This window comes from Delphinapterus leucas, chromosome 12 (assembly GCF_059928025.1).
Source record: "Delphinapterus leucas isolate spDelLeu-1000000601 "Yukka" chromosome 12, BTC_Dleu_Yukka2, whole genome shotgun sequence".
Classification (NCBI taxonomy): domain Eukaryota; kingdom Metazoa; phylum Chordata; class Mammalia; order Artiodactyla; family Monodontidae; genus Delphinapterus; species Delphinapterus leucas.
This window is the reverse complement of record NC_143140.1, coordinates 67,776,133-67,920,311: the sequence shown is the minus strand read 5'-3', so window position 1 is coordinate 67,920,311 and position 144,179 is coordinate 67,776,133. Positions and strand designations below refer to the sequence as shown.

Genomic DNA, 144,179 nt, shown 5'->3' with positions numbered 1-144,179 from the left:
ATTTATTTTAATTGAATAAATTGACATTTACTGAATATTGAATAATTGCTAAACCTAAAATCTAGGATTCATTCATACAACAAATAATGATTGTTTATGATGTACCAGTCTCTGTCTAGTTGCTGAGACTAATAGAGACTAATAAAAAGCTGGACCCTGTTCTCATCAAGCTTATGAATGAAAGAGGACATATAAACAAATTGAACAAACAATCTGATACAGTATAAAGTGTGAGAAGGGTGCAGAAATAGAAAAAGGAGAGAGCTTTTAATCCTGGAGGTGCAAGGAGTCTTAAAGAGAGGGCCCTGCAGAAACTGACATTTGAGCTTGTTCTGAAGGAGAAATAGAGGTGACCAGGCAATCTGTAGGAGAAGAGAAAGTGGAGGAAGAAGTGGGGCAGGGCTTTCTTGGAAGCAAAGAAAACAACAGGTGCAGATGAAAGCATGAAGTAGTATCTCTTCCTATAAAACTCAAAGAAGGGTTATTGGTGAGTTAGATGGGCGAGGTCATAGGAGGCAAGCATGATGGGAGCAGATCCTGCTGGAGGTCATCAGCAGGCCAGAGCCACCTGTATCACACCCACTCTCATGCCCAGCCTTGAACTAACAGCCAGTGAGCTGCCAGGAAGAGGTCTTCAGAAGAGACATGGTCAGACTTGCATTTGGATGGATGTTTCTGGGTGAAAACAAAATGAGAGAAACTATGGCAACAGCATGTCATTTATACAGTCTGGTTAGAAATGTTTCTCCCCAGTGTTAATCTTCTAAAGAATAAAGAGCACTAGCCTTCCTTTTCTTCTAATCCTTCAAACCCCGTGCCAATTGCTAATGACATCAGTACCAATGACATGGAGTGTGTGTGAGGGTGGGGAGGATTTAGACTGAGATCACCATCCCTTTGTCACCTGCTCCTTCAGCGACCCCAAATAAACATGCCATCTAAGTAAAGACGCTGGGCTTGCTCTGAAACGGCAGCTTCAAGACAAGGCTCTGAGCCCCACTTTCTAACCATCTGCAGCTCTAAGAAGCCCCCAGTATACAAATTCTGGAACAGCCATATATATCAGCAGATTACTCACAAATGATCCTTTGGTTCTTCCAGACCTTAGAGATCTCATAATGCCTTCTTGTATAAAGACCTATGGGAAACTGCTCTCAGAACCCCACTCACCTACAAATGGTTAGGAGAAGCTTCTGCAGCTGGAGCCTAGGGAGAGAGTCTCCGCTCCTTAACCATGAGTGCCATTGCTCCTGAAACTGTCGGCATATGGTTTTGCCATTGGTTAAATCCTTAGCAGAATTTCCCAAGAGTCTTTTCAGGTCTGAGCTACCACATAATCTTATTCTATCTGAAAAGCTGAAAGCCCAGAACAGACATGTAAAACACACAGTACTGATGATCATTTACAAAACCAGAATGAATTTCCTGCAGTGCTTTCAAAACACCAAACTAATAGCTACTCATAAATACCTTCCTTTGTCTTATACATTTGAAATAACCTTGGTTAGGTGCAATATGATTACCTTTTTGAGACTACCATGTGCCCATTTTTCTTATCTTTTCATCTCTCTTTATTATTTCTTTATCACTTCTGTTTTCTGCTTAGCTGTTACCAAGTAATAGATTGTTCATAAGAAATTAAAACTACTTTCTTTTTTGAAAAAAATTAGTGTCAATTAGGCAGGGTAGACAGATCCTCTCCCTTTTTCTCATCTCATTCATAGGGTTGCCAGACTTAACAAATAGAAATGCAAATGGCCCAGTTAAATTTGAATTTCAGTTAATCAACAAATAATATTTCAGTATAAATACATTCCATGCAATGTTTGGGACATACTTACACTGAACAAAATGTCTTGTTATTTATCCCCAATTCAAATTTAACTAGGGATTATGAAACCCATTCAAAAAGACTTGAGTTATATTTCATTATATTTTGGTTCGTATATTTAGCCTGAAAAAAAAAAATCTTCCTCCCAGTTTTATGGAATGAAATATGGATACATGTCACTTTGCAAAATAAAGAATAATTTGACTCAACAGAATATTATACATCCATTACAAAAGACATTTTGTGATAAGTATATCCTAACATGGGAAAATGCACATAATAGGCTGAGTAAAAAAAGCAGAATGCACAATTACATAATAGTAGTAAAATAATAATAGCTAGTCTTTATAAAATGCTAAGTATGCAAAAGGCATATTCTAGCTGCTCTTCTGTATTAACTTGTTTAATACTTACCACTATGAGATAGGTACTATTATTATCACCAATGTAAAGATAAGAAATTGAAGTCCCATAAACGTTTACTTGCCCACTAAATATTATATATTCACACATATATATGTTACCGTATGTATATACATATGTACACATATGTATGTTACCAAAAAGCTATTGATACATGAAGAAAAAAAAAAAAAGACCAGAAGAAAATATAATAAGCTGTAATACTCATTATTTGCAGTAAGAATATAGTGACTTGTAAAATCTTATTTCTGCATTTTTTTAATATTTTCCTTAAGAGCATACATTGCTTTTCAAATAAAATAATAATACGATTTAAATGGAAAAGTGTACCTAACTGGAAAAACTCAAATCCCATTTTTTAATGCCTTTGTTACCTGCTCATACTGTACATTACGAAGTTAGTTTTGGGGGGTTATGTCACTCCGAGCTTTAACCCACTCAAATCTTCACTGGGCTGATAGGAATCTCTGTCTTTTCAGTTGAGGGTTCCTTTGCAATCAATTGACTAATTCAACCCCATGATCCCAGTCATCAGTACACATTTCAAAGTTCTCTTAACTAAGACCTGCTGCAGAAGATGAAATAGTAAATGTACCTGGCAAATGAATGAATGCATGAATGAATGAATGGAGTTCCTGTGGCTTTTTGTAGACATTGCATTAGATGGAGCAATGCTGGCTTCACTGCCAGCAAGGAAAAGTACAAGCAACTTATACCTGCTGCCAACTCATCCCCTCAACATGCTCTGGAAGAATCAGTCCCTTCAGAGAATTACAGACTCATCCAAGGTGAGGTCATTATGTTGGTCGGCGCTCTTAGGGGAGAGGTTTTGTCAACCATATATCACAGACAAGCTTTCAGAAGAGCACGGGGAAGGCTCCAAGCTAACCGTGAGCCGAGATTGCTCCAGAGTCTCTTACATCATCACTAATAAGAAATTTGTTTTTACAGGAAACTGTCACTAGCAAAAGAGAAAGCAAAAAAGTAAGCTTCTGGCTTTTACTTTAAAGGAAAGATGCCAGCTTCTAAGCTCATCCTTTAATTGCCTTATACGGTAATAGAAGAGATTGTTAGTGTAGTGAACAAGCCAGAACGAGGATGTGGAAGCCAAGGGTTCTCTATTCCCACTGTGGAGAGTTCACTGGACATGTGGTCTGAAGCCAATCAGAGGATGCAGGAGATTGGAGAACTCCCTTTCCTTTCAGGACCACAGCCTTCTCTCCTTTGCAAAGCAACGACCAAGTCCTTCTCGGACAGATGCTACAAAGATGCTTCAACATAGAACAAGAGTGAGTCGCGGTTTGTACAACTCAGGTGCTGCCAACCTGCCTCTGTGCTTCCTCACAGTTTTTGTTTTCTTGGTATGATAATTAGTTGTTGGCATTATGAATGTTTCTTCTGAGGAAAAAAAATGTAGGCACCTGCTTTTTCTGGAATGAGTGTTTTATGCACCCTATTGAGGTAAGCTAACCACTCAGGGGCCAAGTACTGGCCAACATGTGGTCACCTAACAGAGCGCTACTTCCCTCTATGTTATGTTTTTACCAGGGAATGTGATTTCCAGCTATACTTACTGGTTTCTGCTGAATTACACAGACAGCAAACTCTCTTCAGAAGAAGCAGGAGTTCTACATTTACCCAAAACTTGAAAGTTATCATCTGGTGGTTCCCAACCTTGGCTACACACTAGAATCACCTTGAGAGCTTTTATAAAAATACCATTGCTGGGCCCCTCCCCAGAGTCAGTTAGATAGAATCTCTGGGACTGGGGCCAGCCAGGGCATGGGTTTTCTTTCAAAGCTCCCCAAAGTTCTTCTGAAGGAGAGCCAAGGTTGAGAACCATTGATACCATCCATCAAGGCCCTTCCAGACGAAACTGAGATTCAGAAAGGCTGATGGGCTGTCCCACGCCCATAGCTTATTGGTGCGCGTGCCCCCTTATCTGTGTGTCTGCCTCCTTCTAGACTATGAAATCCTTCAACACTTGAACCACACTGTTGACATTTAAATCCACAGTGCCCCACTCTAAATGCTGGGTGAGGGCAGAGCCAGGAAGGAAAGGAAGGACAAAACCTGTCCTGCCTTTTGTCTCATAGCCTCTCACTAAGAAAAATTATTAAGATAGACTACTATAAATTTTAGCCTACAACCAAAGTCATTAAATAGCAGTTTCCCCAATCTTAGGACCCATTCGTCTTGGGAAAAATTCTCTGAGTCAGATTGCCCCTAAAACCCCAAGCCAGATGATTTTACCTTAGCAAATCCAGTTGTTTAAAGTGAAATGCTTGACCTTGTTCAATAACCCATGCCTCACTAAATTCTCATTTTGTGGAGTCTCATTTATTTCCCTAGTTAAGCTTGACACTTTCCGTTAATAGACCACTCAAAACGGCATGTTTTCCTTCAGTATCAATACTGCAGAGTGAAGAGAATTATGGAACATCTGTGCTGTGATTAAGGAGATGTAGGCCTAGGGTCTGAGAGTTGCTGAGGCCTCAGCACAGACTGCCAGAGTGTTCTACGGCTTTACTGGTGTTACCGGCTGCCAGCTACGCATCTTTCACCCGCCAGTCAAGTGCAATTCGAGTGAAATCCAGCTTCTGTGGCGTGGTGTGAGGGCTCAGAATTGGGGCGCAGATGCCAGGGGCCCTGGAACTATGCATCGGATATTATAGTGCTGGGCCCACGTCCTCGCCCTTGAAACTCTGACACGTGCTGACCAGTTCCCAAATGCCGACATCTCCCCATTGTGTTCCTTTGCCTGAGAGTGTTCTTTGGACCCCAAAGCCCACTTTGCCCACCCCTACAATAGACTGGAAGTGCCAGAGAATGAACATCTCCTCCCAGCCCCACTATGGCTTTCGACCCCAAACTGACAGAATTGGGGTGTCCTGCTCCCATCTCCCTCAGGTACAGGAGCTCCAAGGCCTGTGTTGAGTTTCCCCCAGGGATTAAGGCCAAGTTTCCCAGTTTGGTACCTGGCATGCTAATGTACCTTTTATCAGCATCCTCCTCTTCTTGTTCCCCTTCCCAGTTCCTTGCTGGTGCCTCCTCCTCTTATCCTCCAAATAATGAAATCCTGTGTCAAGGTCTGATTCCTGGGGAACCCAAAGAAGATACAGTGGCCTTGTCAATATATAGTCATTTGATTTTAGGAAAGCCATTTAAACTCTCTGAGAGTCCCTGGCCTCAAAAGTAAAATAAGGAAAGGAATTTGAAGTCCTACTTGGTCACAGCAGCAAGCAAAGGGCTGCTTCATTTGGCTGTCAAAGCCCTCCCATACCAGCGCTAGTCTCCTTCCTGCCCCCCACCCCTCATCTCTAAGTGTACCCCCCCCCCCATGCTCCTCTCCAGCGCAGAGAATTTCTTTGAATTCTTGCAAGTGACACATTTCCCACTTGCCTTTGGGACTCTTACTCATGCTGTCCCTCTGCCTGGAACACTCTTCTTCCTTCTGTTTGTTTGGCTCACTCGTACACAGCTCTCAGCTGAAATGTCACTTCCTGCAGGGAAGCCTTTTCTGACGCCCTGTCTAGGATTGGGCTCTTACATGCTACCAGATATAGTGTTCCCGTCGTCATGTCTGGCATGCTTTACAGTAATTCCTATTTTCTTCTCCAAGCCCACCTCCTTCTCCAACCACCGTCATTACTGGCCTTTAAGTTCCTTTCAGTCAGAAACCCAAGTTATCTGGCTCCCCACAGCATCCCTGATACCCAGTCCAATAACTGCACATAGTAGGTACTTGATAAATAACAGTTGGATAAAATGCACCCTTGTTTACTAAACATTAGAGTTGATGAATAAGAGGATTTGGGAATAGAAGTCAAAGCAAATTTTCCCAACCAGAGTCATGGCGCTCCCTCAAATGGTTTGCACCCAAGATACGACTTTTCCCTCAGCCCTTGTATTGTACTTGGAAGAAGGGGGTGTATGGGGTGGAGTTCCCTATACCCAGATGAGAGCAGCTTTATCTTTTTATCCTGGTGAAGGCTGTCATCATTTTTAACATGAAAATTTTAGAAGCTGGAAAGCACTGTGTTAAAATAATCCAGCCCAGTACTTATAAAAAAAGTGGAGTTGAAAGTTGGAAAAGAAAATTTAGTAGTGGAGGGGAGGGATAAATTAGAAGGTTGAGATTAACATATACAAGCTACTGTATATAAAATAGATAATCAACAAGGACCTACTGTACAGCACAGGAAACTATACTCAATACTCTGTAATAACCTATATGGGAAAAGAATCTGAGAAAGGTAAATATATGAATATGTAAAACGAAATCACTTTGTTATACATCTGAAACTAACACATTATAAATCAACTATAGTTCAATATAAAATTTAAAATTTTTTTAAATTTAAAAAATGGGCAGAAGACCTAAATAGACATTTCTCCAAAGCAGACATACAGATGGCCAAGAAGCACATGAAAAGCTGCTCAACATCACTAATTATTAGAGAAATGCAAATCAAAACTACAATGAGGTATCACCTCACACCAGTTAGAATGGGCATCATCAGAAAATCTACAGACAACAAATGCTGGAGAGGGTGTGGAGAAAAGGGAACCCTCTTGCACTATTGGTGGGATGTAAATTGAGACAGCCACTATGGAGAACAGTATGGAGGTTCCTTAAAAAACTAAAAATAGAATTACCATATGACCCAGCAATCCCACTACTGGGCATATACCCAGAGAAAACCATAATTCAAAAAGAGTCATGTACCACAATGTTCATTGCAGCTCTATTTACAATAGCCAGGTCACGGAAGCAACCTAAATGTCCATCGACAGATGAATGGATAAAGAAGATGTGGTAATATATACAATGGAATATTATTCAGCCATAAAAAGGAACGAAGTTAGGTCATTTGTAGAGACGTGGATGAATCTAGAGACTGTCATACAGAGTGAAGTAAGTCAGAAAGAGAAAAACAAATATCGTATATTAATGCATATATGTGGAACCTAGAAAAATGGTACAGATGAACCGGTTTGCAGGGCAGAAATAGAGACACAGATGTAGAGAACAAACATATGGACACCAAGTGGGGAAAGCAGCGGGGGGGTAGGGGGGTGATGAATTGGGTGATTGGGATTGACATGTATACACTGATGTGTATAAAATGGATGACTAAAAAAAAAAAACAAAAACGGAAAGTTTAATAGCAAGCATTGTACTTGCGCAATGTCTGGAAGCAGAAGACACTACATTCGTCAGCTGTTGAGGTCAACGCAGCCTTCCTAGGTTCGGGTCTTTCTGACGTTCCTTGACGCTTGGTGGCCTGACGGGTGTTATCTCAAAAATCCCTAGATCCTCCAGGGATGGGACCGAGTACAAAGAGCCACTCCCAACCTTTTCCAACCTCCGTGTGTCCTGAGTAGAGTCCAAATTCCTAGCATGTCTAGAGGCCTCCTGGGACCCAACTTTGCCTCCCTCCTCTCCAGGCTCGTCTTCCTCTGCATCCTGCCTCACACTTGCCTTGTGCGTTTATTTCCGGGCACAATGTTGTTTCACATGTCTGTACTGTTGGCCCTGCTAGAGTCTAGGTTCCACTGCAGACTCCTCCCTCTCCTCCCTGCCTACTTGCCACTCCTATTCATCCTCTGAGACGCCACGCAAGCCCCAGGGCTTCCAGATTGGAAGCTCCAATCTCTGGCTTCCCCTGTCCCCGGAGTTTTCTTCCAGCACGTCTGCATATTGGTTTGCTGTGACCCACCAGCTCCACCCCCAACGACTTCATAAGCTTTTTGAGGACAGGATCAACGTCATATTCAACTTTGTGTCCTCGGAGTCTCAGTGCCTGTGGCTGAGCAGGCATTCAATAAAAGTTTGCTCAAATGCACTAAACAGTGGGATTTTGTGTGTGTGTAATTTAGCCCTCGTCTGATCAACAGTAGGCACACTTTAAATAAACTGAAGATAATTGACTTCCAAATTTTAATAAAAATGTTTTTGCCATGTGCAGTTTAAGTACTATTCAATAATTTGCACAGATTGGCAAAAGTAAACATCTTGGCTTCAAACCAAACCAAACCCCCCCCTAAAAAAGCAAGTTCCTGTGACGTCTACAGGTCTCTCATGTTGAGTGCCTTGATGGCAGACAGCAGCCCTGGTGTGAAACCCTTGGGAGAAGGGACAGTGTTCTGGACACTGAACTGCAAAGAATCACCCACTGTTCCTCAGGTTTCTCACACGCGCGAATGTGTGGGAAATGTGACTCTCTGCTGATAATTCCTAAGACGTCTGTTTTCTCTTTTAATCAAGCTGAACAGAAGTAGTCCTTTGTTAAGATGAATTAAATCTGCAGTGAGGCTTTGGAATTCATTTCCGAGGGAGGGGTTATCCTAGAAGCCTTTACTCCATCCAGCACCTCCCCGGCGCCTGCCCTAAGAACCAGGCAGCTGTCCACGCCCGGGCCAGGAAAGGGCAGGGCCGCCTGCACGGATGCACAGGGCCCGGGGATGGGAGACCGCCACCTCACTGCCCTGGCCCAGGCTTTTAGCACAGCCTGAGGTCTCGCGAGGTTGGATTTGTAGGGTTCGGGCTTGTTGAGACCTTTGACACGCTCCCCACGTCCCCTGCAAACCACAATACTGCTTTTTATTGAGCTGCTGTCAGATAACGTGCTGCATACTTGCATAAGCCCTACCTTCCTCTCATAGGTGGAATAACTGAAATAATTTTTGAAATAAGTTTTCCGAAGCTGGATGAGTAGCAGTGTTGGCCTAACGCCTGGGACAGAGAGGGGGAGGGGTAACCGATGTATTAAAACTGTGATAACTCTTGCAACTTCTACGTTTTTCACATATATCAGCTCATTTTATCCCCACAAAAGTCCTTTTAAGCAAAAGGTACCCTCATCTTACTGATGAGGAAATTGAGACAGAGATTAGGCAAAGGATGGAGAAATGCACTGGTAACCATGCAGTGGGGTAGAGAAGAAGACCACTTCCTGTCTTCCGATTCAGAGCTCTACCCACCCGCTAACACACATACACATGTACACACACACACGCACACACACAGAGAAAGGCTTCATTTCTGGGAAAAAGGAGACAGGTAGGAAAAGAACTGGAGGAGCCTGATGTGTAATTTACATAACACAGTTTCTTCGTAAACATTCCAGGCACCGTGAGAAATAAATTAAAAGATCGCTCATGGATAATTTAAGTATAATACAAGCTAGAAGTTCTGGTAGAGTCCAAAATTGACTCACAGTAAGGATGACTGAGTTTTGCCCTGGTTTCTAGCCTACTTTGCTCAAAAGTAGAGATGAAAATTATGAAAAGACAAATGTGTTTGCAATTTAACTCCACCAATAAAAGCCTTCAAACTGAATTCCCTTCTAGCACTAGGAATTCAACTTCAGATGAAGATTTATTGTCTCTTTCTGTGAAGTACCTAGTATATGTAGCCTCTAGATATCTGAAGATTGCAAACGTCCACTTAGTCTGAAGGCCTATTTTTGCACTGTAGTAGCAGGATTATGGATGAGAATACAGTTTAAAGGTAGCCCCTGTAAAAATGAGCTATTGGTTTCATGAGAGCTGTGGGAGGTGGGGAGGAGTGCATTAAGGGACGAATAAACCTTGCAATCGAAAGTGTCACCTTTATCCATGAAACAACGGTGTTGGTTCCCACCACTTGTCCTAGTGTAATAGCTATTCTTCCTGGATTAACATCACATTGATTAATAACGCCAAGCCAAAGCACGCTGAGTGCTGACCTCCATGAAAGGTTGCTAAACTATGGAAATCTAAAAGGGGACATCAGGGAAGGGGGCGTGACACTGAAAATAGTTTCCTCGTTACTCTGGTAGTTAAGGATTTATATTAGAATGAGGTCAAGTCACCACCATTTTTGTTTTGGCAGTAGGCAATCACAAATTGTAGTCGCTGACTGCCATCACCACCACTTCCTAGGTACCAGTATTAGAGAAACTGCCAATCCTGCTGGAATGACTTAGTATTCTATTTCCAAAGAACATACTGTATTTAAAAATTAGGTCAATATTTAGCTTAAGTGTCTCTGGTAGTAGATAATTTTAAACATAGGGTAGATGGAAATTTACCTTGACCAAAGGCTTATAACAGATTGCTGTTATAAATCTATTGAAATTTTGAGTCATTGGAATTCTGGGACCTTCAGTTTGCTGCCCCACAGTAGCCTTCCTGTACCATAAACTTGCTCAGGGCCTTGCCCTTGCTGGTTCTCCTGCTGCCACACTTTCCTTTGTTGACCACAGGGCTCACTCTGTGGGCTCCTTTAGGCCTTCACTCGAAATCACCTTCCCAAAGAGGACTTCCCTGCTATTCTTTTTAAATTTAAGCCTTCCCTCCACCAACCCTGGCACTTCCTATGGCCCTATCTCATTTTCTTTTTCTCCATGATCTTCTTTATTTTATATCTATTTATTTTGTTTCTTGTCTATCTGCCCCACTAAAATATAAGCACCAGGGACTTTTCTTTTTTCCCCACTGCTAAAATCCCTTCTCTTAGATCAATGTCTAGTACGTAGTAGTCATTCAGTTGGATAGATGGATGGGTGGGTGGATGGATGGATGGATGGATGGATGGATGAATGAATGAATAGGTTGGGTGGATGGATGGATGATCATTGGACCCATGAATCCTTTCAGTTGGCTGGTATCCAACACAGAGAATACAGGTCCATAAGTAACTAAAGGACAAGCTGATTTCTCAGCTCTTCTCTTTCTGCTTGTTGGCAATTGTTAAACTATCTATCGTACAAGCCAGCTCTACCCTTTCAATCCTGAAACCCTCTGTTGATCATATCATTACATGGTAATTACTTCACTTACACTGGAGAGCCATGTAGAAATAATCATTTGAGGCAATCCTAAAAGAACAGTATTTTTTTTTTTTTTTTGCGGTACGCGGCCCTCTCACTGTTGTGGCCTCTCCTGTTGCGGAGCACAGGCTCCGGTCGCGCAGGCTCAGCGGCCATGGCTCACGGGCCCAGCCGCTCCACGGCATGTGGGATCTTCCCGGACCGGGTCACGAACCCGTGTCCCCTGCATCGGCAAGCGAACTCTCAACCACTGTGCCACCAGGGAAGCCCCCAAGATTTAACTTTTAACTACATTTCAGATGCTGTTCTAGGTCCTTTACATGTATGAACTAATTTAATCCTTACAAAAAAATAGTCTACGTGATCTACATTCATGCAGAAAATATTTGTGTATGACATAAGAGAATGGGCTCAATATGAAAGAGCAAAATAGAAATGGAAAAAGATTACGTTTCTGAGTCAGTGTCATTTTCCCATTAAAAGTCTTAATACTCACCCCAGGGAAACATCATACTGCATAATTTTAAAGACACTTGCATTTTTGGTTGTGCTCTGAAGCTCTCCATTACCAAGGAGAAGGATTTCCACTCAATTAGATCACAAAGCAGAGGATTATGCAGGTTGAGTTCCAAGATGTAAAAGACTTGAAGAGATTATGTGTAGGGAAAAACTAATTGAAGACAAGAAGGGCTGTGCTAGGATGTATGTTTGCGCTGTAGTAGTGTCCGTTGCGAGCAGTCGGGTATTTAGCCCTCTTCCTTTGTTCCTGCGTGTGTATGCCTTGAATGGTACCATTCATTTCCAGTAGAAGTGAGTCATGCATCCTCAAATTGGATGTAGCTAGCTGAGTCTAGAGGGTTTCTGTCCTTGAGTCTCACACCGTCTACTGTCACCACTGAGTTTATTTAGAAAGTTAATAATTAATTTAGAAATTATTAATTAATTAATTATTATTATTTAAAAACAAATAATTAAATTCCTGAGCTAGGAGAAACCAGAGGAGAGACAGCCCCTGAATTTGCTATGGTAGGAAAGAGTCAAATATCCTCAAAAAACATATTAAAGACTTAAACTGGGATAGGAAAACTGTTGTCAATTTTATCAATCATTAAATGTTATTTAGTCTGATTTTTCTGGACATTTGAATTTATGGAGTTATAGGACTCCATGGAATAAGAAAAAGCTGAAGGAAGTGAAGAGAGAAAGACAAATATCACTTATATGTGGAATCTACAAAAATGATACAAATGAACTTATTTACAAAACAGAAATAGACTCACAGACATAGAAAACAAACCTATGGTTACCAAAGGGTGGGGATAAGTTAGGAGCTTGGGATTAACATACACATACTACCATATTTAAAATAGATAAACAACAAGGACCTAGTGTGTAGCACAGGGAGCTATACTCAATGTCTTGTAATAACCTATAATGGAAAAATATCTAAAAAAGAATATATATACATACATATATGTATATATTATACATGTATGTATATATATATATATATATATATATATATATACATACATATATATATATGAGAATCAGTTTGCTGTACCCCTGGAGCTAACACAATATTGTAAATCAGCTGTATTTCAATAATTTTTTTTTTTAAAGCTGAAGGAAGTAGTATTAAATTCTCAACCTGGTGTGGTGGCTGATTTCTTTTTAGACACAGGGTAAGTATGATAACCTCCTCGTGGTGCATTTTATTTTCTACTTGAACTATAGTAATAAAATGACGGTCCATTTTACTGTTTAGTTTTCCGAATGAGGTTTTGCTGATTGGATCGTTTGATAAAGCCCTGGACGCACGAGATCAAAGTTTCCTGCCCCCAAATTCATATGAGTCCCTTTGCCTTCACTGCCCCACACTGAACCCCAACATAGTCACACTGCTTTTCACAAGGAGAACCAGACAGAAGACTGTAACTAGGGTAGTGTGTAGTTGATGCTCAAGAAATAGTTGTAGAATGAATGTTGGTTGAAATTACAGCCTCAAATGTTACTTTTGGTGGCAGTTATCAATAAGTGTCATCCCTTTAGCTACATTTGGTTCTTCCATATTGTAGAGTATGTCTGAGGATGAAACAATAGGAGTCTGAATGACACTAAAGATAGTCATTTACACGGGTAGCCAATATGAGTTGTTCCCTGACACTTAAAGTGCAATAAATGTCACCATCTGTGGGGCATTCAAGACCCATCTCCCTACACACACACACACACACACACACACACACACAACACACGCACCCGGAACGTTCTAGGTCTAGGGAGCACCCCATCCCAGGCTATACTATGTGGCATATCTACTCAGCCTGTGCCTCCCTAGCGCCCAGACTTGAGAAAACCACAGCCTTTCGGAAATTGTCTTCCTGGAGCCCAGCAACCTCTTTTTGGTGGGGAACTTGAAAGAAAATGCTTTCATATATCCCCTGAGGCAACAGAGAACCTAGAAGAGGCCACAAAAGGCTGGATTCAGCCTATAGATAATTTTTTGTTTCATAAAGAGTTTTAAAAATTAGAATGTTTTTCATAAATATATGGTCGTGCGGCTTCTCTAACACGTCAGAAGATCTGGCATCACTGGACTGATACTTCCACGGGCGATAATTCACTGAGGCTGAGTAGCAGCTGTCCTTTTCAGGGGGCTCCATTCACCTCAGTTGCTAACAGTCTCATTCATTTCCTTAGCCCACCTGGCCCCTAGTCTATAACAGTGGGAGAAACCTCAGAAATATCAATTCATTGACCAACATGATTGTAGCACCGGCTCCTTCCGTGTTTACACTCATAACTTCTCTGTAGTTATGAGGAACTTCCCATAGCAACAAACAAATAATTGCACAGAGCTGCTCGTGAGTCAGGAAATATTTCAAAATTCATGTATTAACTCATTTCAATCTTCATAAAAACTCTGTGAAATACGTGTATTTTTACCTCTATTTTTAGCTGAGGAAACTAAGGGACGGAAATTAAGTAACTTTCTCAAGGTCACATTGCCAGAACACAGTGCAGAGTGAAGAACTATACCCAAGTAGTCTGACGTCAGAGTCTTTGTTTTTAGCCACCATAATATGCTTCCATGCCCTGCATCCACTCAGTTAAAAATTCTATTCTTGAGACTTCCCTGGTGGTGCAGTGGTTAAGAATCCGCCTGCCAATTCAGGGGACACAGGTTGGAGCCCTGGTCCGGGAAGATCCCACATGCTGCGGAGCAACTAAGCCTGTGTGCCACAACTACTGAGCCTGCGCTCTAGAGCCCACGAGACACAACTACTGAAGCCCACGTGCTGCAACTACTGAAGCCCGCACGCCTAGAGCCTGTGCTCTGCAACACTGCAACTAGAGAAAACCCGTGCGCAGCAACAAAGACCCAATGCAGCCAAAAATAATAAATAAATTAAATAAATAATTTTTTTAAAAAAAGCACTCACAACCTAGTACCTGCTATTGTAAATACTACTGGAATATTTCACTTAACACTCTTTTTATAAAGTGGATAACCTGGTCCAACTTAAACTCCTGCCTCCAGCCCACATGTGACTTCTTTCTGCTCTTCCCCTTGTGCTTCTCCATCTGGCATAAAGGACAGAGTGCCAGAAGCCACAGAAAAAGTAGGTCTCAGCCCCCAGGAACAGAAATTGTACTTGAGGACTTGCAGTGCAAGGCGAAGGAGGCATATTATTCTTATATTAACACTTAGGAGCATATATTATGGAATTATAATACAAAATTGGTGTGAATTTTTCAAAAGCTAAAACATAAGACTTAAGGAAAATCTTTACTTGCAGGTGACTGCTTTGGGTTAATATCCTCAGACCCCCTCTAATAACTAGGTCCACTGTCCTATGAAAGTATTGTGCAGCACCCAAAAGAACACTCAAAACACTTCCTTCCTGCTGTGCTCTGAATGCTCTTTTGTAGCCGCTGGTTTCAATGACATCTGCCTCTGTGAATGTTTTCAGGTAGCAATAGCAACAGTAGCCAACCCTTACTGATCTCCTACAGTACACCGAGTACCCTGTTAAACAACTCACATATACCTTTCAAGTATTCTAAGAACTCAAAGAGATAGGTACTACTATTATCTCATCTTTAAAGATCAGAAACGAGCTTGGAAGGCTTAAATCATGTGTCTCAAATCACATAGCAGGGAAATGATGAAGACATACATTCAAACCCAGGCATTCTTACTCTTAGCCATTAGACCCCACTGCCTCTAGTACAATAACCCATTGTTTCATTATTCCTCTGTTGTTAATTTAAATATGCATATTGAATCCTTGAGATAAAGAGGTGAAACTCATTGTCCTTTATTTAGACTGTATCTCCTTCCTCACCCAAACAGTGGTGATATGTATCTAGTAGACTAAATAAATACAGCTTAGCATATAGACCCTTAAAAATAGAGAGGTCTTATTTTCCTTAAGATTTCATGTTTGTGCACTATCTAGAATGCCTGGCAATAAAACATAAATTTATATTACATTTTAAAAACTTTTCAGCGGTCTATTTTATTATAAAAGTAGCACACACTGGGTAAAAATAAGAGTATTCCACTGAAAGTACACTTTCAGCCCTTCCAGAAAAGTTAAATATTGGTATTTTGCTCAGCCAAAGCTGACAAGGGAATCAAGGCAGAACTCTCTAGTAAAACCCTATATTAAAAATTAAAAATAGAAATATAAAACGATAGGCTATATAAGGAATAAGTACTTTTAAAATACAAATAAATAGACGTGAGAATTTTAGAAGAACATACTGGTCTTTCCCCACTTCGTTCAACAGCTTCTGTCCAAATGTCAAGTCTGTACTTCAGTGACAAGATAGTGTAGAAGGAAAGGCCAAATCAAATGAGAAACACAGTCGCTAAAATGTGTTTACCCATTTACAATAGATGACCTTTCACAGTCCAAGTGATTTCTGATTGCACATAACTTCCCAAAAGAGCCAGCTTCTCTTCAGAATGTGTTATTATATTTTGAACTAAACATTATTTTTCCCATCCCATCTGAAAAAGTCTTAACCTCCTATTCAACTTCTTATAGATCTCTTGACTTTAGGAACTTGGGGAAAGTTTCATGAAAATGTTATGATGCAAATTCAATTAAATTCTCAATCATTTACCAGAATCCTGTTTGTCTGAGTTTATCTCTTTTGATTAAGAAGGTTACTTATAGGGAGCGGTTGTTTGACCGAGTTTGTAATCAGTAAAGAAAAAGAAAGAAAGAAAGAAAAAGCAAAGTCACTAAAAGGAGGAGCTACAAGTCCTCACGCAAATTTTATTAAAGAGGCCTTTATAAAATTAAGCATTGGTAGCCAAAGGCTGGGTCTAGAAAAAAATGAGTCAGAGCCTAAAGAAATGTGAGTGATACTTAGTCCTGAACCCTGTGCTTAAGGAATGATTGAATTGTCAACAAACACTTGCTGTCCTATTGCTTGATGGATACATTTTACTATATTTTCTATTCTCTTTTGTATAGGTTTCATATATTCTTGTGATTGGCTAGATTCAAAATGGAAAGTCATTAACTAGGATGTAACTTTGGGCAAGTCAGTCGCTCTCTGGGCCTCAGTATCATCATCTATAGAATGAAGGGTTTGACTGAAAGATCACTAGGGTCCTTTGCAGCTCTATGTTACATTCTACAATTCTAGGTACTGGCTGTGATCAAATACTATTCTATGTAAATGTCCTAGCACCCAGCATCGCACCTAAAATCTATGATGTATATAGTCAGGGATGAATATCATTTTGGTATGCTCACAAATTCTACCTCTGCTCCACAAAGCCTGGGACCTCAGCTGAAAAATCTCAAACAGCTGAGATGACTCAAATACTTCAGGGCTGGAATTATCTGAAGAATTTCCACTCACATGTTTGGTTCCTGGGCTGGGATGACTTGAAGGCTGGGCTCAGTTGAGACCGTCAACCAGAGAGCCTACTGCTGTCCTATTCATGCAGTTTGGGCTTCTTCACACCACTATGGTCTTTGGGCCACAAACTTCTCACATGGTGGCTCAGGGCTCCAAGTGAGGCAGTTACGGTGAACAAAGTAAAGCAACTTGGCCTTTTATGACCTAACCTCAGAAGCCACAGAACAGCATTTCCACTGTATTATGTTGGTTGAAGCAGGCACAAGCCCACCCGGATTCCAAGTAAGGGGTCACCAACACCTCACTTGTCAATGAGAGAGCAGAACTGAAGAATTAGCAAACCATGTTTTAAAACTGTCACATATATATATATATATATATATATATATATATATATATATATAAATAGGTATATATATATATATGTACACGTGTGTATATTAAATCTCCTTTAATTTTCACAATCAATCACTTGGATAGGTAGTATTCTATTTTTAGCTTGCCTGGGGTCACATAACTAGTAAGTTTCAGAGGGAGAATTCCAATCCATCTACACAAAGCCATGCTAATTCTACTAAACCATATTGACTGGAGGGGAGACCCCATTCGTTTCAATGCTTATTATTGCCACTCCAATAATTTTGAGTTGACACTGTATTCATGGTGGCTGATTTCCCTCGAAAACCAAATAAGCCAGATGAGATGAAATTGCGTTCAATTTAAATAAGCATAATTTACAAAACAAATAAGCCCCAGGTAAACTCTGAGAGAGTTTCAAATTGAAGCCAATCACATTCAGGGATCAATTCACCCTAAGGCACAGGAATTTCTAGAATGCCAGGATATGAGGTTTCTGGTGGTTTCTCTGTCTCTGCTGGGGCCGCTCCTGCTGCTGGACCTATATCCACCCAGCTCACTCTCCCTTCTGATTTGAATTATCTGAGAAATTGACTCAGCTTTTCATTTCATGGGGCTCATAGAGATAAAGCCAAGGATCCTGCCTATAAAATAGAGAAAACAGGACTCTGGTACAGGCTACAAATTTCCCTCTAGAGTCTTCTCAATCAATACCAGTCCCAATAGCCTACTGCGTCACGTACAGAGCATGATGGGATGGCTGACAGGAGTAACCCTCCACCCCATGGTTCATTTGTGCTCCACACAGAGAAGTAGCTAATGAACATCTTTTCGACAAATCAAATCAATAACATGACTTCTGACCTCATTTTTAGGAATTTTATTGAACCTGATCTCAAAGGTTGAATGTTGAAAGAAAAATAAATAAGTCGCTAAAAATATCCCCCACGCCCAAAATTGCATCTTATAAAAAGGCTATAAAATCCATTACCATCTAGAGTTTCTATTTCATTTCTCAAAGTCATTCAGAAGGCAATCTAATTCATAGATGATAATGACCTTTGCAGGATGCTCTGCTGACCTGCTCTATTCGTTGCCACTGAGTATGCACATGTGTGTGCAAGCGGGAGTGTGTATTTGTATGTTTTCCAGGTCTCCATCAATGAGATTTACACAAAGTCTTGCTCGCTACATGTTGAAACTATCCTTACTCAGGAGAAAAGAGATCACTGTAATAAAGATGGTCAAGTCTAAAGGGAGTTCAAAGGAATGTATTTTCTTTAAAATAAACAATCTTTGCGGGTCCTAAATCTTTTGTATGATTTAAACGAGGCAATAGAAATAAACATGAAATCTGGCAGAGCTGTAAAATTCACTGTTTATGTTGAATGAATTATCACTAATATTCAAATGAGCAATTACTAACAAGTTGACTTGTCCCCTTGGGCTACATGTTGTCACATTGTCTCAAGAAAGAGCCGATTTCTTTATGCCTTTGTGTCAGAAAAGGCTGTCACAAATATGTTTGATACTATTTTATTATATGGAGATAATGAGAGGAAACACAAAGAAAGAGAGGTATGTGTGTGTGTGTGCCTGCGTGGTGAGCAGGCCCAGGTAAAAAGCAGGTAACAGAGAAATACAGGGAGGTGGCTTCTCTTGAGCTAAGGAACTAAATGTTGTAATTCTATGTAAAAATGTTTCAGGTAATAGAGATAAATAAAAGTCAAGTTTATTTGGTGATCTGGCTAAAACCATATCCCTGGAAAAACGTCAAATGCCTTCAATGTGAATTAAATATTATCTTCAGATAGGATTTGCCAAGACAAATACAGTTCTTCTTTTTATTGGTTTGTTCTTTTTCTCATAAGTATAATGACTTGACATTTAATAAGTAGTGCCAAATCAATTAACATTGAAATTATTTTTTGACTTTTTTACCCATCAGAAGAACATAGTTGATAAATACCGTCTCTATAAGGAAGCTGTATATCTATAAATTGCATGACTGTTTTTTGGATGTAGTGAGAATGGAAACCAACTGTAAGGATGCAGCACTTTATCCTTACTTAGTCTCTTATCTACAAAAGGGACAGCAATCCATAGCTACCGGCATCTTTTCTGCAAAATTCCATGAATCCATTCTGGTATTGATTCTTTGTGTGTACATAATCCTTTCTCTCAAAGAAAAATATCATGAACTGATATGCAGGGTTTGGCTCTTCTTTTGTAATTTTTCCTTTGATATATGCACGAATTAAATAAAAATAAATCTAATTTGGTGAAACCAAAAGAATTCTAATTCAAAGAAAAATTCTTTCATCTGTACAAAAACAACCCATAATTCCCAGTGGGCTTTCCTAATTCCTAATTTCATACATACATCACTACCATTGTGGCTGGAGTTTTAAGCAAATGATCAAGTCATCTGGGCCAAAGAGGAATGTAAAACATTTCTCATCATGTGGTCTATTTGTATCCTTTTCTCCTTAGGGACATTTGTCACTAGATAGATCTTCTGTTGTTTATCAACTTTTGGTTTTCCAGGTTGTTAAAGAAAAAAAAAAAGAATCTGTGTTCCATTTAACAACTAAGTGTATGACACAAAAACACTTTAATCTATGGAAAGATAAACTTTCTAAAAAGTATTACAGCAGTATACGTCTCTTGCTTTAGTAAGACCAAAACAGTAGAGTTATATACTCTTATACAAGGCCCTTTTATATATAATTTGATACTTTTGCAGCAATATGGATGGACCTAGAGATTATCATACTAAGTGAAACAAGAAGGAGAAAGACAAATATATGATATCACTTATATGTGAAATCTAAAAAACATTGATACAAATGTATTTATTTACAAAACAGAAACAGACTCACAGACATAGAAAATGAACTTATGGTTACCAAAGGAGAAAAGGGGGGAGGGATAAATTGGGAGTTTGGGATTAACATATACACACTACTATATATGAAATGGATAACCAACAAGGACCTACTGTGTAGCACAGGGAACTATACTCAGTATCTTGTAATAACCTATAATGGAAAAGAATCTGAAAAAGAATATGTATATATATACGTATGTGTAGCTAAATCACTTTGCTGTAACCTGAAACTAACACAACATTATAAATCAACTATACGTCAATAAAATTTAAAAAAAAATGATACTGACAATTGCCTTATGAGGTAGATGGGATGCATTTTGTTATTATTATTTTACAGATGAGGAAACTGAGGCTCAGTGAGTTGAAGGGACTTGTTCAAGGTCACCCAGTTAGAGAAGGGAGGTTAGTAACCAGATCTTCCAAATCGGCATAACCTCTTTCCATGTCATTTATATATTGGTAGTCGGTCCTACCTATTTACTTTATTTTATTATTTGCCTCACGGTTTAAACATTTTTCTTGGGAGGAAAAGTATATATACTACAAAAATGCAAATAGAGGATCAAAGGATTCTTTTTAACACAAGAGTTTTTTTTAATAAAAAAGCTGTGTTGGGGACTTCCCTGGTGGGGCAGTGGTTAAGAATTCACCTGCCAATGCAGGGGACACGGGTTCGAGCCCTGATCTGGGAAGATCCCACATACCCCAGAGCAACTAAGCCCATGCACCACAGCTACTGAGGCCACGTGCCACAACTACTGAAGCCCGTGCATCTAGAGCCCATGCTCCACAACAAGAGAGGCCACTGCAATGAGAAGTCCGTGCACCACAACAAAGAGTAGCCCCTGCTCACTGCAACTAGAGAAAGCCTGCGCACAGCAGCAAAGATCCAATGCAGCCAAGACCCAATGCAGCCAAAAATAAAGAAAGAAAGAAAGAAAAATTTAAAAAGAAAATCCAATAATATTTTTAGAATAATTTCTCTTTGGTGGGGTTTCCCTGGTGGTGCAGTGGTTAAGAATCTGCCTGCCAATACAAGGGACATGGATTCAAGCCCTGGTCCGGGAAGATCCCACATGCTGCGGAGCAACTAAGCCCGTGCGCCACAACTACTGAGCCTGCGCTCTACAGCCCGCAAGCCGCAACAACTGAGCCCACGTGCCACAACTACTGAAGCCTGCGTGCCTAGAGCCCGTGCTCCGCAAAAAGAGAAGCCATGACAATGAGAAGCCCGCGCACCGCAACGAAAAGTAGCCCCCACTCACCACAACTAGAGAAAGCCTGCACACAGCAACGAAGACCCAATACAGCCAAAAAAAAAAAAAAAAAAAATTTCTCTTTGGGGAGTTCCCTGGTGGCCTAGTGGTTAGGATTCTGGGCTTTCACTGCTGTGGCCCTGGTTCAACCCCTGGTCAGGGAACTGAGATCCTGCAAGCCGCCCGGCACAGCCAAAAAAAAAAAGAAAAGAAAAGAAAAGAAATTCTCTTCGAACTACCAGAATTTTAATGAACCCTTCAGAAGAACCACAAAAAGCTATCGATGTTGGGGATTAAATAATATAACCCCTGGCATTTCGGACAGCTTAACGTATCTCTCTAAAATGAATAGTTTATTTTTCCTCAGTCATTATGCCGTCGTTTGCTTGTGCTGCATTTTCTTTTGGAAATCTCAAAGCATTTAGCTAACAAGATTTCATGGTTATTCCCAAGAAAACCTGATCCAGCTATAAAGGTTTATATTCCAATTCAATGAAATCAGTGCATCTCTTCCCCAGTTAACCTATATGTTTCTCCTCTTGCCATAGACTGTCATATAAATATGTTAACAGTGTTAGGTACATTGTTTTTAATGACCTGGCCATTTGTTTTATCAAGTAGACTTTGTGCCTTTCCTTTATTTATTAATTGTATTCCTTCGTGGTGACATTGAAAAGGCCCTACCTCCTGGGGACACTTGCTGCTTTGGGATCTGATTTAATGGATACATAGAATGACACGGCAAACCAGTGAATGACTAAATAAGTGAAGGGGTGAGTGAATGAATGAGTGATTGCCTCCCTTTCATGGATGAGACACAGTTTGAGGGGCGTGTGAGGTCATGTGATGAGCAGAAAGTCACACACTGATGTCGTAGTAGTGCCCAGCTGACAGGTGCCAAGATTATTTCCTTTGCTCTATTTAGCTATCAACTGTTTAAAATCCTCATAAAATATCAACATGAAAAAGTAAAAATGGAAAAATAAGCCACACACAAATTACATGGCTTTTTAAAATGAATGAATGTGCAAAGAATAACGAGTAAAAAGTATAGTGGGGGGGATAGTTTTTCGCTTGATGGGGTATAGGTTATTCACTGTGAGTCCTTCCTCTCCGTCAAATGGATTCAGTAATACTTTTGGGTAATGCTCTTTGTATTTTTTGCATAAAACACTTTGGATATATGCCCATTGTGTTCTTTTTAAGCAGACTCCTTTAGTGGAAAACACACACACACACACACAATTACGTTCACGGTTGCCCACTGTATTATGACAAGTAGGAAGAGGACACTAGAAAGGTCCTACATAATGAGAGATCATCCATTGTTATATGTACACTTGCACTTTATTTCATTTTTCTCCACATTTGGACAGATCAGGAATAAATTTGATTACGTTTCCACTGAGAGCCTTTTTTTCCCAGGAATACATATCAACAGAATTTCAATGAGCATAAAATAAAAACGTTCTGCATTTTATATGAAAGTTTGATTTAAATGGTCCTAACAACAAAAAGAAAAGAAAAAAGCTGTTAAAGTAACCCTCCCAAGGGGAGTCAACTGCTTTTCAGTGCTTCCTGCGCTGGTGCCTTCTCTCCATCCGCTGCTCAGATATTCGTGAATTGCTGCGCCTTCCAGCACTGCTTTCTCTCTCCCTCTGCTTTTGTGGCGCGGATCTCCCTCCCTCCCTCTGGCTTCTGGTCTTTCTTACTCCTTCTCTCAGCTACTTAACTACAGCTCCCACTGGAACTTGCACAATCAAAACGAGCTCTCCTCTCCAGCAGCCTCCAGAAGCTCATCACCTGGAGCGGAGCGACTCGCCCAGTGCACCCGCCGCAGAGCGGCCAGGTAGCTGGGGCCGCGCAGCGGGTGCCCTTCTCCGGCTCCGCGGCAGCAGGAGCCTCTCCCCGGAATCCGCTGCATCCCGGGGTCCTGTAGCGGTGATGCCTGCGTTTCGGAGCAATGATGGAAAGAGAAGAGCCACTGCCGGTGACAACTGAGAGTGCGGAGAGGTTGCTGCAGTAGCCAGTGGTGCAGAATGTGTGAGTGAAAACCTGAGCCCTGCTCGATTCTCCATCACGCTCGGTCTTCGTTAACTATCTCCAGGAGGCACACCGGGAACCAGATGCATTGACCAGGCAGGTGCCACCCTGGATCTATAACTGTGAACTCCCCACTGTGGAAAATGGTAAACAAAGACATGAATGGATTCCCAGTCAAGAAATGCTCAGCCTTCCAATTTTTTAAGAAGCGGGTAAGGACAGGTTTTGTCTGTTTCTTTTGTTTTCTGCTCTTGTCTGAAATGCCTTTGATTGCTTGCCTGAGGTAAGCCTAAGGTTCAGTTGCAGAGCCCTGAATGGAAGCCGCGTGTCCGGTAGAAGTGGACCAGCTAGGAAATATACCTGCCTTGATACAAATTTGTGGGTGGGGGCCCCGAAGAGTTGCTTTGGGAGAAGGGGGTTGGGCTGAGATGTCTTAAGGAAGGTTTAGAGCTGGGAATGGGAATTTCTCAATCAAAGCCACAAGATTACAAGCAGTTTCAAAGAGAATTGGCCTGGGTAGAGTTACGGCTAGCAATTTAGTCAGGGGCTAATTCAGTAGCGCACTCTTGCTCTCTGTTATCTTTGAAGGCTTCAACTTTTCCCACACCTTTCATTCACTCAGTGTCAAGTGCTGCATTACCATCTTCCTGCCTCAGAAGCAGCAGCTTCTAGCTTTCCAAATCCGTCCAGCCAATAACTTGCTGAGTCTCTATCTATGGTAAAAATAGCAAAGGACTAGAATGACCTTTTACAGAAATGATAGAATCCAGCATTTTAAATCCTCTATTTCAAGGATGCCTCAATTTTACTTGGTACAACTGCCTTTCTTTTTGTGGGCAGTGTGAATTCAAGTGATAATATGGGGTTATGCTGCTGTATACTTTTATTTCTTGAATTCCTTGTTCGATTCAGAGTTAACATTACATTGCTTGTAAGTGAGCAAAACAAATAATAAAATAAAATAGAGGGGGGGTTCTTTTTTGTGTGTTTCACAATAAACTCAGTTAATTGTAATGGTCCCACTGGTGGCCTGCGTAAATCTGCAAATTTATACACAAGTGGGAGGTAAGAAATGAATGATTGCTGAGCAACTGATGACTGACACTCTAATGGAGAGTTTCTTTAGCAACAGAAGCTTCCTCCAGTCCCCAGCTGCCCAGCTTATTTAATACCCTGGGGCAATTCCATCAAAATGGCTCTCTTCATTCATTCTGTCCCTTCCTTCAGGTCTTTTCTGTGCTGCTCCTGAAACATTAGCCCTTCACTTAAACCAGCAGCAGCACACAGTCAATTATACACTGGGCTGGACTACCTCCTACACCAAGTGGGCAAGCTGGGAAGGCAGGGCTGGGAACAGCGTGTCAGGCCAGGCCAGAGGGCTAACACAGGTTCCCACACGCCTCTGACTGAATTCTCATCAGTAAGGCAAAATCTTCCCTAAAGTCCATGGACCAAAACGTATGCATTAAAACCAAAGCAAAACCCACGCTGCCCTGGCCGCTGCTCCTGGAGCCCCAGCAGCAGGCAAGGTCTCCCACTAGAGGAGACTCAAGTTGATTTTTGTAGGTTTTCTCTTATTTTCTTTGCTATCGAAATGTACTAATAACAATATTAATTTACTGTCTAGTTTCTTTTTTGCTTAAGAGCATGATTTACCAATAGCCTTCAGTTGGTGCCTCTGTAGACCTTGGATTTGACAAAGAACTAACCAGGGTACTGATGTCTAATCTGAGCACTTGCAGAGAGAAAGAACTTTACACCAAGATATCCGGCTGGCAGCTTCATTTGCCTTTGAACCTGGGTCTATCACTTGCTGGAGATAGGATCAGAAATGCCCCCTCCTGCTGTCCGTACTCTTCAAGGATGGAACTAAGCAGAATATGACTTTGTGTCAAGTCATGGATGGCCCTAAGAATAAAGTCCTTGATTCTTGATCATACGTTCTCTTTTCTGAAAGTTCTTTTCAGTTTGTACGATGACTTTGCTTTAGGTTTTGCTTTTCATTTGTTTGCTTGTTTGTTTGGGATCTTTATTTACACAGCTCATATGTAAATAAATGTGTAAAACACTAAGATAATATCCAGGTAAATCCCTCCTCCTCCCTTCTCCAGAGGTAACTGTTGTTACTGTGTTGGTGTCTATCCTCTCCAGATCTTTTCTATGCATCTGCATATACATTTATATATTAGAATGCCTTTGTTTTCAGCTAAGAATAATCCATTTTTCTTATATTTTATTGTTGAAGTTCCACACATTTCTGCACATTTTATTTTTACCCTACTTAGACAGTCTTACAAAGTGAACCTTTGTGCCCACGTTAAACTATGAATAGCTCTTGGAAAAAAAGCCATAGGTTTTTTAGGGCTTACTAAAAACATGGAGGTTTGGACCCAAATTCTGACGGCAGAAAGCTTAAATAGTGTTTTCTATGCCTCTGAGACATTTCAAAAAGAGTGTAAGAAGGTAGCAAAAAGGGAAGGCAGAACGATCCACCCTATCATTCATTTAGGATAGCAAGTGTAGCACCATTTATTGAGTGCTTACTTTGTTCTCGAAGTTATGGGTCAAGTGCTTTATATGTGTTAGCTCTTTAAATCCTCATAGCCACCCTATGAAGTAAGAAAGCTTATTAATTGTGCAAAGGATGGCTTAAAAGAGATTAAACAACCAGCCCAAGATCACTTAGCTAAAAAGTAGCAGAGCCAAAATTCAAACTTTCTTTGACCCAAAACCCATATTCTTAATCCAGACTTTCTAATTCAAATCATGCTCCTAGGGACTTCCCTCCCTGGTGCTCCAGTGGTTAAGACTCTGCCCTACCGTTGTAGGCGGCCCCCTGAGTTCAATATCTGGTCAGGGAACTAGATCCCACATGCTGCAACTAAAAAAAAAAATAGATCCCACATGCCTCAACAAAGATCTCGCAGGTGGCAATGAAGGTCCTTCGTGCCACAAATAAGCTATGGCACAACCAAAGTAAATAAATAAATATTTAAAAACAAACAAACAAAATTATGCTCCCACCTTTTTTTTTTTCATAACAGAATCTTTTCTTTCCCCAAATGAAATCTTAATGCCATTACACAATTTATAAAACCTATGAAGGCAGCCAATCCTCAGTTGATGTCTCTCGAAGCTCCTTTCCAACCCTCAGTCATGACCGAGGCAGCTCTGGGGAACCCAGCTTCAAGGAACACAATCTGAAGAAAGACATTCCCGGTGCTAGTTTCCCCAAATCCTTTGGATTGATGTTTTCCACGCTCATGTCTTAAAAGCTCAACTAAATCAGCTTTAGTTGAGAATTGCTAAGCTAACCTCAGTAAGAGTTCTGCTTTCATTCTCTACGTGTTAATGATAAGTTAACATTAGATGCCAATGGATTATGTTGTATTCTTAGAATTTCTGAAAAATTTGTTTAAGATGAATGAAAAAATGTCCTTATCAGCTTTATTGTTACAATCCAAGAGCTTTAAAAGTTAACATGTATGCTAAAGATAATCCATTTTCATGGATTTAAAGATTTGTTCATGGTTCAGATTCTTGCATTAATGACTCAGAAAACACCAACAAATGACGTTATCTTCAATTTGATAATCCATTTTGGAAATATACTAGGTATGTAAAAAGATTTCTATATATCTTTTGTAACATTTCAAAGGGTAACTAACCCGTACGGAATTTTGAATTTGGAATGCACCCTAGAAATTCTTTCATTGACCTCCCTATTTTAAAAATGTAGAAACTGAGTGCTTGGCAGGTGAATCACTCACTCAAATTAAAATGAGGCTAACCACCCCTCACAGGTAGGGTTTTCACTTCCAAATCAAGTGTGCTTTCCTCTTTATTATGCTCTCAAAGTAGTTCTGTGCTTTATGCCTTATTCATTCATATTTATTTTAGCAAAGAGAGTAGGGACAAAATCCAGCTCTTGTCTTCCTAGAGCTAGCTGCCTCGTGACCACCAAACTTGACAGGACACAGTTCTTGTCAAACTTCTCTTGACTCAGTAAGTGATACTTTTATGCTTTTGAGCAATCCCTTGCATTGTTCTTTACTAATGACACATTTTATAATAACTATCACTTATACAGCACTAATATCACTGACCACTGTTCTAAGGGGCTTTCATATACTACATATTTAATTTCTCAAACATGAAAAGTCTAAGGGAGATATTATTGTTATCCCAATATCACAGATGAAGAAGGTGAGGTGGGCCGAGGAGGAGGAAGTAGTCTTACATCATACAGGTAGTTCATGGCAGAGTTAGGGTTTGGGTCAAAACATCTGGCTGCAGAGTCTGTATCCTTCACTGCTGTACATCCTGTCTGTGACGTCAAACAATCCAGCGTGGTCAGAAGAGACATGAAGAGGTCTGATGGCCCTAGCTTCCTCTCTTCTCTAAAAATGATGGGGAACAAAGCAAAGGGTTTCAGCCTGGTTATGATGTTTTCTCTAGCAGAGCTGAGAGATGAAATTAATATCCCTGAAGTGGTTATTCTCCACCACTGTTCCATACACTGCATCCCTTCACCTCTTATTTCCCTTTATTGTTCTATTATGTCTGCTTAAAGCAACTGAATTGCAATAACAGGTCCTTTTCTTATGTGAAGCCCTTTATGTCTTCTCAGGAGGCTAGAGTTTACTGAGTGTTTACTAAGGGTCAGGCCTTACTAGTGCAGCACTTTACTCATGTAATCAGCACAGTCACTCCATTATGCCCATTTCACAGCCAAGGAAACTGAGTCAGAGAAGTTAAGTAACTGGTCCAAGGTCATGGTGCTAGGAAGAGGTGTAGCCAGAATACAAACTCAGGCAGTCAGCTTTAGCACCACCAGTATTTCCATTTGCCCCACTGGAGTGAATGGCTATGAGGCTAACACCGCTTCAGGGTTAGCTCTTCCCACTGGAACGTCTGTGAAGATGATCCAGAGAGGATTACTTGGCGGGCGGGGAGGGGCGGGGGTGGTGGTGGTCATAGCTGTGGAGAATTACATTTCCCACACGACTCCTCAGGGCCGTAGGAATCAGAAGTCTGCGTCAGATTTCTCCAAGATATATTTGATCATACTTCCTGGAACCATGGTGGAGATTCCAACGGCTTCTACTGTGCTGTCTTCAGAAGTAGCTAAAATCTGAGCCCTTTGAGTCCCTCCTGTGTGCACTCGACAGCACAGCACAGAGCCCCAGCCACAGTGCACTGGATCTCCCACAGAGCAGAAAGGTCCTTAAGGACAGAGAACCCATTACCTTGTTCACTATATCCCCTACCAGTCAAACCATATTTGTTAAATGAATGTATGAATAAAATGAATAAATGAATCCTTACATTAACTGGTCCCTAATTTGTTGCCTTGTCCTCCTCCTCCACTTTCTTCTGTCTTGAGATAGTTGAACGGCTTAGGGATCTAATGTATTTTAGTTCTCTCTGTGTTTGAATATGAATTATATATAAATGAAGACTTTGAAAAATAACTTAAATCTGATTCAAAGACATGTTGTCACTACCCTTAGCAGCTGGCAGGGAAACTTGAGTTCAGATCATTTAATGAGCAATGACCACAGCATAACTCCTTTTCTGTAATGCTTTTCCTGTCAGGACAAACAAGACAGACGTAGTCATGATTCACTAATCTCTTTTGATTTTATATGAATGTAAATCACTGACTTCAGCACTATACATTATGCATTATGTATTCTCCCATCTAGAATACTTAAAGTATTTTCCCAGTTATTGTTTTTCCTCATTTTTCAATGTGATCTTAGGAGCTACTGAGTGTGAAGAAAAGTTTGAACTCAAGAGGGCTTTTCTGCTTTGACCAGTGAGTCTTAGAGGGTTTGGACTGGAGCAGGGACTGGCTAGGTTTGGCTGTGCTGGGGGATTACTCTTCAGTACCATAGGACGCAGGTAAGGAGTATCAGGTATTTGTCACTCCAGCAGCTCTCAAGAAAGCCCATGAAAGACTTCCCTGGTGGCGCAGTGGTTAAGAACCCGCCTGCCAATGCAGGGGACACGGGTTCAAGCCCTCGTCTGGGAAGGTCCCACATGCCGCGGAGCAACTAAGCCCGTGATCCACAACTACTGAGCCCGTGTGCCACAACTACTGAAGCTCGTGCACCACAACGAAAAGTAGACTCCGCTCGCCGCAACTAGAGAAAGCCTGCGCGCAGCAACGAAGACCCAATGCAACTAAAAATAAAAAATAAATTAATTATTTTTTTTAAAAAAGAAAGAAGGGCAGTTGTAACCACCTCCCCAGGTCCTTGGTCTAAGGGCAGGCGGACCCAGCAATTGGCCAGGTTCCTCTGGCAGCCTGCACAGTGAGCTGGCAAATTTTAAAAGCTTCTGTGTGGGAGGAAAAGGAGAAGGAGGCAGGAGGAGGACAATGGGGAGAGCAGACAGCCAAGCGAGCTGGGTGCTGCCTCAGCTTCCTTCTGCCGCGGCTCTGGCGTTTGCAGAAAGGATTACTATTAGAGTTTGTTTTCTCTCACACCTATTTCTTCGCAGCATTCTAAAATGATTTCATAAGTATTTACAACAAAGGGAAATGAAAATCAGGGCTGTAACTAGGACGGTAGGAGACTCTTCCCCTTGGTGGTTCAAGATGCCAAAATATTACTCTAATTGCCTTCCAGAGCCTGCTGTGACATTTTTCTGGGAAGAGTCCGCTGAGCTATTTTTATAACTTTGGGGTCACCTTGATCTCTTTTTTCCTCCTAGGTCAGGGCATTCACCCAAAATGCCATTTGTTTGGGGAATGACTGGTCCTAAGGTTCTTTTCTTTTACTCTTCTCTCTTCCTCTTCTTCCTCCTTTTCTTTTTCTTCTTCTTTTCTCTTTTTTTTTCTCCCTCCACCCCTCTCCCTCTCTTTCTCTCCTGTCTCTGGAGGATAAGCGCACATCAAGGCCAAAGAGAGAAAAACCTGACATGAAATACCCCTAGATTCATCTTCCATGGAGAACAGAGAACCCATGTTCTTCTAACCCAACGCTTCAGGAATATCTTGCCATCTCCGAGGCTGTTAGAGTGAAATCGGCCAGTATGGAAGATCCTGACAGCTCCAAGATTTTAGTTTCTAAAAATAGCAAGGTGAAAAGGGCCCCAAGATAATTAAAACACTTTAAGACTCAAATCTTTGTAGGATCAACATTAAAATATACCAAGAAGGAAAAAAAATCAAAGTTAATTGATAAGTAAAAATATGTATTTTCAATGTTTTTCGTCACAAACATCATCTTTTCTATAGAATGCTCTTTCTGAAAATTGACTGAATTTCCTTTGAACCCTGAATCTTTCTAGATCTGTGATAATTTGGGTTATATTGTAGAAAAAAAAGTGTAAGAAAGAAAACTGTGAGTATATAGCTTCTAGAGTAGTTAAAAAGATTCAAGGAAAGCTAAGGAGCAAGACAGTGGAGAGGTAGAGTAAAAGTAAAGACATTAAAAATGAACAATATATAACAATAAAATATATGTAACAATAAAAATGTTATATATGTAGCATATCAACAATATATGTTATGTATATATAACATATATCGATGATATATGTTTAATGGATTGATAAAAACAATTAAAAGGGCTTGGGGAGAAAGTGTAATTGTAATAATAAAACTCAGTTAAACAGACAGCGTATTGATAAAGAGAGAGATTAAGAATTTAAGAAAACCTTGGTGTGTTTTCCACTGCTTTCAATAGTGCCATAGCAACACATAAAAGTGAAGAACTAGAACCCAAGGCCTTAATGAATTAAAATACTTTAACGCAGGTAGTGAAATGCTGTTTTTGTTTGGTCAGGCTTGGTAGAAACTAGATTTGAGCACTGAACTCTAAACTGTGTTCTATTTTGATGACTAGTTTGGCATTTTTATGATGCTAGATGTAAATAATTTTTTTTAATATCCTTGTAACAAGTTGGAGGGCTTGATATATGAATACCCATATCTTGTCCATCAATTTTACTGTGATTAACCAGAAAAGCTGAATGAATATATTAGTAGTTTACTGAAGAGTATGTTTAATGGGATTACAAAGCTTAAGGAGTTAAGAGATATCAAAGACATCCACGGCACTTAATTCATGGAGGTAGATTATAAAATTTCTAATTCATCTCTTGGTGAGAAGTAAAAAAAGCTTCCAGAAACTGTCTTTGATTTTCATGGGGAAATAGAGTTTGCATTAGTTTCTTAAGGCTGCTGTAACAAAGTTCCGTGTACTGAGTGGCTTAAACAGTAGAAATGTATTGCCTCGCTGTTCTGGAAGCTTGAAGCTTCAGAAGAAGGGGTCAGCAGAGTTGGTTCCTCTTGAGGGCTCTTATCCAGGCCTCTCTTCTGGGCTTGTAGATGGCCATCTTCTCTATATGTCTTCCCTCCACATGTATCTGTCCAAATGTTCCTTTCTTATAAGGACACTAGTAAGTTGAACTAGGGACCACCTTATTTTAACTTGGTTACTTCTGTTAAGACTTTATCTCCAAATAAGTTCACATTCTGAGGCTCTATGGTTAGGACTTCAATATAATAATTTGAGGGGGACACAGTTCAACCCATAACAGAAGTTTTTCCTTATCATTGAAACTTCAGTTATATCTGAAATGGAGGAACATCCCAATAGGATGGGCTCTAAGGTATAAATTTTTACTTTGTTAAAATTATTTGCAAATTCTAGGAAGCAAAATATTGCAGAAAATCTATAACACTGGAGAGTATCAGGTGAGACAGAGAGGTTTGGCACACAAGAATATGTTTTTAAAAAGATGGTGAGGGCCTTCCCTGGTGGCGCAGTGGTTGAGAGTCCGCCTGCCGATGCAGGGGACACGGATTCGTGCCCCGGTCCGGGAAGATCCCACGTGCCGCGGAGCGGCTAGGCCCGTGAGCCATGGCCGCTGAGCCTGTGAGTCCAGAGCCTGTGCTCCGCAACGGGAGAGGCCACAACAGTGAGAGGCCCGTGTACCGCAAAAAAAAAAAAAAAAAAAAAAAAAAATGGTAAGGACTTCCCTGGTGGTGCAGTGGTTAAGAATCCGCTTGCCAATGCAGGGCACATGGGTTCAATCCCTGGTCCGGGAAGATCCCACATGTCACGGAGCAACTAAGCCTATGTGCCACAACTACTGAGCCCACGTGCTGCAACTACTAAAGCCCGTGCACCTAGAGCCTGTGCTCTGCAGCAAGAGAAGCCTGCGCACTGCAAAGACCCAATGCAGTCAAAAACAAAACAAAACAAAAAAAACAGTTGTGATGTGTTAGAAGTGGGAATAGTAACTGGGAAAAAAGTGCTGCTAAATGTTATGTAATAAAGCTTGAGGAGCTATATGGCTGATAAGATGTCTAATACAGCATCAAAAACTTACAACTGATGATGTATCAATATTGGTTCATTAATTGTAATGAATGTACGATACTAATGTAAGATGTTAATAATGGGGAAATTGGGTATATGTATATGGGAACTCTCCATACCATTGCCTCAGTTTTTCTGTAAATCTAAAACTATACTAAAAAATGAAGTTCATTAAAAAATTTAAAAGGCAAAAAAAAAAAAAGCTTACAACTAAAGTAAAAAAGCTCTGTAAATGAATTTCTCCAAAGAACATCAATATAATTGCTTCCTCTTCCAACCACTTAACCTCAAAGATTAAATGTTACATAGTAAGAACCAGGACCTGGCACTTACTGTATACAGGGCCTTGCTTATCAGCTTTGGCAAAGCAGTCATATCTAATTTATTTGTCTATTAGTCAGCTTCTACGTAAAAGGGCCCACACCTTCTCACCTTGCCTAATAAGATGGTGAGGCCATTGCTAATAATTAGTCTTCCAGGCCAAAATGAACACATTAAATCAGGCATTTGAGAGTAACCCTTCAGACCTAATCTCAATTAGATGGAATTTTTTTATCTGGTACCTTGACGGTTATCTCTTGTATTAGTATTTTATTCTTTTCCAAAAATCGGAAAATTTCTAACAATGCCTTTTTTCCCTAAAGTCATTATCTTTCAAACAATAGGTTCAGAATGTGTGGAAAAGCCTCCTTTTTTTTTTTTTTTAATAGTATCATCATCAACAGCCAACATGAATCGAGCACCTATACGTGTTAGGCATTATGGTAGGAATGCAGATATAAGAAATTATATTTTCCTTTAACAAGGACCTACTATATAGCACAGGGAACAATACTCAATATCTTGTAATAATCTATAAGGGAAAAGAATCTGAAAAATAATATGTGTGTGTGTGTGTGTGTGTGTGTGTGTGTATAAACTGAATCACTTTACTGTACATCTAAAGCTAACACAACATTGTAAACCAACTATACTTCAAGTAAAAAAACAGAAGGGCTTCCCTGGTGGCGCAGTGGTTGAGAGTCCGCCTGCCGATGCAGGGGACACAGGTTCGTGTCCCGGTCCGGGAGAAGCCTGCATACCGCAAAAAAAAAAAAAAATTAAAAGAAAAAGAAATTATATTTTCCTTTAGTCTCCCCATCTTACCCCATCCCCAAGAACTTGGATCACATCTCCCTGTTATGTATATACTCTTTATAGCACCTTGTACTTTTTTTCATGACACCTGTAAATCTTTAATCCCGTATTGGTGTAGCTAATTAATGTCCTTTACATTAATTAATATCCTCCTGGACTATGACCTCTATGAGGGCAGAGACCTTCTCTCTCTTTTGCTTCCAGTTATACCCTCATGGCTTGGCACCTGGAGGGTTATCAATACATCCTATTGAAACAAATAAAAAGATAGGATATTATGAAATTCTGATTATGGGGGAGAGGAGAGAGGAGTTAATCTTAAAACCCACATTGAAATGAAAAGTCCCTTACATTTTATTCTGCTTTATTTTAAACGGAGGCATATATGAAGACTCCATGTCTGAGAAACATTTGTATCCTAAATGACATCTCTTTGGAAGCTGTTTTCTTTTCTATCATTTACTGTTCCCTGTGAAGAGATCCACATAATAAATTGTCCTTATAATTTAGCAGTAGGCTAAAGATTTTTCTTCTCTGAAAGAAATCACACTTAGCATGATATAATCCCACAGGTTTGCCTCAGTTGCCAGGAAACTCAAAGCTAAATTTAAAGGTAAATTTCAGTGGAACAAATTAGACCAATCTTTAGAAATGACTTCTCAGTTGCTGAATGTGGTTTTGAGCCTGTGTTTGTACTGTAACTCTCTTGTTATATGTATCTCATTGTAATCCGCCTCAGATGGTCTTAAAAGTAAGGTAGATGGTATATAATATAAATAAAAAAGCGAAAAGGACTTATCAGGGACGAGTTCCAAATATTAAAAGTGGCTAAAGATTACACAAATACATCACTATGGTGATACACAGCACGCACAGGAGAAATGTATTTCTAAACTATAAAGTGTTTCTCTGCTAGCTTTTCTTCTTGAAAATGCTGCTTGCCTCAGACTTACTGAAATTAACCACCGGACAACAGAGCTAACGTTTAAACTGTAGGTTTATTAGCTCGGCTATCCTATGTAAGCCACTGGGACGCAAAGTAAAGCTATAGGAATGTTTACTCTCTGTCCCCCCAAAGTAGAGTATATTTTTCCAAATCATATCAAACCGTACTAAATTTATGTTGTTTATTGTTGCATAACAAAATACCCCCAAAAAAGTACCCCAAAATTAGTGATCAAAACAACCCCCACTTTTTCTTTTGCTTATGATTCTGTGATTAGGAATTCATGTTGACTTATTAGGATGGCTCTGCTCCATGATGCTGGCTGGGTCATTCCTTGGCTGCATTCAGCTGGTGGCTAGGTTGGGCTGGAAAGCCCAAGAAAGCTTCACTCTCGTTTCTAGTGCCTCATTGCTCCTCTGTTGGCCTTTCTCTTTCCATGTAACTTAGCCTTCCTCACAGCATCAGGGGCTTAAGACAGTCAGACTTCTTAGAGGGCCACTGGCTTCTAAGAGGATGGGCTCCAAGAGAGAAGTGGAATCTGCCAGCCTCCTAAGGCCCAACCTTGGAAGTCCTACAGTGTCATTTCCACTGCATTTGATTCATTAAAAAAGTCACTGGGCCAGCTCAGATTGGAGAGGTAGAGACATAAACTCCACCTCTCAATGGGAAGAGTGGCAATTTACTTTTACTAACCGCTGAATGTTCCTATTTGTGCCACTGTGACATGGCATAATTTTCCAAATTGTGTCCAATTTTACTGATTTTATCTCTAAACTTTTAAAATCAAAACATTTTCAGTTACACTAAAAAGTAGAAGAAACACCCAAACCCTTATAAGATAAAGCTATTAAGGACTCCTAATAGGGATCAGACAAAGCCAGTAGGATTCGTACCTGCATTCTTACCAGCTTTGTAACATTGGACAAGTTATGGAAATTTCTAAGCCTATTGACTTATCCGTAAAATGGGTTTAATGACAACACTTAGCTCTTAGAACTGTTGGGAGGATTAAATGACATAACATGTATAAAGCATTTAGCCCCAGTACCTGGTATATACTTAGACCTCAAAGCATGTTAGATATTATCAAGACAGACCTCAAAATTATGACCTACCTTTCTAGCCTACTTTTCTACATTTTTCGTTATGGTGTAAGTTGTGATTTTACTCATGGGTCTACTTGTAGACATGCTGCTCTCAAACCTCTTTGCTTTTGGATTTTATTGCTTAAAGGTCATTTCTCAAAAGACATCTGCATGGTCAGTAAACTCACACTTTTATTGAGTTATTTAGATGCTTCCAGAGGCTTAGGAATTAGTGAACATAATTAATTTATCTTCTATAGATACTTCTCCCTAGAGCAACTGCAGAGCTCCAGCTTCATTACCAAAATGATATTTCATTTACCCAAGATCTCATTAAATCAAATGACACCACATTACTCTGTTTCCTTAGCTATATGTGCACAAAGCACTGAGGAAAGAAGATACCCAAACCCGCAGGTCCAACGTGTAATCAGTTATTAATGACATTCGATTTGAATTTAATGCCAGGTTTTCCTTTCTAATCTGTCTTGCATTGCCAACCAAGAATTTGTATGAGCTTGAAATTCTAAATCAGAACGCCTCGTATCTCATGAACAGTCAGATGCCCTTTAAAATTCTTTTTTGGCCCCCTTTCATGAAAATATTTCTTGTTAAAGGCTCAAAAGCTTATATTGCAATGGATTTTCATCCCTCTGTTTGAACCCTAAGATCAAGCTTTTTGGTATTTCTCTTGTCGTGTGGACATTTATGCATCATCTCAACTTTCCCTTTCTCGGCATGCCTCCAGGTGGACCACTCTCCCATGAAAAGCCCTGTGGCACAGCACTGGCCAGGCTCTTCTCCTACCTCTGGGCTATTTCTTAGTCTCCTTTCAGGCTCCTCCTCTCCATCCTAGGAGTGGGAGTGGCTCAGTCTGAGTGGTTGGCTAACTCGCCTGTCTCCCTGTCTCACCATCTCTTTCTCTTTTCTCTCCCCCTCTGGTTCTTTATCTTTCTCACTTTCCCATACACCCTCCCTCCTCTCCCCTTCCTCCTCTTGCAGCACACAGATTTATTCATTCCTGTACTTTAAATACAATCCATATGTCTTTCTTAAATTTATCAGTTCTCGGGACTTCCCTGGTGGCACAGTGGTTAAGAATCATCCTGCCAGTGCAGGGGACATGGGTTCAAGCCCTGGTCCGGGAAGGTACCACATGCTGTGGAGCAACTAAGCCTGTGCACCACAACTACTGAAGCCTGCGTGCCTAGAGCCCGTGCTCCGCAGCAAGAGAAGCCACCACAATGAGAAGCCCATGCACCACAAAAGAAGAGTAGCCCCCGCTCGCCACAACTAGAGAAATCTCACGCATAGCAACGAAGACCCAACACAGCCAAAAATAAATAAATTTAAAAAAAAAGATCAGTTCTCTAAATGTCCGATTCCTATTCCCACTTGCCTTCTTAATATTCCCATTCAAAAGTCTCACAGACACCATGAATTAATCATGTCCAAAAATTAAACTCTTGATTTTCCTTCCTATCTAATTTTACCCCTTCCCCAATTTTCCCCAGCTCAGGAACTGAAATTGCCATCGACTAATTCATTAGAGCCAGAAACCTAAACATTATTCCTCTTTCTTTTCTTCCAACATCAATGCAATAAATTCATTAGCACATCCTACTGAGTGTACCTCTAGAACAGATTTTGTTTTTAATCCCCCTCTTTATCTCCAGGGCCTTGGTGCAAGCCACACCCACCACCCTATCTTATGAATTCTTTAATAAAGTCTTTACTCTCGTCTCTAAATCTATTCTTCCCCGCCTTTCACCTCCTTGACTGTCCCCTGAAGAAATCACAGCACTTTAGTCAGACTATATTAGTGTGGTTTTCTTGAGGAAAAAAGGCAGTGAAAGAGAACAGAACTTCCCCAGAGACTTACAGAGAAGTGGCAAACTTGACATTAAAAGCTGGGCTCCTTCTTTGTGGCAATAAACTCTTTTACCCTCTCAGATATCTCCTGTTGTGGTTTAGTTTTCTCCTTTTCTTGATTTACTTTAGTTTTTTGAATTAAAGAAGCATTTTATTTTGTGAAGAACTGAGGTATTTGGACCCTCTTGAGAGTAGCGGGTGCTGATCGGCTTTAGCTTAAATTACATTATTCATCCCCACCTACCTCGGGGCAAAAGAAAGTCATAGGGATTAGAAAAGCTACCAGAGGCTCCAAAACCCTGTTGGAAGGAACTGGCCTGAGTCTTCCTCTGAAACTAGAATAAACAGACATATCCAAACACTGAGTATTTCCAAATTGGAAATCTTTTTTCCGTATTGGAAATCTTTGTTAAGTGGTTTATGAAACAGAAGTGTAAAATAATGTTAGGGGCCATATTTTTTATGAGTTTTACTGTAGTGTCAACTGACCACTTTGGATAGTTTTCAAAGTCCTCCATATTCTGGACACATTCAGCATCCTTTATACCTTATACCCTACAATCCCTGGCATAACTCTTCACCTTTATTATCTCAGGAACTGGGCCTCCATCTTGTCATTCTTACCCTTCTTCCACCTGGAAAGTCCTTCTTTTGCTCGCCCCTCACCCTTAGCCTACTCTTTGCTAAATTCTACACATTTTTTCCAGAGTCAGCTGTAGTTCCATTTGATCCATGACACTTAACCAGCTGCTAGAAATTGTACGGGTTGCTTTCTTCAAATGGCTCTTCAACTCTTAGTAAATACTGACATAATAATTACCCTTTTCTGATTGATTATAATATATGAACACAAGTAGCATTTTCATAGCACTTAATTTAGAAGATGTTCAATGATTTCTTTCTCCCTGTGTCTCACAACTCAGAAATGCAGGAGTCCTTAGCCTTTTTTTTACCAACAAGGATACTGGGCATCAGAGAGGTTATGTAACTTCCCCATGGTCACACAGATAGAAAGGCCCACATGAGTTGGTTACATTTGAGAGTCTCTTTCCATTACATCACATCACTTCTCTAGCAACTGTTGTGGTATCTCACCAGACATCTTATACTCATCATCTATTACTGCAGGAACTTCAGAAAATGGAAACAGAGTTCTTTATTTTCATGCTAGCATTGTCAGATTCTTTGGTCTAGGAGTAGGAGGGAATCCACTTTTGTCAATACTATCTTCTAAATAGCTTTCTGCTCCCACTTCCCTTACTTACTGAGAGTCCACACTGCCGTTTCCCTAGCTCAGGCCACCTCCATCCTTCCCTGAAGTGCCACCACTGCCAAAGTGGCCTCCTGCTGTCAGTCTTGCCCCACGGAGCCCTCCAAACTTCAGTCTAGAAGAATTTTCTAGAACACAAGTTAGAGCTTGATATATCTGTGCTTAAAACATTTCAATGGTTCATCATAGCTCTCAAAATAAATTCCTAATTCCTTTTTGTTGCATATAAAACTTACTAAATTGGGCCCTTGCTTAATTCTCTCACCCCTCATGTCTTTCCCTTTCTCCTTCCCCTTCTTTATCCACTGAATTCCGGTCTCCAAGCAAGTTGAGTAACTTAATTTTTTCCACCTACACCATCCTGCCATCAATCCCGGGGCTCGTCAGCTGGGGTTTACAGACCCCTTGCAGGGAGAGAGATGTCTATGGATGGAATCCAGAAACTTGGATGGAAAGACTTACAAGTTTATTTTCACCAAATTCTAACAGAACTTTAGTATTTCCTCCAGTTACGAATGAAACAAACAAATGACAGTATTATTACCAGGATCTGTAATTTTTTTTTTTTTTTTTTTGCGGTACGCGGGCCTCTCACTGTTGTGGCCTCTTCCGTTGCAGAGCAACAGGCTCCAGACGCGCAGGCTCAGCGGCCATGGCTCACGGGCGCAGCCGCTCCGCGGCACGTGGGATCCTCCCGGACCGGGGCACGAACCCGTGTCCCCTACATCGGCAGGCGGACTCCCAACCACTGCGCCACCAGGGAAGTCCCAGGATCTGTAATTTTATCACTAATAGAAATCACAGATATTTTCATATCACATGACAATTTTTGAAGATACTAAATATATCGTGTATGATTATCATTACTGAGAAGTTTACAGTAGTTACCAGTTCTCATCTAAACCTTGTTACCTAATATATCAAGAATCACATATAGTACTGAGTATTTATATAGTACTGAAATAGTTTTTAAAATTTTGCTAACTATAGTTTAATACAATTGATTGCCTTTGTAATCCTACGTATTTTATTTTATTCATTAAAAACTTATTCTAGAGACTTCCCTGGTGGCGCAGGGTTAAGAATCCGCCTGCCAATGCAGGGGACAAGGGTTCGAACCCTGGTCCGGGAAGATCCCACATGCCTTGGAGCAGCTAAGCCCTTGCGCCACAACTACTGAGCCTGTGCTCTAGAGCCCACGAGCCACAACTACTGAGCCCGCGTGCTGCAACTACTGAAGCCCATGCGCCTAGAGCCCATGCTCTGCAACAAGAGAAGCCACTGCAATAAGAAGCCTGTACACCGCAACGAAGAGTGGCCCCCGCTCGTGGCAACTAGAGAAAGCCTGCACAGCAACGAAGACCCAACGCGGCCAAAAATAAATAAATATAACAAATAAATTTATTAAAAAAAAAACAAACTTATTCTAGGAAGGGACCTCTAGGTTTCACCAGACTGTCAGAAGGGTGAAAGCCTCAAAAAAGGCAAGATCCCCTGTTGTCGTCATTCCCCTTCCTTAGAATGTTCTTTTGACCTTGAACTCCACACTCTTGACCTGGCCAACACTCACTCATTCCTGAGGTCGGGATTTAAAGGTAGCCCTTTAAAGTCCTTTCCCTGATGCTCCAAGATTGGGAGAACTTCCTGTCTGCTTCGTTAGCAATGAACTTTGCTCAGTTATGGGCTGATTTCACTATGGTACGATTATCTTTCAACCAATTGACTCTAACACACACAGGAACTCTTTGAGGCCAGACCAGTGGCTTTATCCCTGTTATATCCACCATGCGCCAAACGTAGAAGTGCTCAGTGGTCCTCTGTTCAACTGATTCTTGCCCCATTTTAGCGGCATGCCATCCTGAGCCATCCATTCATACAAACATTTATCCTGAATCTCCTAAGTCCCAGGGAGTTTCTAGGCAGTGGAAATGAAGCAGAGAATAATACAGAAAGAAATTCCTGAACTAGATGCTTACATGCTCATGAAGTGAGCTAGTCAATAAGCAAAATTTAGGAAGTAAAACACTCCAGTCACAAAAGAACAATACTGTGTGATTCCTCTGGTGTAAGGTACCTAGAGTAGTCAAATTCATAGAGATGGAGAGTAGAATGGTGGTTGCCAGGGGCAGAGGGGGATGAAGAGTTACTATTTAACGGGTACAGCATTTCAGTTTAGGAAGACTGGTCTGGAGATGGATGGTGCCGATACCACAACAATGTGAATGAACTGAGCTGCACACTTAGAAACGGTTAAGATGGTAAATTTTATGTTATGTTATGTTACAATTTTTCAAAAGTAAAACACACTATGCTAGATGGGAAATGTGCTGGAGAAAAGTAAAGATGGGAAGAGGGGAATAGGAAGGGCTGAGAGGTAAGAGGCTGGGATAGGCCTCACGGCCACAGGATTTCTTGCTTGTTTTGCTCGAGACATGAGTTACAGGCCCAAAGACCACCTGTTTGGAAGAAGATTCAGAAAGACCGAAATCTCCCATATGATCGCCAGTGGATATAAAAGCAGAGCTTTTGTAATGTGTGATGCTTAATTCCCAAGAACTGGATGCCTTTCATTCCCCTAGCACCTTCTGGGAAAAGCATACAGTCAGTGAGTGAAATCCTCAGGAAGAATACTGGCATCTCAAGCATAGCACCGGGAGATCAGCTCGGTGCTTTGTGACCGCCTAGAGGGGTGGGATAGGGAGGGTGGGAGGGAGGGAGACCCAAGAGGGAAGAGATATGGGAACATATGTATATGTATAACTGATTCACTTTGTTATAAAGCAGAAACTAACACACCATTGTAAAGCAATTACACTCCAATAAAGGTGTAAAAAAAAAAAATTGTTATTTGGACCTACCATTTATCTTTCCCCCTCCACTTTTCAGTTTGACATAAGCACTTCTCTGCTGTGCGCCATCAAAGAACTATGAGACCATTTGAGGAGGTGAATATGATTTGTTTTTGAAAATCAGATAATTATATCTGATTTACGTCTCTCATGTCCTCATAAATCACCGTAATATCTATGTTTCCGTGAGTTTGGTTTTATACTATATACTTTTCTTACTCACAAAGATAATCAATGGGGAGTCCAAGTCTAATTGTAACCTTTCTGTAAGCGGTCTGACTTCTGTTCTTTTTTTATTAAAATACAGGCTTTTATTTAAGTAAATATTATCAAATTTTGAGGTTTAGAGGTTTGATATTAAAGTTTGATTTACAAAATATCAAAACAACCAGCTATAAAGTGAAACTTCTATCTAATCAAGACTCTTTGGGCTTTGCAATATCAATCATACAGCCTAGCTGATTTTTTTTTTTAAGGTAATTTGACAAATAAATAAACACAGACCTTCTAATACTCTTGTTTGCCTTTAACCTAAAGGTTCTGCCATTTAGGGACACCTCGACCAGCAAAGCCTTGTGAAATATTCAGTCTATTACTCCTTTGTAATATTTTCTTAGTTAGTTGTAACTGTTTAAGATTTTTTAAATTTACGAATCTTTCTCAATGAAATAGTGATACTTTTACAGCTTATTGGAAACCGGCAAATTATGGGTTATCTTATATTGTCTAGCCCCTAAAGTATAGATTGTCAAAGCTTATTTCGTTAAATATTAAAAGTATTCTTTCCCTCTTTTCACTGTCTTCTGAGACAGAGAAAAAAAAAATGGAGTTTAGCTGAGAACACGGCCTAGAAACAAGCAAGTTATCTAATTATGAGATGACATGTGACTTAGAGAACAAGCTTCCATGACCATGGTGCTGCCATCAATTTCCCTCTTTAGGTCTTTTTTAATTCTTTCAAATGGGAACCCTCTGACATTTTGATCACTGTGAAGATGTATTAGTAGCACTTCTAACATCCTTAGAAAATGGAAATATTTAAGTAATTGCTAAATCAGAGCCCTTGATTGAACATGTTATCAGCTTCAGGGTTTTAAGGTCAGTAATCTCTAGTGTCCAAACCTTTTTTTTTAGTACTTTTTAAAAATAAATTTATTTATGTATTTATTTATTTTTGGCTGCATTGGGTTTTTGTTGCTGCGCGCGGGCTTTCTCTAGCTGCGGCGAGCGGGGGCTACTCTTCGTTGTGGTGCGCAGACTTCTCATTGCAGTGGCTTCTGTTGTTGCAGAGCACGGGTTCTAGGCGCGCGGCCTTCGATAGTTGTGGCACATGGGCTCAGTAGTTGTGGCTCACAGGCTCTAGAGCGCAGACCCGGTAGTCGTGGCACATGGGCTTATTTGCTCTGTGGCATGTGGGATCTTCCCAGACTATGGCTCCAACCCGTGTCCTCTGCGTTGGCAGGCGGATCCTTAACCACTGTGCCATCAGGGAAGTCCCTAGTGTCCAAAACTTTTAAAAATAATTTCTTTCATAATTCAGATGTATTTTGAATCCTTTTCACGCTTTTCTCCTCTATCTATAATCTGTTTAATTTAATATTTGTAAAATGATCCCTTCTCCTATAACAGATAATCTACTCCTGGACTTTATCTTCAGAATGAAGTTCATTCGTGCAGAGTAATGAACTCCAAGATTTCATTAAAGGAAAGTAATTTAACTTATCTGAGTCTTGCTTTCCTCATCTATAAAATGACAGAAGCTCTTTTCACCTCTAAAAATGCGATTTGTGAGAAATGATTTGCTCTCTTGGTGTGATTTGTAACTAATACACACACCCACCACTCTCCTACAGCATAGGACCCGATGAATTCTCATCTGGACTCCTTCCAAAGGCTCCTAACAGGGCTCTCCGTTGCCTAGGTCTCCATCCCAAACTGTCCCGCACATATAGCTAAGCTGCAGATAAATATTTAACATGCAAGGGACAGGTGTGGACCTGGCTTCTCCAGAAATCGTTACGAACCCTTAAGCTCAAGGTCCTTGGCAACATGTCACCATCAGACCTTTCCCACTTTCCCTTCTTCTTATCCTCCTCCCCTCCTCCTCCTGCCTCTCCCCACCTTTCCCTTTTTCCCTCCTGCCCCTTCTTCTTTTTCTTCTCCTTCTTCCACTTCCTCTTTCTCTTCCTCCTCCCCCTCCCCTTCCCTTCTTCTTCTTTCTTTTCTTCCCCTTCTTCTCCTTCTTCCTCTTCTCCTCCTTCATGTTCCCTGCAATTGTTCATTTGTTCATTCAAATGTCTTAACTGATGACTATCTGAGCACTCTGCTAGGTGCTAGAAGCAATGAGGAGCCAGATAGGTTCCAGGCAGGGCACTGCTTATGTAAAGACCTAGGTGGGAAGAAGTAGGGAATTTATGAGAAGAGGCATATAGCCTGTGCAGCTGGAGCAGAGAGCCTGAAAGTAGGGGATAAGTTTGGAGTGTAAAGTAAAAAAACTCAATAGAACCTCATAGACCTCCTTAAGGAGTTGTGTCATTATTCTGAGCACAAGGAGAAACTCCATTGATTGAACTGAGCTGTAATTCCCTGCAATTTTCCTCCCCTAAGTTGGTGCTTCTACAATTTCTAAAGTGTGAACTACACTCTTCATCTCTCCAACTCACAAGCATTATCTAGAACACCAATTTCAAAAGCCATCTCCTCCATGGAAAAGTTCCTCCTCTCCCTAAAACAAATGAGCTTGTATTGTAGTCATTTATGTCCTTATCTCTTCCAAGTACTAGACCTATAAAGCCTGATATGGTAGCTGCCAGCTACATGCTGTTATCGAACCCCTGAAACGTGCCTAGTCTGAACTGAGTTGTGTTGTAAGTTAACCTACATACCAGAGGTTAAAGGCTTTTAAGAAAAAAAAAAAAAAAATATATATATATATATATATACATTGATAGTTTATAACTATATAAACTCATTGATAGTTTCATGTTGACTATATTTTGAAATGATAATATTTGGATACATTGGGTTAAATAATTATATGATTAAAATGAATTTCCTCTTTCTTTTTGCTTTATTTAATGTAGCTAGAGGAACATTTTAATTTTTATTTTTTTAATTAATTCATTTGGCTGCATCTGGTCTTAATTGTGGCACACGGGATCTTTTCTTGTGGCACACGGGCTTCTCTCTAGTTGTGGCGTGCAGGCTCCAGAGCACATGGGCTCAGTAGTTGTGGCACAAGGGGCCTCTAGTTGTGGCACGTGGGCTCAGTAGCTACAGCATGCGGGCTTAGTTGCCCCGTGGCATGTGGGATCTTAGTTCACTGACCAGGGATCGAACCTGCGTCGCCTGCATTAGAAGAAGGATTCTCAACCACTGGACCACCAGGGAAGTCCCGGAACATGTGTTTTTTGTTTTTTTTTTTTTTTGGCTGCCTTGGGTCTTCATTGCTGCGCGCAGGCTTTCTCTAGTTGCAGTGAGCGGGAGCTACTCTTTGTTGTGGTGCACGGGCTTCTCATTGCGGTGGCTTCTCTTGTTGCAGAGCATGGGCTCTAGGCGCGTGGACTTCAGTAGTTGCGGCCTGCGGACTCAGTAGTTGTGGCATACGGGCTTAGTTGCTCTGTGGCATGTGCGATCTTCCTGGACCAGGGATCGAACCCGTGTCCACTGCATTGGCAGGCGGATTCTTAACCACTGCGCCACCAGGGGAGTCCCTGGAACATTTTAAATTACTTTTGTGGTTCACATTATATTTCTAGTGAGCAACACTCTTCCGGACTATAGGTTTCCTGAATAGTGAGTGTTTATTCAATTATGTATCTGTTTATCTCCCTAACTAAGCAACACACTAGCTTGTCCACAGTAAATATTGTTTTAAATTCATTGCCATTCTCTAAAGTATTTTTTAAAAGTACTTTGCAATTTTAGTACACTACCTACTTTCCATTTGAGATGTGTAGCCACAACTCCACAGTGAGAATAATGGGTGGGGAAGGAGACAGGTTTGCCCCTTGGCCGTGAGAAGGTTAATGTACAGAACACATGTGGTGTGACCGCGGCAAACAGAGTGGGCCATGACAGCTGATTCAGAAGGTTTCTGTTTCCAAAACAAGAAATTTTATTGCAATGTGTGGAAGGAGCATTAAGACAAGAGGATCCTTGTGGTTTCTCGCTGTATCTGTGGAAAAAACCTGTGGTTAAGGTTTAAATTAAACTGACATTAAAAGAGCTTTTGTAGTTACTATGCGTATTTTAACATCTGTTGCTATAGCTATACTGACACTGAGTATTGTGAATGATGGTTTAGGAGTGATGGAATAAAATGTGGTTTCCTGCCTATGATTTTCTAAGGTTGACTTGGTCTTTTTTAATGATGAGACATAGACCAAGGAAAATTATTAAGAGCATAGAAAACATAACAGAAAGAAAAAATTATTAAGATACCAAGTATTTCTGGTATAAGAAAAAAGGTAGGACTTCCCAGTACCACATCTGTAATTTTATGGATTCTTTTGTTTTGGTCAGTTTCAGGTTTAGAGCAATTTTCAGGTTTAGGTTCATGGAGGCTCCCCCGTGGCAGCCCTGCATACACATTCTCCTCTTTGTTAAGGGAGATTTGAGGATGAACCAAACACATTTTTCATCATAAAATATTTCGGAACACCTCTCAGCCAATTGGAAAAACCGATTGCAAGGATATTATGTTTTATGCCTGGATAAAATGTTTCATTTTAGACTAGTTTTGGTTCAATCAATTGTGGCCAGTATGACAAAGTCCCATTATTGGGTTTTCCTCAGAAGGAGCAGAGGGTGTGGCTGACACCCAGAGCTAATAAATGCTCTCTAATATACCATGTGTTATATGTATTTATGTGAATATTGTTTCTGCTTATTTCTCAATAAGCCTGGGTAAGCTCAAAGAACTTTTGCTGGAAATAGTTTAATTATGCCAAGCATACTGTATATGACAAGTGCTAGGATAAAAATGTGTTTGTATATTTGTTGTTGTGGTCCAGCACATTCTGTGGAGAAGCAGCAGGAAGTAGTAGATAAGACTCTGAAAAAAGTCAGACCTGGATTCTGTATCTTACTTGCTGTGTGACTTTAGGCAAGTCAAGTGACTTCTCTGAGCCTCAGTATTTTTAATCTATAAATTAGTGATGATGTTGGCCTTGTGGGATATTATGCATAAGAGGTGACAATTGCACAGTGCCTGGGATACAATAGTCCTTCAATAAGAGAAAGCTGTTTTTAGTGGCTTGGGACATTATTGATGGAATCCTTGGTAGAAATTTGACATCATTTTTACTGTAATAGAGTTCTTATTTTACTGAATGCTGAACATTTACAAATCTAGAATGGGGAAGAAACATCAAACTCAGGTTCTGTAACCTCAGATATTATATCACTCATAAATCATTATATTTTAAATAGTCATTGATAAGACATGGCAGCAGAAATTCAATGAAAACAAACAAAAACAACCTCTCAGTCAATCATTTGGATTTTAGTGTATTTGATAGTCAGTGTGACAGTCTTATGGCCTTCAAAAATGTTCAAACATATAAAGGAATGAAGTTGCATTGATAATATAGCACAATGTCTCAGATGAACCCTAAATTGGAAATCAGGATTGATCTATAGAATTGGGTGCCCAGTATCTCTTTATACTAAATGACATGCATGTGTGCTTTTAGTTTTTGGAAGAAGGCACCTTACAGGGACAGGAGAGTAGTTGTGGCGTACAGGCCCTTGAGAATGGAGAAGGTGAAGTTTGAAAAACTTGTATAGTATCTGTTTCCCTGCCCACATCAAGGGATGGGTTTGAGTAGTGGTGGGGAAGGGATGTCAAGACTAGATGCTGAAGGGCTGTGCTCTCCAGTGGCTTTGAAACTCTGAGCCCAAATTATGCCACTTGGGCCTCTGGTGATGGTCGAATGAGACAGAACTGGGCAGAGGGGCATTTTCCACCCCATAAACACCTGCCCCTGTCCTTGAACGCTCATGCCAGCATCACATCGACACACAGGGGCTGAAGCATCAAGGAATGCGAGGCAGTCACCAACAAAGGTGTCTGTGCAGAGCCAAGATAACACAAGCACAACTGGAGGCCCAGAAGAGGTTAAAGAACACACACACACACCTGGATTTACTTCTGAGGACACTCTGAGGGGAGACTAAGACACATAATTTGGCCATTACCTTTAAACTGACCTCATTTGCACCCAAAGGCTCCTGAGGGTTAGGACACATTCAAATGAGCTAATCAGATTAGTAAACATTTAGAAAATGCTGACAACTTGGCCTTGTGGCAAAGAGATAAGATGTATTTTCATGGTGAGGAAAGAAACCTGGGCTGCAAAAACTCCTCCTTGATTTGAAGGAGGAGGGCAAAAGCAGGGACCTTGGAAATCCTGGAGCTGTGGTTTTCAAAGTGGGATCCCCAGAACAGTAGCATCAGCTTCTCCTGGGAACTTGATAGAAATGCAAATCCTCATCCTCGATCTACTGAATCAGAAACTCTGGAGATGGGGTCCAGAGAACTGTGTTTTAATTAGCCCTCCATATGATTCTGATGCAGGCTTAAATTTGAGAACCTCTGGCCTTGAGGAAGTTGAGAAAACTGGGGCGTAGCCTATGAGGTGAGAGGAAGCCCTGGCATCTGCCCTGCCCCTAGGTGGGTCCCATTTACCTAATGCCTCTGCCACTGGCCTTGTGTCATTGTCCTTCCTCCCAGCCCCCAACAAAGTGTATGGAGTCCAGTCCCACACCCACCAGAGCACTGCCCCAGGTAAGCCACACCCCTCTAGGCCACTCCCCAGAGCCCACCTGGGGCTTCCTTTACAAAAGGCCACAAGCCCTCTTTCAGTGTCCGCTCTCCTAAGGGGGACCCCATGCATGCGCTGTATAGGGGAAGGGGGGCAGGATTGGGGGTGAAGCTTGAGCCCCGGGCAGTGGGGTGGAGTCAGACGGCTTGGCTGGAGCCTCTGGCAGGCCCAGGCCCTGTCACCAACATCTACGTGAGTACCTAGGACAGTCACCTGCTCACCACCGTTTTATCTAGGGGCAACCTAATTGACCCCAGTTCAAATTACTGACCTGAGAAGAATTAAGACCAACATTTCTTTTTCTCTCAGAAACCTAGTCTCTAAGAGGAAAACAAGAAACTCTAAAAATTAACTCTGATGTACTTTAGAGAAAGTTGGCAGTCCAACTTTTTTCCCTGGCAGTACAGTGGTTAGGATGCCATGCTTCCATTGCAGGGGACACAGGTTCCATCCCTGGTCGGGGAACTAAGATCCCACAAGCCGTGTGGCATGACCAAAAGAAAGAAAGAAAGAGAGAGAGAGAGAGAGAGAGAGAGAGAGAGAGAAAGGAAGGGAGGGAGGGAGGGAGGGAGGGAGGGAGGGAGAAAGGAACAGTTAATATTTTTCTGCTTGCTTATTTATATGCGGTAACCTAAATTACTCATTTAATCACTATTCTGAGATGATGCTTTCTTTACCAGGCTACTACTATATGTAGAATCCTGAAATAAGGTCTGAACACCTAGGTTAACTGGAAAATTAATATCAATTGAACATGAATTTTAGAATAACTTCAAACTCCAAATGAATGAACTTTTCTTCTAGTCAAGGTCAAATATAAAGTCAAAATATAAAAATATTTTTTTCATCACCTGCCAGATCTGGAAATTTTTTAATATGTCTGTTAAAAATGTCTTCATTTCCAGGAAAATGAGAGAGAGCAAATAATTAAGAGCACCATGGAGATTTTAGGAACTGAAAAATAGTAGTGAAAAATATATTCAATTCTAAGATTTATTATTTCTCTGCAGATCAATATAAAATAATACCTTTCCCTTTTTAGAAATTCATGTTAAAAATATTTCCAAGTCTACATTCTATTGAATTAACATAATTGTATATAATTTAATGAAATAAAAGAGAACAGAAACAAGATTATGTTAACCACTACCAGAACACATACAATATCCTTCAAGATAACTGGACACAGAGACTTAAAACAGGCATCATTTCCATCTAAGAACTAATGATTATAGTTAAAAGGTGTCTCGTTTTAAATGAGGAGATCCATTATATTCATCTCCAGTGGTAAGGGATGATTATTATATTGTAATTATATTTTATATTGGCTCCATATTTCAGCTAAAGTTGCTGAAAAGTAGAAAAAATAATTATAGCAAGCAGTTCTATGAAGTGTACTTCAGGGAATGTAAAGCTCAAGGGAAAAGTCCTCCATGAGCATGGCTTGCATGATGGCACCAGGGATGGGTGCACAGGGCACACTTTAAATATGTTTTGCAGGCAGTGTTGGCTGATTTCTAAGTCACCTCGTAGCTTTGACCTTGTTCTAAGTGTTAGAACATTATAATGTCATTTGTGCATTTCAAAAATAGGCTTTATAAAAATTCAATTCTTGATTCTATGCTTATCTAGCATAGAATTTGTTTTGCTGGCTACAGTCTCACAGAAAAATTTGGGAAAATTGTATATTGCTAAAGCCATTTGGCTGAGAGATGCCAACTAGTTTGGTAAGAAAAACCCTGCTGTTAATTTTATAAGCTTGCTAACCTTCTCCAAGTCCTGATTTGTTACAGAATGGTTGGACGACTTTAGAAAAGCATCAGTTTTATATTCTGCAAAATTAGAACCATGTGAGAAGCTTTACTTAGTGGATGAATATGCAGCTAGGAGCTTTGAGCTTAATACAATGGTCCACAAATTAGAAATATTGTTTAATGAACCACAGAAAAGTCCGTCCAGGAAGAATAGTTATAAGAGCAAATAAAATTTCAAAGAGTAATAAAAGAGCTGTAAGAAAGGGACTCATTTAATGCTTAGAACCAAAAAAAAGCATTATTTGGGCACTTCATTTCACAGAATAAAAGATTGGTCAGATTTCTTCTTCGATGTGCCCTCTGACGGGCAGCTGCCTTCTTTAAGAGAAAGCCCCATTTAACTTCTGTTATATGGAAAGCCCACATATGCCTTGCTGTTACCTCCATCCATTTGTTCATCTTTCACACAATAGCTATTCAAATACTGGGAAACTGTAGTCATGACCTTCCTAAGTTTTTCATCTCCATCTTTCTTATTTGGTCTCTGAATCAGGGCTCTCCAGTGAAACAGACCATTAGGAGATATAGATGAAGAAAGTTATTTCAATGAATTGGCTCATGCGATTGTGGAAATAGCAAGTTTGAAATGCATAGCGCAGGCTGGAAGGTTGATGCAATCTTGAGGCAGAATTTCTTCTTTCTGAGGGAAACCTGTTTTGCTCTTAAGGCCTTTCAGCTGATTGGATGAGGCCCACCCAGATTATCAAAGATAAACTCTTTTAGTTAAAGTCAATTGATTGTACATATTGATAACATCCACAAAATCCCTTTACAGCAAACCATAGATTAGTGTTTAATTTAATAACCAGGTACTATAGCCTAGCCAAGTTGATACATATAACTAACCATCACAATCTCTTTCCCCATTTTACCTGTTCTTATTTGGGTGTTCCCTAGTTTGTCAATACCCCTATTAAAATCAGAAAACCAAGTCTAGAACCGGTACTCCTGATCTGATTTAGCAGGATAGAGGTCAGTGTATCACCTCCCTTGCTCTAATCTCAATGTTTCTACTGATATAGCTTCATTCCAATAGTCCAGAAGATGGATTTGGTGATTCTTATAAGGTTTAGTGTGAACTAAAATCCCTAAGACTTTTTCTACTTGAACTGCTTTTAAGCCAGTCTCTCTTATTCCACAATTAGAAGGAAAATAGTGAATTTACCTGTCATAGCTCAAGTGTAAGAAAGCTCAAGTACGTAGTTAAACTTTGATTTCCCTCTGCCCCTACTTGCCAAGTGCCTGCAACTTTCTCTGAAGTAACTCTAGTGACTTCCTGTCTTTTCCAAGAGCCAGTTTCATCTTTGGAAAGCTAACTGTGAATAATTACAAAATTAATTATCCTTATACATGTATATTCATTTAACATACTCACAGAGGGCTCAGATGCCTTCCTGCTACTACCACCTGCTTGTCTTCTAATTCGGACCACTTTTTAGATAAGTATGATCATTACCTCTTAATGGATGAGAAAATACTCAGAGTTTTAGTTGCTCAAAATCACACCCCTAATAAGTTCAAGAAACAACACTTGAAATCAGACCCTCTAACAATACTAAGATAGTGAGATAGACATCAAAACAGACAAAAGCTAAAACTATGAATGGATAGGTGGATGAAAAAGTTGGATCAGGACCTTAAAATTATGGTTATGGTCTAGATACAAGGAAGCTGGAACAGAGAATAAGACCGTGAAATTTCCAAAGATTGGGTCTGCTACTCCGTTCAGACCCCATGGGGTGACAGGTAGTTACTTAGCAACTAATAAAGCAAATATTTGCTGAACTTGATCCATGCAAGACACTGCCTGGGGTGACAAGTGACACAAAGATGTTTAAGGTGAAAACTTTATCCTTAAAAAATTTACCATTTTGGAGCTTCCCTGGTGGCACAGTGGTTGAGAGTCCGCCTGCCGATGCAGGGGACACGGGTTTGTGCCCCAGTCCAGGAAGATCCCACATGCTGCGGAGCGGCTGGGCCCATGAGCCATGGCCGCTGAGCCTGCGCGTCCAGAGCCTGTGCTCCGCTACGGGAGAGGCCACAACAGTGAGAGGCCCGCGTACCGCAAAAGAAAAAAAAAAAAAAAATTACCATCTAGTAAGGACACAAATTAAGAAGTTAAATTGCCACTATAAGGCAACCATTTATTCCTTTACCCATCTGTTCATCTACAAATACTTAGGAATTTCTGTGTGCCCTCAAGACAGTCATGAACAAGATATAAGTAATAAAATGATAATAGGAAGTATCCTCTACAGGGTAGAGGTACCCTTCTACAGAGAAAGGCCACTGGAAGATTGAATGAGACTGGGAGAAATTCTTCACCCAGGAGAGGAAAATGATGAAGAACAGAGTTGAGGATTCCTTGTAAAATGAGTCAGGCACTCCTACCCCAAACCTTCTCATTTTGGCCCTTGTATATTTCCAAGGGAAAATGACTAGGTGGGGAATGGCTATAACGAGACCAGTGATTTTTCAAGAAAGTGATAAGTAAAAATATAAAGCTTGATAGAATCAGAGAAGCAAAATTAATACCCATGCATAGAAAGGTGAAAAGCACTTGGTGATGAAATTTTAAGTAAATCATTGTCCGCTATCCAAGTCAAATAAATGTCAAAATCAGTGGAAATCATTGGTCTAAGGACATGTTAGAAATTTTATTGTAGCCCTCAAGGTCTCATACAGCCCCTTAGGAAAAGGAATAGCAAAAGTATTGGCAAAGAAATTAATCTTACAGACTGAACCCTCAGGGGAATTCTCAGAGTATAAATGAAGCTCTCCAATTTCATATACACATGATGAGTTATTTTCTCCTAACCCTTCTAGCATGACATTATGGCAAAAAATTCTACATTTCTCATAATCCCAGGAGGGGAATATACCTCGTGGTAATTATCCATGAAAATAAATACTAGTTGGAATCTTTAAAGAGTGCATCAATCACGGTGCTATACAATATGATGGATTCACATGAGAAGTTTGGAGTAAAAATGGGGGGGTTCAAGGAGGAAGATACTTCATGAAGTTGTAATAAGCCTTCATGAAGATGCTTTTAGAGCCAGGTTTTCAAGCTTGGCTAAGATTTGACCCAGCAAAACTGAGATGAGATGAAGAATAAAAGTCACTCCTATTGACAAGAACATATAAGAATACAGAAACTCAATGATCAAAAAATTGAAGGATTTGTTAGGAAAAAAACAAATAATCTGTTTTGGCTGGTGTATGGCACAAAAGCAGGTGAATCATGGGGAATTGGATGGTAAATAGTGTCAGGGCCAGAGCATGGAGAGATTCCAGGTAAATGCTAAACAAACTGGCTTGGCCCTTATTCAGCAGAAAATAAAAAGTCATTGACGGTACTAAGCAGGGAAGTAATATAATCAGAACTACGTTTTGGGAAGATGGCTGTAGTAGGGAAGTGCAGTGTGGATTGGAAGGGGGCAAAGGAGAAAGGGAAATGAGTAGGCTGTTGTGATGGTGTTTAATCGCCGCTTAACCTGTGACTCTTGGGTTCCTAAAGAACATTCCCTCTGGGACTGAGGAAAGAAAATGTACTGTTGAGCTCGTTGTCTGCTGACCACAGTTCTTATTGCAATCGATAGTGTTTCCTTAATACCCAGTTCACTAGAGACAGGCCTGTAATTCAAATGCCTTGTTTTCATATACTCTAAATTTTTGTTTTGTTTTGTTTTAGTGGATTTATTAGCCAAAGTACCCACCAAAATCCATTTTTTTTCACATTTTATTTCATGTTTTTGGGAAATTCTTTCCTATTTTTTTTGATTAGTTAGGATTCGTTTCCCTTATGCTCAGAATATTTGCCCTATATTTCTTTATGAAATGTAAGTACTCATCTTATTTAAACTTGGACATGAACAAAAGACATTTTTAATGCTTTTTACTATCTTCTGGCACTTGGTGGAGGGCTCAGGGACAGCTGGATTGTGGAAAGAAATGAAATTTTGGTCATTATCAATTTGGATTATAAAAGAAGACCATAAAACCCAAACTATAAGAACAATTTGAGTTCAAGCAATTGGACAGCTTTTATGCTACGTACAACCTTCATCACACAGTCTACTCTGTCATTTCCACAGAGAATAACCACAATTCCATTTCCTCTTTTCCCAAACAAGGGCGGATGTTCAGTTGACATGCATGGTAAGCCATACTGACTTTGAAATGTTGAAATATTTCTATAAGGGTTAGTAAATAGCCACTGTCCAGAACTTTCTGAGTGTCCCCTCCCTCCAACCAACCTAGCTGTTCCTGCCTGTCCCAAAGGACTCTTCAAGAACTCTCCACAATCTGATAAGCAGAGGCATGAAATTGGGACAGTAGGAGCCCTAAGCGATCCTGCCTGGGTCCCACAGTGTCTGTGCTCCGTGCCCCCGCTGTTCAACGGGTGAAATATTTTGAATTATGTCTACCTAAAAGCAACTTTCTTTTCCTGAGAATTGTATTCCTTGCATAATTACACCAATATGGTCCACATTAAAAAAATGCTTACTTTTTTTGGAATCTGGGTATGATGTGCCTCTGCCTTTCAGTTCTGCCTCTCACTAGGTAGATTATTTTCTCAGCCTTTTCCACATGACAAGAATGAGGCTGCTGGTATTTCCTCGGGACACATCCCTAGGGTCTGCAACCCAGAAAGAAGAAAACTCTACCTCCCAGCTTCAGTATGAAAAGATTTCAGAGAAGGATTCTGATTAGTTCTGATTTGGGTCTCAGGCCAACTCTTGGACCGATCACCATGGCCAGAGACATAAGGTCTTACAATTGCCTTTGCCTGAATGTTATGTATGAAACCCTCCCCATAAAGCTGAAAGGTTTGCTATATCCTTTTGGGGTTTAATGAGGACCATATTAATGTATTGCATTAAATATGTATTTCTGGATTATATACTCCGTTTTCATTTACTCATTTTTCCTTTAACGAGTCAGTTCATACTGCTCAGTATTGCTATCCATTGGCAGATTGCACCATTTCTGGAGGGTGTAGGATCACCAGGGATGATGTTGCTTGCTAAGCTCTTTCTCTGATTCTAATTCTTTAGTTTTTTTTGTTTGTTTTTTGCAGTATGTGGGCCTCTCACTGTCGTGGCCTCTCCCGCTGTGGAGCACAGGCTCCGGATGTGCAGGCTCAGCGGCCATGGCTCACGGGCCCAGCCGCTCCGCAGCATGTGGGATCCTCCCGGACCGGGTCACGAACCCGTGTCCCCTGCATTGGCAGGCGGACTCTCAACCACTGCGACACCAGGGAAGCCCTAATTCTTTAATTTTAATATTATTATTAGTGTTTTTTTTTTTTTTTTTTAGGAAAACTGTTTTTGCATAAAATTGAAACTGACTGTTCTGTGTCGCTTCTGTTATAAGAAGCCTCGAGGAAGGAGCAAAAACGTCAGGAAGGGGCTTCCATTTATCTAATGGAGGTAATACATAGTTATGGAAGAATGTAACTGGCTTGGCAAGCAAGGAGAGAATGTAGTGGGTAAAGCAATTTTATTTGATCATTTGTTCATTCAGCAGACCTGTGCCGAGCACAGCACACCGTAGAAGTAGGGGTTCCAAATTATCTTAGTAGAACCCAGTGAAGAAATAGCCTTGAATCTGTGACGTGGCTGCAAGGGACTGTGGGGTTTACCAGCACCGAGCCCTTCATTCCACAGATAAGGGCAGTGAAGTTCAAACAGGTTAAGTGAGTTGCTCAAGGTGGTTGCACAGCTGGAACAAGAATCCAGTTCTCATAAGCCAGTTCATTCATTTCTGTAGAAAATCATTTTTACGTTTTACATGTTTTTTAAATTGTGAGAAAACCCAAATCACTTGTAAACTGACTGTTTCACCCCAGAATAACATAAAAGCAATATTATACTTGCTGTTTAGTAACCTTTCATGTGTCACACCTGACCCTACCCTTAACCATAAGAATCTATTAAATTCATAATATACCTTGATTATTAAGGAACTTAGCAGTTGTATGAAATAATAAACCTCTGACACTATATTAGATTTGGTCGGGGGGGAGGAGGGAGGAAGAAGGGAAGGAGATGGTCTTTGAAGGATGATAAGGTAGCGCTCCAACAGGGGCTGCAAAGTGGCGCTTAGGCTTCCACTTGTATTATACTCAGGGTAACTCCTCCCAGTGCCCACTCCTGGGTCTGCCCATCCTACCTGACCCCCTAACCTCCAAGGCCCCACTCTTTTCATGCTTCATTCAGTCTGCCCTGACCTTCATCCAGTCACACAGAGCTTGAAAGGAAAATTTAAAAATTTTTTAAAGAATCTGGTTTACCTTCATTTTTTAAAAAGCTCCCCTAGGGGTTTCCCTGGTGGCGCAGTGGTTGAGAGTCCACCTGCCGACACTGAGGACACGGGTTCGTGCCCTGGTCCGGGAAGATCCCACATGCCGCAAAGCAGCTGGGCCCGTGAGCCATGGCTGCTGAGCCTGCGTGTCCAGAGCCTGTGCTCCGCAATGGGAGAGGCCACAACAGTGAGAGGCCCGCGCACCACAAAAAAAAAAAAAAAAAAGCTCCCCTAGGTTTAGAAACACATGTAGGAGATGTGCTTTCTTGGGTTTCCCTGGTGGTGCAGTGCTTAAGAATCTGCCTGCCAATGCAGCGGACACGGGTTCGAACCCGGGTCTGGGAAGATCCCACATGCCCTGGAGCAACTAAGCCCATGAGCCACAACTACTGAGCCTGTGTTCCACAACTACTGAAGCCTGCGTACCTAGAGCCAGTGCTCCGCAACAAGAGAAGCCACCGTAATGAGAAGCCCGTGAACCGCAGCGAAGAGTAGGCCTCGCTCCTGGCAGCTAGAGAAAGCCCTTGCACAGCAAGAAAGACCCAATGCAGCCAGAAATAAGTAAATTAAAAAAAAAAAAAGATGTGCTTTCTCGAGACCCCCCTCTCTACCCAGTGCTTGCTCCTCTAGTCTAGGCTGCCTTTCCCCTGGACGTGCTCTAATTCATCCAGAGTACGGCAAGTCTAATCACTGGAAATTTTAAAACCCTTAAGTTTTCTCTCCCTGGGAGTGAAGGATAGCATTCCATCATTCAGGAGGTCAAGTCCCTTTGATAGCTGACACCCTTCCCTCTTTGGCTTTGTGTCTTGCCCTGTACATGTTCACCCCCAAGGGCGGCTCCAGCCAAGCCCATCACGCTATCCTCTCTATCCAAAACCCACCCCCGTCACGGCCCTGTCCTAGCTGTTCCCAAAGATGAACTCAAACTAGCTTTAACACTGTTTTACAATTGTTTATTTCCTTGTTGATTCTTAAGGACAATTGCCTCTTATTTTTTATTCCCTGTGCCTTGAATAATATCTGGCTTTAAGCCAATCAACAAATATTTCTTTATCGCTTACTATATGCTTGGAGCTGCGCTCAGGAGGTATAATAGTGAGCCTCTTTCCTTGGGAGCTTCAGCTCAAAGTCAGGGCAGACAGGAAGTGGGGAGAGGATGGGCTAGGAAGAGGGAACACACAAAAGAAACTTTGTAAATGTCCCTTTAAGGAATAAATGAGAGAAAATAATGTCTTCCTCCTTGCGAAACTCAAATTATAATAGGGAAAATAGACAAGTAAATCGGAGTGAATGTGAGGTCCCATTTGAACAAATAAATACCTTAATGGGTCAAGGAGTAGTGAGAAGACAGACAACGGTAGTCTGTCCCTAGTGTGTGACACTTAGTAAGAGTTCCCAGATGGACAGGTGGGTCAGAGGGAAGAGTTTGTACACAATCAAAGACTTAGGGGACCAGTCTTTAAGACAACTGAAAATTAAATGATATAGTGGAGGCTCTGGATCCACTGGGGGCACAATGGGAAAGGAGAATGCAGATACTTGGGGAATTGGTATCCCAGGCCAAGGAGTTTAGACTTTACCATTTTACTTTTTTTTTTTTTTTTTTTTGGTCATGCCGCAGAGCATGCGGGATCTTAGTTCCCTGACCAGGGATCAAACCCAGGCCCCCTGCATTGGAAGCACAGAGCCCTAACCACTGGACTTCCAGGGAATTCCCCTAGACTTTACCGTTTAGATGAGTGTTCTTCAATCTGTGTGTCAGCTATTAGTGGGTCATGAAATCAAATTAGTGGGTTGTAATAAGCATTTTAAAGGAATAGATTAGAATAGAAAATGTCAGTGCAATTTCATGAAAAAAGAATTAAGTTGGAGGTAGACAATTTTTCCTGTTATCTCTCTCTGTATTATTACAAATGTGTATATGTGCAGGACTTTTTTTTTTCCTGGCCGCACCATGTGGCTTGCAAGACCTCAGTTCCCCAGCCAGGGATTGAACCCTGACCACGGCCATGAAAGCCTGGAATCCTAACCACTAGGCCACCAGGGAACTCCCTGCACAGGACTTTCTTACAGCACATCCATCCTTACCAAACAGATTTGAAAGCCACTGCTGCCATTGATGGGAAACCACTGAAGAGTTTAAAGCTGGGGCAAGATCAGCTTTTCCATTTGGAAAGATGCTGTGGTTTCAGTGAGAATGGATTAAAGGGTCAAGGCCATGTAGGACTTGGCTTTAAGAATCCAGATAAAAGACAATAAAACAGTGATTCTCGAATGAATATAGACTTGAGAGCTGCAGGATAGATAGATTTGCTGATTCCTCCCTCTTTTCTACCTCCACTGCTGCTATTCTTTTTTGGCCCTTATCATTTCTTTTATAATCAAAGACTCCTGACTTATCTAGCTACTTGTGTTCTTGATCAACTTAAATCCATCCATCATACTGCATTGAAAGACACATCTGACCATCCCACTCTCCTGCTTTAAACACTTCAGTGACCATTCATCACCCCACAGCCCAACTTTTCTATCCAGCTTCAGTTCTTGCCTCTCCTCTATGGGCTTATTTTCTATACATCACATGCAGATTTTTGCCTCTGTAATTTGTTTCCTGTCGTCCTCTCTGCTGGAAGTGTCTTTCCCATTTCAATTCACCAGGCTTCCTTTAACTCAACCTTTAAGCCTCAATTTAACCATCACTTCCTCCAGGAAGCCTTCCCTGATTTCTCCCAACTGGGCCAAATACCTCCCACTTTTTCTGCCATGGCACTTTGTATAAAACTCTCTCCTGCTTGGAACCATAACTATAATAGCAAATATTAACCAAGTGTTCACCCAGTGCCAAGTGCTGAGTTTACTTGCATTGTCTCATTTAGGCCTCATAAAACCCTGATGAGGTTGGTATTATCATTATCTCTATTTTACAAGTGTAGAAACTGAGATTTGGGAAGGCTCAGTCAGTTGCTTAAGCAGTGATGCTAGGTTTTGCAGCCAAGCAGTGTGGTTCTAGAGCTTATGCTTTTAACTATTTGCTACATTAACACTTACTATGATGTGATAACCCACAGGCTCCTGGGTCAGTCTCCTCTGAAATGCAAGCAACCTCACTCAAAGGTCACTCGAGCAATTTTATTTCTTTGTGTCTTCACCACCCAGCATAATGCCAGGCAGAGACTTTTTGAACTTTTGTTGAAACCTTTAAATGCTGCAGAGTATGCAAGCCAGGTTAAGTACTGAGAAGGGTCCATTGGATTTGGAAATGAGGTTTATTGACATCTCAGTAAAAACTTGTTTCAATGGAGTGAGACTCTTTTTGTCATGTTCTTCCCTTTAGTCCCAGAAAATATTAGGTGATCCATAATATTTGTTTAATGGATAATTGCAATGGGCTGAGGAGTAAATGTGAGGTGAAGAAATGGAGATCATGTTTTCATGAAGCTTAGCTAAGAAGGAAAAGGGCTGGGGTGGTGGTGAAAGAGGGTTTCTGGAACCAGGAAATTTATGGGTGAAGGGGGGGTGTTATGTGTTCAGTTAGTTTGCTGGCTTTTTAGAGATAGTTCAAATATTTCAATGTGTTGAATACGCCAGGGGACAGTAGCCAAAAGAGAAGAAGTTAAAGCTCCTGGAACAGGGCATTATTGGAGGAGCCAGAAGAGGAAGCTTCCAAAGCGTGTGTGGGTGGATTAGCTGTGGACGGGCCAGACAGGCTCTTTCCCAGGGATCAGCTCAGCCTTGCCATTTTCCCTGAGCCTTATTTTTCAATTCCAAAAGCAAATAGTACATACTGCCCCCTAAGAGATATTACCTGAAAGAATTCTCTCCTACTTCCTCTTTTTCCTTTTTTTTACTGTCACCATTATTTTATTCATCCATTCACTCAACAAATATTTACTGATACCTACTTTGTGCCCAGCACAAAAGAAGCCTTTCATTTTTTTTTTAAAGGGCCATTTAAACACTAAAAAAGCCAAATGTACATGATTCCAGAATGCCAGACAATCCGTTAAATCGAACATGTCTGGTTTTAAGCATAACTTTTTCTGTTGTCCTCACCGTTCCCATCCTGCCAAGGGCTGTTCCTCTTTTTTCTTTTTCTTTTTTTTTTTTTTTTTCAATTTTCTAGATCCAGGAAAGACGAATTCAAGCTAAAAGCCTCAGTCCCAGAACTTAAAGGACTGAGAAAAACTCTACTTCCATTTCCAAAGAAAGACTTATGTCAGTGAATTCTGAGCTTTTTCTGTTTAAAGCTTTGTGGGGGGAGACGGGGTGAGGTGGGCACCTAAACGAGGAGGAAGAAGAAGGGGATTTACAGGACTGAGTACAAGAACCGGGTCTGGTGTTGAATCCCCACCACCTCATGCTGGTAGAACAGGGAGGGCGGGCAGCTGTAACAGGGGATGCAGCTGAGGGTGTAGGTAGCAGCGTAGAAAAGGATGAAGAGATGTGGACCCTCTCATTCCTGCCTCTTCCCCCTAGCCCTCCTCACCACCGCATCCCCCAGACGAGGCCTGGGGAAACACAGGGTTAGACCCTGAGAATCTTGAACAGGATGTAATTACCTTGGCCAATGCTGACAAGAAAGGACGGGGAAATCCCAAGGGCAGTGGCATGAAAGGATGGGGAATTCCAAAAATCACTCTGTCTTCTCAGGGTGTCTGCTCTGAGGAGCTATTGCTATGTGAAAGAAATTGTTATGCAGAACATATTTATTACCTTGATAGAGGATGACAGCCAAGTGTGTTAAGAACTATAAATGAGGGCTTCCCTGGTGGCGCAGTGGGTAAGAATCCGCCTGCCAATGCAGGGGACACGGGTTCTAGCCCTGGTCTGGGAAGATCCCACATGCCTCAGAGCAACTAAGCCCGTGCGCCACAACTACTGAGCCGGTGTGCCACAACTACTGAAGCCTGCACGCCTAGAGCCCGTGCTCCACAACAAGAGAAGCCACTGCAGTGAGAAGCCCTCACACCGCAAGGAAGAGTAGCCCCCGCTCGCTGCAACTAGAGAAAGCTTGCATGCAGCAACAAAGACCCAACGCAGCCAAAAAAAAAAAAGATCTATAAATGAATAAATATAGTTATTGTCAAAAATAATCAAGCAGGGCTTCCCTGGTGGCACAGTGGTTGCGAGTCCGCCTGCTGATGCAGGGGGCGCGGGTTCGTGCCCCGGTCCGGGAAGATCCCACATGCCGCGGAGCGGCTGGGCCCGTGAGCCATGGCCACTGAGACTGCGTGCTCCGCAAAGAGAGAGGCCACAGCAGTGAGAGGCCCGTGTACCACACAAAAAAGTAATAATAATAACAATAATAATAATCAAGCAATTCCTATTTTTATTGCCTACTATTTGTAAGGTCTAATGCTAGCCTCTGGGGAATTAAAAAAAAAGCCTAAGATGCTGTCCTCACCCTTATGTTCCAGTTAGAGAGATGACATAGCATAACAGCCGGTGAGCATCAAAGTCCCACGGTTTTATTTAAGTAATACACACTGCAGATGTTCAGAGAAAAGAAAGTTAGGTGATGACCACGAATAGCTAAAGTGAAGAAATCAGATTAATATCACGGACCTTGTATCATAGCACTGTTATATTTTAGGAACCGTGCTATGAAGCAGCCCCGGGCGCCAAGGTAAGAGGAACTTGCTTCCAGGAGCCTTCTCCTGAATTACATTAATGTCAAAAGCAGCCTGCTGGCAGGCACCCCTCTGGCAAAAGGAATAGGTGTGGAGGTCTCTCTTTATGATCAATTGAATTATTCAGATCATCTTACTAGAAAACTTGCTTGACTATATCTGAACTGAAAGTTATGGTGGCATCATATAAACAAAGTCGGTTTTGTATAATAAAAAACACCTCTCTGGAAATTGCCAAAGTTGTGTCCAACATCAAGTTCGCTTGGGTTTTAAGGAAGAGGCAGCTCTTCATTCCCAGAAAACAAAAGGAGTGGTGAGACTGGCAGGTGCTGTCTTGTGAATTCACGGATAAGTACTTGAACCCTCTATAATTTTTCTGTATCAGTGGACATCATTATTAGCTTAAACGTATTAAATTAGGAGGAATATATGTTTCCTATTATTTAATAGGAAAAGAAAACCACTAGTGGAAAATCCCTCAAAGCTGGCCAATCTTTTTAATCACATCTGGTGATTTTCTAGTCTGTGGGATTATTGCTTTTGGAGATTTTTTTCAAATCTATTCAAATAGAGAAATGAAAAAAAACAGGGCAGACTGATTTAGCAAAGAGATTGGCTTAATATTTTGCATACACACTGTTCAGTAAGAGTAGCTGTGAGGTTAAAAGAAAGGCTTTACTCTTTGACCTGTGGCTGGAGAGGTAATTCCTCCTTTAAAAGCCTGATGCGGTTTGGAGAACAGGCTTCTAGAAAGCCCAAGTGAGGGAGTTTTTGATTTATTCGGGGTGAAGAGGATGTCTCACCCCAGTCCGTGTTTGTTTACAATGCTCTCCACAAACGAGTGTGTGGCTCTGAATAAAACCAGGCCCAGGTGGCCCAGGAGCCAGGGCAGCAGCCTGTATCCGGGCATTCATTTTTCTCACACACGCAGCTGCTACGGTTTTCCGAGAGCCATTGTGACAGGTCTCTGAGGGGCTCCCAAAGCCACTCGCTGTCAGCAACTCCCACAATAGGCCGGTTGTAGCTTGAATTCCCTCAGGGCCAAGGGAGTGGTCCTGCGCTCAGCAGTTTTGGAGGGCACCTTGCCAGAGTCCAAGGCCAGAGGGAGAGCCCTTGTACTCACTCCCTGTCCAGCCACTGTCTCAAGATTAAGTACACATCGTCAACCCTGTCATGAATCAGGCCAATAAAAACCACTTGGAAGGCTCCAAAGCAGTGAAATGTGCAAAGCAGTAGGAGGGGAAGGGACAGACTGAAGCCAGTAAGAGGACTTAGCCAGAGGAGATACAGCAGTTCAAGACAAAGCAGGTGATGAACGCCAGCCACAGTCCTTTCACAAAACGTATCACTGTATCTATTTTTATAACACCTTTCTCCTTTCTCCCTGATGCTTCTGGAGAAGTGGAATATTTCTAAATTTCCCTCACGACCTTTTCTGTGGAAAGAGAGGGAGAATCCTAGTCCCATGTCTGTAAGGGTCAGAATGGGTTAATTCGTTGAAGGTTATTTGGAATCAGGGACCTTTCTAATGAAATGTCACGCCACCCGCTCCCTGCCCTCCAGTGGGAGGTGTGAAGACACAAAACACAAAACACTCACTCTTAGGAGATTTGAGTAAGTCATGTTATTCAGTAAGTTTACGTGAAATATAATAGATTCTAATAACCAAATCCCCAGAAATATGACACATACTTCACAAGTAGATCTTGGCAAGTCACTGGGTTTTTTTCCCCTGGAAGACTTCAGTAGAACATGGCTATTTGTTTCAAGTCTTCAACGCATATCTTCAGCTTGAATCTTTCTCCCGAAATCTCATAAAATTAAAACTGAACCCTCCACTGAGACTGATCATTCACCTCTGCTTTACTTCCCCCTTTATTCTTTATTTAAATAAATAAAGAATTTACTCCTTTAGTCATAAGTCGAGCTCCACGAGGGCAGGTTTTGGGGGATCTGACTTATGAACTGAATTCTCAATGCCTAGATTATGCCTGGCACGTAGCTGGTCTTCGATAATAAGTGATGAATACGTGAATGAAAGTTAAAATGTTGAAAGCATTGGATTTTTTTTAAGTTAGAAGATAGCAAATCATTTTATTTCTACTTCATAGAATTCTACGTCATACTTATTCTACTCGCTAGAATAACTTCAAGGGTCAAGCAGTGACTCTTGAAGGTGTAGGGTATGTTTGACTAGGGCTTTATTTGGCCAGCATTGTTTGCTTGGGGGTTTTATGTGTTTGTTTGTTCATTTTTTCATTTAAATGTAAAAACACTTGGCAAGCATGCACTCCTAGTTTGCCGCAGTCTCTACCTGGTCATATACCTTGGTCATAGGGCTTTACACATTTCCTGTTCTTGCCAGCCTCTGAAGACACTGAGTTTGCCAGCTTATACCCTAGTAGAAACTAGTTGACTGATTTGCTTAAACTAAGAGGTGTAGTTTTTCCCACATAATAATTTACATTGTGACTTTGGGCAAATTACTAACATCTTTGGGTCTCTTTCAACTCTCAAATTCTGTAAAAGCATCTATGCATTGTTTGACAGCCTATGCTCAAAGTCATCTGAACTATTTTGGGAATTCTTAGCTGATATCAAATAAAATGACAATTCCTTATGTGATTCTTTTATTTAAATTTATTTATTTATTTTTGGTTCAGTTGGGTCTTTGTTGCTGCGCGCGGGCTTTCTCTAGCTGTGGCGAGCGGGGGCTTCTCTTCATTGCGGTGCGCGGGCTTCTCTTGCTGCGGAGCGCCGGCTCCAGGCACATGGGCTTCAGTAGTCGTAGCGCGCAGGCTCAGTAGTTGTGACTGGCGGGCTCTAGAGCACAGGCTCAGTAGTTGTGGCGCACGCGTTTAGCTGTTCCGTGGCATGTGGGATGAGGGATCCTCCCGGACCATGGCTCGAACCCGTGTCGCCTGCATTGGCAAGCGGATTCTCAACCACTGCGCCACCGGGAAGCCCCAAACAAACACTTTGAATGCAGCTACTAACATGCTTATGGGGCCCCAGCGTACAAGAAATACTGATGGAACCCTCCCAAATGTTAACAGAATAGTAAACGTAAAAAGATTATTTTAAATGACGTTGAAAAGAGTACCTATACACAAAGCAAGTAAAAGACACGTATGTAACCAAAGAAAGAAATATGATGATTTTAATTGCTTAAGATTCTTATAAACTTTAAAAGAAATTATTCTTTAAAAAAATTAAAGCACAGGACACTGTAAAAAGAGGGAGAACTAAGACATCCATGATCCTAACAAGAAATGCAAGTTTCTATTTTGCCTGTTACTTTCTTGCTTTATCTATAGATAGTACATATATTTTTACATTTGCAATTATAGTGATTGAGCAATTCTGTATTTGGCTTTTTTTCGTATAATTACATTCTAAACATTTTCCATGTTGCCACAGAGTCTTCACAATATTTATTTTTAGTGATGGCATAATATTCCATCAAATTGCTTAAACATTCTTATGCTATTACAATTTTAGTTTATTCTCAGTATATTTTTAAAAAATCTAATTGTCAGCATTACTAACTAAAATTCAGTACTGTGATTTTATTTTTTCATCCTTTCAATATACACTAATTTCACCAATTGGTTAACTATAAAAAGAATCCTCAGGAGTTTCAAAGAGCATGGAAAAGACATATTAAATTAGGATGAATTTCAAGCATTTGATGACAAGTCATAAATCACTCCAACACTTGCTAAAACTACATGCTTGTAAAGGAGTAGACAGTGGATTCAAAGTGCCTGCATCCTGCCTTTGCTTGACACCAGTATTGCGCCTTGGGGAAACTTGATTCATTTCTCTCTGCCTCTGTCTTCTCATCTGCAAAATGGGATTAGTAATAGTGCCTATCATGTAAGACTGTTCTGAGGATTAAACAAAAAAAAAGTTGCATGTTAAACACTTAGAACAGTGCCTTTCACACTGAAAGTGCTATATAAATGTTATCCTTTTAATGTTAGAATACCTTTACATTTTTTCTCTACCTTACAAGAATTCTACATGCAAGCAAGACAAGTGGTGAGTTTTAAAACTTTAAGGAAAAAAAAAACCAAAGTGAGATAATTTCTTAGCCAGGAGCAACTTATTTTACTTCTTTTTCTAAGGTGAATTGGTTACAATTCACCTTAGACATTTGTGAACTATCATTCTGTCAGCATAATCATAATAGTAAGAGTAAAGTAAAATAAGCACCACTCAGTGGCATGAAAGGATGAGGAATTCCAAAAGCCACTCTGTCTTCTCAGGGTGTCTGCTCTGAGGAGCTATTGCTATGTGAAAGAAATCATTATGCAGAACATATTTATTACCTTGATAGAAGATGACAGCCAAGTGTGTTAAGATCTATAAATGAGGGCTTCCCTGGTGGCGCAGTGGGTAAGAATCCGCCTGCCAATGCAGGGGACACGGGTTCTAGCCCTGGTCCGGGAAGATCCCACATGCCACGGAGCAACTAAGCCCGTGCGCCACAACTACTGAGCCGGTGTGCCACAACTACTGAAGCCCTCACGCCTAGAGCCCGTGCTCCACAACAAGAGTAGCCACTGCAGTGAGAAGCCCTCACACCACAAGGAAGAGTAGCCCCCACTCGCCGCAACTAGAGAAAGCTTGCATGCAGCAACAAAGATAAGAGTGAAGTAAAATAAGCACCATCGGGCTTCCCTGGTGGCGCAGTGGTTGAGAGTCCGCCTGCCGATGCAGGGGACAAGAGTTCGTGCCCCGGTCCGGGAAGATCCCACATGCCGCGGAGCAGCTGGGTCCGTGAGCCATGGCCACTGAGCCTGCGCGTCCGGAGCCTGTGCTCCGCAACGGGAGAGGCCACAACAGTGAAAGGCCCGCGTACCACAGAAAAAAAAAAAAAAAAAAAAAGCACCATCTACTCAATATTATGTGCCAGGCAAAACACTTGGACTTTTAAAAATACTTTAAAATCTGCATAACAACCTGGGCAGAAATATTACTACCCCAGTCTTACAGATGGGGAGACAGACTCAGTGAAATGAAATGACCAGCCAAAAAACACAAGGTGCTGGAAAATGAGTGGCCAGCACTGACCAATTCAGGTTATGTTAAGATTCGATGGGTAGGGAAGTTGTGAGACTCCTTTCCTGACTGTCCATCCCATCAACTTTCCCATCAAGGCCTCATTAGACATCAAAGGAGGTAAAACGCATTTTTTCTTTTCTTTTGCACACTGCAGGTACGAAGATGGATCAAGAGTCCGGTGGTCAGTGTGGACAAGCATCAGAGTCCCAGTCTGAAGTACACGGGCCCCTCAGTGGTGTACATGCCACCAGGGGAGCCAGACTTCGAGCCTTCGTTGTGTCAGACGTGCCTGGGAGACCAAGCTTTCCAAAGAGGGGTTCTCCCTCAGGAGAAGGAGTCAAGCTCATGGGAAACTCAATCCGCGTGTGAAGTAAGTTTGCTCTGGATCCATTCTTCTGAAAGGATTCTAGGCCTTTGTTTTTCTTGTATCCATGCCATGGTACGCCCCCAAAATTTATTTTTTTAATGCACATTTATAAAGCTTCTGAGGAGGACATAGAATTGTGGCCTTTGTTAGTCCATTGTACTAAGTATTTTTTAAATAGACTTTACTTTTTAGAGCAATTTTCAGATTACAGCAAAATTGAGAAGAAAATATAGAAATTCCTGTACATTCCCTACCCCTAGATATGCATAGTCTCTCCCACTATCAACGCCCCCACCCGAGTGGAACATTCCTTACAACTGATGAGCCTACATTGACACATCCGCACCCAAAGTTCATAGTTTACATACGGGTTCACTCTTGGTGTTGTATATTCTATGGGTTTGGACAAATGTATAATGACATGTATCCATCTTTATAATATCATACAGAATAGTTTCACTGTCCTAAAAACCCTCGGTGTTTCACCTATTCATCCCACTCTTCCCCCAACCCCTGGCAACCACATATATTTTACTGTCTCCATAGTTTTGCCTTTTCCAGATGCCATGCAGTTAGAATCATACACTCTATTGTCCTAATTTTTTATGCTGTTCCAAGGCAGCAATGTTTTGGTCAACTAGAAATTCCTCCTAAGTTCTTTGATCACACAGAAATCAATTCTTGTATGATGTAAGAAAGATATCATAACAGTCATCTAAAGTTTGTAAACGCCACTGAAATATTTATCTCAACTTGATTTGACCCATAAGAGAGAACTATGTCAATCTTTCACTATTTTCCCATATATACTTATATTTTTCCTGACATTTTTCTCTGTTACTCCAAGAGTTTTGGGGATTTGTGTGTCTGTTTGTTTTTTAATTTTGCTAATTCAAGGAAGCCAGATAACTGACTTATCTTGTAGGTTCTAACATTTCAAAAATTTAAGGTTGTATTTTTAACTTATAACTCAATTAGGCTTATTTAGTTTGACTTCTTAAACTGTCAGATTACATGTTTATATTATTTTTATTACCAATTTATTGACATAAAAATACAAAAGTAAGAAGACAGGACATGTTATTACAAAGTACAATTAATTGCAAGTGATCTTCCAATATATTATTTCAAATCAGTGCATCATAAGACGATAAATGTTAATAACTTCTCCTTTTTTTTTTTAATCAGCATTTTCCAGAGATAAAGTAATCATTTTAGCTGCTAAAAGATAAAAACACTTGAATCTGAATTCCTTTTAACCCTGAGATATGCAATGTCTCAGAAACTGTTACCCCATGAAAAAGTAATACCTGCTGCCTACTTTCTAGGGTTATTGGAAATATCAAGTGAGATATACATGAAATATTTCATAATCTATAAAGTGCCACGCAAATATAAATCATCATTACTTATGTTTGCTGATGTATATATTAGCTAAGCCTGTAACTGAACTAGACTTCCATGACTAGGTTAGCAGTTTGCTGATCTATGAACATTTGTCATAGGGCATTTGTTGTTTAGCTAGACACTGGCTCAACCCCATGTTAGTCATAAAAGGTAATAAATAGATTTTAAATGCAAGGATTGGAAAACTTTTTCTGTAAAAGGCCAAATAGCAAATATTTTAGGCTTTGCAGGCCATACGGTCTCTGTCACTTTGATTGAGCTCTGCCCTTGTAGGGAAAGCAGCCACAGATAACATACAAATGAATGGGCCTGACTGTGTTTAAATAAAACTTATATTTATAAAAACACGTGGCTGGCCCACCAGCCATAGTTTGCAGACTCTTGGACTCTTAAGAGTCTAAAAGAATTTGCCAACTCCTTAGAGTCTAAAGAACTATTCATGACTCAGAGGCAGAGAGAGGGCTCTGCAAATCCTATACAGAGCACAAATGCCTAGTCCTAAATATTTACTGGAGGGCCTACTATATGCCAAGCTGTTGGGAACAGAGCTAGATTAATGAATAAATGGAATTCCACTCAAGAGGAAACAATAAACAAAGAGCTGGAAGGAATTTAAAGCAACATTGTGATTCATCCTTTTACTTTATCCAGAATTATAGGTGAATCAGTCTCCAATTTACAATGGATTATCTGGTTCTGACTTAGTTGGGTTTTTTTAAGATCACCACAAACCAAAAAGACACTTATATTTTAACAATTTAAAAATGAATCTAGAAACTTCTCTGGTGGTCTAGTAGTTAAGACTCCACGCTTCCACTGCAGGGAGCACGGCTTCAATCCCTGGTTGGGAAAGTAAGATCCCGCATGCTGCGTGGCACAGCCAAAAAATAAAAATGAATCTATACTTTGTATCCTTTAGGGATTAAACCATGAAATAGTTCCTTGAGAAGGCACCTCTGTCCTTTTAGGAAGTGGAGTTGTGTGCTAAGTAGATGGAGAGGCTGTTAGATGGAGACCAGGCCTCGTGGCGAAGACCTCAAGTTGGCCCCCTGACAACTCCTGATGTGGATTATTTTAAGCAAGTCATTAATTCATCCTTCCTGCTCAATGTTCCCTCCTATGAAAACTGAGATTATTCATGCCATCAAGTTTCTTCCTAGGAGTTTTTTGGTACTTTGCAGATGAGATGGGACTTTTAAAATCTTTTGTAAATGTGAATTTATGTGTAGTGTTCTGGAGTCAGGCAACCCACATTCTGGTGCCAGCTCTGTCCCAAGGTCAACATATGAACTTGAGCATGTCACAAAAGCTCTTCAACATCATGTGATGGGCCTAACCTAATTAACTCTCAAGCCCTTTTTAGTCTGAAATCCTGTGGTTGGAATTTGATGACCTATAAATGAGAAAAAACTCTCTATTTGATGTATAAAGATAAAGCATAGAAAATGAGGTGAGAATGTTTCAAATAAAATAAGAAAGGAAACAAAGCACAAGTCCTTTATGAATAATTATGAGAGGTTTTTTTTTTGGTTTTTTTTTCCTGACTTTAAAAATAGTACAGTCTAAATGCTACATTTGGGCTTCCCTGGTGGCACAGTGGTTGAGAGTCCGCCTGCCGATTCAGGGGGCACGGGTTCATACCCCGGTCCGGGAAGATCCCACATGCCACGGAGCAGCTAGGCCCGTGACCCATGGTCACTGAGCCTGTGCATCCGGAGCCTGTGCTCCGCAATGGGAGAGGCCACAACAGTGAGAGGCCCATGTACCGCAAAAAATAAATAAATAAAAATAAATAAATGCTACTTTTAATGGCCAAAAATTTGCTAAGAGTTATAGTGCAGTTAGTTTGTGCCATGCCTTGCCAATTGTCTAGTTAGTAGCTTTTGAACATGTTTCTCCTATGGAAGAAACTGGGATATACGTATTGCTAATAAATCATCCAGAAGAATAGCAATATTGTGATGTTATTAGTAGTGCTGTCTAAAAATGGACTGTTTATTAAACAGACCTTTCTGGGAATGAGATGGGAAGAGGATAACATAGAGCTGTGTAAGCTGTTACTGAATAATGCATGCCAGTGGAACTCAAGTTGAAGTCAACTTTTAGTTCCTGAAGAGGTGGAAAACCATGTTAGTTTTTCGATGGGTGCATGTTGATTAAACATATTCAAACTCTGTTTTGAAGTATATCTCTCACAGCACCTCCAATATCCAGATAGACCTAGCTGGAAGGACAGGAAAGGAATGTTTTGGAGTGGCAGTGGGGAAGGAAATCTGGTGTGAGGGAAAGCATAGGATTGGATCAAGATGGCAGCCAGAACATTTAACGTCATCTCTTCTTGCTTTAAATAATAGAAAACACGCACGCATTTTAATTTATAGTAGTGCTAGAAAACAAGGTATGTCATTGTATGCATAAGGAATAATTAAGACTCTCTGAAAGAAGGCAGGTAGGATTATGAAGTTGATGAGAAAACTACAGTCCAAAATGATCACATCAAAGACAGACCTAACAGATGGGGACACTGCAAGCTTATCTATTCAAAAGAATCCAGTAAGTTGGAAAATAAAGATGTTCCAGGCAAGGCTTAATAAAAGGAAAGCAGTGTTAAGAATATAAATGTCAGAAAAAATACAATGTAAGACAAAAAATTTGAAAGGAAGAAAGAGGAATATTTCATATTGATGAAAGATAGCTGCTAAGAAAGTAAAACATTCACCAACCTTTATGAGCTTAGCAACATAACACGGAAATAGTTAAAGCAACAAATAAAGAAATACAAAGAAAAATTGAAAATTCATGTCACAGAAGAACATTTTTGTCATACTTCTCCCAGGAATTGCCAGTTCAAGAAGACTGACAATGTGTGAGGATAGAGGATTTTATTTTATTTATTTTTTTAAATTAATCAATTTATTTATTTATTTACTTTTGGCTATGTTGGGTCTTTGTTGCTGCGCACGGGCTTTCTCTAGTTGCGGTGAGCGGGCACTACTCTTCGTTGTGGCGCGCAGGCTTCTCATTGTCGTGGCTTCTCTTGTTGTGGAGCACAGGCTCTAGGTGTACAGGCTTCAGTAGTTGTGGCACATGGGCTCAGTAGTTGTGGCTTGCGGGCTCTAGAGCTCAGGCTCAGTAGTTGTGCTGTACGGGCTTAGTTGCTCCACGGAATGTGGGATCTTCCCGGGCCAGGGCTCAAACCTGTGTCCCTTGCATTGGCAGGCAGATTCTTAACCACTGCACCACCAGGGAATTCTCATTAGAAGATTTTAATAAAAAAATTAACCAAATCTGATTTATGCTGAGATTTGTATATAAAGAAGAATATACTTTATTTTAAGCACACATGGAACGGTTACAAAAACTGACCAAGAATTAGATCATGAAGCATATCTCATCAAATTCCAAAAAACAGGAATCACACAGGTCGTACTAGCTAACTACAATTTGATAAAATTAGAAACTAAAAACAATATGAGAGCCAACCACCATCCTCAGCCAATCCATCCACCTGGAATTCACATACATTCTTCCTATAACTCTGGGCTTACAGAGGAAATAAAAAAAGAAAACTAAATACTATTTTAAGTGTCTACCACACCACCAGGGAAATGCAAACTGAAACAATGAAATCCATTTGTTTTTAATCCATCAGATTGTCAATGGTTGAAAAGATTGATAATGTCATGGTAAAAGTATAGGCCAAAACACTACTGGTGGAAGGATTTTTTGGCAATTTTCCTTTATTAAAAATTCTCATCTACCTCTACTTTAGATATGTACTTGCTTATGCTGACAATGGGGACAGGTACAGTGATATTCAGTTTGAAAAGCAAATCGAAGATGAATATATATATAGCATCATCACATTTATTATTTTTTTAATTCGGTATTTCTCCTTTCATGTCTGTGTGTGTATGTGCGTGTGTATCTATGAGTATATGTGTGTGTCTGTGTAAATGCAAACAAAAAGATCTGGAAGTATATACATCAAACTGAAATAGTGATTACAACTTTCGTGTGATTCAAATGGAGAGATGATGAGGTGTGAGAGAGTAATCAAGAAGGACTTTAGCTTTGTCTATATTGGTTGAACCTCTCAAGACTATATTAATGTATTACCCGTGAGTTTGGGGAAAATATTATGCCCACCAGGAAACTCACTTGTAGAAAGGAAGTTATAACTCAACCTCATTGGTTAAAAGTCAGGCACCATCACAAAGATGGTTTTGCACCATGAGACTTTCCCATCACTACACTACAAAGAAAGGCACGTGGAGGAAAATGGAAACACACAATGTTTGTGCTCCCAACGTACCTTGCTAATCCTTCTGTCTGTCAATCATTTTACCCTGCCCTGTGTGGTGTTTGTTGGTATGCACATCCATTCATTCTCTCAGTTCCCCCCAGTTTTTAAATCTAACATGTTCATTTTCCTATATCCTTCCTGGACCTTGCCTACATCTTAAAAATTAATGTGTTCTTTGTTTTTCTCTTTGCCTTTATTAGTTGAAATGGAAATTTTGTTGATGCAATTTTTTTTTTTTTTTTTTTAACATGAAAAGGAGAGACTAAGAAAACTCTGCAGCCCATGCTGGTTATAAATCACTTAACATTTCAGAGGCGCTGCGTGCCGAAGGCTCATGACTGATTCTCATTAACTTTGCCCTCTCATACGGGTTAGATTTGGCTGAGTGAGGATTTCCTCAGACTCCTCTGTCTGTGTTTCAATTGAAGACAGCTCGAAAGGTGCTTAGTCAGCTGCCAACAAATGAAGCCAGGGCACTGCACGCGGATTTTAAGGCCTGGTGAAGTCAGTCCCCTGGATAGAGCTGCTAACTTGAAGAAATTATTAACCACATTACTAACCCAAGAATTACTGTTGAGCCTTTGACATGATTAAATATAAGGTCACTGCCTCTTCTTCTTCCTCAGCAAATCACCACAGACAATAATAGAAGGCACTTTTAATTAAGCTTACTTGACACAGTTCTGGGAGAGCATCTGCCCCATGTGGCTTGTTCAGCATCTGGGATGCCATCCCTCCATCTGTTAGGCTATCATGGCTCAAGGAGGTGCACCGTTACCTTTATATTTCTTCTCAAAACTGTTGAGCTGTTCCTTTGAAGGCCAGGAAGCTTGGTAGTAAAATGGTGAGCTGAGGGACAGTCTCCATCCTGATTTACCTTCACATCATCTTGAGGTTTTCTGATCTTTCTTAAGAAAAGGCTATAAAAGACCTGAATCAACCAGATGGCTTTATAGACTTCTGGTTTCTTTCAATTTACATAGTAAAAATGGATTTTTATGAAGGCTTATAGGGAATAAAATAATAGTCTTTCCAATTGCCTTCTCCCCCAGTTTTCTGCTCTTAGTATGACATATCATTGTCTCTGGGGGATGTCGGGTGATTTCTAAGCTTATCATCCACAATAGTCCTTGTTCTGCGCCAAATTTTAAGCTATTTCATCTTTGAGAAGGCATTTATCACATGAAACAAAACATTAGACCACTAAGGCAGGGAAAAGAAAATACCCTATACTTAGGATGTGACAGAGTGGATGAAATTCTGTCCAGAACCAGAAAACCTGGGTTCGAAGTCCAGCTCTACCACTGGTGGGTCACGTGAACATCCACATGCTACATGATCTCCAGAGGCTGACCTGCAAACCCTGAAGAATAAAACAGTGCTGCCTACCTTACCCAGCTGATGAGATGATGGGGAGCAAATGACAGAGCATGTGTGGAAACTCCTAAAGAAAAAAAAAATCATAAACAGCACTTGAAATATTATTAGTTGGCAAATACACTTAAGGGTAATAAAAGCTGAAAGACTTTAAAGCAAGTAAATCAGTCTTAAGCAAAACATTCATCACATTCCCAAACTTTCCTAATAATAACAGCAACAATAAAGAATACTACCTGGAAAGTAATATGTCTTGGGAAACATTAAAAATGACTTAATTGGGGACTTTCCTGGTGGCGCAGTGGGTAAGAATCCGCCTGCCAGTGCAGGGGACACAGGTTCCCGGGAAGATCCCACATGCCTCAGAGCAACTAAGCCCGTGCACCACAACTACTGAAGCCTAGAGCCCGTGCTCTGCATCAAGAGAAGCCACCGCAGTGAGAAGCCCGCACATCAAAAGGAAGAGTAGCTCCCCCTCGCCACAACTAGAGAAAGCCCGCACACAGCAAGAAGGACCCAAAACGCAGTCAAAAATAAATAAAATTTTAAAAAATGACTTAGTTGCCCTCTTAGGAGAATGAAAACCCCAATACTCACTATTGCCAATATTTATCTGAATATTATTATTCTAAGACTAAGGCAGAATTGGAAAAAAATTAGTTTCTTTCCCAAAAAATCTTGGAATATTTTTTCCTAGAAAGGCAGCATAAAAAAAAGGCAGGGGTAAGAAAATAGAGGAAACTCTATTGGTTCCTCTTGGAGGTTTTCAATGTTTTTTCCTTTGTTCTACAATAATTTGAAGTGTCCTAAGTGACTTACAACTCAAGCATTTCTCTTTGGCTAAGAACCAGAGGAAAGATTACCTTGTTATCCTGTAGCTCTTGCTAAGAGCTACTAGTCAGCTGAAATTTCCATTTTCAGATTTCATATGTCTTTTACTACAAATCTATCTCCTTTCTGACTTTTCCCCATGATTTTCAAACATTATGTAAGAATTATCATAACAGCATTATCGAGATGTTTAAAAATAATTCCATTTTCTTTATATGCCAACTGTTTTTACTTTTTTGTGTTCTCTCTCAGTTTCCCCCCTGTGTACCTAGTTTGTCCATGATTGTTGTCATAGTGTATATATGATAGTGAAGCTGCCTTTTTTCCACTTAACATTTATTGGAAACGTTCATATGTTGTAACAAATTTCCTATTTATTATGGTTAACATTGCATCAAATTGATGTCGTTTAATGTAACCATAGACCTACCGTTAGCCCTTTCATTTTCTTAATTTTTTTCTCTTTTTCATAAGGCTACAAATGATTTTTTCCCTCTCAATTTGAATAACCTTAGAATAAATTGAAACTTAGTATGAATCCCCAGTAATGGAGTAGAGTTTAAAAATAATTATTTTTGTCAAAATACTTTCAAGACCAATTTAGAAAGAATCAAATAAATAAAAATGGTACCAGCACTATGTGAATAAACCTACTCCACTAGCCCTTTAACCCTTGAAGGTAATGGTATGTTTTAATTTTTGTTCATTTAATGAACTGACACTTCAGTGATGTGATATGCATTTCTTTGATTACCAGAAAATTTAAGAAATTTTCTATTTTTTAAGTCATTGCTTGTAAGTCTTCATGAGAATTGTTTTGTTCTATCCTTGCCTTTTTATTTGTCAGAATTTTGCATTTATTTTTGTCAATTTAAATGAATTATTTCTATGTAGTTGACATTCTCCTTCAACTTCTTTCAAGTCTGTCTGTGGCAGATTTTTTTCCCACTCTACGTCTTGATTATTATAGCCACAGAAATGAACCAGATCTGCTTTTTGCGCTACTAGAGAGAGGATATCTACGTTTAAAGCTAAAATAAGCACATACTCCTCCACCCAAAAAGGTACAGAGCAAAGCCCTAGTGCCAACAGAAGGGTTGCATGTGAAAGAATGCTAGGTCCTGGGTGATTATGGCTTTCTGTCTGTGCCACATGCACATTTTGTGTCTGGCCAGACAGCTTGATACCCAGGATGCCGGTTCCTCCTCTTCCAGGAGTACATCTGTGTTTCCAGTCCATGTTTCCAGGACTTGTAGAGCCAGGAAGCCATCTCCATCCACTTGGTGCTGCCCTTCTCTTCCAGAGACGAGGGCCGGGAATCTGGAGGGGCATTCTTCCAGGGTCAGGGCACAGGAGGAGGTAGCACAGTGTCCCGCTCAGCCCCTCACCACCAGGCACTGACCAAAGGCTTGCTTGCTCCACAACCTGGCCCACACTTCTGCTGTATTTAAAGACATGACTTAAGTCACAGGACTTACATGTGAGAGTCAGACTTTGGAATAAAACAAGTTTCTGCTTGCATCCAGAGCTCACTTCATTTTGATTACCTAAGCTCTCCTATGAGGGCTATCCCACCAGTATGCCTCCTTCCCAGGAGATAAGTCTGGAAAGGGATAAGGGAATCCATCCAGGCTATTTAGGACATAAAATATTCCAGGAAAGTTACTCCCTGTCCTCTCTAGAAATCTCTAGCCAGTGGTTACACTTACGCTTGGGTTGGAGAATATTTCGTTGGCTCTTGTTGTATGTAACCAAATCTATCCTGCTTCTAATTAAACTTATTCCTTTTAGTATAGTCCTTCCCAGAAACCATATGGCTATTTTCCACTATAATAATACCCCTTCTTAGTAGTTTTGAGACTTTAAAAATTTTATAAGAAGGCTTATTACAAACTACTAAAAATCTACAAGCAAGAACTGAATTTAAGTGATAAAGCAAGTTTAATTGTATGCCATTTGATATTTTTGGTCATTATTTCTCTTTTTTTCCTCAAAGTTTACAATTATATATTTTTCTTGGATTGTTTTTTGAAATAATAGAATTGAATCTATCAAGAAGCATCCCTATAGTGTAAATTACAAAGAACAAGTTAAACAAAAATGTGAAGAATTTTGAGAAAGACAATGATAATTTCTTAAAACTTAACTCTAAACTTAACTTTTGGGGACTTGAAAAGACTCTTCTTATAAACATTCTAAAGACAAAGGAAATAAAAATGATTAATATCACCTTGATATTTCCTATTCACACAAAGTAAATTGCTTCTGGTTCATTCTGCTTACACAGAGAGACTTGGATAAACACCTAAATGTGCCAAGACACACATTTGTCTGTGGTGTTCATGATAAATAAGCCATTCTATTTTCACTTGTCTTTGTGAGTCCATAAATAAATCAATCTATTTCTAGGCAAGATTCTAGCAAAGCTCAATTTGGTGACATCATCTCTTTAGAGAATCATGGCAACCAGTAGAAGTACACTGATATTATGTGACTCAGCTGTGCTCCATAAGAAGATTAAACTTTTCTTATCGATCTTGAGTAGCAGACATTGGCATAAGGGCATATTAAGAATCCCTTTGAAGTCAAGCCAAACTTTACAGCTTGCTGTCCATAATTTTAGTGTACTTTTCCAATGTCCATCAGCCTTGATAACTATAAATACACAATTCTATCCTCAATTCACTTTTCTCTCTTGTGCTGATAGGTGGTTTTCCTTTTGAGTTGATTTTAAAATGACCTTTCAAGAGATTCATCTAGATTTCTACTTGAGGGAAAAATTTGAGAATTCAATACTTCTGGCTGGGTTAGATAAGTAGCAGACAGGTGGCTCCCTAGTTAAGACAGGGAGCAGGGGTTATAGATCTTTGTAGATTAGAAAATGCTAAATGCATTAACTTGGTCGTACCAAAAGAAAAAGAAAAGAGAGAAATGACCATTACAATTCTCTTCTTGGCTTAGCATTGCAGAATCAGCAGCACTGACTTATTTTTAAAACAAGTAATCTGATATTAGCACAAAGGCAGACCTTTCCTGTAGTGACCACATATGCAAAATGCTAAGAGGGACATCAGAATGTGGAATGCCCTCCAAGCCACCATTGGTTTGTTCTCTCAACTAGTGTTTATTGAGAATTTCTATGACAGGCCAGGCAGGAAGAAGTATCTCATGCAGTGCTTCCAGGAGAGGGGAAAATACTGATAATTAACCAGGCAGTTATAATACAGTGATACATGCTACCAAAGGGGAAAGTACTTAAGAGGGTCCCATAGCCCTCCACTGAGGGTCCATGAAGGCTTCAGCAGAATAGAAATCTAAACTAAATAGTGAAGGATGATGTACCCCAGTGTTCATAGCAGCATTATTTACAATAGCCAACACATGGAAGTAACATAAATGTCCACTGACAGAGGAATGGATAAAGATGTGGTATGCCTGTATATATATATATATATATATATATATATATATATATATACACACACACACACATATATATACACATATATACAAACACAAACATACACCATACACACACACACACACACACACACACACACATATATATATATATACCAGTCATATATATTACTCAGCCATAAAAAAGAATGAAATAGTGCCACCTGCAGCAACATGGATGGACCTAGAGATCATCATACTAAGTGAAGTAAGTCAGACAGAGAAAGACAAATATCATATGACATCATTTATGTGTGGAATCTAAAAAAATAATACAAATAAACTTATTTACAGAACAGAAATAGACTCACAGACATAGAAAACAAACTTATGGTTACCAAAGGGGAAATGTGGAGGAGAACAAATTAGGAATTTGGGATTAACAGATACCACACTACTATATATAAACGAGAGAAAAAAAAGACCTACTATATAGCACAGGGAACTATATTCAATATCTTGTAATAATCTATAATGGAAAAGAATCTGAAAAAGAATGCGTATATATATATATATATATATATATATATATATATATATAACTGAATCACTTTGCAGTACTCCTGAAAGTAACACAACATTGTAAATCATCTACACTTCAATTTAAAAAAAAAAGTGAAGGATGCGTAAATTAGTGAGGTAAGGAAAGGTGAGGAAGGAGAAACCCAGGCAGATGGGACAAATAACCAAAAGCCTGGAGAACTCAAATGAGAGAGTAAATTTGGAGCAAGGGAAATGAAGCTGAACTGGGACACAAAGAGTTTAGATCATTAAGGCTTTTCACAAGGCATTTTAAATAATTTATAACTATCCTCAGGAAACAAAGATCCATTGAAATGTTTCCATCACAGCAGTGTTATCATCAGGCATAAAGAATGGATAGGAGAGAGTCAAATTCCAGAAATTCTTCCATTGGAGATTTATGGCTTTGGATTAAGGTTTATGGCTCTGACCCTGTTGAGGATAAATATGCTTGAGATTTAATACAATAAGCTTGATTCTCATTTCACAAAGAAAAACAAAGATTCCAGATTTGGAAAAGGATAACATTAACCAATTTACTAAAAATTCCCTCATTATTAAAATGGGGAGGGAGGATGAGAGTCTGAAACCATGAACAAACTTTGTCATTTGCCAACTTTGTTGTTATTTAGTGACTGAAAAAAAAGGTAAAATTAAGATGTGGGAGAATTGAAAAGTTTCAAAGAGGATTGTAGTTGGAGGGAGAAGGAGACAGAAAGAGAGGATACGTGTGATCACATGCTCTAAGCCATTTTGTGTTTGACTTGAGGAATCCAACTGTGTCTTGCAGAGGCAGAGCCTACGCGGATCAGAGTCAAGGAGTTCTCTCTGTTGGGGCTGATTGTAAATGTGTAAGCAAAAAGCTGTAAAAAGCCAAGGAGAGTGGATGTTTGTAAAATGCGTCTGCACCAGTGCCATCAGTCTTTGTATGGGAAGATGATAGCACTGACTTTGTATCCACGCTGAGTGTGGTTCCTAGCGCTAAAAATTGGATTTGCGCTGATCTGCTCATACTGTCTTGCCTAATCTCACAGAAGACTAATAGAACAAATTTTCAGTAGACTCGGAGGGTTAATCTGACTGACCTCCCCTGGGCTTAAACAAGGGGCCTTGGTCTTTTAGCACAATGCTCTAATCAGCTACTCTAATCAGATCCATGGTTTGCAATACACACGAGGAGAAGAAAATAACAACATTTGAAGAAGTGGGGAGGTTTTTAGTGATTTTTAGCCACTGAAGAATGCGAAAGTTCCAATTTTCTTCATAACTGAAATCATAACAGCTGTGAGCACTCGGCTGTTCATCAAAGATATGAGGAGTAATGAGGCTTTATTTCATGGATTAAGTCTAAAAGCTGTATGTACTTTCACGAAGTCTCATAATGGATTGGTAATGGTTATGGATGATAATATTTATTTTGACAAGTCAGAAATACAAAGTACAAAAGATGTTTAAAGGGCAAATGGCATAGACGGTTTCACAAATGCATAGGTTGAAATTATCTATAATTTCAGTGACTGTCATAAATTGTATGACATAAAGTTGGCTCTGGTTTTCATTTTCATGGTAAGGACAGCTTGTAAATCAGTGACATGACTCATGGGTCTCAGGGATGGTGCATCAACCCAGCACCTGCTTTCCCAATCAGTCAAGTTACATTCATATCCAAACACAAATAACCGTAGTCTTATTAACCTCAGCCACGAAACTTGATATTTCAGTGTTGAGAGGACATGCAAGTTTAAGCTCAGAGGGTTCATTTCCTCCTGGTGGTATACACCATGCACTTAATTCATAAAAAACCTGCTATTTCTTTCTGTGGAACTTCTCAGGGTTGAATGCCATTTTGGGTTCCATGTTTGTGGCTTTGCATGGGCCATATATAGGTAAATTTTACAAAAGGCCACAGCAGATGTTACTTTGAGCTGAGGCCATGTGACAAGCAGCAGCATGCCACCCTAACTTCACTTTGGGGAAATCCAAGCTTCACAGTTGCCACACAGGATGTCTCATCAAAAGAGGGATTTTCCCCTCTGCTCTGGAACACGTTACTTCCTTCCCCTTCTTCAGTTCTACCGTACAGAAATACTCTCAAAACAGTAAGTGAAAAAAAAAAACAAAACAGTTAATGATTTTCCCTGTCATGAATGACTGTACTTGGGGGGACTGTAAGGGGGTAGGGGTAGGGAATGAGGGGTGGGTATTCGAGGGCCGGGGTGTAGAAGAGGCCATAAGAACAAGATGCCCTGAGCACTCTGGTCAGCCCACCATGTCTATGGGCATGCTATTGATAGTGACCAATAATAAAAAAAAAAATAATAATTGTCTCTGACCCATGTATGTATCAAGCATGGTTTTGGTGTCAGATTTCAATTCAAAGCCCAGCACTGACACTTACCAGCTGTATCCTTGAGTTTCCCCACCTACAAAATGGATAATAATACAAACTAAACAGGGTTGCTGTACGGTTTCAACGAGAAAATGTACAGACATTGACTACATTTCTCTCTGCTTCCATCTTCCCTCAAACCTCTTCCTAGCTCCCCAAGCCTAAAAGAAGTCAAACAGATCTAACAGTGACAGTCATATGGTGATTCTGAACTGTGTGTCACGAGCCCAATGTACTACTTCTATTTACTTTGTAATTTGTTTCCGTAGGATACTACATTTATTAATCACAAGCTTGTGTCCCATGTCTTTTCGTTCAGCAAAAAGAGAATTAAAATAGGAAGTGAAAGTTGCAAAACAAGTACATTATTAAACAAGCTTGTGTCAGTGTAGCTTTTTTAAAACAAGTGAGCTTTTGACCAGTCAACGTATTCTGTCAACTTATTTTTAGTCTCATTTCCAAATCTCTTGAATGAAACTAGTGGGAAAACTGGAGGAAAAATATTCGAGTTTGCTTTTCTCTAGGGCAAAATTTTTAGTATTCCTACCCCCAATTCTGAAGGCTAGCTCTCCCCTGAATACCTGTTATGGACAAAACCACACAGATTGTTTGCTCAGCCTACACTGCAACCTGAAATATTCTCACAGAAAAATAATTCCACTGACATTTTTTTTCCCATTGAACTGCAGCTCCTTCTGGAAAGTCAGATTCTCTGTATAATCTCAAGATCATCCCAAGCAGGTGTGTCTTTATCTTTAATTCTAGGAAATAATTGCTACCTGGAAGATTAAACTATTAGGGCCTAAAACATAAATAAAACCAGAACTCCTAGAGTTTTTTTTATTGTCGTTTAGAGTTTTCTCAATTTTAACCTCAAGACAATTTTTCTTCACCTATAAAGGAAAAAATGCAATAGAATTTTTAAAACATAAATAATAATTATCTATAAATTAATGAGCAGCATCTTAAGCTTTCTGAGAACAAACCAGACAGTAGAATTCCTTCGTGCCAGGTTAATGAATAATACAGATTAGAAAACCACTAGCAATTTAGTTCCATCACTGATGGCACTTTAAAACTATAAATTAGAATGAAAATAACAAGGCCATAACTTGGCATATAACGAATTGCCCCAATTATACTTTTGTAATTTGCTTTTAATTTGCTTCCATTCAGGCAATTTAGAACTAAAATTTAATCATTAGTATATTAAAGATGGTATATATTCTTTATTATTACCATATTCATCCATTCTTATTGATTCTACATTTCCTATAACAGAAGACAAAAGCTAAATAGGGAAATGTATTGATAACAATGCTTTTAAGTATTTTTTTACTTGGAAGATTTGAGAATCTTTTTAAGGATTTTTTTTTTTTTTTTTTGCGGTACGCGGGCCTCTCACTGTTGTAGCCTTTCCCGTTGCGGAGCACAGGCTCCGGACGCGCAGGCTCAGCGGCCATGACTCACGGGCCCAGCTGCTCCGCGGCATGTGGGATCCTCCCGGGCGGGGGCAGGAACCCGTGTCCCCCGTATCGGCAGGCGGACTCTCAACCACTGCGCCACCAGCGAAGCCCTTTTTTAAGGATTTTTTATCACTAGTTGAAATACCTATTCAGCCTGTCACTGTGTAATCTAGTTCATACTCAAGGACAGATTACTGTTTCGAAGAGAAAAAAAACATTCTAAATGTTGGAAGGGTTATAAAGCAACATTGGGTAAATTTCACATGTTCAGAATAGCTCCACCACTGGCCCAGACCACCTATTTCCTTCACTCTTATCCCTTATTTCAAAGTTCCATTTCAACACTGAGTCGGAGAGACATCTGGATCAGCAATCCATCCTCCTGCGACCACTGTCCTCTAATTGCTCTCCTACTTCAATTCAGTGATGCCTAAGTCCCAGCATCACAGCAAGCACCCTAGCACATTCAGTCCCCATCACAGTTTTCATCCCACTCATCTCTGGTCTGCTGTTTTTCTTACTCAACAACACCATTAACCCCCTCACTTTCCCTTTCAACAGCATCCTCTGGGACTGTCGTCAGTAAACACCATTAAATCATTCAACTTTTCCTCAAAACCCTCCCTCTGCCCTCTCACCTTGTTATGCAAGATGGCAATATGGGCCATACATTAAACAGGGTTTGTCACCAATAAACAGGGTTTGTCACCAACCCTGTCAACAAACAGGGCTTGTTTTGAAAAAGCCAGGTTAGATTTCTCAGTGCCTCCGTTAGGGTAATGTGCCCTGTGAATCCCCAAGAGGGAAGAGCCTGAGCATTACCCAGATGCATTGGACCCAAAAATTTCCTATAAAGGAACATCTTTAGGAGACCACTGTCTTAGTTGAGACTTGGCTTTCTATGGAAGATGACACTGCTTCTCCTGCACCCTCGAGTAGAAATGGCCTCTTTTCCAGCCTCCTTTACCTGGAGGTAAAGAGCTTGGCTCTAACATAGGTTCTGAGAATTTTACTACCTTTGCTCAACCACAGTCTTTACTGGCATCTTCTACTAACCTCCAAGACACTTCTTCCTATTCTTTAATCACTTTGGTGATTGATGTCATAATTTTCTCTACTCTTTCACAAGCAGTCATTCTGGACAAATCCAATATTCACACTCACGATTCAGCTAATAATAACAATAGTAGTAGTAATAATGACAAGTAATAGATTATTTTTGAATGTCTTCTGTGCGCCAATAAGTATCTTTAACACTTGACACGTATTATCTCATTTAATGTCCACAAGCACTATAAGTAAGAGATATCATTAATTTCAATTCACTGATGAGGATCATGACATTATTTAACAAGTCCAAGTTTACACAGAACATTAAGTGGCAGAACCAGGATTCAGAGCCATATTTAGCTGATCTACCATATGGGACTGTTGTCAGTCTAGTTTCCCGCTTTAGAGCTACTCAAACTCTTTCATCAGACCTCTGTACCCCCATTCCACGTCATCCTACCGGCATGGCCATTTGTTGGATCTTATGATTACCCTAAGCTGTTCCTTCTCCAAGTTTTTATACTCTGCAGTTCCCTCTTGACTAAGGCTTTCTGCCCCCCATCTCCTCCCTCAATTTCACTGCTTGCCCTTCTCCTCCATGCCCTCCAATCATTTCCCTTGTACCCCTGTTCTTCATCACGGAGACCTCCTCTTTATCTGCTGAAGTGGCAAGTCCTCTCTCCATCTACCAGAGATTCCTACAGTGTGTTAAATGTGGGGACGACGCAACAAGCTGGGCATAGTTTGTAGGCAGTTTAGAGCAAAGACGACACTGACAGGATTATAAAACACATCTATCGGGACTTCCCTGGTGGTGCAGTGGTTAAGAATCCGCCTGCCAATGCAGGGGACACAGGTTCAAGCCCTGGTCCGGGAAGATTCCACATGCCACAGAGCAACTAAGCCCGTGCGCCACATCTACGGAGCCTGTGCTCTAGAGCCCGTGAGCTATAACTACTGAGCCTGTGTGCCACAACTACTGAAGCCCATGCACCTAGAGCCCGTGCTCCGCAACAAGAGAAGCCACCACAATGAGAAGACCGCTCACCGCAACAAAGAGTCGTCCCCGCTCACCGCAACTAGAGAAAGCCTGCGTGCAGTAACGAAGACCCAACTCAGCCAAAAAATAAATAAATACATTTATTTTTTAAAAAGTTAAAAAAACAAAAACCAAACACATCTATCATCATTTGAGAGATCATCTTTGAGTATCACCTTCCTCCCCAACGATCTGGTACCATCAGGAGCTATGGTGTCCCAGAGCAAGCTTCACATGTTTGCTGTCATTCCTTATTCCTCCATAGTCCTTTCTCTCTGTGCCCGGAGTATATTCTGTGAAATCACAAACTGATGGGATGTTGAGATTAGAAGGGGCCATAAAGTTCATATAGCCCAACACCTTCATTTTACAGATAAAGAACGGAGGCCTGAAGAAGCCCATAAACAGACATTATCAAAAGAAACGGCTGAAAGATTAGATAAAGGTAACAGTCTGCTGATGTCCTTTCAAAAAGAGATTTATTTCACCAATATATCCCTGACTACTTCTTATCTGTCATGCTGTCGTAGTTTTAGATCTAAGCCTCTTAGTGAACCCCCTGTTCAAAAATATTTCTCTTACTCACTCGCTGGTTGAGAAGCTCGTGTGTTATCCAAGGAAAGGAGGGCCCACTGCTCTTCACAGCAGCACAATGAGGCTCTTTCTGTTGGGTGGGACACTTGGTCTAGATTTCCTCTGCACCAGATGGCTGTCCCTCAAAGGCCCCAGAGCTCCTGGGATCATTAGGATTCCAGATGTTCTTGCTACCGTTGATCTGTGGTAACGTGACCCCAGCTTTCTTCTTGCCAAGTATGCATTCAGCTGTTAGACTGTATTCAGATATGTTGTTTGGCATGCTCCTAATATATGTGATCATTTTCATTTCCCATTTTGATCCTCAAAATAGGCATTATTCAGTCTTTAAAGATATTTAGAGTTTAACTAGTTAAAAAAAAAACCAAAAAACCTGCTGTATGAATCGTGTGTTGTAGAAATGTATTAGTGAACACCTGAGACAATCTAATTCCCAGGTCCCAGAGTTCCAAGGCGTCTCCTTTCTTAATACATTGATGTTCTGAATTCAATTATGCTCTTTCCAATTTGCAAAATAACTCATTTTGTATGTTCATCAGTAGGATGTACTCTGCTATTAGAAAAAGCTTTTACTTTAGTGTGCTCCAGATTGAAGACCCTTATTAAGGCTGGTCTGCCTTATTTCCCAGTAGTACTAATTAAAAGTACTAATTATTTCCAGGCTAGTATCTCAGGATCATGCATGAAAGTTTTGAGGGAATTAATTTAAAAAAAAAAACTGACTGATTTTGGGAATCATATGACAGAATTGATATTCTTTAGTCCCAATTAAAAAAAAATGTTTTTACGTCAGTCCATTTGACTTTCGTTCTTACTTCTTCGGTTTCAGGTCTATTCTGGATTTCTGCCATGTGGGATGTAGTTGCCAGAATCCTCTTTCTTTATATAGCAGTTAGTGTCATTAATGCTGAAAGGGAACTTACCTCACTCCTGAAGCTAATAGGCTTCTCAAAAGCAGTTTTCATGCCTAATTCTTATCATTTATGAAGGATTTAAACCAGATTCCCAAGATCCTTCTTACATTTAAAGTCAATGATTCTCTTAGACCTTAGGGTCATTTTCCTAATTCTTAAATCAACCCGTTTGTTCCTCTCATGAGAAATAATCCAGGTGTGCTTAGGCAGGAGGTTGGTTATTTACTTTTCTATGCAAAAGTTGGGAGAATGGAAGAAATATTATCTTTCCAGCTGGAAGGCAATCCTTTCCCAGAGATACGTAAAATCCCTTTAAAATGTTTTTAAATTCCAGAACAATTATACTCTAAATAATTATTAAGTCACATAAACTGAGGGAACCTTTATATTGGGGAGTAAGATTTCTATTCACACATTTACAGGTACAAAATTTTGTGAGTTATGTGAATTATCTACAGTATACTATTCTCAATGGCAAGTTTATTCTATTTTATATGCTCTGGTATTGCAAACACGTAACTTATTTACTCTTTCAGTATACCTTTGCTTGAGAAAAGAGAATATTTTGGGGGCAAGCCATTTCTATAGATTTAGACCATGCAATCGGACATAAAAAAAAAAAAAGAAACTTCCTTCCTAAAAAGTAAATGTATATATAACTGGAATTGAGTTTATTTTACAAAAATAAAGTCAGTGAAAGTGAATCCCACAAGTGGAATGCACTCACTCAACAATGATTTTATTTATAAATAATACAGCAGCATTGGAGATGCTTGCTGTGGGTGCTTTTCTGTCCAACTCTAATGCTGTGGGTGGGTTAGGGAAACAAAATAGCAGCAGTGGCATCTACCTGAATCCCATTAGCATTTGGGAGTTAATATCCTGATTTTTGAGGAGTGAATTGGAACTCAAAAGGTAGCAAACAATTCCATTCTGCAATTATTATAATTATCTCAAAAAACTTTAATATTCATGGGACTTCCCTGGTGGCACAGTGGTTGGGAATCCGCCTGCCAATGCAGGGGATACAGGTTCAAGCCCTGGTCCAGGAAGATCCCACATGCTGTGGAGCAACTAAGCCCGTGCGCCACAACTACTGAGCCTGTGTGCCACAACTACTGAGGTCCGTGTGCCTAGAGCCCGTGGAGAAAAAAAAAACTTTAATATTTAATACTTAGAAAATGGCTATTTCAGATATTTGAGTTGCTGGCAAGCTACCTCAAAATAGTTATTTCTTAATGATTTTTTTAAAATCACTTATCTAGGGCTATTGATAGAAACAACAAACTCTGGGGATGAAGCATAGAAGCTATTATAGGAGGAGAAAGTACCCAATAGTATGTAAAATATGTTGGAACTGAGTCATATGTAAATTTTCTTTTTTAACTTCTTCACTCTTAAATTCTAGTTCCTGGAATCCCTCCTTCATAACTGGCTCACAATCTATTTTGGGACAAACCTGCCAGTACTACAACCCTTTCACTGTATATTACAATCCATATAGAAAAGTCAGAGACTAATGGAATGATCAAATAAGACTGACTGGGCTTCCCTGGTGGCGCAGTGGTTGAGAGTCCGCCTGCCGATGCAGGGGACACGGGTTCGTGCCCCGGTCCGCGAAGATCCCACATGCCGCGGAGCGTCTGGGCCCGTGAGCCATGGCCGCTGAGCCTGCGCGTCGGGAGCCTGTGCTCCGCTACGGGAGAGGCCACGACAGTGAGAGGCCCGCGTACTGCATAAAAATAAAAATAAATAAGACTGACTAAGGAGCCTCTCATACCTGTAGCCCTATGTTAACACTGAGCACTGGCCTCCAAGTCAAGGCTGACCTAAACTCTCAGTGTTTTGAAGTTATGTCTCCTGATGCTGTGTTTGGAAAAATGAGTTGATTAGAAATACTAAGTTTCTAATTTAGGTGAAACACTTGACCTTGTTCTTATTTAAAATAGTTATTTTTTCCTACTTCCTTCCTGTCAAAACCTCTCTAAACCTTTTAATAATGAATTTCATTATTTTTAAGTAATCCCTTTTCTTTTTTCTAAAAATAAGCTACATTTTCATCTTCATCTTAGTTGCTTTCTCCCCTTTTGTTTACCATGTTCAGCTAATTTGTTTTCAGAGTGTATATTAACTCCCTGGCTTTAAGAAGATTCTCTCCAGGGAACTAAATCTTAGGCCTAGAAGGGACATGAGCACATCCCTCTCCTTCAGGAAGAGCCACCCAAAGAAGATACCATACAAAAAAAAAAAAAAAAAAAAAAAAGAAGATACCATACAATAATTATTTTTTATGGCTCTAGAGAAGATTGCACAACCTCAACCTGCATTTCATTTCGACATAGAAATACTCTTATTGTGCTTAAACAAAGCCTTTATACTTCGACCCCAGCCTGTTTTCTTTTGTTTTATACATAATGCAGATAGCCCACCACCTCCTTATAAAATGCTCTTCATACACTCAAAGAATGTATTCAATTGCCATCTGGACTTCTCTTCAAGAAAATGAATAACTGTCCTGTTTACTCTTCTTCCTGGTCTTATTTTCCAACACTTGAATCATTTTGCCATTTTCCTGGTTATTTTTTAAACAATTTCCAAATTCTCCAATCAAGTCTCCAAACATGGACTCCAGGAATTCACCTTTCAGAGCAATAATAAGTTGAGATCATCTAACACCTCCTTCACGTCATACTCTCATTCTACATTTATTCATTTCTATATTGGTCTTTTTAAATATTTTATTATAAAAAACAATTTTTTGAATCTAGATTTAGATTTTTTTTAATGCAACTGATTGGTTTAAATAAGTGTGTCTATACAGAGTAGGTGTTTTAATGCAACACTGATAACATACATAAAGTTTCTCCAAGAAACATCCATAGAAATTATAACTACAGTTAAAATAGCTTTACAGTTTCTCTATTTAATTTTTATTTCTAATATTTTTCCTCTATTTAACCTTGGATGAATTTTCCAGTTCTATGTTTTTCCAGCAAGTTTCTGCCCCCCCCAAAAATAAAATTCAGAAACTAGTTGCATAATACTAGTACTAGGCCAATTTAGTTTGGCGTCAGTGTGATTATGAACAAATTTAGAGCCTTTAAGAATGTTTTGAGCTATTTCTGCATGAATTATATTTAAATATCAGGTTTATTGTTTTCCTTTTTTGGAAATCAGGCTGGAAATGATTACAGTAGATGCAAGTATGCAGATCGTAGTTCATTGATTTCATTAATCCCTCTGAAGTTTCAGACCTTCAGAAATGGTAACCTTGACTGGCGCTGGCATATTCAGTAGGGGTCTTTGGGAATTTCAATAAAGTGCTGACCTGGCATGTGGATTTTCATTCACTTTGGGTGAGAACCAGGTCCATGGGGAAAGTAGGCAATGGAAATAATGATTGAGGCCCTAGAACTTAAAGGAAAATCTTCACAGGGGAACTTTGATACTCCCTGTCTCCCTTTTCCCAATGACACAAAATGAACCTGTCATGGATTGGTGCTAGAGGGCCTTATCTTTGCACAAGTCCAGAGAAACTTGAGAACACCAAACTATAAGAGAAGACTGGTGGTAGGGTACACATGCATTCACGTTCATCAGTAATTCTGTGCTGAAGGAAGCATGAGATTATAGCTCAAAATGAATATAATTTCGTTTGTTGTTTTTATAGTAACGCTTTATATCAGGGCTTTTTCCAATCATTAGGACATTCATTCCTATACTCCATTTCCTAGATATGGACAAAGCAGCTCTGTTTGCATTAAGATAGGTAGACAGACAGATAGAATTATAGACATAGATGTTACATAATTTTTAAATTATGAAGATAATATAAAATATTACTAAAAAGCAAAGAAATAAGAAACAAAAGAAAAGCATCCATAATCCCACTACAGTAAAACAACAAACATTGCTTCATGCATTGACTTGTTTGTCCTTCTATACACAATTGAAATACAATTTTATGTTGTGATTTCTTTTATTTAACATAATATGGGTAGCATTTCTCTATGCCAACAAAAACATTTCAGAGGCACCATGTGAATAGTGGCTATCTTTCTTTACTCAATCATTTCCCCATTAAATGTTAGGTTGTTTCCAGTGTTTCGTAATTATGAACAATGTTAATTCAGCTTTGTGCATATAGATTTATGAATTATTTATTTAGGATAAATTACCTAAAATAAAATAAATAAAAGTATTGAGAATCTTCTCTTTTTTTTTTAACTTTTATTTATTTATTTTTGGCTGTGTTGGGTCTCCGTTGCTGTGCGCGGGCTTTCTCTAGTTGCAGCGAGCGGAGGCTACTCTTCGTTGCAGTGCGCGGGCTTCTCACTGCAGTGGCCTCTCTTGCTGCGGAGCGCGGGCTCTAGGCGCGAGGGCTTCAGTAGTTGTGGTGCATGGGCTTAGTTGTTCTGCAGCCTGTGGGATCTTCCCGGACTAGGGCTGGAACCCGTGTCCCCCACACTGGCAGGCGGATTCTTAACCACTGCACCACCAGGCAAGCCCCTAAAAGTATTGAGAATCTTAAAGGTCTTAAAATACATTACAGTAGCTTTCAGAAAATGTTTTGAAAATTAAAATACAATGAACAACCTATGAGAATACCAGGTTTCCTAAACCCTTGCCATCTTTGAATATTGCCAAATAAAAGAGTAGTTCTGTATATTATTATGAATATAATTTTATTTTCAAACATGAATATTCTAACCAAATACCATTATTGCTAACCTTGTCTTTTTATATGAGGAAGAGTCAAATACATTTTTTTTTTTTTTTTTTTCGGTACGCGGGCCTCTCACTGTTGTGGCCTCGCCCGTTGCGGAGCACAGGCTCCGGACGCGCAGGCTCACTGGCCATGGCTCACGGGCCCAGCCGCTCCGCGGCATGTGGGATCTTCCCGGACCGGGGCACGAACCCGTGTCCGCTGCATCGGCAGGCGGACTCTCAACCGCTGCGCCACCAGGGAAGCCTCAAATACATATTATTGAAAATATATGAGCAGGCATTTTCCACTAAGGTTTCCAATGAGTAGCTTGAATTATTTGAGGAGTGTAAACCAGTGCATGGTCTTCAGTTATAACCTACCTAAGTAAAATCCTTGAGGCAGATTTTCCATAACTTCGAAGGCTAAAGTATAACCCATCTCGAGGAGCGTTACATAAACTGTTGTGTTCTGAACTGCTTTCCTCCAGCCTTATTCAACAGCTCAGATCCTGTTAATTATCACATCAAACTCTTATGCCCTGAACTAAATACCTTTTTGCATACAGACGTTTTAGTGGCTTAAATTGAGGAACAAGGTATTGGTAAAAGAAGTGTTGAGTTCAGGAAAGAAATTACAGAGGCTCTAAGCAAGACTTTTCCTTTTCTTTTTACCTGATTTACCCATTTCTGACCCCGAGACCCCATTCCTGCTCTTCTCTACAGAGAGCAAAGTTCAAGATGTAAGTGTAAGCATGCACATACACACACACACACACACACACACACACACACACACAGAGGAAATCACTGCATATATATATATATATGTGTCTATGTGCATGGGCCTTTTCTGGAAGACCCATGAGGAACTATTAGTGGTGATTACTGGGGTGTGGTATTGGGGACAGATAATCAGGAATAACCTTTCCACTTAATAATCAATTTAGTGAAGAAATGGATTACTTCCATGAATGCTCAGAAAAGGTATTCTTCTATCTCCTTTAAAAAACTAAGCATAGGGCTTCCCTGGTGGCGCAGTGGTTGAGAGTCCGCCTGCCGATGCAGGGGACACGGGTTCGTGCCCCAGTCCGGGAGGATCCCACATGCCGCAGAGCAGCTGGGCCCCTGAGCCGTGGCCGCTGAGCCTGTGCGTCCGGAGCCTGTGCTCCGCAACGGGAGAGGCCACAACAGTGAGAGGCCCGCGTACCGAAAAAAAAAAAAACAACCCTAAGCATATTTGACCAATATAAATGGAATCGGTACTTTTGTGGTTATAGAGCAAATGTAACAGGATGGAGTGATGTTAGCAGATGTTGATGTAATAGACTGTTCAGATTCATTTTCCTTTATGCGCTTGAATGCTACAGGTTTACTCTTGTTGGGTTAAAATACTCAATGGGAAGAGTAAGGGAGGTTTGGGGACCAAGTTGAAGTAACTAACAAGCACAGTGTACGTGAGACAAAGCCTTGCCATAAATCTACACCCCAGTATCTCTCTTGTGTGACCTCGGTGATTTGTAGCAACCAACCACAGCAAGTACAAGACCTGAATTTTCCTTCTCTTTGTAAAGAGTATTTGGAACTCCCCATGGGAGACCTTGGGATGCATAGAAAACAAATTAACAAAAGCAATCATCTATAGCTGTTTGCCTAGGACACACTTCTGTTTTGAGCAGAATTGAGTAGTAAGATATGTATAAAAGTAAAACTATGGTTTACCATTCATTTATATACCAAGTATCTATTGATTGACTACTGAGGTTGATGCTAGCTAGTATGCTACTACGCTAAGGCACTGGAAATTGACTCATGAACAATTCAGAACAGAGTCCTTTTTCTACAGAGTTTATAGTCTAGGAAGATCTAAATTATAAGTTGTAAGCAATAGAAAAACTTTGTTTTATTCAGGAAGTATACTTTTTTTTTTTTTTTGCGGTACGCGGGCCTCTCACTGTTGTGGCCTCTCCCGTTGCGGGGCACAGGCTCCGGACGCGCAGGCTCACTGGCCATGGCTCACGGGCCCAGCCTCTCCGCGGCATGTGGGATCTTCCCGGACCGGGGCATGACGCCGTGTCCCCTGCATCGGCAGGCGGACTCTCAACCACTGCGCCACCAGGGAAGCCCCAGGAAGTATACTTTTTGTGCCTTTTTTTTTTGCTTCCTCTCTTTTCCTTTTTTAAACTTCTATTTCCTGGAAATGGAGAATTGTCCGTAATTAATTTTTTAGCATTACTTTGTGAAAAGGTATTCTATTTAATCATCTTTATTTCCCCACAACAAGCTAATAATTTAAATAGTAACATATTTTACACCATCTCTGAAGAAAGTGTACACTGATGTTATTGAGAATGAATACCATTTATTCTTCTCTTTCAAACAGGTCTAAAAGGCAGATATATGCCCTAACATTCAAAAGAATAAATTTCAAATAAAATTTTCAAATAAGATTTTATTAATATATTCATGTACAATAGTTATAATCTAAGTCATTTGATTTCAAGTATGTATGTATTTGGAGGCAGTGTGGTATAGAGATTAAAAGCCTGGGCTTGCTAGCTGCATTTACTTTTTCCAAGGTACCTCAGTTTCCTCGTCTGTACAATGGGGATAATGATCATAGTACCTTTCTCATAGGGATGCTATGAGCATAAAGTGAGTTAGTTAATGTGAAGCACATAGAACATAATGTGTTTCCTCTTTGGGTTTAATTGTAGTCTTTTGCCCTAGAAGGCTGCAGCTTATTTATCTCCTTACAAGGTTTTCCAGCAGTGTCCGCTCCTTTTCTGGCCTGGGTGAGAGATGATCTTACTGCAGTCCTTAGGTAGCTCACAGATAGATTCAAAGGGACATACACTCAGGGACATACCCTCTGGGACCAGGAACTAAGAATGCAGGTTGGGGGGATGGGCAGAGGGCTGGCTCTTCAAGATTGTCACTAAGCTGGGGAGGGGGGAGGGTACAGACAACTAAGAACTTTGCAAAGCTTTCCTACAATTTTTAGATTTCCCCTTCCCATCTTTTATTCTGCCTTCACTTGGTTACTGTAAACCTTTGACTGTTTTCCAGAGTTTTAACAAATTTAGTTGACAATTTTTGCTTGCTTTTTGATGTTTCTGTCAGGGTACAGGAGCTTGGAGGGGCGTACTCTGTCATTTGGCTGATGTCACCTCCCTGGATAAGATTTTAAAGGTTAACTTGTCCATACTTTCTTTATCCCCCAAAAGGAGACAACCCAGAGGTTGTTCTGAGGATAAACTGAGTAATGAGATAATTAATGTGCCTGGCCCATTGTAACATCCATTAAAAATTTTTAGTAATTATTATGCTAAAATATAGTTTGACTTGAAATGCATGATATTCTAAGTCTAGGAAAACTTCAATACCAGATTGCAGTGACCTTTGCTTCCTTTTTAAGACAGCTAAGGGTAGCACCATTTCTTCCTCAATAGTAGTCTCTTGCCTTTAACTATCTGGGATGTCTATTTGATCCTTGGCCAAACTCTGGATCCACAATTGTGTCTCATATATATTACAGGATCTCTATAAGGAATGATAAAATACAAAATTCATGTAAGGATTTCCTAGAACACACTGAAAAATAAATAGGAAAGAAAATATATACAGAAAGAAAAGACAAGGGGCTTCCCTGGTGGTCCAATGGTTAAGGCTCCATGCTTCCAATGCGGGGGGTGAGGGTTTGATCCCTGGTCAGGGAATTAAGATCCCACGTGCCATACAGCACGGCCAAAAAATAAAATGAAAAGAAAGAAAAGGCAAAAGTAAAGCTGCATATGGAAAATACCTGCAAAGGGAAACAACTCATGCAGGATCTTCTTGGAACACGCACAGACTCACGTTGTTATTTTGCTTACTTCCCAGAAGTTAAGAGCTCAAGTGATCTGGCTGGAGTCAGAACCTGCACCCCTTAAAGTTGAAATTTAGTACTTAGTAAAACTATCCACTTTTCCACAAGTTATATAGATGTTTTTCATTCCCTGGACAGTCTCCCACTTATTTCTCCATGGGCCTAATGACCTACCCACTGAATACCAAAAAGATATTGGATAAAGAATTACTGTCAAGATGTATGATTAACTTGGCTAAATGCTGACACAGTTTCGCAATGAAAACCTTAATCTCTGCCATTCAAAACTTTGCAAAAGATGTATGCACGGTGGTTTTGCTTATGCAAAAAATGCATTTCATAATTGTCATGTATTGTTGTTAACATATGTTTCATATCAGATACAAGAAAGGTCAAATGAGAGCTAAAAAACTGTTGGCCGGATTTGATATGAGTGAGTCTTCCAGCACATCTGGGAACCTCTGTAAAAAAATTAACTCAACATTCTGGACTCTTGGGATGGGCAGATTATTAACTGTTTTTGCAGAAGCACTCTGTGCAAGCCAAGGCATATAAGAAATATTTTTAGACCTGTAGACCATTATATACTGTACAGTTAGCTTACTGCATGAGAAAAACAGCAGGTACTTAAATGGAGATGTCTAGTTCCATTCACAAAGGGAAAAATAAACCATGCATTTGTTGGCAATGGCATTGGACAATTTAGACTCTATGGTTAAAGTGTTACTGGAAAATTGAATATCAGCCTTTTGTATTAAAATAAAATTAAACATTAAGAATTATAGCACAGAGCAAATTATAATCGTATTGGCCTTGAATCTGACATAGCTTCTGTATAGGTAAGCAGTGGAAATATTTCTCCTAGAACCTCACACAAAATCTAGATCCAGATTTCTACTTTTTTTTCTCCTCCTGTCAAATACCTTTTTGGAGGTAAGCTCAAGGAGAAAAATACTAAGAAATATACTGTCATTTGCAACGAGAGATTCAAAACATTTCTCTTTTGCCCAGAAAGCCTAGGAGTGAATGTTTGTTCATCATTTAACTCAGGCCTGGGAATCATTCTTTATATTACCTTTAGATGGTACAGTGACCCTGAAATAGCCATATTTAGTCTCTTCCCTGTATGCAGTAGATAAATACCACTCAATCCCTGTTACTTCTGTGTGGCAGAAGTTGGTTTAAGCATGTTAGAGATTCCTGGGGAGCTTAAAAATATACTGACTCCCCAGTCTCTTCTCTTCTTGTCTTGGGCCCTGACTCTGGTATGTATTTTCTAAGTTCCTCACTGTAGTGTGTAGTCATGATTGAAAACCACTGGAAAGCAATGTGTCTTAGATGGAGAAAAGAAAAATCTAATCATGGACTAGACATGGATCAGTCATGGACAAATCCAAATGATTCATTGAATGAAGTCTGAATCTATGCAAAGAGTTTTGAAGATTATCTTTTCCCAGCTACATGGTGTGTTAGTCAGACAATAACCTGAAAAATGAAAAGCCAATCATTAATAATTTTTCCAATAAATATACTTAGTAGCAGAGTATAGCCAAAACAATTTTCTACATCTTTATGCAAAGAAAAAAAGTGGTTTGAATGGTAATGTCAGGAGCTAAATATCAGATCAGGTCCCAGCCTTACTGCTGGGCTGGGGAGAAGTTTCTTTCACTCCAAATTATTTACAGGAGCATCAGCTACTCTGAGCTGACCCCACTCTAAATCACTTCAGGCCCCCAACACCAGGAATTTAGAAGGGTTAAAACACTAGAGGAAATAAAGACACGTTTTAAACCACTGCATTTTGCCATAACGACTATCCTTTTCACTCAAATAGCTTAAGTTGAGTGGGATTTATAGTCTTCATTTTTAATTGTTTAGAGATTAATAATTCAATCATTCAGCAAGTGTTTGTTGAATGCCTACTATGTGCCAAGCACCCCTTTAGGACTCATGAAATTTACAAGAGACCATTCAAAAAAATGAAGAACACAATTATATATGAGATGGTGTTAAGTGCCATAGAGAAATATAAAGCAGGAAGGGGAAAGAAGTTTCCATTTTAAACAGGGTGTTGGGATAAGGCTTCCCTGAGGAGCTGACGTGTGAGCAGATAGATATCTGAAGGAGATGAAAGTGATGCAGTTGTCCAAGCAAAGAAAGTTCCAGCCTGAGTGCTCAGCAAGCACAGTGCCTAGAGAGAAGTCTTTTTACTTTTGCCGATATTGTTTGCACATAGATAATTCAGTTAACACAGTAAACTTTTTCTACCAAAAGATTCTCCCTTCCAGCCTCCATTCTAAGTCATGATACTCCTGTTAACATGTTTGAGTATATAATCATGGATAATAATAACTCCTACCAATGACTGAACCCTAGAAGAAGCTAAATCTAACCTTAAATCTAACTGTAACTTTGCCAATTTTTCCAGGAAGGAGACTGAGCCTAAGAGAGATTATGTAACTTGCCCAGGGTCACATGCATAGTCAAGGGTGGGGCTGCCATATTTTATTCCAGGTCTGTCTGACTCCAAAGCCCATGCTCTAAACAGCTATATCTTATTATTTCTATCAACTTTGATCTAAAATAAACAATAAATGCAAGGAAGTTTCTCTTAACCATGGTGGATGTATTATAAACAATATAAATAACTTCTGTATCTCCTTCTGTAGGTCACTTTACCTCCTCCTTCAGAATCCGTTTTCCCATCCATTAAATAAGGAGCTGAACTAAGTCATTTGTTAAATCTGTTCTAGCCTCAAAATACTATGATTCTATGATATATTCACTTTGGCCATTTTAACATCTTTTGAGTCCTACCAAATCAATGACATAGTCAGTAAACATGCATTGATCGCCAAACTCCATGACCCTAAATAATTTTTACTTAAGAATTTAATTATATGCTTTGGTATAGAATTTATAAAGGTTTGACCTGGATTCCAGTCAAACCAACTCCATGTGCCTGCTTTGCTTTGTGTTTTAACTTACAAATGCAGATGTGTATTGTTGATTCTGGCAATATTATTAAAATATGTAAGAAGGTGGACTACTTTAAAGCATCTAAAATGACCATATATTGCCCCACTCCCTACTCATGTCACCCTATTTGTTGCCTCCATCATGGTCATCTCAATCACCAGCGTTAGAAAATAAGTTCCATGAGGTCAGGGACACATCCATCTGCTTCCCATCTAAGCATGTGGCTCCTAGTACTGTACCTACTATACCATAGGTTATCCACTAATATTTACTAAATGAAATGTATAATTAAATTACTTTCAAAATTGAGGATAAACCCAAGTTTTAAGAAACCAATATCAGCTCTCAACTGACATCCTGAAATGTAACAGTGGAGACTTGGACTCTATAATCACTAACTTAAGCTACATTACTCTTTAGTCCTCAGTTTCCTCGTCCATAAAGTAAGCAGCAAGGAGAGAAACAGTGTCTTCCAGCCCCCCAAGTCGCTGATCCTCTGAACTCTACCACTGGTGTAGAATATAGAAAACATCTAATTTAATAGAGGTTTAACCTGGATATCTTGACTTTATGAAACTGAAACACTTGCTGGGCCAGGCAGGAGACATAAATAAGCAAAATGGGTGGGGTGGCAAATTGCCTTTAGCAATTCACAGTCACAAGGGCTAAACTGAAAAATATAAAATCCCAGTAAGGACACAAGTGAATTAAAGCCACAAAAGGAAGAAGAGTTATCTAGTTGCTTAGCCTCACAGTATCTTCAGGGACCAAGAATAGTCCCTATTCTCCATGTTATATGGATGTAATTGTCCTTAAGCAACTGAATGAGGATGAGTCACTAGCTTGTGGAGACCTGCATGATAAGACTTGTGATCTCTGATGGGATTCCTCCACTAAGCTCTTGATCAGACTTCTGCTGTCCTTGTCCAAACTGTCATCTTCATGAGGGTGGAGGTTAGTGATACTAGATCTGCAGACTGTGGGATGTTTGCTCTAGTGAAATAGTGGGGGTGGATTCTCATCCTGCCCTGTGTGCGGTGGAAGACTGTAGCCCAAAGGTTGGGGCCAGAGAAACCTACCTGCACATGACTATGTAAGTGAAACCTCACCACTAGGCACCCAAAGGGGATCTGGTCTGAGGAGGTTAGAGATGAGCAAGTGCTCCTAGGAGGACTGAAGACCTAGCACATGAACAGGGGACCACATGGGCTTGGAGAGCCCGCCATGCTAGCTTAAACACAGTACAGGATCGTCCCTTGAGCTGCCAGCGACTGTGGACTGCTGGGACCACACACCAAGTTCCAAAGTTCTGAAATATTTTGGACTCCTCTGTCTTCCCTCATGTTCAGCCATTTATCAAGTCTTCCCAGATCATTCCAGCTGCCCTTCACGTCCATCCCTTCCTGCCCATATTCCCAGTCCCCATGTTCCCCCTGCTCTCATCCAGTACCTTCTGATGGTATAGCTGCCTCCTAATCTCCTCACTTTGGGTCTTTTCTGACTCTGGCATCTCACACAAACTGCCAGGGCTCTTGAATTTCCTCAGAGTGAAGCACTCATTGACTTTCAAAGCTATCCACTATCTGGCTTCCACCTAGTTTCCAGTCATTTCTCCCAGGAGCCTTCTACTCCCATGAAATTGTTCAACCAACAGTTGCTTAAATACACCTTGTTAGGTTTTGCTCCCACACCTTTATTTGTATTGTTCCGCCCACTTTGGATACTTTTCTACTGGCTGCTCACCAATCCAAGTGTTGCCAGTATTTTTTTTTCTTTGGCTGCGCGCCACGCAGCATAAGGGATCTTAGTTCCCCGACCAGGGATGGAAACCCTGCCCCCTGCAGTGGAAGCGCAGAGTCTTAACCACTGGACCACCAGGGAAGTCCCGCCAGTATTTTGAAAACCTGTCAAATCCTCCCTCTTCCGTGAAGCCTTGCTTAACAGCTTTGCCTACACTATTGCTTCTTCCTTTAAACCCTGATCATTAATAACCATACCACTTTCTTCATGGAGGTACTTCCTCTTGGAGGTACTTTTTAAAATTTATTTATTTTAATTAATTTATTTATTTATTCTTTGGGTCTTTGTTGCTGTGCGCGGGCTTTCTCTAGTTGTGGCGAGCAGGGGCTACTCTTTTTTGCGGTGCACTTCTCATTGCAGTGGCTTCTCTTGTTGTGGAGCACGGGCTCTAGGCGTGCAGGCTTCAGTAGTTGTGGCACACAGGCTCAGTAGTTGTGGCACACGGGCTTAGTTGCTCCGCAGCACGTGGGATCTTCCCAGACCAGGGCTTGAACCCGTGTCCCCTGCATTGGCAGGTGGATTCTTAACCACTGCGCCACCAGGGAAGTCCCTGGAGGTATTTAGTATCAGGCTGCATTATGGCTTTGTGGATGTCTATGTGCTGTTCCCAAATCAGAATATAAAGTCCAAATGATCAAGTTTCCTTTGTGTCCTTATAAAAACCAGGGTAGCATCTTAAACAAATGCTTAATAAATACATTTTGGATGTAATAAACACATCCAAGAGAAAAAATCAAGAAAGGCTTTTCTTCCTCCCAGATACACAGAACTGAATTCAAAATTAATGTTTGCAGGACGGTTTTACATCCTGTGATAATGTCCAAGGGACATTTCTAAAGTCTTATTAGAGCAATTTGAGAAGCAAAATTTCATTTCTCTAAAGTGTTCTTGCTTACTTCTGAACATCATGGAACCAGATATGGGAAAGAAGGAAAAAACCAAAGAGCCCACTGTGGATTTCATGAAGGGTCTCGTGAAGGGTCTTGTGAAGCCACTTGTGAAGGGTCTTGTGACGACCCAGCAGGACTGACATCTGATATAGACTTTTCTTACTTCTGTGAAGTACCTAAAACTATGGGAGTGAGTTTTAGGGCATTGCTTACAAACAGTTGCAGTATATATAATTATGAATGAATTTGCATAAACTTGTGCTAAAAATATGCTCCATGAGCTCTATGGATAACTTGCCGTGGGTACTTTGGTGCTTGGGAATCATGAAAAAAACAGCATGATAATAATACTTCCATGATAATAACACAATGAGCAGGAAGTCATTCTTGATGACTCTGAATTTAACAGGAACAACTTCAACTATGTAGAAGATTTTTCCAACAAATAGTGATAAAGAATTATTCATAAGTAAATGAGATTTGGAGGAATGATGTTTATTTGACACAAATGCCACAGAAACACAAGATAATTAGAGCTGAATGCAGGAAGAATGCTCATACATGGCAAATTTCCCAAATGGGTCCATAGTTATAAAATCAACTAGGACTTTCCAAATAAAAAAGTGTGGATAAATAGCAATGAATTTTTTACTTTCACTCTGTTAGATTTATAGGTTCTTAGAAACATTTCAATTACTCACATCTGGAAATAATGTTTGTAATCCTTCCGGAGTTTCTCCTCAAAACCGATTCCTTATTTCAGGGACTATTATCTGTCCCTGACCTGGAAGCTCCTAGGTGATTAGCTCACAGGCCAGAGAGGATGTCTTCTGGGGTACAGTGATCTCAATGAAGAGACTTAAAACCATTTCATGAGGAACAGTGGAAGGAAAGAGGGCCAGCTAACCTGGGAATGGAAGACTGAGGTGAGACATAACAGCTACTTTCTAATATTCTAGGTATTATTTTATCAAAGAGAAAGTAGATCTCTTCTATGTAACTCAGGAGTGAGCTAGAACCAGTGAGGAAAGTTTCAAGGATCCAAACTTCTGTTCAACTTGCAAAGAATTTTCTAACAAAGGGAGTAATACTTAGTGGAAGAGGTAATTCCTTTGAAGGAATTTAGACTGGGGCTGCTTAGTGAAATTTGAGGGATGTTTTTGCTTTGCCACTCAAACTGGTATCCACGGAATGGGGCTGGTCTATACTTTCTTTTTTTTCTCCTGGAGATTTATATTTTAATGATATTTTTTTTTCACAGTTTGACTCCTAAAATGACGGTTCCTATCAATTAAAACAAACGACATTACCAGGAAATCCATTAATAAAATGTAGACCGCTTACATATTTATGTATGAAATATTTTATGTGTGTATCTGATATACTAACAGACATAGGATGTTGATCTATTCCTAGATGTTCTTGTTGGGGGAGGGGAGGTAAGAACACAATATGAAATCTACCCTCTTAACAAATGTTTGTGTGCAATACAGTAATGTTAACTATAGGCACATGTTGCTAGGCAGATCTCTAGAACTTAATCTTCTTACATAACTGCAACTTTATACTCAATGTATGGCAACTCCCCATTTCCCCTTCTCCCAGCTCCTGCCAACTACCACTTTACTTTCTGCTTTTACATGTTTCACTAATTTAGATGCCTCTTGTAAGTAGTATCAGGCAGTATTTGTGCTTCTGTGTCTGGCTTATTTCACTTAGCATAATGTCTTCAAGCTTCATTCGTGTGGTTGCATATGACAGGATTTCCTTCTAAGTCAGAATAATATTTCACTGTATGTGTATATACTACATTTTCTTCATCCATTCATCTGTCCATAAGCATTTAGGTTGCTTCTACCTCTTGGCTATTGTGAATCATGCTGCAATGAACATAGGGGTGCAAAGAGCCCTTTGAGATCTTGATTTCTACATGTTCCTTGGTATTAGTTCAGGACAAGAGAAAGGGCTTGTGCCAGATTGTAAATGGACACACTGATTCCTTCATCAGTAGAGATTTGCTATGGAAACAAAATGTCAACAGAACTAAACAATGTACTTAGTGACATTCTTGCTGCAATGGAAGGAATACTTTGAGCATTTTGAGTACTTTGACTATTGCTGCAATGGAAGGAATTTACCCATTGAATAGTAAAATACTAGAGAATTTTCACAGTAATCAAATTATCACACTACAAAATATATATAATTGGAACATCCATTTGAACACTAAGATTTATATTTCCCCAATTGAATATATGTTTGAAAGTCACACATCACAATTATAAAAAATTGCAAAAAAAAAAAAAAATGATCATTACTGTTCCCTGGTATTTATTGAAAGATTCTATTAGTTGGATATGATGTGCACCAGGCAGAGTCTTTAGGTTGAATAAGTAATACATATTGCATATATGCATGTGCTACTATTTAAAAAGAAAGATTCTGCTATAATTATAAAAGAAGAATTCATATTAAAGTGCAACTGAATTAAAAGTAGCTCTTTCTTATTATGTGTTTTCCCAAGCATATATACTAAAAGTACCATCTCGGCTACGTAGAAGTCCAAAATGCTTTTTATTTTATTATTTTTATTTTTTGCCCACGCCACACAGCACGCGGGATCTTAGTTTCCTGACCAGGGATGGAACCCGTGCCCTCTGCAGTGGAAATGCGGATTCCTAACCACTGGACCACCAGGGAATTCCCCAAAATGCTTTTTATGTGATGGATATTCTTACATGAAAATGCTTGCTAATCATGCAGGGCCTCTGCGCCCAGCTGTGCAGTTTGTGTTATGCAAAAGGCACAAGAATGAGGGAGCAAAGTAGGAGGCTGAACTCCAGCCCCCATGAGCCTTGGCAGTGAAACCACTTCAGGCGTAGGGTCACCATCCATCCCAGTTTGCCCAGGACTGAAGGGTTTCCCAGGATATGGGACTTTCAGTGACACAACCAGCATAGTCCTGGACAAAGCAGGCATGGTTGATCACCCTAATCAGGTCACAGATGCACTTTATGTTCTAGTTTCAGCCTTGGAATCTTTTCTGTAGAACTGTAGGCCTGGAACAACTGAAACAGTGAAGCCATTTTTTCACATCATTTCTTTTCTCCTTCTGTTTTCAAGGTGAAAGAGCCATGTAATCACGCCAACATCCTGTCCAAGCCTGACCCAAGAACCTTCTGGACTAATGATGACTCAGGTATTATTGGAAAAATACATTCTGGCCCTGTGATATATACAAAGCATGTGGCGGTAAAGCCCCACACAAAGGCAAGGTTTAGGGGAAATTTTTGGTTTTGCTTGTTTGTTTCTTTATACATAGTCCAACACTTGAATGTACTTCACAATCACTTTTTTATTGAATGTATTTCACAATCACTTTTTTTATAAGTCTCTTTATTTTATCTTCTTTTTCAATTTCTAAAGCATGTATACCGTTAAGTACAGCTTGATGAATTGTGAAGTATAATCAAGTGTTGGGGGAACAAAGCATGAGTCTATTTCCTGGAGTGGAGGACAGAGAAATAAGATAAGGTGGGTAAATATACTGATCCAAGTGTCTCTTCCAAGGGAACGAAGGGATTGAAAACCCGAAGGTGAGTCATATTCCAAATACTCAGTGGAGGGCAAGTATGACTTGCGCTATCAATCCCGAAGTATAAATCTAATCACAGTCAGAGGAATGCTACTTTCTGAGATCGGAGAATATGCTTCAGGTGTGTAATTAAAAATTACACTCGGACCAAGGATAGGTATGTTTTTATAGGAAACTGAAGACATAACATCTTTTCATTCTCTTCCACAAACACATTGAACCATGAGGCCTAATGACACCAAGTAAAGACACTAGAACTGAGACGAGAAGGTTCAGTAAAAGAGACAAAATAATTAAGAGGGTGATTCTAGAGCTTTCACCTTCTCTAATTAAATAGGGTCTAATTAAGTGGAGAATTGTGCTGATACCTAATATTTGTATTAGGCCTCACGGTTTGTATATTTGTATAGATCTCAGTGTGTTCACAAAAACCTAATTTCGTGTTTGGGCCAACCCTATGAAATAGAGGGGCACACGTGATAGATGAGATCAGATGCTGAAAGAGGGTAACTGACATCCAAAGCTCATGAGCAGAGAACCTCAGGACTGGCAGGGGGATGGAGAACCTGCGTGCTCAGTTCTGTATCACTCTTCCTAGGAAGAAGCAGCTCTCCTCTGAGAAGCAGCATGAGCTAAATTGGTGCTTTAATCTTTTCTTTATAAAAGAGAGTCAGAGACTATGCCTATTAGCAGAAGCAGGAGGGGTTGGAAAGGGAAAAGCGCTCTGCTGTCTTTTTTTCAAAGACCAGGCTCACAGTAAACTTATTATCAATTTCATCTGTCAAAACAATTGTTCTGTCTGTTTTATGTCCTTTGAAGAAAGATGAAGAAACATGAAAGTGAATTGGCCTATTTATGCCATCATTGTGGTCCATTAGTAGTACAGCCACAAAATAAACAAGCTGTCCACCGACTAATACTACTATTAAGATCTACGGCACGTATGCTGTGAAGGAGCCATGTAGAACAAAACATAACAATTAAATGATTTTTTTTTAGTTTTTTAAGGAACTTCCATTCTGTTCTCCATAGTGGCTGTATCAATTTACATTCCCACCAACAGTGCAAGAGAGTTTCCTTCTCTCCATATCCTTTCCAGCATTTATTGCTTGTAAATTTTTTGTTCATGGCCATTCTGACCAGTGTGAGGTGATATCTCAATGTAGCTTTGATTTGCATTTCTAGGGAGACACAAGAGGGAGGAGATATGGGGATATATGTATATGTATAGCTGATTCACTTTGTTATACAGCAGAAACTAACACACCATTCTAAAGCAATTATACTCCAATAAAGATGCTAATAAATAAATAAATAAATAAGTGATTCTTAAAGTTATGCAAAGAGAATGGAATTAGAAGGGAATCTGTACAGGCCAGACTCAGAAAATGCTGCTTAGGTACTTTTTGGAGCTGGAGAAACTATGTTACAAGAAAAACTACTGCAGAACGTGTACAGAAATAGTAATAGGAATGCTCTGGATCTACTCATCTTAAAAACTTAAAAAAAAATTTTATTGTATCTTCAATGGGGTTACAAAGATAGTATCACTTCTGTAGTAGCAGCTTGCTTAATAAAGATCCTCTCCAATAATCAATTCTTAGACTAAGGTCTATGTTTAGTGCTTTGGTGGGGAGAGGTAGTTGTTCAGTCAATGACTGAGACATGGGTATTAAAATCTCCACCTATGGTGGTAGAATTATCTTTTGCTTTTTAAAATTCAGTCCATTTTTACTTTATATATTTTGAAGCTCTGATATTAAGCACATACACTCTTATAATTGTTGTAAGTTCTTGATGAATTGTGTTCCTCTTTATCTCTGGTAAAAGTATTCATTTGAAGTCTTTTTTTTTTTTTTTTCTGACATTAATATAGCCTAGCCAACCTTCTGACTCCTACTCTTCATGTGATATATCTTTTCTATCCATTTACTTTCAACCTATCTGTGTCTTATAGTTAAAGTGCTTGTCATATAGACCTCATATAGTTAAGTTTTCCTTTTAAAGACTATTTGACAATCTCTGCTTTTGCTTGGAATTAAATTATACTTAATGTAATTGTTAGATATAACTATACCATCTTGATATTTGTTTTCCTCATGACCCTTCTCTTCGTTTGCTATCCTTCCTTTTACGACTTCTCTAGAGTTATTTGAGTATGTTTTAGAATTCAATATTAATTTATCTATTGGCTTAGTGGTGGATCTAAGGATTACAATTAATAACTAAGTTTTCACAGACCATTATAGAAAACTTCAAACAGTATAGGTCTATTTATCCCACTACTCCTCCCATGCTTTACATTTTGGTTGTAATATATATCACTTCTACATATGAAATTAAACCAATGGTATAACGTATCTAAAGGAAAACCATCCTTTGTATTTTCTGAGAGGTTTACCATTTCTGATGTTCTTCATTTCTTCTTGAAGATCCAGTTTTCCTCAGAAATCATTTCCTTTTAGCCTGGAAAAACTTCTTTTAGTGTTTCTTATAATGCGGTGATTCTCTGGCAATGACATCTCTCAGTTTTCTTTTATCTTTATGATATGGCTTTATACATGAAAATATTTTTATTTAATTCTTGAAGGATATTTTTTTCTAGATATAAAATTCTAAGTTGATGACTTTTTTTTTTTCTTTTATCGCTTTAAAGATACTGGTCCATGGTCTTCTTGTCTCTATAGTTTCTGATGAGAAGTCAGTGATGATTTAAATTATTGTTACCCTGAATGTAATATGTTGTCTTTCATTGGCTGCTTTAATTTTTTTTTTAATCTTTGGTTTTTATCAGTTTGACTATGATGTGTCTAGAATAGAATCAATGTTCTTTAAGATGCAGAACTCTGAGGTTTAGGAAGTTAAACACTCTTCTAGTCTATTAGTAGTTTTCTTAGAATTTGAATCTGAGGGATGCAATTGTTTCTGCTGTAGTTTCTACACTGCAGCACGCCCTTTCTTCATCAGGACATCAGCACCCCAACTAAAACTTCTCCTAGATGCCTTCAATTCTGTTAGGTGTAAACACAAGCTAAAGCAACTCCACAGCCTTCTGCAACATGCAAATTTATAAGCCTGCAAATGGATTGTTTACCAAGACAATATTCTAGTCATAGTATGAATTTTATTAGGGTAACTTTTCCCAGTTCCTGAAATAATTGTGATAAAATGGTTCCATCATTTCCTCCAGCAAATATATTTCAGTGAATGGATTATTTCCATTCAAAGCCAGCCATCATCAGAGAGTATTTTACTACTTAATCTAATGTATAGTCTCAATACACAGTTTAAGTAGAGTTCAATATTGGAGGTAACTAGTCAAGATTGCTTGATAGAAATAGAAGTTAAATTAAAAAATCTTTTGTTTTGAAGTAGGGAATTACTGAGGGTTAGCTCACCCTGAAATCTGGTGAGATTGCCTAGATTTTCATACCCATTATCTTTCTGCCTGACTACCAGAGGATGGGGCTGGCGTGCTCAGTTGCCATATGCAGATATGGTAGTTGGAGAAACAAAAGTAAACAAAAGAAATAAAAGCTTTTTTTAAAAATATAATATGAAAGTAGCATATGTTCATCATAGGAAAGAAATGGAAAATTAACCACCCATAATCCTCCCACCCACACTTTTTTTCATTGGACTTGACTGTCTTGTGCATTCCCAGCATTTGTTCTGACAAAAGCAAGCAGGCTGCACAAGTTTAGGCTCTTTCCTATTATCTTTGTTTTTAGGCCTTAAAACCTGATTTGTTTGTTTTGGCCCACCTTTGTTTTTCAATTGCTGGTCCTTCAGTAGCCTGTAACATCCTCTTAAATGAGAATTTCAAGGTAGGATGAGTTTCCTCACACTTTCAGAATGTGTGTTTTACCAGGTACTATTATTGGCAACACAGATAATGGTCTTTACTTAGAGGAAGTCAGATAATGAAGCAGTTAAACAGTAAGGTTTCTTTTGCAAGGGCCACGGTTTTAACTGGGCACCTGTTTTGCCAGGTAGGAAAATGTACCTCCTTAATGTTCTCCCTGGGATGTTACTTGAAGTCACCTTTGAACAAAATGCAATTCTACCCTTGGGATGTTCAAAATGTCTAGGTTTCTTTCAAGCAAAAATTAAAGAGGAAGATTCATTATTGTGCAAATTTTTTCCAGAAGGGAAGCTAAATTTTCCCTTATATTTTCAGGATTATCATTATTTCTTTATATATATATATATATATATATATATATATATATATATTTTTTTTTTTTTTTTTTTTTTTTTTTTCAGTATGCGGGCCTCTCACTGCTGTGGCCTCTCCCCTTGCGGAGCACAGGCTCCGGACACACAGGCTCAGCGGCCATGGTTCACGGGCCCAGCTGCTCCGCGGCATGTGGGATCTTCCCGGACCGGGGCACGAACCTGTGTCCCCTGCATCGACAGGCGGACTCTCAACCACTAAGCCACCAGGGAAGCCCTATATTTTTTAATGATTCATCACATTTTAAAATTCAGCCCAAATTTCTGGGGATGTAGGAATCAATATCAAGAGGTATATTCATATTTATATGGGAGCAGTAATTTTTGTACCAAATGTAGAAATGAAAAGATGCATAGTTTGAAAACATATGGACTACAGAAATATTTCAGTGTTTCAGAGAATACATAAAATTCGATCATTGCATTAATATAAGGAGAGGGAGGACTTCATTCCATAGATCTTTCAAAGTGGAGAAAATATAATTTCTAGATTTTTATTCTTAAAAAGCAAAACACTCTCATATTTAATATCCAGAAAACTGTTGCTTCATTCCTCAAGATATGGAATTATCTAACCCCCTCACCCTGCCAACAAAAAGAAATGTGAGAAAAGTTAAACACAATCTGCTTACACAGAAACTTTCCATCTGATACTTGTTGGCCAGTGTAGACTTTGCCTCTTGCTATTAGAGATAAACCATTTGGTAAAAATCTGTGGATACAAGAAGATCTCTTAAGTAGACTGACCTCATTACTCAGGTCTTAACTAAAAAAGGTAGCTATCTCAGTAATGAAAGCCACCTTACCCACAGTGAGAAATTCCAAATATCACATAATGCCACCCATGGGATCAGAGATGGAGGTAGGCTTTGGAAAAAACAGGGGCACGCTCCTGGCTGCTTCTGATTTCCCCTACTTCTGCTGCTCAAAGCTTTCCAAATCAAACTTGGTATTTATTCCCTTCATCTTAGATCAGGAAGCCACAATCATCCTCAGGTTTCTGAACCGCATCTCTTTCAGCCAGCTGGACTCACATCAGTGCTGACCAGCAGACCATCTGGCCATGCTTCCCAGTGAGCCACGCATGGAGCAGCAGGAAACTGCCCAACACTTTACTTTCTGCTGTGATTAGTGCTGTGAGCTCTTGAGTAAGGCCGCCTGAGTTTGCCACCAAGTTCAATGCTTATTACCTGTGTGACTTTGCAGGAATGATTTCACCTTTCTGTGCTTCCATTTCTTTCACGTGCAAAAATGGAATATTATAATAGATTACAGTTTTGTGGGGACTAAAGGAGATAATTCAGGTAAAGGTACTTAGAACTCTGTCTAGCGTATAGTTAGTGGTCAATTTATGACAGCTCTTTTAACTTGGAGAAAGAATTATGTCATTTATACAAACCTGAACACTCATCCCCCCGCCATATATAAGGTCTACAATCTATGAGTTGAAAGAAGAATACATTTTATTTTGTCATTACTCTTACTATTTCATACTTTTCTGAACCCATAACTTGTTTTTTTGTTTCGTTTTGTTTTTTTCTTCTCTCTGAACCAAGAAGCTCATCATTCACTGTCTTCTGTTATCTGGGTCCCCATACACAGCACTGATAAGCTTCCTGAAAGTAAACATATGGCTGGACATAAAACCCTCAAACTGGAAAGAACCTTAGACATCGCCTATTCATTTAGATAAAATATTGCATTCTTAAGCAATGATCCATAAAGCAGAAACGCACTTAGTTTTGCATGACTTTAACCGTTTACAATGGCTTAGAGGGTTCCCAGTTCAAGGACGGGTTGTTTATTCCAGCGAGTAGCAAAATGTCATTTCAAAACTTTTCTGTTTAAAGTTAAAATAAAGTTAGAGTCACGCGCATCTAGCATTTAAGTTTGAGAGCAAAACATTATCAATTCCAATCCTCATGATGGTCCTGCTGCCTAGTGTGTGAATGTGTAAACGTGTGACTATAGACTCATCCAGCTCAGCACAGAGAAGCCCCCTCCCTCTCCCTCGCATTGTGTCAGCTAAATTTTACAGTTGGAGCAAAGTCTGTTTCTCCCTTTGTTAAACTCACAACTTTCTCTTCCTCTTGATTATGACCAAAATTACTCGTTATTTCTGCTGTTTGACTCAAAGCTAAACTAGCAGTTTTTTCACAATTTTATTTTTCTGATTCCCCAGCATTCTTTTTTTTTGGGGGGGCCTCGCTGATTGGCATTCGGGATCTTATTTCCCTGACCAGGGCTCAAACCCATGTCCCCTGCATTGGCAGACGAATTCTTAACCACTGCACCACCAGGGAAGCCCCATAAGTTTGTTTTTTATGTCTGTGGGTCTATTTCTAGAAGTTCATTTGTATCATTTGAAAAAAGGGTTTTAGATCGTTGCCTTAATATCAGAAATATTTTATCTGCTCAAATATAAACGTAGTTTACAAAATTTGAAGAAAAATTATTTACAACTTTAAAATTGTATGTAATAAGGAGAATGGGCCAATGACATGAAAACGGGCTTTCCCTGGGATGAAATGGCCCACAGAGAGGGGTGGGTGCAGGATAGAGAGTGACGGATTAGGAAGGGAGGGGTGGGACGGATGGGTTGGAGCCTAGTGACAGGGAGGTTTGTGTGAATACAGGATGCCCAGAGTTGAGAATAGAATTAAAATTTAGGCAGCAGTGAATCACCAGGAGATGAATAGAGGAGGTGTGTTTTAGAAACCTTTCCCAATCACATGGTGTACCATCCTCTGGGTTTCCCATGCATGTTTTAGCTCTAGGAAGATTCCCCTGAACCTGGAGATTTGGGACCCATGGAATGGGTCTGCATTTGCTCACCCAACCTCACCAATCCTCTCAGCCCCAAGAGTGTCCAGCCTTATGTCTCATCCAGCTGTGGGTCTAGATGTGATCAATCCAGGTTGCATCACAGCCCCTGAACGAATGTTGTAAGAATTTCTCTCTCTTTCACTGCCTTTGTTTTTTTTTGTAATTTATTTTTATAATGGGGTTTAGCTGATTTTCAATGCTGTGTTTATGCCACTTTACACCCACTTGATTCCCTTACAGAGAGATCTTAATAAATACTTTTTAAGATTAAAAAAAAAAAAAAAATTTAGGGCAGGGAGCCCCGAGGAAACTCATTGGTAAAGTGAGAGTTGATTGAAGTCAATTGATTCTAAGATTCTTTCTTACTCTGAAACTCCTTTATTCTATGAAGGTGTAAATTGACAACAAAAAGAAAATGCAAAAGGATTTAGAAAAAAAAATGTTTTAGGGTGGGCTGGGGCCTTTGGAATAGACTTCAATGAACAGTGTATCTCGGAGAACTCTGACCTTTTTTCCTCAGAAGCACATGGCAATCAGCTCTTTCCACTGATTAAAATTTTGGCACTTAGAGGAAAATTTTACAATAGTTCAGCTGCACTGTTCTTATAGGTATTAAATTACATAACACACTTGAGTTTTCAAATTGTTCACCCATACCTAACCTCATCTGATCTTTCCAATCAAGCCCTGAGGGATTAACTAAATGGGTGTTAACCCTGAGGACACTTAAAGGAAGTTAAGTGCTTTGCCCAGAGCTAAATATTTAGTCATAAATTCTAAGACACAGAGCTGAAAAGTCACATCTCCTGGAAACTCTTCTGGTTCTCTTTCTACAGCTTCAAAAAGGTAACGGGGATCTTTGTAATGAAAGTAGCTTGAATGTGGACACAAGTGTTTGGGGAAATAGCAGTAAGTGAAGGAGGAGATTCAACTGACTTGTGATCTTGCCGTTGGGTGAGGCAGTTGGGAAGAGCAGGAAATTAAGGTAGATACAAGGTTCGTTTTACAGAAATTAGATATAGTGTATCTCTTTCTGCCCTGCACTCTGCTAGGTTCTATGGACAAGGAAGCAACAGTTTTCTCCCTGGAAAGCTTAGGTAAACAAACTGGACAGACACAGGTGAACTTTGAATAAAGTAGTCTAAATACAAGTTAAACTCATGATTGCTGCCTACAGATACGTGAACGATTGCTTTTTAAAACAGATAGAGAGGCAGATTATTTTAATCGTTAAAAGCAAAACTTTTGGTATCAGAAAAACCTACACTTTCATTCTGTTGGGTTTTTAAATTTTTTTTTTATTGAAGTATAGTCGATTTACAATATGTAATTTACAATATGTAAGTTTCAGTTATATAGCACAGCCATTCAGTTTTATATATATACATTCTTTTTCAGATTCTTTTCCCTTATAGATTATTACATAGTATTGAGTATAGTTCCTTCTGCTATACAGTAGGTCACTGTGCATTCTGTTTTTGCCATTACTAGCTATGTGGCATCACACAACCAACATTTACCTCTTTAAGCCTCAGATCTTAAGAATGTATAAGGGCATTGTAACAGCTTTTCATAGAGTCATTATGAGGGTTAATTGAGAAATTGCATAAAAAGCACTAAAACATACTGTCTGCCACTTAGTATAATCATTCAGTGTTGGCTATTATAATAGATGCCCTAAACTGTGGAAGTTACAAAGAGGAACATGTTCATTTCTGCTTATCGGTATGTCCTTAGCATCACTGAAGTGCCTGGTTTTAGAACATGCAGGAGAACCATTCCTTATAAAACGTTCATGAGGATATTTGAACACAGTCTAAGAAAGAACTTTACTGATTGCTGCTGGTTGACAATGGTAGAGATAGCCCTGGAAGTAGAGGTGAGTCCAGTGAAAAATTAAAGTGATAGCTCAATAAATGTTTATCAGGAATACTGTAGGGATGTTCACAGTTCCTAAGATCCTTTTAACATCAATAGAATCTGTTCACAATAATATGAACAGCATGAAATGAGGCTGTCAGTGCTGTTCAAATAAAAACTCCAACTTTCATATATATACAATAGTTTCAAACTTTAAAACAAAGAGAAAAGGAGCTTTTAGTGTGCTGGCTGTGAACTCTCCTGTCCTTTGCACACATGACACAAAAATTCAGTAGAACTAAAGTGAGTAGTGGTTGGGTTATTTTTGTAAATGGCAATGGGTCTACAATGGTCCAAACACATGCCCTCACCCAGTCTCGTTGTGAGATAAATGATCAGAAAGCAGGCTGTGAAAATCAGAAAGAATTGCTCTGTGAGGAAAAATAATTGGCTCTTATAGGAAAGACAGTGTTAGATCCAGCAGCACCATGTTCTGACAAGACTACTTGTGTTAGAAACTTTTACTATTATTCCTGGAAGTACTTTAGCTATGGCTGGTGTATTTGTTCCTCTCTGACATCTTTATGTAAATGTACTTTCTAGTATTTTTTAAATAGTAAAATTTTAATATTTTAATAATATTAAAGTGGTATACAATGTGTATTATATATAATGTATATATATACACAATGTGTGTAATATTAGGTCTAACCCTCTATACTGTTTTAAGAAAAGAGATAGAAAAGGAATAGCAGTCTTGTCTTGGGGGAATCTTACAAAGTCCCTGTCAACCTTACAGAAACTGATGATCTTAAATAATGACAGTCCTAAGAAAAGAATATGGAAAGTGGAAAGAGACAGAAAGAAGGATGCAGAGAAGAGTGGCAAGTGCGGCTTAGACAGAAACTATGTACATTGGGCCCCTTTCTGCTCTTTGGTTATTTGTTCCTATTATTAAAGGAAAAGTCAGAAGGCAATGGGCCATCAGTGATGCTTATGAGAGCAGGTTGTAGATATAAAAGTACAGTATTTACAAGGTGGTAAAGAGAAAAAAGAAAATGCTTTTGCTTTTAAAAGGTAAACTCAAGACTTGTTAAATAGAATTTGCTAAACTGGATTTACGTTTGTACATTAAAAGATATATAAACAACATGATTTGAAGAATGAATTTCAGATAGGTCTCTCATGATGATCTATGTTTGTATTCTAAGGTTTTAGATTTTTAAGCAATAGCTTGTGAATTGTGAAATAGAATCATTGTAGATACTAACGATAGTAATAGTCTTATTTCTTTGGAATATTCATTTGCTCTAAATGAGGATAGGATACAAGGCAATTTTAAACAGAGTTTTATAAACAAATAACATTATAGTAACTTCTCTAAGTGACCATATTTATTTAGTGTAGAAAGGGAGGTATTATTCATGATTCCTATCTTTTGCTCACATCTGTTTAGTTTCTTCTCTGTAATTTTCTTGTGGTCTTAAAAAAAGCTTATTTTTATTCTTTTAGATGTCACTTATATTTTTTGTGAAATGGTGATTATGAAACAAAATAGAAAAATAAATAACAGAAGTAGTTAATATATCTGAAACTTCTGACCAAACCATCAGTTTGTGTGTATGTGTGTGTGACAACTAATCTTGTTAAAAGGATTCTATAATCCCATCTCAGAAACAAATAGTACTATCAAAAACGACTGATGGGATGACCATATGTTTTTAGAAAATTAGGCTCTAATGGCTAATCATAGAAGTTCTGATCAAGGAAATAATAATAAAAACAAAAATAAATTTACTCCTATTAACTAGTCTAGAATAAACATCTCTCACTGAAATGTGTCATCTGAGCAAAAGATCGAAGCTTTTAATTTTCATCTTAGGGCTTTAAGCTGAGATATAAAAATAAGTAGAAGATGGCTTCCCTGGTGGCGCAGTGGTTGAGAGTCCGCCTGCCGATGCAGGGGACACGGGTTCGTGCCCCCGTCCGCGAAGATCCCACATGCCACAGAGCGGCTGGGCCCGTGAGCCATGGCCGCTGAGCCTGCGCGTCCGGAGCCTGTGCTCCGCAAAGTGAGAGGCCACAACAGTGAGAGGCCCGCGTACCGCAAAAAAAAAAAAAAAAAATACAAGTCAGGGCTTTTTTAGGCATCAGAAGTCCTAAGGTGTCATATCCTGATATCTGGGGTATTTGGCTACTTCCTATTGTTGCCAAGTTATGGTGCCACTGTGTGAAATATGAAATGTGCTTTAGGTGACCCTCTGAATTTCACACAAAAATTGTCTAGTGTCAAGACAATGCCTTCCGTACTTTTACACAATATTTTCAAATATATTAAGTGGATATCAGATAGTGTAGTTAGCACTTCACAGTAATCTTTCTTTGAAGCTTTGCTTGGTAAACTGATGGCAGTGCCTAACTTTCATTGGGTTACTAAGAATAGGTTGCAAATTATCAGCTAAAAAGAGAGTGGGAGGACTAGAAAACGACAGAACCCAAATATTAAAGCCAGCCAGGAATGTCCTAAAAATAAAGAAACATACCCAAATCTACCAAGCACTAAGAAAAAAGCAAATGAAGATGTAGAATCCTCAGGAAATAAAAATGCAAGTGCTTAGTATCAAGTCTGCGGGTTCTTGCATTTTCCTATCTCTGTGTGAGATGAAGCTGTGTGTCATAGCCTCATGTGATGGATGACACCACAGAGTTACTGATATAATCACTGAGTTCTCTGATATGATCACAGAAGTGGACAGCTGCAATATGATACCCCCTTTCTGGGACATAGCTGGAGGCCAGTAGTGAAGGAAAATCCTCTCTGTGTGCAGAACTTAAGAGGAGTGCATCTGGTTGCTCATTTTGCTTGGAAGGAGGCATGGGATTATAATAATAATAATATTAATATATATAATTAAATAATATTATTTATTTATTTATATAATAATATATAAAATAAAATAAATATATATAATAATAATTCATGGGCAAGAAGAACAGTAGGCATCCTGCAAGGACTTTGCACCCTCTTCTAGGGAGAGTGTTAGTAGGTTTTTGGTTGTAAGCAGGATAGTTGTATCATTTTAGGTGGAAGTATGACCTTGTCATTGTCCTTTTATGGAGATTAAGTGAGATTTAAGGAGATGCATATGGGTCCAAATTGACAAGGGCTGGTCTTGTGATAGTTAATTTTATGTATCAATTTGACTGGGCCATGGTTTCCAGATATGCGGTCAAACACTTCTAGATGTTTCTGTGAGAGTATTTCTTGTGTGAGATTAACATTTAAATCAGCGGGCTTTGAGTAAATCAGATTGTCATCCAGAATGCTGGTGGGTCTCATCCAATCATCATCCAATCAGCTGAAAGCCTTAATTAAACAAAAACTGACACACACACACACACACCCCATCACCCCCCACCCCCCCAGCAAGGAGGAATTCTGCAGCCAGCAGAGAGCCTCCATAATCTTGCAAGCCAATTACTGAAAGTCAATCTCTCTTTCTCCCTCTCTCTCTCTGCCCATATACTATTGGTTCTCTTTCTCTGGAGAACTAATACATTTGTGCTTGCAGGTAATCACAGAGGCACGACAATGCAATCTACCCACCGACTTGGTACTAAGCATCTCCACCGCTTGCGCATGGCCAGTGGCTCTTGACGCTTCTGACAACCTAGTGGTCCTTCTGCTATGGCTTTAAAACTCCTCTGTCCAGGGTGGCACTGCACACTAGGAGCCCTTTTATCAAGACCTCATCATCGTGTAGAGAAGGATATTTTACAAAGATATAGTGTAGAAGGGTTTTGGACTAAATGTTCATTCAGGTTTTCTGGCAATATGAAAGTTATGGAAAAACTTTATATATACGATTACAAGATAGAAAGAAAGGAGTCTGTGAGGTGGCTGTGTTATCCTCCATGTTCTCAGGCTGGAAGTGAGGTTCTGGACCTGCTGGACAAAGTTGATTGAATGACAAAAGTCAAACAGGTTATGACGGCATTCTTTTCTGTACACCAAATTCATGCGGTATCATTAATGAAGAGGATTTTCCCTCCCTTTATTCCTACATATCTGCAGAGACAGTGTGACATTTTGCTACCATCATCTACCGAGGGTACCTCTACTTTTAGAGGTTATGCAGGGCAATCATAGAAGGCCAGGAAGAGACCCTGAGAGCACCAGGCTGCCTCTCTGACTGGCCTATGCTTGTTATCACTTTCTTTAAAGAACAGTTCTTAGTCAACTGTCAAGGCTCATGAATATGATCAGTACAGCCCCTAAAAATACTGGGGAGGCTCATAACGGGAACAGATCAGAAGGCTTTTAGATGAAAACAGAAGTAAAGTATCATGAAACCTAATGGGACTCTCATTTGTAAATTCTATCTTTATAGACAGCAAAGAATTTTGGGGCAAAGGAGAATTTGAGGGGCAATGTAAGGAAAGTAAAAGGAGGATACATTTTTCTGACTCGTTGGCAGATTCATCTGTGGTCCTTGGAACAAGAGGCTAAATTGACATTTTCCCAGCCTGGGCAGATGAAAACCTAGATGGCTACCCTCTCTATGGTTTGATTCTCTGGACTTGACAAACTATCCATTGAATGTTGTCTGTAGAAAAGGGCATCTACTTTAGTTCTCTCAAAAAATGGTTATTCAATATGCTTGTTTAAAGATTCCATTGGACCCAAAGCCTTGATTTCAAAATCTTCATGTACCTCATGTATAAAATCTAGTCCCTCAATTTTCTGAAGCAACTGAGTAGCATAATATAATATGTAATATAATAGTTAAGCCTGAGTGGGGGGTTTGGTTTGATTTTGTCTTGCGTTTTACAGTGAGGTGTCAAGTGACTGCTAGGGAAACATATACCCTTGATTATTTGGTGAAGGGAAAAAAAACTAAATTTGGTTGAGAACAAATCTTATGCCCAACAATATATAAGGGGCATATTATTAAACCATTTCACTTATTAAGCATTTTCTATGGATCAGGTACTCTTTGGGGCACCAGGGATACTCTGGAGAATAAGATAGGTACTACTATCGGGCTTCCCCGGTGGCGCAGTGGTTGAGAGTCCGCCTGCCGATGCAGGGGACACGGGTTCGTGCCCCGGTCCGGGAAGATCCCACATGCCGCGGAGCGGCTGGGCCCGTGAGCCATGGCCGCTGAGCCTGCGCGTCCGGAGCCTGTGCTCCGCAACGGGAGAGGCCACAACAGTGAGAGGCCCCCGTACTGCAAAAAAAAAAAAAAAAAAAAAAAGGAAAAATAGGTACTATCCCTGGCTCACAGAGACTACTTATTAGTTGGGGGAGACAAACAACAAACACTCAAAAAGTCAGCTAATAAAACTAATATGCAAGTAATGGAAAAGAATAAGTGACACTGTGTAAGTGATGTTTGATTGGAGACTGTTAGGCAGGAGAGAAACCTGAATTGTTTGTGTTATCTGGTCTTCAGGGAACTCAAGGTCCAGGGAGTCACCTGAGATTTAAAATAGTAGCACAAAATCCCTGACAATGGAGGGAGGGGAGAGGCATGCAAAGGATTAGCTGAATTAGGAAGTCACATGAGGGGCTTCTGGGCATTCAGAAGTTCCTTTTTAGATTTATCTTTTCCCAGATATCACAGAACTGTAGAATCAATCTTAGAGCTGCAAGAGAACTTCTAGCACATTCACTTGAGAAATGAATAATCTAAAGGGTTCAACATGCCCAAGTCAGTATTTTAATGGCATTAAGGCATAGCAGGGCCTTAGGAAAAGTAGAAATATCTGTAAGCTTACCTTTGCTTTGGGGAAAGCGCTGTTCAATTTAACAAAATAAATTCAGACTTTGCCCTCCCTGAGTTTAGCAACGCTGTCCGTCTTGGGCATCCTTGTTAGACCCAGGACTTAGCACAGTGTCCGGCACAAAAAAGGTGCTCTGTGGAGGCCTGAAGGATTAAAAACAACAGGCCACCATCAGTTGGTGCTTGTACCTCTTTCTGTAACTGAAGGATAAGCTAAACGACCTAGAACAAGCATCTTTTGTGCTGCTGGCTTTCTCTGACCTGCTTTCAATGATTCTACCCTCTCAACAGGCCCATATTTACATTCTATTATTTTCCATCCACCTTGAGCAATTAAAAACTCCTCTGGTTTAGCTTTTGGCTTACTTTCTGCTTTTTCACCTTAAATTTAACTTTTACTTCAAACACTTGGTAAACAAGCACTTATTCTGTTATCATGGCATTTAGGTCTTTACTGCCTGTTCTGGAACATTGTCTGTGTGGAGACCAAGAGAGGAGGGGGGGAGATTGAAAAAACGAAGAGGATCACCTTTTCAGGCCTTTAAAGGAATTCCCATCCAACTAGCCTGACCTTGACCCAGCAGATTAAGTGGCCCACACTGTTTCTGCTCTTTAAACACAGCACATAACCGGTATTATTTTGATTTGTTGGAGCCCTTTGCATTACATGATGTGTTCTGTTTGTGGCTGTTGTATGTGTGGAGTGGGGTAAGGAACATAGACACATTATATTTTCTTTTTTCTTCTTTTTTTAAGATATGTCATATTTTCTATGTGAGATTCCAACTTGAGTCAGCACTTTAAATTCTTAATTTAAATTACTTTTCTTCGCAATTTACATTAAGTATTAGTATCCCCATTATACGGGCTAAGAGATAAAGATTTAGAGAATACCTTGTCTAAGTTCTCACAGGTAATGAGCCTCGGTTGTAGCTGACTTAAGTGTACTGCAAAGATCTCTATCCTCAGCACATTACTGTCACTGCTGAGCTTGTTGTGGGAGGTGACATAAACATTTTTTTAAAAGTTGCTTTACATAAAAATGATGCCATTCAACCTTTTGCCAGCCACCCGTCCCTCCTGGTTTTCCCACTACGAGTTACTATGACATTTATCTTATTTCCTTGCTGCAATTTGTAGGCAGGCTTTACAGGAAACAGCCCATAAGGGTGGCCTGAGCTTCTGTTGCTTCTTGCTAAATTAATTATAGGGTTAGAAATGGAGTCGACTGGAGAGAGATTTATTTACCCTGAGCAAATGAAAGCTTTCGGGTTTCACTTTTGTTTGGCAAAAGATGTCCATCGGAAATCCAGGCTTCTTATTTACTGTCGGCACTTTGTAAATACAGTTGGGGTGAAAGAGAGCCCTTTATATTGTTTTCATGTCTGTTACAACTTTAATATGTGTGTCCCAAGAAGAACTCGGCCTGCAAAGAAATTCCAAGCCCCGTGCTGCCTGAACTCTGAGCTGGGCTGCGAGGCACATAGGGAAAGTAGGTGTGTATGAGGGTTCATCCTGGACAGAGAAAAGGGAGTAAAGCCCAAAGCCCTCTGACCTGATCCTTGCGACAACTCCTGACATTTTATCATTACAAATTCATTCTTTTAAATCAACCAAGGCCTTTTAAAATGCAAATGCCTAGCAATAAATGCCCAATAATAAAGCTATGTCAACAATATATAAGGCTTTCAGTAAGGACTGATAAAGTTAACCCCTGTGACACCGCCCTGTTCCCTCATCGTCAGCCAATCAGAGAATTATGCACCATCTCCTACCCTGCGACACACGCCCCCCACCTGGCTTTTAAAAATGCTTTGCTGAAACCCTTCCAGGAGTTCAAGGCTTTTCAGGGCATGAGCCACCTCGTCTTCTTGCATGACCTTGCAATAAACCTTTCTCTGCTCAAAAAAAAAGACCAAAGTAATAATAATAATAAAATATAAAGCTTTCAGTAAAGCCATAGTCCTCTGGAATTTAGAAAGTCACAGATAATACTGAATTTTGATTTCAAAAATTGTCCAATTTATTCCTGAATTATTTTTCATAATCATACAGAAAATACCTTGGAGGTCATTTTCCAGGTCAATCCTGAGAGCCAAATACAACGCTATCGAATATGTGCTATTCCTTACCCTTCATACTGTATTCTAATTGACAGTCATTTTTTATTTTTATTTCTTGTTCATTGGATTATGTTACATCAGACATTGACAGCGTTATAAAGATGGGGATACGGTGAGTTTTCAACCCAACATAGACCCGTTGGTTTGTTCTAGATTCCCATTCCTCCCATGTCAAGAGCTGCCACTGGCCTCCCTTCTTTAATTTATTCCCTGATTAAAATTAAAAATTTACTACAAAGCCATGTCCGCATCCTACCACCAACTTCCCTGTGGCCTGACTTTCCAGAAGGGATGGGCATAGAACATGGTGTTATCACTTCTGACAGATTGCTAATCCCTATGCTGGGTTATAACTATGCTTGTCTAAACTTTTATCCATCTTCCAACTACATAAATTTCCCCATTCCAACTTCCAACATTTCTTTATGTGTTTGTGTGTGTAAATTTGTTCATTTTCAATGAGGTAGGGGTAGTGTAAAAAAAAATGCAAATATCCTTTGAAGGAATGATAGCTGAGTGATCAATCACATTTGGTTTGAATTAACTTTTCAAAACACATTGGAATGTTTTCCTTCTTAAAAGGGATTTTCCTTGGTGGTTTTTAAGATCTCTTCACAATAGGGCTCAGTCTACCTTTGTAGGTAATTCCCCACCTGCCTCTCACCAGGTGAGATCATGTTTACCACTGTATCTCCTGCATCTAGCGCAATGTCTGATGCATAGTTCTAGAAGAATCTGTGGATGAATGAACGAATGAGTTCCACCGGGCCTAGAGCTGTATCAGACACAGAGGTGCCTATGCAGGCTAATAGTCAGCAGTCCTTCAAACGGGTATGTTTTCTAAGACATTATTAATTCCATATTTATCGGGGTGGGGGTCAGTGTGAGAAAGAGAGGAGAGGCAGATTTGTGTCAGCTAAGATTTTTTTTTTTTTTTTTTTTTATGTGTCTGTGTCGGGTCTTAGTTGTGGCATGCGGGATCTTTAGTTGCGGCATGCTAACTTCTTAGTTGAGGCATGTGGGATCTAGTTCCCTGACCAGGGATCAAACCTAGGCCTCCTGCATTGGGAGCACAGAGTCTTAGCCACCGGACCACCAGGGAAGTCCCTAAGATCTTTTTTACTTCACTTGAAAGTGCTGTTATCCACTTCAGCAGTAGCAGCAAGAGAGCCATGTACATTCGCTTGTGTGTAAGGTCTGAGTACGGACCATATTTCCAAATTATGCCAGAGATACTACATAGCACCTTAAAATTTGGTGCGCATACTATTCCCTCTGCCTAGAATGACTTTCCCTTTTTGGTACCTAGCTGGCCTTTCCAGGATCAGGCCAAATATCTTTTGTTTGTGGAGACTTTCCTCAACAATTCCAAGTCTGGGGACTTTCCTGGTGGTGCAGTGGATAAGACTCCATGCTCCCAATGCAGGGGGCCCAGGTTCGATCCCTGGTCATGGAACCAGATCCCACACGCATGCCACAACTAAGGAGCCCGCCGGTCGCAACTAAGACCCAGGGCAACCAAATAAAAAAATAAATATTAAAACACAAAAAAATTCCAAGTCTGCTGCCTCTCCCCAGTAGAAAATTCCCCTCTCTGTTGCTCTATGGCAGGTTGCTCAGACCTTTGTTTTAACACTCATCGTGTTGTATCATAATTTACGTGTGTGTCTCCCTACTTAGAATGAGTGCTTCTGTCAAGTCAGATAACCGGATTACTCATATCTGTGTCCTTTGATCTTAATATTTGTACTTACTTGATAAATGCTTGTTAAATACTTGCACGAATGAATAAATGGAAGGGAGGGGAGGGAGTGGGGCAGGAAGGAAGGAGGGAAAGAATGAAGGATGTATCAGTTCAATACCTCCTGTGATGATTAGCTGACAGCAGGGCTTTGAGGCAGTTAGCATTAGTGGGAAGGAGGATGGGAGGCAATATTTCAAAGTCTGGGGGACCAGAGAGTATGCCACTGCCATGGGTGGGAAGTGGGAGAGGCGTAGGAGTCAACTTCAGTGACAAAGAAAGGTTACCTGAAGGAGATAAATCTGGTCCTAAAAGTAAGTTTTGTTAACCTCACAATTTTGCCTGTCATCTGTCCAACTCAGAAGAAAAATAACAGTAATTGCTTAATCCTTAATAATGAAAAAATGCTGTTAGAGAAGACAACATAAGGCCTGCCGAGTAGACGGCTACCCTATTCCAAGATTCTTCTAGCGTATAGTCTTGCTTATTCAACATCACTGCCTTGGGAAAAAAATAAGCCCTGTGTAAATAAAGCATGTAGTTTTGTGGGTTTTAATAACTCAACACTACTATTCTAGATAATGTGTCCTCTTAGTTATCTGCTGTATCACATTCCTAACTCCTTTATGCATGTCGATTTTGACAATCATGAATAGGGAAGGTAATAGGCACCATAGAACCTGTGTTCTATAGATAGACATTTAACCACCATTGCTAGTTACTGATCTATAACAGTTACCCTGAATTAGCTCATTTATCATCATCATTTTGTATCTGATGAATACTGTAAAAAAAAAATGCACTTGGTGACAACCTTCAATAAAAACTGATCCATTTTGTTGCTCTCTAGAGTAATAATTATGTTTTCTGGCATTTCTATGTACTATCTTTGGAGATGCTCCAGGAAAAAGATTTCCTACGCATTCACCAATAAAACAATAAGTATGGCAACCTAAATGGTGCAGCACAGGGCTGTTATAGAATTTATGACAGTTTGAGCAACACAAAATCATCATATTGCCCTGTTATCAATGGAAGACATTTTATCTAAGGAATGAAGACTAACACAGCTGACACATTAAAGAAATAGCCCAAGAGGGGAACTTAATTATTTTGCATGTTTGTCAATTGCAGATGTATTAAAATGGGGGAAAAAAAACCATGATTTTTTTTTAAATCCTTAAGATTTATATGCATATATATTTAGGCTTCTGAAAAGGTAAATCATTTTAGAAATCGATGTTCATATTCTGAAACTTGCTTGTCAAACCCTTATCTCATTTTATGTTGACATGAAAATATTTTAACAGTAAAAAAAAAGTTAAGTCCTTATATTTTTTAAAATATTTCCTCTAATATGTTGAGAAGTACCAGGAATTTGTTCTCTGCGCCTTTAAATTAAACGGAAAGAATCATATCTTAGTAAAGCTTTCAGGTTGTAGTATTTATAGTTCATCATTAAGGAAAAATTTTACTTAATCACTAAGTAGAAAAGCTAAAATAATTTTCGTATTAAAATACACAGTGGAAACTGTTTTGTTTCAGTGCAAACATTACATCTTGGTGAATAATTCCCATTTGAAAAGCTAAAATAATTTTCGTATTAAAATACACATACATTGGCAACTGTTTTGTTTCAGTGCAAACATTACATCTTGGTGAATAATTCCCATTTGAGAGTTTGATTGCGTTTTCCCAGTATGAGGAATAAATGAGACGATTGGCTTGGGGGAGTGGGGAACTAATTAGCGTCTCTCATATCAAGCCGTCTATCTATTTTCTTTGCCCTCACAAGGTATTGTGGAGGCATTATCTGGAACTGATTAAACCCCAGGAGAGAAGTGGGGGAAATCATACATTCGGGAGTAGTTCTCCCGGAGAACGCGAGCGCCCTCTAGCTCGTATTTACAAGCAGATACTGGTGACGTAGTTCGGGCCACTTCGCCACCAGGGTGTAGGAGGGAAGGGGCCGGATTTCTCCCGGTAGGAGCACTCTCTGAACCAAAGAAAGAGGCTGGCGACAGGAAGGAAGAACAGATCAAGCGTTTGAATAGCAGCCACAGGACAACCTAAAGCCTGTGAAGAGTTAGGCGCGCGTCGCACACCGTTCCCCCGCGTACCTCCCCCCACCCCATACACCCGCCGCCGTGTGTCACCTTCCTGTTCGGAAGTCTTAGTAGGTTGCTGGGACAGAACAGGGGGCCCCTGCTCCACCCATCAGGTATCCGGTTGGAAGAAAAGCCAGTCTCAACAACTTGATTCTCTCCGTTAAATGATAAGTTTAGCAGACCGTCCGTCTCCAACGGCTGCAACGTTAGTGTCGGGGGGAGGAGGGAGCACAGCAGACGATGCTTTTCTGTTCCAACCACAAATCATATGGTTGTGCCTCTTCTCTGTTCCACTTAGAGCCCTCTAACTTAAATTCCACGTTCCTCCTGGAATGCGAGCAGAGCCTCTTTGAGAAAATGAACTCTGTGCATGTGTTTTGAATTTTTTCTGGACTGATTTGTGATGATAATCAGTCAAGTTACATTTCTTGTGTGTCTTGCTGGGGGTGTAATAAACCCAGGGCACTGATGACTGTAATTTTCTGGATGATGTTGCAACGAAGGGAATAAACAGCCCAGTGTTGAACTTTGCAGCTTGCTCCCTTCCTGTATGTAAATTGCCTTTTATATAAAGTGGGGTTCATAACAGACTGGGACAGCCGCCTCTGACTCGTGCTCCCTTATCATCTCAGCTTCCAGTCCTATCAGGCACATAGCAGGGAGGCTACTCCAGCCATAACTAAGCTCTACCTCCAGCCTCCAGAAAGGAATCCCCAACCTCCATATCCTAGGCAACCTGAAGAATGAAAGAGGAGGCTATAAAATCCCCTTTGAAAGGTTTGTCTGCTTTTATTAAGATAATTTGGATGAAATGGGTAAAACAAAGATGCTTCAGAGAATTTGGGGTTACTTGGCATGGGGAGGGCACAGGAGGTGAGTCGCTGGAGGTTTCTTAATCTAACGTTTAAAAAACAAACAGGCAGAAATCTTGGTGCAGTTTGGTGTTTCTGGTCATTCTTCAAAAATTTTGCTTTCTCAAAAGGGGAAGGAACCGGGTGGGAGCAGGGCTGGCCTAGGCTAGTGGAAGTGGAGCGTGGGATATGGGGGTACTGGCAATAACAAAGTCATGTTATATGAAGAATCCATGAAAGAGGAAGCAGAAATGGGCCAGTTACTGTGACTTGGAGTTTCCTAAACCGTGCTTTGGGTTGGAGTGTCAGTTTCAGGGAATAGTAAGTGCTTTTTAAAGAGTGGGTGCTGAGCAGAATTTCCCAGCCAGTCTCCAGCAGAGAGGATGTGTATTCTCTTCTGCCAGCTTGAGGCTGCTGTAAAGCAGTTGAGGCTACGGATCACGTTAAGACAAATAAGGTGGTTGGTTTGCAAAACAAATTCCTGCCCAGCACCAAAGAAAAACCGCTTCACATGTATTCTTGGTTTGACAGTTAGTAGTTCAGAGTGTGTCAGATCCAGTAGGCAACCTTAAATGGCAAGGCCGTTGGCAGCAAGGGGTCATGGCAGGGCAGGCACCGCAGACATCCCTGACAGGCGCCAGGTACCCGGCCCTGCAAACTTAGTAACTTGCAGCCCTCTCCCCGCTCCTGGCCCAGTCGTTGTGCTCGTGGCTTCCCCGCCGGCGCTGGCGCGAGTCCTCCCACCGGCGGTCAGGCTGCAGCTCCCAGGCATCTCCCAGCGGCGGGGTTACTGGAAGGCACCGCACCGCTGCTCTGCAGAGCTTCCCTCCCTCCCTCCCTTACTTTCTAGAGCGGAGGAGGCTCCCGGCTAATCTTTCAGGAGTTAACGAGTCACAAGTTATCTGGGACTTGAGGGAAAGATCGAGGTGGTAAACCTGTAAGAAGACTGCGGGGTCAGTCCTGAATTAAACCGGAGGAGGGGTAGGGAAGACGAGCACAAACTGAGAGATTTGAAGACAATGGGATGCGACCTTGCGGAGTTTTCAGGTCGGGGAGCGGGCGAGGGAACCTCGGGAGTCGACGATGGCCTGGGATGCCGACTCCGCACCGCCCCAGGGTCACGCCAGGTCTGTCCCCTAACTTGCCACCTCCTCACGTGTTTTTGGCAAGGCGGGGATTAAAAAGGCAAGGGGGAAAATTACATGCGGAAAAGGACAGAATGTTCCCAAAGATTAGGGGGAAAAAAAAAAGTGAAATGCAGATTTTTTTTTTCCTTTAGTGCAGAGACGAATTTTATTTCCGCCCCCTCCCCTCCACATTCCTGACCTCTCTCCCTCCCCCTTCCCTCTTTCTTTCCTTCCTTCCTCCTCTTCCAAGTTCTGGGATTTTTCAGCCTTGCTTGGCTTGGGCCAAAAGCACAAAAAAGGCGTTTTCGGAAGCGGCTCGGCCGCGCACAAGGGCCATTTGTTTGTTTTGGGACTCGGGGCAGGAAATCTTGCCCGGCCTGAGTCACGGCGGCTCCTTCAAGGAAACGTCAGTGTTCTCTGGTCGCCCTCGCCCGCTGCGCGCCCGGCCGCCGCTGCCCATGGGGGAGATGCAGGGCGCGCTGGCCAGGGCCCGGCTCGAGTCCCTGCTCCGGCCCCGGCACAAAAAGAGGGCCGAGGCGCAGAAACGGAGCGAGTCCTTCTTGCTCACCGGACTGGGTAAGCGCCGCTGCCGGCACGCGGGGGGCTTGTCTCACCAACTCCTCCACTAGTTGCTCGGATTGGGCGAGAGGGGCTGGGTATTTGGGGTAGTACCAAGGATGGAGAGATGGGGAAGGGGTAGGAGGGCGGCGGGAACCCGGGGACGCGCCGGGCGCTCTGGCCCCAAGCTGGGGCCGGAGATAAGGGCGTGCGGGGCCGCCCTCCCCCGGCGCTGCAGCCCTGCGCCCGACAGATAACCTCAGCTGGCGGCGGTGCGCGGCCGGCCGGCGAGGGCTGCGGAGGCTGCCTTGCGGATTAGGGGAGAGTGTCAGGGTCGGCGCCGGGGCCGGGAGTGAATCCGAGCGGAGAGTTTGAGAAGCCAGAGCGGGCACAGAGCCACCCCGATCACCTCGCACCGGGCAGAAAGCGCTCTGATTTCCTGATGTGCCGCGACTCTGATTTCCTCGCAGGGCGGAATAAATGAGAAAGGTGGAAAATTACCCCGGCCGCTCCCTACCCCCCCACCCCCTCCGCCGGCGGTTTCCCCCTCCCCAGCCCGGGAGCCGAACGAGGCCGACAACTGCTCTGCGCCGGGCCCTGCCCGGGCGGTCCCCGCGCCCCCCGCGCCCCCCGCCCCCGCTCCGGGCTGGGCCCTCTCGCCGGGGGCGGAACCGCCTGCCGCCGGCCGCTTTGCCGCCGGGCAAGTCGCGCGGCAGCCGGGGGCGGGGTCGCGACGGGGCCGGGCAGCGCCGCCTCCTCCACGTCTTGTGGGTCCCGCCCTCGCGGCGGCACAAGTCATATAAAGCCGGCGGCGCGGCCGGAGCGCAGTGTTGGCTGAGCCGGTCTCTCGGGCTTGACAGCTCCTCGTGCTCTCTCTCTGTGATGATGACGGTGAAAACCGAGGCTGCTAGGGACACCCTCACTTACTCCAGGATGAGGGGCATGGTAGCAATTCTCATCGGTGAGTGTAGGAATACGACTGGACTTCCAGGTTACGCCAAGTGGAAAGTTTTGAAGGTCGCGGATCAGACTGGTGTGTGTGGCGTCGGGTGTTACAAAGCCGTCTAAACGTTTCTCCTCTAATTCGCAGCTTTCATGAAACAGAGAAGGATGGGCCTGAACGACTTTATTCAGAAGATTGCCAATAACTCGTATGCATGCAAACAGTAAGTTTGGTGGGGCGACGTGGGGAAATAAAATTAAGTAGGGAAGTTTCCATTTACCAGCGGTAAAGACATCCTCATCAATATATTGATCAGGAAGCCGACGACTTACCGAGGGTGGGGATCCCTTTTCTCTTTAAGTTCTAATTATTTCAAACATTTAAAGCATTACAATTAATTTGCTGATTTGGCTTGTTCTGGAAATGCAAGGTAAAATTTTCTTTTTTATAAATGTATTTATATTTGGCTGCGTTGGGTCTTCGTTGCTGTGCCCAGGCCTAGTTGTGGTGCGCGGGGGCACCACAACTTTGTTGCGGTGCGTGGGCTTCTCATTGCGGCGGCTTCTCTTGTTGCGGAGCACAAGGGCTCTAGGCGAGCTGGCTTCAGTAGTTGTGGCGCGCGGGCTCAGTAGTTGTGGCGCAGGGCTTAGTTGCTCCCGCGGCATAGTGGGATCTTCCCGGACCAGGGCTCGAACCCGTGTTCCCTGCGTTAGCAGGGGGATTCTTAACCACTGCGCCACCAAGGAAGTCCCGATAAAATTTTCATGTTTGCCTAATTCACCCCCTCTCTCCTTGAAGAACAACCCTCTGTGTTTAACTGGGTTTATCATTTTGGCTGTCATTTTCTCAGTTTTTAAACACTGAGTCCCCCGGGAAGGTGGAGCCAGAAATTCACTATTGGTGTCGGTCTGCCCTCACGTGGCGAGTTAGGATGTTCAACGTTGCTCCTTTCTTCTCTGCAGCCCTGAAGTTCAGTCCATTTTGAAAATCTCCCAACCTCAGGAGCCTGAGCTCATGAATGCCAACCCTTCTCCTCCAGTAAGTGTTCTCTATTCGTGATGCATCAGTGGAGGAATCTTGTAAATGAGTCAGTTAGTTTTCCTATGTTGATGGAATTATAAAATAGCATTTGAGTTAGCATCAAGGCAGGAATGCCTCGTTGGTTCATGGCAGACAAGTGACTTAAGCACTTAAGTATGAGTCAGTGGAGTATTTTAAAAGACATATTTCATAAAAGTTATCTGCTTAAGAACAACACGATTATATACAGTTTCCATACTCTCATTTGAAACATTTGCATGTATGGATGAAAAGGAGTTTGGAATGTGTTTATAGATGTCTGGGGACCTGCCCCTGTCATTTGCAGATGTACCACCTTTTTGCATTGCCTATACTTTATTAATCGCTATCTTCCTTTGAAGCAAGGATATTAAAAGAAAACCTTTTATCTTCCAGCCAAGTCCTTCTCAGCAAATTAACCTGGGCCCATCATCCAACCCTCATGCTAAACCATCTGACTTTCACTTCTTGAAAGTGATCGGGAAGGGCAGTTTTGGAAAGGTAATTTCACATCTGAAGCTGTCGTTATTTATAGTCTTTCATATACTCATTTTACATCTCCCTGGATGTGAACAGGAAAATGATTGTTAATTTCAATTTCAGGTTCTCCTGGCAAGACACAAAGCCGAAGAAGCGTTCTATGCAGTCAAAGTTTTACAGAAGAAAGCGATCCTGAAAAAGAAGGAGGTATGAGATGGGCTTGGAGATAGACATTCAGTAGACATTACCTTGACATCTTGGCGCCACGTTGAAATTTGCCACTACATCTTAATTGTCCTTTTTCTAGGAAAAGCATATTATGTCGGAGCGGAATGTTCTCCTGAAGAACGTGAAACACCCTTTCCTGGTGGGCCTTCACTTCTCTTTCCAGACGGCTGACAAACTGTACTTTGTCCTAGACTACATTAACGGTGGAGAGGTGAGCAGAGAGGATGGGAGCTGACCCCTGGCTGTCCCGTGCATAGCCTGCTTTGTTTTAATTTGAGAGGAAAGTTTTTAAAAGATAATTAGTGGGGGAAGAGTTACCAGATTTAGTATTTCCTTTAACCTGCCAGCTTTCAGATGGCTTATAAACTATTTAGGGCCACTTCCTGCAATTGTCCTCTTTAGCTATATATGTCAAGACAGATCCAATGCATTGTCCGGGGTTTTTGGCAACCCAGGCTAACTCTGTTCTATCTCCTACAGTTGTTCTACCATCTCCAGAGGGAGCGATGCTTCCTGGAACCACGGGCTCGGTTCTATGCTGCTGAAATAGCCAGTGCCTTGGGTTACCTGCACTCTCTGAACATCGTTTATAGGTGAGCTGAAGGGCTCTTAAGGCTCCCTTCCTTGTGTAAAGGAGACATAGCCCGGCCTTTGACAGGGCCTTAAAATAATCTGTGTTTAGGCACAACTTGGTCACCTAAAACCAGGTCCCCAGCATGTGACCCATCTGTTGACTCCCTGCCATGAGGGAACTAGCCAATGAGATTCACTAACACAACTACAGTGAATGTAAAGTGCTTCCAATAGCCCTAGTGGTGATCTTTATGGAGGATTGCTAATGCGGTGAAATTAACTTAATACGACTACTTTCCTATTCTTTTTTTTTTTTTTTTTTTACAGAGACTTAAAGCCAGAGAATATTTTGCTGGATTCACAGGGACACATTGTCCTTACTGACTTTGGACTCTGCAAGGAGAACATTGAACACAATGGCACGACATCCACCTTCTGCGGCACACCCGAGGTAGGCGAACTCCTGGTCCACACCCCTCCAGGAAGGGATCACTGCAGTGACCCTTAACTACTGAAAGAACAAGCTGTTTTCGGAGATGATTTAGTCCAGTTCAGTGCAAGTAAAATACACTGGCTGTTGGAGGCATGAGAAATTCCAAGGCCTCACGTTGCTTTAATTAAAGTGAGCTGTTTGTAAGGTCCACACTATAAAAGGTTCTAAACCCCTAAGTAAGATATCTGAGGAGAACCCAATAGCATTCAAAACATCAGGACATGTAAGTGGCCAGTCAGCCTCAAAGCCAGCAGTTTTATCAGGAAGTAGTTTAAAGAAATATATCCTCCAAGTGGACCCAGGGTCTCTCAGCCCTTTCAAAGTGCATGCCTGGTCTTGGGATTGCCTAGTTTCAGGGGCTCTAAACTCTCTTTTCCTGGTCTGTCTTTCAGTATCTTGCACCTGAGGTGCTTCATAAGCAGCCTTATGATAGGACCGTGGACTGGTGGTGTCTGGGGGCCGTCTTATATGAGATGCTCTATGGCCTGGTGAGTAGCCCATTGAAAATCGTGAAATATTGCCCTGGGTTGATACATTTCTCCCTGGAATGTAGTCTTAAATATCTGGACTTAGTCTTAAAAATCCAGACTTATCTGGGCACACAAGCCCCACTGCAGACCTGATCATCACGTCTTGCCCTCTATTAGTACGCTTGTCAAATGCTGATGAGAGAGGCATATTGGTTAAGCTATAGGTATTTTAGGGTAAACCGTTACCTAGTGGATTTTTTCTTTTGTAAGTTCACATTTTACTAGGTGTGACCACACTTAACCTATGTGAGAGTGAAAAACATGGCTTATTAACATCTACCCCCTGATAAGGGTGGCAAAATGTAGACACTTAAAAATCTAAGGTAAAGAAAACCTATCAGGTGATAAACTTTGTCAAAACCAGCTTCATATATTACGTTTAAGTCTTTCTTGGTAATGGATGCTCTCCCAAACTTCCAATTAAGTAGTAAGTAATCTTCCTGCTTCTTTCAGCCTCCATTTTATAGCCGAAACACAGCTGAGATGTACGACAACATTCTGAACAAACCCCTCCAGTTGAAGCCAAATATTACAAATTCTGCAAGACACGTCCTGGAGGGCCTCCTGCAGAAGGACAGGACAAAGAGGCTTGGTGCCAAGGATGACTTTGTGAGTCATTTTTTCCTCTCCTCCTGGGCTGTATGTGTAGAGCCCTAGACCTCACCGCCCTTCTTGAATTTCACTCTTCTAAATTCGTGCTTCTTTCTCAACAGATGGAGATTAAGAATCACGTCTTCTTCTCCCTAATTAACTGGGATGATCTCATTAATAAGAAGATTACTCCCCCTTTTAACCCAAATGTGGTGAGTATCTCTCGTGAGTGTGCACAGGCCCAGAGGGCATTTCTTTAGGTCAGAGTTGCTGTTGGTAGTGGTGGAAGGGGAAGGGCCCTCAAGGAATAAATTGGCATTCGTAAGCCATTATTTTACCCACAGAAAAAAGTAGAACTTTTGTCCCAACAAAGCTCACGTTATTTTTCCACACCTTTTATAAATTACAGTAGCAAAAGATGGAAAGTAAGCATGGTCCTCATAGTTGAAACTTTGTATGGCCTTTGGGTTTTGTGCTTGAAATGGTTGCTGATGGTGGAAGTTGCCATATGGTGCCTGCATGAGAATTTCCCTTTCTTGTCTCCATTGTGAATTCTTGACATGGAGTACGTTTTCTTCCCTTCCTGCATCAGAGTGGACCCAGCGACCTGCGGCACTTTGATCCCGAGTTTACCGAAGAGCCAGTCCCCAACTCCATTGGTCGGTCGCCCGACAGTATCCTTCTCACAGCCAGCGTCAAGGAAGCGGCCGAGGCCTTCCTGGGCTTTTCCTACGCACCTCCCGTGGACTCTTTCCTCTGAATGGTCTTAGGGTTGGTTGTGAAGGATTTTACGGGCGTTTTTGAAATGTTTTAGTTAGCCTTTTGGCAGAGCTGCCAGCTGACAGGACATCTTAAAAGAGAATTTGCACATCCCTGGAAGCTTGCACATCTTGGCAATCTTATTGCACACTGTTTGCTGGAAGCTTTTCGAAGAGCACATCCTCCTCAGTGAGCTCGTGAGGTTTTCCTTTATTCTTCCTTCCAATGTGGTGCTATCTCTGAAATGAGCAGTAGAGGGCCACCCCAGGCAGATGCAGTGGTCTCATTCGTAGGAGGACGCTGTTCGGAGAAGGAGCTTCTGAAGGTCTGTCCGGGCCGTGATAACGCATCTTATGAAACGTGCCTTTTCTGATGAGATCGTGTTAGCTCCAAAGTTCTTCCTGTTGCCGAGTGTTTCCTTCTGTTTTTCCTTGTGGACTTTCCTGTGTGATCAGCCGTATGAGTGTGGTATGCTTGCTCACAGAAAGACTCAGTTATAAGCATCAATGTGACACTTGCAGGACACTACAACGTGGGACATTGTTTGTTTCTTCCATATTTGGAAGATAAATTTATGTGTAGGCTGTTTTTTTTTTGTAAGATATAGTTAATAACTAAAATTTATCGAAAATGGTCTTGCAATGACTTGTATCCAGATGCTTAAAGAAGCATTGCTGCTACAAATATTTCTATTTTTAGAAAAGGTTTTTATGGACCAATGCCCCAGTTGTCAGTCAGAGCCTGGTGTTTTCATTGTTTAAAATATCACCTGTAAAATGGGCATTATTTATGTTTTTGGGTTTTTTTGTTTCTTTTTTGCATTCCTGATAATTATATGTATTGTATAAAGAAAGTCTGTACATTGGGTTATAACACTAGTATATTTAAACTTACAGGCTTATTTGTAATGTAAACCACCATTTTAATGTACTGTAATTAACATGGTTATAATAATGTACAATCCTTTCCCCCCCTCCCTACCACACACCTTTTTTTGTGTGTGATAAACCAACTTTGGTTTGCAATAAAACCTTGAAAAATATTTGCAGAAATTGTGTCATGTGTGTTATTTTGTAAATTTCAGTTAAGGGGGCAATAGTAGATCTGTTTAAAATTTAAAACCAGGGAAATGGCTGCTGTAGTTTACAGCTCAGTGGCTTGATTTCCTCCAGTAGCATCAGCTTCTGACTCTAAGAGAGAATAGGGTGGTCTTAAAGCCAATTATTTTTTTTTTCTTTGGTGGGAGGCTGCATTGCATGACTTGCAGGATCTTAGTTCCCAGACCAGGGAGAACCCATGCCCCCTGCAGTGGAAGGACACAGAGTCCTAACCACTGGACCGCCAGGGGATTCTCTAAAGCCAATTTATGTCAGTCATTATTCATAAATGCATCCAAACAAGTCCTTGTCAATTTAACTCTCTCAAGGACAGCCATGAAGTAATGATCCCTATACTCATTGCCTGCCCTGTGAAGTTGGCTGTTTGTCCGACATTTGGCTTGTCTGAAGTAACAGATAATTCTTTCAACAAATACTTGGTGCCTTCCCTGGTGCCAGGCTCTATTCTGAGTGCTGGGGATAAAGCAATGAGCAAAGCTGACAGATCTCTGCCCTTACACATCCTGGCGGGAAAGACAGACTTTCAATAACGCAGTTTGTCGAAATCGGGATAACAGTCTGTAAGTGTATGAGAATGCCACTGAAGAGGGTGAGGGTGTTGTCATACATGGCTATGTTCCCAAAATGCTGAGCCGGCAGGACTCCTGGTTCGTGAGAGTAACCAGAGCCAAAAAAAAGTCCAGTGTCAGCTCAGGGAAGGACCCTGGCAGGGGCACATCCCTGGTTTGGACCAGAAGCCACTGAAGCTGGTGTGCACACAGCACTGCATGGGGCCCACCCGACTGATGTTCAGAGGCCTTCCCTAGAGCTCATCCCATTGGAATATTTCCTGTAGGAGAAAGGAAAGGGGCTTGATATTAGGAGATAATCATCTTGCGTCCAAGTTGTTTGGACTTTTTCACTTTTCTAGGCCTTCCACAAATTTCCTAGCATACACGGGATTCTCCAATAGTTGGCCTTGCTGCTGCTCTAAGCCTACTGCACACCCTCTACCTTGACCTGTTAGTTTGCACAGGGATTTCCCCAGGGAAAGTAGTGATCATTTTCCCTTTTATCATGGCTCTTATATCTCACCTCTCCCAGAATGCTTGTAAGGGTTGAACAGGTGTTGGAGATCACTTAGTCTGTCTCTCTTGAGTCAATGACTTCTTGCTGAAGGGGAACCCCAGATCAAGCTCTGCATTTGAGTTACGGCTCTGCCCTACAGACAGTAGCTGCATATTAAACCCCTTAGCAAACCCAATGCCAACATCGACAATGGTGACAAAGAAAGTCTAAAGTCCTAGTAATGACTGATGCTAGCCCTGACAAAAAGGCTTTCTGCATATCTCCCCCTCATTCTCATGATCAATAACAGTTAAGAGTTCCTCTTTGAACAATAAGTACTTAAATCACTTTTTTTATCTGAACGTATGTCTTGCAGCCTGGACTCTCCCATCTAATTATAGATAACTCAGAGGATCATGAGTTAATGTAATGTAATGTAATGTAATGTAATGTAATCATGGATTACAAAGCTTTTTAATTTTTTAAGGGTAGAAATTTGGTTCATGGCTTCAGTCAGTCACTATGTAAGATCTGATTTGCATTGCTGGAGAGTTGATAAGAGCCAGAGGAGTCCCAAGTGTCACATAAACAGGAGGAGATTAAATCAAACACAAGTGGGTGGAAAGGGAACAGGGCAAGAACAGGGAAGTCCAGAAAGAAAAAGGGATCAACTAAAAAAAAGACAAATATTTACTAAACACTATGATGTCAAATAGCATATGTGCAGAGGTATCTTTTATCTAGGGCTGTGGGGCACATCCCTGTCAGCATTTGAAACTACATTTGAGCATTATGGTTGGTAAAAGGGACAATTCACTTCTCCATAGTTTTTCAGTGGTGGAACTGGTCAAATATGGGTTTGGGGGAACATTCGGCTAAGATTCCCACAAGTTAAAATGGGACTTTGAGGGCTTCCCTGGTGGCGCAGTGGCTGAGAGTCCACCTGCCAATGCAGGGGACACGGGTCCGTGCCCCAGTCCGGGAAGATCCCACGTGCCGCGGAGCGGCTGGGCCCGTGAGCCATGGCCGCTGAGCCTGCGCGTCCGGAGCCTGTTCTCTGCAACGGGCGAGGCCACAACAGTGAGAGGCCCGAGTACCGCAAAAAAAAAAAAAAAAAAAAAAAAAAAAAAGGGACTTTGAAACCACTGCTACCATGAATATAAGTCAAGTACCAGGCTTAGGGAATTTGCCATATACTTGGGGAGACATGGTACCTACCCATGGTATAAAGCAGTTGATGAATGGAGGGTAAAGGGAACCTCAGAAGCCCAGAAGCTCTCTGTGGGGTTGGCTACTAGAGCAGGCTTCACAGAGGGGATGACAAAGATTCTCACCAACCAATTCATTTCTAGGGAGTCTGATGGGATGCAGGCCCTAAGGATTAGATAACAGTAATAATAGTTTACACTATAGAGCTCGAACTGTATGCCAGACGTTCTTCTAAGTACTTTATACAAAATTTATTTAATCTTCAGAATAACCCTGTGATGTCAAAAATGAAGAAACTAGCACAAAAAGGTAATTTGCTGGGACATGGTTAGGTTAGAAGTCAAATCGTGACAGCCTGGCCCCAAAACCTATGTTTGTAACCACTACATACTCTGCAAAATGTCGTCACCTAAAAGGTGACAACAAGAATATAGAAGCAAGCCATTGTGTGCTTGTTAGTCATTCACTTATTATTTCTCCAGACCTTTACGAAGATACCTTCTAGGTGTTGTGCTAGGCAAAGAGAGAGAAAGAGAAAGGGGGGTGGGGGGGGATAAAGAATTTGCAATTATAATGTAGACATTATCAGTTGTTGAAGATGAGATGCAGCTGGAAATACACATTGCAGTGGGAGTGTAAATCAGTACAACCATTCTGAAAAACTGTTTGGCATTTTCTACTAAATAAAGATGGACATATTTCTAACTTATGACCCAGTAGTTTCGCTCGACGGTATATGCACCCCAAAGAGTGCACATATATTCAATAAAAAATTTTGCAGTAATATTCACAGTAGGACTATTTATATTAGTCCCCAAATGGGAACAATTCAAAATGTCCACCAACAGTAAAATGCATAAATATAATTAATAAATGAGTAAATATAATGGAATACCATACTATAATGAAAATGCTATATGCTATATACAACAGGGAATAAATCTCACAAACATAGAAACCACACTGTATGATTTGATTTATATAAAATTTGAAAGCAGGCCAATAAAACAAAGCCATTTAAAAGTCAGGATCTGATTGTCTTTGGGGAGGGGAGGTGGAGATAATGACCTAGAGGGCAAGTGAGGGGAGTGAGGGGGGTGAGGGGGGTGGTCTCCTGGGTGCTGGTAATTCCTTTTTTTTTCTTTTTTCTTTTTTTTTTTGCGGTACGTGGGCCTCACTGTCGTGGCCTCTCCCGTTGCGGAGCACAGGCTCCGGACGCGCAGGCTCAGCAGTCATGGCTCACGGGCCCAGCTGCTCCGCGGCATGTGGGATCTTCCCGGACCGGGGCACGAACCCATGTCCCCTGCATCGGCAGGCGGACTCTCAACCACTGCGCCACCAAGGAAGCCCTGCCTTGACAATACTGCTACCTAGTAGAAGTCAGTTTTTTAACACATGGCAATGGGCATGTTTATTTCATTGCCTTTGAAAATTCTTCCCATTTAAAAGCAGGAAGCTTTTTGCAGGAATTAAATCCCCAAATGCAGAGAGTAAGAATTGTTCTCCATCTTGCTAATCCTTAACATGATGACATCATATACGTGAACAAGCAACCTAAAGTATCAGGTAAAAAAGATATTACTAAATAAAGTATATGCAAATCTTTACTTCAGTATTCTTTAAGCTTTGTTTAAATGAAAATCACACAATGGAGAGAGAGATAGAAAGATAGATAGAGATAGAGATAGAGAAATAGAGGGAGAAAGAGAGAGGTGAGAGAGAGAGGGAAAGAGAGATTCTGATAACATGAGTCCTTGTCACTATTCAACATATTCCACATAGCTTTAGCGGTCCCAGCCATGCAAAACAAACAAACAAAACCAAAAATAGAAAAAGAAATAAGAAATATAAGCATCAAAAATGAAAAGACAAAATTGTCATTGATGCAGATGCTATAATTATATACACAGAAATACCAAAGAGATAAACAAACTATAAAACCTCATTGGGAGTTCATCAAGATGGCCTCATCCAGTATCTACTACCCAGCAAAAAAAGTTAGACAACAGAACGGGAAAAAAAAAAAAAAAAAAAGATTCTGTTTACAGATACAGCAAAATTTATAAAGTACCTAGGAATTAATGAACCTAACACAGAATGCACAAGGATTTTGTAGAGAAAAAAATTAGCTCAATTAAGGGTTGTTTATGTTAGTGGACTGGATGTCCAATTTTGCAAAGATATTGATTCTCCAAAAATTTATCTATAGGTTTCAGTAAATTTTCAATGTAAATCTAAAAGGATTTTTTGGGCTGAATTGAAAAATTAATTGTGAAATGTATATGAAAGAGTAAGGTTCACTAATATTTCATATAAAATTTACACGAAATAATTGATCCACTATAATAGCAAATGGTGAGCAGAGATGGAAAACCAGATCTACCAGATCTTAAAACATATTACAAAGACCTGAAACGGTATTAAAACAACATGCTATTGGCATATGGACAGACAAAAGGACAAATGGGACAGAGAGATGGTATATAGAATATGAGATTAGTGACACCACAAATCAATGGAGAAACCAGAATATTTACCAAATGATGTTAGGAAATTTAGCTCATTATTTGAAGAAAAATAAGTTGGATCTCTACTTCACATGACATTTAAAAATAAACATCAAATGGATTGAAAAAGACCTAAATATGAAAGATAAAACTGTAAAAGTAATAGAAGAAAATATCAAAAAATATAGCAAGTCATTGATGAGCTAATTAATGATCAGGTACATCAAATTGTCACCTTCTGGTTCGAGAGGCTAAGAGAGCCTTCTGTATGAGAATCATGGTTTCAGCAGGATTAAAGGATGGGAAGAAGTTTAATGAACGTGGAGTAAGCTTCCCGAGAAAGTAATGGTAACTTACATTTACAGAACACTTCCCACTATCACATAGTAACTCATTTACTTTATTACACTAATAAGGTAAATGGTAAAATATTTCTATTCCCTTCTTACAAATGTTAAAATTGAGGTTCTGAAAAGCTTAAATGAATAGACGCCCACGACTCTGACACCAGAGACTTCAGGGTGTCTTGTGAGCATCCTGGTATCTCTACTGAGCGGTGAGCCAAACTCTCACGTCCAGGAATGTGTAGCCCAGCTATTTCAGTCTTCCTTCCCTAGAGATTGTCTTTTTATGAGATGAACACTTGAAACTGGAGAAAGGGACCAAAGATCACCAATAATTAACTTTGGAATATGCAGCTGAGAGGTGAATGCGCCATTTTAAAGTGAAAATCTCCATTAAAATGTGCTACAAATCTCCTGAAAGGGGGTTTCTTATGTTTAATGGTGTCTAAAGTCTATGTTTAAGGGATAGTAATACATATGCTACATTCCTCATAGAGCTGTTGTGAGAATCAAATGAAAGAAGGAGCTTTTACATATGAGGAATTACTGTCCTAACTTTTAAAGTTTCCTGACACCCTTTAACAATGTGTGAAATAACATCAACATCGGTCTGCAGCGCCACCCAGTGGACACAATAATGCTTTGCTTGATATTTTCACGTGTCTTCCCTGTTTCAGGGGGTAAATATTACCTTTATTATATGTCTATTACTGAGGCATTTTGCTCACAGTATATTTCTCTCAGATTTTTTATTTATAAAAATTGTTTACATGACATTTTGCCAGTGAATTTTATTTTGATAAGTCAATATTTTTAAAAAGCCAAATTTCAGGTCATAAGCTCATTTTACTCAGAATGCTTCGCCCTGTATAGCTGTCCTCGCCAGAATTGCAACCCAAGTGTCTCTGATAAACAGTCTGGGTTTTAACACAGGAGGACAAGTTGGGGGTATTGGAGCCATCTGTTTCCTGCTTGATTTGCCCGTAAGTTGTACTTAAAATTGCTGAGTTCACACCTGAAACTTTTCTTGTTAATAGTTTGCCCATTCATACACATAGCATTGCTTTAATAAAAAAAATAATCTCTTGAGTTCTTTTCAATGTTAGGCACTGTGCTTAGCGCTATGGATACAATGACAAACAAAAAGGAAGGCAGTCCCTGCCTTCGGGGAGTTTGCAATCTAGTCAGAGAGCTACACAATAATTAAGTAACCACACTATCAACTGAAAAAAACCCCACAACCTAAAAGTTGAGAATTATGTTTTCTTTGGTGGACAAAACTGAGGACTTAAGCCCGGTACGCAGCCTCTCAGATAGCTCTGAGGGACTGCTCCGAAGAGGTCAGGGAGAAGCCAGGATATATAGGAGTTTTTACAACAAAGACCAGGTAGTCAGAACTTCCAATGATTACTGTTAATTAAAGAAAACCAAATACCTCAAGTTAATGAATTTAGCACTTTTCTATGTTTGGGAAGATGCAAGTGTCCAGGCTCATTGAAATCACTCCTTTGAGAGACACCTTAGCTACCTAGGGCCAGTATCCTGTTCTCTCCCATTCTGAGTCCCCTGAGGGTGCACCTTTGCGGGTGACTGCAGTGGCTGAGAGCTTGGCAGTGGGCAGCGCATTTTTTTTTTTTTTCCTGTACGCGGGCCTCTCACTGTTGTGGCCTCTCCCATTGCGGAGCACAGGCTCCGGACGCGCAGGCTCAGCGGCCATGGCTCACGGGCCCAGCCGCTCCGCGGCATGTGGGATCTTCCCGGACCGGGGCACGAACCTGTGTCCCCTGCATCGGCAGGCGGACTCTCAACCACTGCGCCACCAGGGAAGCCCTGGGCAGCGCATTTGTTTCCAGTTTGTCTCCATCCTGAGTTCCCCCAGGACTCACCGCGGAGAGGGGGACCAAGACAGGGGTGGAGGGACGGCTGTAGTGGTTTAATGACTGCAACATCCTTTGTTTACTGATACGGCAGGCAACATTTTTCATTCACAATACAAATGTTATTGCCTTACTTAGCTCAGGGAATGAGAATATTTGTTTCATTGTGGTTTTTAATTTTTTTACTAGACATCAAGAATCTAACTTGTCCTCATGTATATCTGGGTGTTTGGGGGGGGTGTTGGGTTTATAGTGGAAGACCTTGAAGCTCTTTTGTTTAAATTAACCCTGACAATCAGCAGGATGAAGTGTGTCCTCTGTGTTATAGGATAATAATGTGAAACAGTGAAATTTGGAGTCAGAAACACCAAATAAATCTTGTGGTCTCTTACTATTCTATTATTCACTTTTTCTTTTCTGTAAAATAACAATAGTAATAATACCTACCTTGACAGGGGAAAACCATGACTTACTACAGTACATGGTACACAATAGGTGATTCATACTTTGCCTAAAGTACCATGTAATTAAAGGCCACATGTTTTTAATGCATCACTCATATTTTACTGGCCCCAAAACCAGTACATAAAGTTTAAAACAATAAGAAAAAAAGTAAATGTGGCTCAAAAACAGGCAGAAATTTGTAGTTTAAAGAACACAGTATATAACATTGTTATCTTTGAATGAAGATACAAGCTACTCACAATTCAAAGACATCTAGTGACTATCTCGAAATTCTTATTTAATAGCCCCAAGAGTTGGGCTACGACAGATGTTCAAATTCAGTTGGTCAAATGAACGAGGAAGCAAAACTTAATTGGTTAGCTTAGGTCTCATAACTAGTTAAAAGGAGAAATGGAACTAGAACCCATGACTCTTAATTCTCTGGGTTGTGTCTCTTTAGACACCATAAAAAAAAAAAATGGACTTCTGGATATCTAAACAATATGAACAGAAAAGTCTTCTCAACACTGTTGGAAGCCTTGCCTTGCAGACAGGTTTTCAGATCCTTCCCCTGTCTCACAATTGAGCAGAGGAAATGTATCAAATGTCGTTCCAGTTAGAAGAGAGTTTTCTGTCCTGTTGAGTGCGTGCACATTCCTGGATACAACTCAAAGTATCTCTGAAGGGAAGGAAAGATTAAAGAGTTAACATCTCGGGGCTTCCCTGGTGGCGCAGTGGTTGAGAGTCCGCCTGCCGATGCAGGGGACACGGGTTCGTGCCCCGGGCCGGGAAGATCCCACATGCCGCGGAGTGGCTGGGCCCGTGAGCCATGGCCGCTGAGCCTGCGCGTTCGGAGCCTGTGCTCCACAGCGGGAGAGGCCACAGCAGTGAGAGGCCCGCGTACCGCAAGAAAAAAAAAAAAAAAAAGAGTTAGCATCTGTTGAAACCTACCTATATATTAAGCACTGTAAATACATTATCTTATTTCATCAGGTAAGTACTTATTCCTGAGTTATGGAAGGGAACTAGGGCTAGCAAGGACAAATAATGTTTCCATAGAGCTAGAGAACAGCAAAGACAGGATTCAAGTCAGGTCTTGCTGACCCCAGAGGGTCTGATATTTCCATAGCTCCCCAGTCAGAAGAGTGACCGATGAAAACAGAACCTGCTTCACTCTGACCTCAATATATTTTCTCCAGTCAACCAACCATCATGGACCTTTAAGTGGCTTCTGGAAATTGAAAGCTGCTAATGTCAGTCTCTTCATTTTTACAGAGGAAAATGGTTAAGGGAGGTTAGGGAGGTTAAGATCCTTCTCAGAACATTACTAGAATCAAAATAGTGCCGTTAAAATAAGTGCATATTATTTTCTACTGTCTGCTTGGAAAAAAGCCATGTTTACTGAGCTTTTATTAATATTTCTTTTTTCTGAAGCTCTGAGCACATTTTTGTAATTTTTTCCTCTGTAGCACGGACTTTTGAGAAGAGCCCACAGGGTGGCTCTTCCTTGGCTTATGTTCTCATTATCGAATATGATACGGGAAGA

The 144,179-nt window shown here is 40.5% G+C and overlaps 1 protein-coding gene across 4 annotated transcripts; it reads left to right on the top strand.

The window, feature by feature from the left end:
* The first annotated feature begins 23,299 nt into the window (after nucleotides 1–23,299).
* Nucleotides 23,300–135,129, top strand: SGK1 (serum/glucocorticoid regulated kinase 1). 4 transcript variants are annotated; one of them, XM_089922016.1, is made up of 14 exons: nucleotides 23,300–23,723; nucleotides 67,813–68,028; nucleotides 104,744–104,819; nucleotides 129,522–129,597; nucleotides 130,337–130,412; nucleotides 130,830–130,934; nucleotides 131,037–131,120; nucleotides 131,221–131,352; nucleotides 131,622–131,734; nucleotides 132,042–132,165; nucleotides 132,600–132,695; nucleotides 133,191–133,346; nucleotides 133,451–133,540; nucleotides 133,921–135,129. In XM_089922016.1, the coding sequence occupies exons 1-14, from the start codon at nucleotides 23,655–23,657 to the stop codon at nucleotides 134,086–134,088; spliced, it is 1,581 nt and encodes a 526-aa protein (XP_089778142.1). In that variant the 5' UTR covers nucleotides 23,300–23,654; the 3' UTR covers nucleotides 134,089–135,129. The 4 variants fall into 4 exon arrangements, with proteins under 4 accessions (XP_089778142.1, XP_022412821.1, XP_022412802.1 ...); XM_022557113.2 differs by lacking the exons at nucleotides 23,300–23,723; nucleotides 67,813–68,028; nucleotides 104,744–104,819 and adding an exon at nucleotides 126,525–126,672; XM_022557094.3 differs by lacking the exons at nucleotides 23,300–23,723; nucleotides 67,813–68,028; nucleotides 104,744–104,819 and adding an exon at nucleotides 127,760–128,449.
* Nucleotides 135,130–144,179: the final 9,050 nt, after the last annotated feature.

What these genes read in the sequence shown, in the direction of transcription:
- SGK1 (XM_089922016.1), top strand. Translation starts at nt 23,655, where the DNA reads ATGGTAAACAAAGACATGAATGGATTCCCAGTCAAGAAATGCTCAGCC. An exon ending in CTGGACTAATGATGACTCAG is followed by an intron (nt 104,820 to 129,521) that starts GTATTATTGGAA and finishes TCTAATTCGCAG; the next exon opens with CTTTCATGAAACAGAGAAGG. An exon ending in CCCCTTTTAACCCAAATGTG is followed by an intron (nt 133,541 to 133,920) that starts GTGAGTATCTCT and finishes TTCCTGCATCAG; the next exon opens with AGTGGACCCAGCGACCTGCG.